Genomic DNA, 114,058 nt, shown 5'->3' with positions numbered 1-114,058 from the left:
GTAGCGAGTTTTGTCACATAATTAGACATTTCATTTTGGGGGAACGTTGGGTTACTAGACATCTTCCCATTTAAGGCCATGTCCTCCATTGCTCTGTATTTCTAAACCCTGGTCAATTGTTCTTTTTCAATCCAACTATTGAATGATGATGGGTAAACCACCCATTAGACGTAGAATACGGTTTCACTTTTTACGTGTTTCTTTCTTAAAATCGTCTCAATTCTGTAAATACGATTTACATTGTGCTGCATTTTTTTAGTACCTCCTAGCGTCCATTGGTTGTTAAGTCCAACGCCTTAACCACTCAGCCACCCAGGTGCTTGCCTTATGTCCCAAATACTTGTGCTTATATTTGTGGTGGATCTGTGCACAACACAGATAAACAGGTCAGTATTCAGAAGAACCTGCCCGGACATGCCCCTCATACGACAACGAGAAGGTACCAGGCAGAATGCACAAGACAAGGAAAGACAGCAGGGTGCTTGAGGCAAGTACTTTGTCACAAATAGCAATGGTTATGCTCAGCCAACTTGGAGCAGGGATGGCTGAGCATATAAAGGAGTGACAGCCAATGGCAGGGCTGCACCAGGCTGAGAGCCATGAATAATCAAACCCATTCTGTGCATTGGTAGGCAGGGGTGGAGTGTACCGCAGGTGTGGCGTAATAGGTAATAGTATTAACCCTATGCGTGTCCATGGTAATGCGACGCCGATGCGTAGGTGCTTGGGCGCGAGGGCAGTTCTCCGTGGCATCACAGGACATTGTCGTGGGGACGGAGACTAAGCCCAATCTGGTAGAGGTAGCGCGTAGCTTGCGTGAGGTGTGTCATCTGAGACGTCATGGGACGTGTCACGAGGGCGGAATCTAAGCCCGATCTGTGCGGTGTCCTCACGCCTGGCCGCACGGCGTCTGTGCCCAACCTCAGTGTGAGGCGGATCACCCGCCTCATCATGGGACGCATCACGGGGTTCGGGACTGAAGCCCAATCCTTACAGTTTTAAAACCTTATTGTACAACTTGCTGGCGGGGCAAAGATCTTACATAGAGATGAATTAACCATCCACAACACAGTATCTTTATCTACAGACGCGTTCCCGCAAATCATGCACTATATGCGGGTAAACTAGCAGTACTCCATATATAACTGTTCAGCGACCCCTTAAACAGATTTGAACCCTATTTGCTCCCCAACATCCACCCTTAAATGCCTGTTCCCAAAGTCCCAGTCATGCAGCTATTTCCTATGAGGGACCCTAACCACACAGGGCATCCCTATCTTATAACTCACAGGGGACAGTTTATGGAAACATGGTTACAGGGGAACAGATTAAAACACATTACTGACCCCCAAGAGCTGACACACATAGTCCATTACACATGTTTTTTTAGGGCAACCAGTTAGGCTTCACGTTTATTATGAAGGCCGGTGTTTCTTAACCGTCACAGTGGTCAACTTGTTTGTTCCTTTAAATCCCCACGCGCGGTTGTTATTTGAATGAGGAATAAAGAAGGATTACATTCTAGATTTGCATAAAGCGAGTGTTGATATATTATTTTATACAGGCATACCCCGCATTAACGTACGCAATGGGTCCAGAGCATGTATGTAAAGCGAAAATGTACTTAAAGTGAAGCACTACCTTTTCCCACTTATCGATGCATGTACTGTACTGCAGTCGTCATATACGTGCATAACTGAGGTAAATAACACATTTGTAACAGGCTGTATAGTCTCCCCGCTTGCGCACAGCTTTGGTACAGGTAGGGAGCCGGTATTGCTGTTCAGGACGTGCTGACAGGCGCATGCGTGAGCTGCTGTTTGCCTATTGGGCGATATGTACTTACTCGCGAGTGTTCTTAAAGTGAGTGTCCTTAAACCGGGGTATGCCTGTATCTATATATATATTATCTATATTAAGTTGGCTAGTAATATATATTCAGCACACAATAGGTTAAAATGTTTAAAGTTGGTTTTCTCATGAAGGATTTCAGGGCAGCTTGAAACTAATGGTAGACAATGTTATTTGTATCAGGGGCGACTTGAAACCGAGTGACAGGATGTATATGTTAGAGATAAGACTTGCTTTGCCCAGTTCCAAACTCCCTTTCCCATACATTGTATTTCACTGATACTATGCTCTAACTCATATTCCTGACAGGTCTTACCTGCTCTCTGCCTTGATCTCATGATTTCTGTCTCTCGTGTTTTACATTTTCTGATATATGTCTTTCTTTCCTTGCTCTGATTAATATTTTTCTTAGTTCTTTATCTTCCAGAGAAATCAGTGTGTTTAAAAGGCCAGTTAGCTAAGACAAGTGATTTATAGCTCTTTGTCCTGATAGTGTAAAGAATCACTTTGAAGGTAGTGATTATGCTGTGTTCAGATACGTTAAACTGAGCTGACGTATATAGTATACTGTATCCCTGCTGAAAGCTGATTGAAGAAAATAAAGACTGCTGATTTTGAACTGCAAACCTGATTCCTGAGTATTATATCGAGAAGAAGCTTTTCTAGCAAGAGTCTGTGGGCGTTATTCTCTCTGTGCACTGGAAAGCATTTGTTTGTAGGAAAATGACTTGCAAAAGAGGACTTCGTAGCTCGCTTGTTTACCGAAATCCCCAAGTGTTTGGCGCCAAGATGGGCACCGACTTTGGGAACCCGGAGTTATGAACTTTGAATCCATAATGAATGCAGGCAGAGATGAAAATTAATGCTTTAATGGCGTACAAAACACGACAAAACATCCATAGGGTGAGACGTGAGAGGCTGCATGTTTGACAAGGGTTAGGGAGGTGAGGAGTGGGTTATATATAGAGATCCGTATTTGGGGAGATGAGGGGTGGGGTGGTATAGGAGGTTTAGAATTAGGATCAGATTAGACTCATCTGGTGGGAGTTCTGTATATGGATCAGGGGAGGTGGAGTTCAGATGACCTGAAGGTAGGGCCAGAATAAGGGTTCTTTAGGTGGGGAGGTGGGAATGATATTGAAGGTCATGATTAGGCTGATATTGAGGAGTGTCAGGATTAGGGTTTTTTAGGTGGGGCAGCCAACCTGATCCAGGTTGTCTGAAAACTCAAAGAAATCATCACAAATATTTCTGTGCTCAGGATCCTGACATTCCCCCTCGTTCGGCCACCACTCGATCCACGTCTCTTTCCCGATGATGTAGGCGAAGCTGCAGAGAGAGGCAGTCGGATAAACACCCATAACCAGGGCAAAACCCACCGATACAACCATAATCACAGCTATAACCACCACTATAACCCAAACACTAGCTGCAACCATAATCCTAACTCAACTCTAACATATACTGCAATCATAACCTAAACAATAACTGCATCAATAACCCAAACCCTACTGTAACTACAACCCTTACACACAAATAAATTAGGACTAAAACACTAAATGCAATATAACCCTAACATCAATTAACACCACAAACCTGTAACTAACTACAACTATAACCCTAACTGAAACAATTACCCAAACTTTTAATTACAACCATAATTATAATTTCAACCATAACTCAGATACTAACTATAATCCCAATATAGACAACTGCAACCCTAACCTAAACACTAACCCAAACACTAATCCAAAAACTAACTACAACTCAAACACTCTCAGCAACCATAACTGCAATCCTAACCTAAGCACTAACTGCAATCCTAACACAAACACCAACTGCAACCCTAATCTAAACACCAACTGCAACCCTAATCTAAACACCAACTGCAACCCTAATCCAAACACCAACTGCAACCCTAACCCAAACACCAACTGCAACCCTAGCCCAAACACCAACTGCAACCCTAACCCAAACACTAACTGCAACCCTAGCCCAAACACTAACTGCAACCCTAACCCAAACACTAACTACAACCCTAACCCCAACACTAACTACAACCCTAACCCTAACTGCAACCCTAACCCTAACTACAACACTAACTACAACCCTAACCCTAACTGCAACCCTAACCCTAACTACAACCCTAACTGCAACCCTAACCCTAACTGTAACCCTAACCTAAACACCAACTGCAACCCTAACCCAAACACCAACTGGTACCCTAACCCAAACAGTAACTACAACCCTAACCCTAACCGCAACCCTAATCCAAACACTAACTGCAACCCTAACCCAAACACTAGTCCAAAAACTAACTACTACCCTAACCCAAACACCAACTGCAACCCTAACCCAAACACTTACTACAACCCTAACCCAAACACTAACTACAACCCTAACCCAAACACCAACTACAACTCAAACACTCTCAGCAACCATAACTGCAATCCTAACCTAAGCACTAACTGCAACCCTAACCCAAACACCAACTGCAACCCTAATCCAAACACCAACTGCAACCCTAACCCTAAATGAAACCCTAACCCAAACACTAACTGCAACCCTAACCCAAACACTAACTACAACCCTAACCCAAGCACTAACTGCAACCCTAACCCAAACACTAACTGCAACCCTTACCCAAGCACTAACTGCAACCCTAACCCAAACACTAACTGCAACCCTAACCCAAGCACCAACTGAAACCCTAACCCAAACACTAACTGCAACCCTAACCCAAGCACCAACTGCAACCCTAACCCAAACACTAACTGCAACCCTAACCCAAACACCAACTGCAACCCTAATCCAAACACTAACTGCAACCCTAATCCAAACACTACCAGAACCGAAGAAAGAGGTGACCTGCAGCTGGAGAGATGTGAGGACAGAGGTACCCTACGGCTGGGGAAATCCCAGGACATTTAAAAATGGTGGATGGCAGTGAAGTGACCGACGGTGAAGGTGACCTGCAGTGAGTAATCCTGGCAGCGAAGCGTCAGTAGCAATTTGGTCACGGAAAAATGGCCAAATGTCCCATTCCGCTGCAACCAAAACCTAAACCCCGCTACAAACCGATTGTGACAACAATTATAATCATAACCACCACCAAATTCCAAACCATGAGGAACCCTAAAGATTGTTGCATCCCACGTGCATCGTGCCTAACACGCATGACTGTCCACACACCTTCATACCAACCTCTGATCAATATCTCATTTAACGGGACTAAATTGCTATAGTAGATAATTCCACAGCTCGTTTGCTTGTGTTAATAAGTATCCCATTAGCTGGTTCACTCCCAAAGATGGCATAGTCCACAGCTTGTTAGCTCATCCTAATTAAAAGCTCATTAGCAGTTTTACTTACCCAGATGGCTGGTTCCACAGGTCACTGGTCACACCCCAGATCAGATAATCACGACCAATCTTCAATTTTAAGGATTTATGACACTTTATATGACTGATGAAGTTACGTTTATTGCCCAGAGGGGCCACGTCCGTATCTAAGGGGGTGGAAGGGGGGGAGGGGGAAGATGAAAGAGAAATGTCAGGAAGAAAATGGGGAGAAGAAAGAAAGAGTAAATAAGAGAAGAGGGAGGTAAGGAAGGAGAGGGAGAGAGTGAATAAAACCAATTATTTCCTGCTTTTGGTTGATCATCCCCTGAATGTGACCTAACTCTTCGCTCCTTTGAATGTGACTGCCCTCCACCCCTCAATGATGTCCCCTCTCCCTCTGTCCTGATTATACATTATCCATATGAAGTACTCTATATAAAGACTCTACCCATTGTCTCTTATTACCTTCCTTAATGACCTGCTGAATCGTCATCACGTAGTTATCAAAGCTTTCTGACGTCTGCATGCCAGTGAGCGTCGCCTTGTACACTGCGGAGAGAAGCAATTAATCAATACCCTAATACACTGCTGGGGCAAAGCATCAATCGATTAATAAATACAGGAATACACTGCAGAGAGAAGAAATTAATTCATTCATCAACCAATCAATATTCCAAGCAATCGATTAATACCCTACCCAATCGATCAATCACTCAATCATTAGGCTAATACGCTGTGCAGGGTTAGATATGAATGGGCTGTGTAGTCTGCGGTTGGGTGGGGTTAGATATGAATGGGCTGTGTAGTCTGCGGTTGGGAGGGGTTAGATATGAATGAGTTGTGTTGTCTGCAGTTGGGTGGGGTTAGATATGAATGGGCTGTGTAGTCTGCGGTTGGGTGGGGTTAGATATGAATGGGCTGTGTAGTCAGTGGTTGGGTGGGGTTAGATATGAATGGGCTGTGTAGCCTGCGGTTGGGTGGGGTTAGATATGAATGGGCTGTGTAGTCTGCGGTTGGGTGGGGTTAGATATGAATGGGCTGTGTAGTCCGTGGTTGGGTGGGGTTAGATATGACTGGGCTGTGTAGTCCGTGGTTGGGTGGGGTTAGATATGAATGGGCTGTGTAGCCTGCGGTTGGGTGGGGTTAGATATGAATGGGATGTCTAGCCTGCGGTTGGGTGGGGTTAGATATGAATGGGCTGTGTAGTCTGAGGTTGGGTGGGGATAGATATGAATGGGCTGTGTAGTCGGTGGTTGAGTGGGGTTAGATATGAATGGGCTGTGTAGTCGGTGGTTGAGTGGGGTTAGATATGAATGGGCTGTGTAGTCCGCGGTTGGGTGGGGATAGATATGAATGGGCTGTGTAGTCAGTGGTTGGGTGGGGTTAGACATGAATGAGCTGTGTAGTCTGAGGTTGGGTGGGGTTAGATATGAATGGGCTGTGTAGTCTGCGGTTGGGTGGGGTTAGATATGAATGGGCTGTGTAGTCTGAGGTTGGGTGGGAATAGATATGAATGGGCTGTGTAGTCTGCGGTTGGGTGGGGTTAGATATGAATGAGCTGTGTAGTCTGCGGTTGGGTGGGTTTAGATATGAATGGGCTGTGTAGTCTGCAGTTGGGTGGGGTTAGATATGAATGGGCTGTGTAGTCAGTGGTTGGGTGGGGTTAGATATGAATGAGCTGTGTAGTTTGAGGTTGGGTGGGGTTAGATATGAATGAGCTGTGTAGTATGCGGTTGGGTGGGGTTAGATATGAATGGGCTGTGTAGTCTGCAGTTGGGTGGGGTTAGATATGAATGAGCTGTGTAGTCTGCAGTTGGGTGGGGTTAGATATGAATGGGCTGTGTAGTCTGCGGTTGGGTGGGGTTAGATATGAATGAGCTGTGTAGTCTGCAGTTGGGTGGGGTTAGATATGAATGGGCTGTGTAGTCTGCGGTTGGGTGCGGTTAGATATGAATGGGCCATGTAGTCTGTGGTTGGGTGGGGTTAGATATGAATGGGCTGTGTAGTCAGTGGTTGGGTGGGGTTAGATATGAATGAGCTGTGTAGTCAGTGGTTGGGTGGGGTTAGATATGAATGAGCTGTGTAGTCCGCGGTTGGGTGGGGTTAGATATGAATGGGCTGTGTAGTCTGCAGTTGGGTGGGGTTAGATATGAATGGGCTGTGTAGTCTGAGGTTGGGTGGGGTTAGATATGAATGGGCTGTGTAGTCTGAGGTTGGGTGGGGTTAGATATGAATGGGCTGTGTAGTCAGCGGTTGGGTGGTGTTAGATATGAATGGGCTGTGTAGTCTGCAGTTGGGTGGGGTTAGATATGAATGGGCTGTGTAGTCTGCGGTTGGGTGGGGTTAGATATGAATGGGCTGTGTAGTCAGTGGTCGGGTGGGGTTAGATATGAATGAGCTGTGTAGTCTGAGGTTGGGTGGGGTTAGATATGAATGGGCTGTGTAGTCAGTGGTTGGTTTGGGTTAGATATGAATGAGCTGTGTAGTCTGAGGTTGGGTGGGGTTAGATATGAATGAGCTGTGTAGTCTGCGGTTGGGTGGGGTTAGATATGAATGGGCTGTGCAGTCTGCGGTTGGGTGGGGTTTGATATGAAGGGGCTGTGTAGTCTGCGGTTGGGTGGGGTTAGATATGAATGAGCTGTGTAGTCTGCGGTTGGGTGGGGTTAGATATGAATGGGCTGTGTAGTCTGCGGTTGGGTGGGGTTAGATATGAATGAGCTGTGTAGTCTGCGGTTGGGTGGGGTTAGATATGAATGAGCTGTGTAGTCAGTGGTTGGGTGGGGTTAGATATGAATGAGCTGTGTAGGCAGTGGTTGGGTGGGGTTAGATATGAATGAGCTGTGTAGTCTGCGGTTGGGTGGGGTTAGATATGAATGGGCTGTGTAGTCTGCGGTTGGGTGGGGTTAGATATGAATGGGCTGTGTAGTCTGCGGTTGGGTGGGGTTAGATATGAATGGGCTGTGTAGTTTGCGGTTGGGTGGGGTTAGATATGAATGAGCTGTGTAGTCTGCGGTTGGGTGGGGTTAGATATGAATGAGCTGTGTAGTCTGCGGTTGGGTGGGGTTAGATATGAATGAGCTGTGTAGTCTGCGGTTGGGTGGGGTTAGTGGCATATTAGACTCCGGCACTGGGATTAGCAACTATAATTCCTGCCGTGCTTCTGTAATCATGTTCCTCACCGTAGTCCACCCCCGACAGACACGCCATTTCCAATCGCAATTTTGCAGTGATGACGACGCCAATAGGCTGCTGCATGAAACAGTTCTCTAAAAATACAAAATATACTGTGACAAGCGCTATACCTAAATTAAAACTATGCAGTGCATATGTGAATTAATTAGTGCAGTGCACAACTAAAGCAGCCTGGTAATCTACTAAGGAATATCCCAAAATAAACCTCAAAACAAGAATATAAATACAAAAATAGACATGGACCTGGCGCATGTGTAAATACAGTGAAATGATGTGAAATGATATTAAAGTCCAAATATACAGACTATTGTTCCCAATCTTGAGTGGTCATCTGGTGATAGATGGTATCAAAGTCACAGTTCACAGAGCAATGAGTGGACAGTCCTCCTCACGATATATTCAACCTGCAGATGTATGACATGAAGCAGAGAAACAGGACATTGCGCAGTATATCTAGTTGCCAAATGTGCCACAATCCCCTGACGAAGTGACGTTCCCCGTCACGAAACGCATAGGGAGGAGCCTAAGAGGTACTGCCCCACACACTCAAGCTGCTAGTCATTGAAGAGGAGACGGTGACGTCATCCAAACCGCGCCGGAATCCCGCGAGGTACACGCGGCACCGAGGAGGACATTCAAAGACTGAGTGCGGCGTTTGGGTTGTGCTGGGTCTGGCACTTCTTTGTTTTTACACTCACCGTCTTTTGTGAGTATTTTATTTGTTTTAGGAGGCGTCATTAAAGTTTTTTATTTCTGCGCAATCCTTTGCCCTCTTTTGTCCCCACTGGAGGAAATAAGAGGCTGAAGGACCCCTGAAGCTGATCCAGGAAACTACGTTCCTGAAAGGGAGACCTGCCTGACGTCCACAGAAGCAGAGGATACCACGAGGGGTTCGTGTTACACCAGAGGCGACCGGGACTCAGAAGGCTCCAAGTACAGATTCTCTCCCCTGCATGCATCCTATCTACTTCTAGTAAGTAGGCATCTCATTGAGCTTTGATCATAAGGGCACATTTGGCAACTAGATATAGTGTGCAATGTCCAGTTTCTCTGCTTCATGTCATACATCTGCAGGTTGAATATATCGTGAGGAGGACTGTCCACTCTTTGCTCTGTGAACTGTGACTTTGATACCATCTATCACCAGATGACCACTCAAGATTGGGAACGATAGTCTGTATATTTGGACATCATTTCACTGTATTTACACATGTGCCAGGTTCATGTCTATTTTTGTATTTATGAAACAGTTCTCTGTAACACAGGGAGGATGAGGGGTCCGGGGTCATGCACAGGAGGTCCTGGACTTTGACTCATCCTATGGACTGTGCCTCCCTTCAGTCCTCCTTTCCCCATTCTCTGTCTCACCCTCTGACCAGCATGACACACACCCCTGCGCTGTCTCACCCTCCGCACAGCGGCACCCCCAACGTCTAACTTGTGCACATCGTCACACCCCGTCTCACCTTCTGCACAGCAGCACACCCCCCCTGTCTCAACCTCTGCACAGCAGCACCCCCCATCTCACCCTCCGCACAGCTGCACACCTCCCTCTATCTCACCCTCCGCAGAGCAGCACACCTCCACCTGGCAGATCTTGCCCAGCGGAACACCTCCCCCCGTCTCACCCTCTGCACCGCGGCACACCTCCCCGTGTCTCACCCTATGCACAGCTTCCCACCTCCCTGTCTCACCCTCTGCACAGCGACAAACATCGCCCTGTCTCACCCTCTGCACAGCACACACCTCCCCCATGTCTCACCCTCTGCACAGCGGCACACCTCCCTGTCTCACCCTCTGCACAGCGGCACCCCTCCCCTGTCTCACCCTCTGCACAGCAACACAATCCACCTGGCAGATCTTAACCAGCACCACACCTCCCCCCGTCTCATCCTCTGCACAGCGGCACACCTCCCTGTCTCACCCTCTGCACAGCAGCACACCTCCCGCCCCCGTCTCACCCTCTGCACAGCAGCACACCTCCCGCCCCCGTCTCACTCTCTGCACAGCAACACACCTCCCCGTCTCACCCTCTGCACAGCAGCACACCTCCCTCCCCCCGTCTCACCCTCTGCACAGTGGCACACCTCCCCACGTCTCACCCTCTGCACAGCGGCACACCTCCCCGTCTCACCCTCTGCACAGCAGCACACCTCCCGCCCCTGTCTCACCCTCAGCACAGCAACACACCTCCCCATGTCTCACCCTCTGCACAGCGGCACTCCGGTCTCACTCCCTGCACAGCGGCACACCTCCCCGCCTCACCCTCTGCACAGCGGCACATCTCCCCGTCTCACCCGCTGCATAGCAGCACACCTCCCCCTGTCTAACCCTCAGCACAGCAGCACATATCCCCCCATCTCACCCTCTGCACAGCGGCATCTCCCCCGTCTCACTCTCTGCACAGCGGCCCACCTCCCCGTCTCACCCTCTGTAAAGCGGCAAACCTTGCCCTGTCCCACCCTCTGCACAGCAGCACACAACCACCTGTCTCACCCTCTGCACAGCGCACAATTCCCCCTGTCTCACCCTCTGCACAGCCGCACACCTCCCTCCCCCCGTCTCACCCTCTGCACAGTGGCACACCTCCCCACGTCTCACCCTCTGCACAGCGGCACACCTCCCCGTCTCACCCTCTGCACAGCAGCACACCTCCCGCCCCTGTCTCACCCTCAGCACAGCAACACACCTCCCCATGTCTCACCCTCTGCACAGCGGCACTCCGGTCTCACTCCCTGCACAGCGGCACACCTCCCCGCCTCACCCTCTGCACAGCGGCACATCTCCCCGTCTCACCCGCTGCATAGCAGCACACCTCCCCCTGTCTAACCCTCAGCACAGCAGCACATATCCCCCCATCTCACCCTCTGCACAGCGGCATCTCCCCCGTCTCACTCTCTGCACAGCGGCCCACCTCCCCGTCTCACCCTCTGTAAAGCGGCAAACCTTGCCCTGTCCCACCCTCTGCACAGCAGCACACAACCACCTGTCTCACCCTCTGCACAGCGCACACTTCCCCCTGTCTCACCCTCTGCACAGCCGCACACCTCCCCCGTGTCTCACCCTCTGCACAGCGGCACACCTCCCCGTCTCACCCTCTGCACAGCGGCACACCTCCCCGTCTCACCCTCTGCACAGCGGCACACCTCCCCGTCTCACCCTCTGTACAGCAGCACACCTCCCCCCCCCCCCCCCGTCTCACCCTCTGCAATGCAGCACACCACCACCTGGCAGATCTTAACCAGCAGCACACCTCCCCCATCTCACCCTCTGCACAGCGGCACACCTCCCCGTCTCACCCTCTGCACAGCAGCACACCTCCCGCCCCCGTCTCACCCTCTGCACCGCAGCACACCTCCCGCCCCTGTCTCACCCACAGAGGCACACCTCCCCATGTCTCACCCTCTGCACAGCGGCAGACTTCCCGTCTCACCCTCTGCACAGCGGCACACCTCCCCGTCTCACCCGCTGCATAGCAGCACACCTCCCCCTGTCTAACCCTCAGCACAGCAGCACATATCCCCCATCTCACCCTCTGCACAGCGGCATCTCCCCCGTCTCACTCTCTGCACAGCGGCCCACCTCCCCGTCTCACCCTCTGTAAAGTGGCAAACCTTGCCCTGTCCCACCCTCTGCACAGCGGCACACAACCACCTGTCTCACCCTCTGCACAGCGCACACTTCCCCCTGTCTCACCCTCTGCACAGCCGCACACCTCCCCCGTGTCTCACCCTCTGCACAGCGGCACACCTCCCCGTCTCACCCTCTGCACAGCGGCACACCTCCCCGTCTCACCCTCTGCACAGCGGCACACCTCCCCGTCTCACCCTCTGTACAGCAGCACACCTCCCCCCCCGTCTCACCCTCTGCAATGCAGCACACCACCACCTGGCAGATCTTAACCAGCAGCACACACCCCCCATCTCACCCTCTGCACAGCGGCACACCTCCCCGTCTCACCCTCTGCAATGCAGCACACCACCACCTGGCAGATCTTAACCAGCAGCACACACCCCCCATCTCACCCTCTGCACAGCGGCACACTTCCCGTCTCACTCCCTGCACAGCGGCACACCTCCGTCTCAACCGCTGCATAGCAGCACACCTCCCCCTGTCTCACCCTCAGCACAGCAGCACATATCCCCCAGTTTCACCCTGTGCACAGCGGCACTCCCCCCCACCCCCGTCTCATCCGCTGCACAGCGGCACACTTCCCCCCTGTCTAACCCTCTGCACAGCACAGCCACACACCTCCCCCCCTGTCTCGCTTGTCACGATGGACGCACTTATTAACAAATTTATATTTTGTGGATCCCAATTGAGCAGAACAAGTTGAGCAAAATAAACTGAGATTTTTTCCCTTGATAGGCAAACACACGACAACAGCAGAATACACTTAATAATTACACTTGCTGATATAGGAACATGGGATAATGTCCAGAAAGGTGGAAAGCACCAGAAGATTGTCTTTTAAAATGTAGTCCTTTTGCCAGGGCATAAATTGCCAGCCCCAATCCTTCTGTGAATGTGCAAAGTCTTTTCTGGTCCATTGGGGTTAATCAGATAACCCCCAGCAATCACAGTGTCCTAACGCAGAATTTTGTCATTGGTTCCGATGTAATAAGACTCTTTGCGTTCCAGGAATGTGCTGCTGCTCTTATCCGCTATTAGAAGTATGTTGGAAATCCGCTCACATGGTAGAATGAAAAACGAAAGACAATGCGGATAGCCTGGGTGGCATGTATATAGGGTTTGAAAGCCTGTCTCCAACATACCCATCCAATCCCCATCGTGGGAATTTTCTCATTTCCCAATCCCTTACTTGCCCACAGTTTGGAGAGTGGGCACTCTATGGATTTCCTGTTCACAGAGCATGTGCGACACGCCACCTTGGCTACTTAGCATAGGTGCACTCCCCTCTTTACCTGGCCCCTCTCAAGCTGGAAGGGGAAACTCAGGATGTGAGCGAGCACAAATGGTCAATAGGATTTCCTATTTAGCATCCATATGGCCATTTCACACCCACCTGACTCTGGGTCTTTTGATATGCAACTTCCAGAGAGACTTACAGGCGTGGGCCCAGCATGTTACCTTTGAAGCTTGCATAGGCAAGTGACCCAGCTCATAGGTGTCAAAACATTTGGGTCTTGTGTGCATTTTAATCACAGGAGAAAAAAAAACCTCATCCTGCTTGTCCCTATTTAAAACCTGTAGCAAAAATACACTTTATTGAAAATACATGTTCCCCTTATCTCACACTTATATTTTTCATATGTGTGCGCTTGGGGTGTACTATACAGCAAGCTCATACAATCCTGCCAAATGGGGACAACAAGGGACAGAGGGAGAAATAAGACATGTACAGTGCATGAAAAATTAACCCCTTCATCCCCAATACGAAATAGGGGTAACCAGCTGAGCACACTGCCTTTATTAATGTGCTGATTACGCCCATTTTCTTCACACCTCCCCCACTCAAAGCCCAAGGTTTGCCCTGGCCACCTCCTCTGGTGGTTGGGCTGACCTGAGGGTTTTTGAAGTCATTAAGTCTTGGGGATTGTCCTGCCGGGAGAGGCCATCAGCATTCCCATGCTCACTGCCTTTCCTGTGCTGAATGGTGAAATCGAATTCCTGGAAGGCAAGGCTCCATCGCAAGAGCTTGGCATTCTCTCCCGACACCCTCTGCAACCAACTTAGGGGGTTATGGTACGTGATAACAGTGAAGTGTCTGCCATAAAGATAAGGCTGTAACTTCTTGAGAGCACATATTATGGCCAGACACTCCTTCTCAATAGTGGCATAGGCCACTTCTCTGGGCAGCAGCTTGCGGCTCAGGTAAACAACTAGATGTTCACTGCCCTCCTCCCCCACCTGGCTGAGCACAGCCCCAATGCCAAAGTCTGAGGCATCAGTCTGCACCAGAAACTTCATGGAATAATCTGGAGCAGCCAGAATGGGTTCACTGGCCAATGCAGTCTTCAAAGCCTGAAATGCAGCTTCACAGGTAGGAGACCAGACTACCAGTACAGACAGTCGCTTCTGGGACAAGTCAGTCAGGGGTTTGGCAATATACTGGGGAACAAACTTCCTATAGTAGCCTACGGTGCCTAGGAAAGCCATGACCTGCTTCTTGGTTTTGGAAGTGGGCCACTGCACTACTGCCTCTACCTTAGCTGGTTCTGGCTTGAATTGCCCTCCACCCACCCTATGCCCTAGGTATAAGACTTCAGCCATCCCTACTAAGCACTTGGTGGGTTTCAAGGTGAGACCTGCCTCCCTAATACTGGCTAGCACCCAGCTACATGAATTAAGTGTGATTCCCAGGAGTTACTGAACCCAGCAATATCATCCAGATAAGCCCTTGCAAACCCTTGCATACCCTCTAGCAAACAATTGACCAGGCGTTGGAAGGTAGCCGGTGTATTCTTCATCCCAAATGGCATCCCTAAGAACTCATAGAGGCCACTTGGGGTGATGAAAGCCGACTTCTCCCTAGCCTCCTGGGTCAAGGGGATCTGCCTGTACCCTTTACTGAGATGCATGGTGGTCAGATACCTTGCCCCCGCAAGTTCATCCAGCAACTCAGCCATGCGGGGAATGGAGTAGGCATCTGAAACCGTCCCTGCGTTGAGCTGCCGGTAGTCCACACAGAACCGGGTGGTTCCATCCTTCTTAGGCACTAGGACTACCGGACAAGCCCAACGGCTCTGGGATGGTACAATTACCCCTTGGGCCAGCATCCCCTCCACTTCCCTCTATATACTGCCCTTCACCTCTGCTGACACTCTATAAGCGTGCTTATGCAGAGGTCTCAGATCCCCTGTAAGCACTGGGTGCCCAGTGATGTGTGTCCTCCCTGGCTTGTCTGTGAACAGTCCTATACTTCTGTAGCATAGCCCTGGCTTCTGCCCTCTGCCTGACACTCAGCTGATACCCTATCTCAACCTGCTCTATGGTACCCTCCTGCCTAGCCTCCCCTAGGAGATCTGGCAGAGCATTGCTCGCCTGTTCCCCCATCGGTGGGCTGCAAATGGCCAGCACCGATGCCACACTCGATGCTACATACTCCTTGAGCATATTGATGTGATAGACTTTAGTTCTCCCTGTCTCAGCATCTACCTGTACAACATAGTTGCACTCGTCCATCTTTCGCAGTACCGGATACGGTCCCGACCAGGCAGCCATTAATTTGTTCTCCCGAGTGGGTTTCAGAACAAGCACCTGCTGTCCTGGGATGAATTCTCTGCTACGGGCATTCCGGTCATACCATTGCTTCTGCTTGGTCTGAGCAGCCTTAAGGTTGAAGTGTGCCAACCCCATGAGCATCTCTAACCTGTCTCTAAGATCTACCACATATTGAAGCACAGAAGCATCAGTATTGGTAGCTTCCCCTTCCCATCCCTCACGGAAGAGGTCCAGAGGTCCACGTACCTTGCGACCATATAGCAGCTCAAAGGGAGAAAAGCCTGTAGATTCTTGCGGTACCTCTCGGTAGGCAAACAGCAAGTGCTGCAGGTGAATCTCCCAGTCTTTCCCCTCTGCCTCTATAAATGTCCTAAGCATCTGCTTCAGGGTACCATTGAACCTCTCACATAGTCCGTTGGTTTGGGGGTGATAAGGGGTCGTGCGCTGGTGCTTCACCCCGCACGCATCCCAGAGACACTGTAGCAATTCACTCATGAATTGCGACCCTTGATCGGTTAGGACATCGCTAGGGAAACCTACCCTAGTGAAAATGGTGAGCAAAGCCTTAGTCACTGCCTTAGCGTTTATAGTAGCCAGCGCTACAGCCTCAGGGTACCGGGTGGCAAAAATCCACCACCGTGAGAATGTAGCGCTGGATGCCCCCGGCCAGTAGTAACGCTGCAAGAGCCGGGCTCCCGTGCGTGTGACCCCCTGATGCCCCGCAAGCGGGATGGAGTGGACAACCCGCAATAACTGTTGCCTATACCCTGTGGGTACCACTAACTGTCGCTTGCCAGTCCAAACCTTATCTAACCCTGTAGCTCCCTGCTCTCTATACAAAAGCTTGCGGTGCCACAAGTAGTAATCAGACCCCTCACTTGGCTTAGACTTGGAAACCCGAAGTCTCATGCTCTCCAAGGTGGGATCAGATTGCACCGCTTCCCTAAGCTGAGTGCCTAATTCACTCATGAATTGCGACCCTTGATCGATTAGGACATCGCTAGGGAAACCTACCCTAGTTAAAATGGTGAGCAAAGCCTTAGCCACTGCTTTAGCGTTTATAGTAGCCAGCGCTACAGTCAGGGTACCGGGTGGCAAAATCCACCACCGTGAGAATGTAGCGCTTCCCTGTCCAGCTAGGAATTATAAGGGGCCCCACAAGGTCAATTGCTACCCGCTCAAAGTGTTCCCCTATCACCGGTAACGGTCTCAGGGTTGCCTTCACACGATCACCCGCCTTACATACTCAATGGCAGGTGTCACAGGAGCGGCAGAAATCTGCCACCTCACTGGATGCCCCCGGCCAGTAGTAACGCTGCAAGAGCCGGGCTCTCGTGCGTGTGACCCCCTGATGCCCCGCAAGCGGGATGGAGTGGGCAACTCGTAATAACTGTTGCCTATACCCCGTGGGTACCACTAACTGTCGCTTGCCAGTCCAAACCTTATCTACCCCTGTACCCCCCTGCTCTCTATACAAAAGCCTGCGGTGCCATAAGTAATAATCAGACCCCTCACTTGGCTTAGACTCGGACGCCCGAAGTCTCATGCTCTCTAAGGTGGGATCAGATTGCACCGCTTCCTTAAACTTAGTGCCTAATTCTGGCCACCCCCCGGTCATACCTGATTCAGGGGGACAGGGAACAGGGACAGGGTACATTAAGTCAATGTCAGAAGCTTACCTGTCTGGTCTCCTCAGAGACTGCTGGAGCTGTAGGTCCCAAATGCAGGGGCAGGGGCTGCTGCTGTGATCTTTGCTGCCTGGCTCCTAGAAATCGCTGCAACCGGTGCAGCAGGTGTCAGCTCCGCAGTAAAAACACAGGTAACGTGCCCCAGATCATTGCCAAGGAGCACCTCAGCATCCAACCCGGGCAATACCCCCACCTCCCTCATCCCTCATGCCAGGATCCGCCCCCCAGTCCAAAAAGACCCGGGCAACTTGGAGTGACTGCGGTCCTCCATCTGGCATTGTCACTTGCATCCCGGTGCCCGGGAGCAAATCCTCTGGCCGCACCATATCAGGGCGCACAAGAGTCACGGTGGCACCGCAGTCCAGCAACCCGTCGGCTTGCCGGTCTCCGATGGTCACCCTCCGCAGATGCTTCTGCCTGGCATCGTTGCGTTGCAACCCGATTGGTGCAACCTGATGCCCTCCGCTCTCCACTGTAGGTCCTGAGTTGGCAAGGGTTGGTGCCTCCGTCGTCATCCCTCTGTCGGCTGGCGTCACGGCTGCTCTGGTCCCTTCCGATGGTGCCAGTCGCACACGGGCAACTGGTTTTGCTGCTTGGGAGCGGTGCCCCTGATGGGGTCCTGTGGACCGGTCCCAGTCTGGACAATCGGGTCTAAGGTGCCCGACCTGGTTGCAGGTAAAACACCGCCTTTCATGTTTGAATTCTGCAGCCTTTGGTGCTTTGCTTGCTGCTGCAGTTGACCATTGAGGGGTAGTTTTAGTTCCCTAGGCTGCTCGGGCCCCTCCTTGGGGAACTGCTGGCTCATCCAAAGCAATTTTGCTAGCCACATACTCGTCGGCCATCCGGGCAGCGTCCTCCCAGGTCTTAGGCTTGCAGTCAAAGATCCAAGCCCGCACAGTGGGGGGAAACCACTGCATCAGCTGCTCCTGGAACACCAGGTCCAGTAAGGTATGGTATTTGGTAGCCCCATACCCTGTGACCCACTGGGTTCCATTCCTGACCATTCTGTTGGCATAGTCCGCAAAGGTTTCCCCGGGGTGCACAAACCCATCCGGAACTTGCTCCTATACCCCTCAGGTGTCAGGGCATACTGGACCAGCAGCTTGCGCTTCACATGCCCATAGTCATCAGCATCCACACTGGGAAGCTCCTGCAAGGTTCTTTTGGCTTTGCCGGATAATAGTGGTCATAGTTTGACCACCCAGTCCCTCTTTGGTATTCGGAACCGGCCACACTGATTCTCAAAATCATTTAGGAATGCGTCCAGGTCATCCGTGCCATCAAATAACTTGCTAAAACTGTGGTGATCTGGCCGGAAAAGCTCTTGTTCCCCGTTTACAATGTGGGATGGGGAACCTTTTCCCACTGCGATCGTGAGGAGCTTTAACCTCTGCTCGTAGCTGATCCCCTATCCCCAGGTGGCGAGCAGTGCGCCGAGTCCAGTGGCCGGCAGTCCGTCAGCCGCGAACCCCTCCGCACCACCTGGCACCAAGCCACCCACGACTGGGTGGTCGGCATCACCCTCCCCCTGTCCTTGCAGCTCCAAAGTTGGAGGGACCTCCTGCACTCCGGGCTGAGTACCATCCGCTGCAAGTGCAGCTAATTGGGCCGCTCTGGCCTCATAATCTTCTAAATCCTCCTCCTGCTGACTCTTGGAATGACCGTCTGTCGTTAAGTCATATCCCGCACATCTCTCCATGACTTGCTCTCTGTCCCAGGAACGGAACCTCCCTGAGTGCAGACTCTTGGTGCCACCGGGGTATGGGTCCAGAGACCAGTGAATTATCTCGTGCTTCTTTGGTAGTGTGTGTAGGTTGCCACTTGTCTGAGGAGCTTGCAATCTACAAGGTCCTCACAATATTACAGAGATCCGCAGGAAACTGCAATACAGGCTCAATCAGTATCCCACACGCTGCCACCAGTTTCAAATGCTTGTCACGATGGACACACTTATTAACAAATTTATATTTTGTGGATCCCAATTGAGCAGAACAAGTTGAGCAAAATAAACTGAGATTTTTTCCCTTGATAGGCAAACACACGACAACTGCAGAATACACTTAATAATTACACTTACAGGTAAAGAAACAGGGGATAATGTCCAGAAAGGTGCAAAGCACCAGAAGATTGTCTTTTAAAATGTAGTCCTTTTGCCAGGGCATAAATTGCCAGCCCAATCCTTCTGTGAATGTGCAAAGTCTTTTCTGGTCCGTTGGGGTTAATCAGATAACCCCCAGCAATCACAGTGTCCTAACGCAGAGTTTTGTCCTTGATTCCGATGTAATAAGACTCTTTGCGTTCCAGGAATGTGCTGCTGCTCTTCTCCGCTATTAGAAGTATGTTGGAAATCCGCTCACATGGTAGAATGAAAAACGAAAGACAATGCGGATAGCCTGGTTGGCATGTATATAGGGTTTGAAAGTTTATCTCCAACATACCCATCCAATCCCCCTCGTGGGAATTTTCTCATTCCCCAATCCCTTACTTGCCCACAGTTTGGAGAGTGGGCACGCTAGGGATTTCCTGTTCACACAGAGCATGTGCGACACGCCACCTTGGCTACTTAGCATAGGTGCACTCCCCTCTTTACCTGGCCCCTCTCTGGCTGGAAGAGGGAACTCAGGATGTTAGCTAGCACAAATGGTCAACAGGATTTCTATTTAGCATCCATCTGGCCATTTCACACCCACCTGACTCTGGGTCTTTTGATATGCAACTTCCAGAGAGACTTACAGGCGTGGGCCCAGCATGTTACCTTTGAAGCTTGCATAGGCAAGTGACCCAGCTCATAGGTGTCAAAACATTTGGGTCTTGTGTGCATTTTAATGACAGGAGAAAAAAAACCTCATCCTGCTTGTCCCTGTTTAAAACCTGTAGCAAAAATACACTTTATTGAAAATACATGTTCCCCTTAGCTCACACTTATATTTTTCATATGTGTGTGCTTGGGGTGTACTATACTGCAAGCTCATACAATACTGCCAATTGGGGACAACAAGGGACACAGGGAGAAATAAGACATGTACAGTGCATGAAAAAATAACCCCTTCATCCCCAATACGAAATAGGGGTAACCAGCTGAGCACACTGCCTTTATTAATGCGCTGGTTATGCCCATTTTCTTCACACTCACCCTCTGCACAGCCGCACATCTCCCCGTCTCACCCGCTGCACACCTCCCCCTGTCTCACCCTCATCACAGCGGCACCCCCCCCCCCCCGTCTCACCCTCTGCACACCTTCCCCCCTGTCTCACCCTCTGCACAGCGGCACACCTCCGCCTGACAGATCTTGCCCAGCAGATTGCTTCCCTCCTCCATGTGGTAGAATTTCGTGCAGCGGCTTTCTGTCAGGGGGAAACAAAGAGTTAAATGAGACTCAGAAAGAACAATAGAATGCAGCAATGCTCTGTGTGGTCAGGGAGATGCTCTGCAGTGTACATGGGATGGGATGCTCTGCAGGGTCAGGGAGATGGGATGCTGTGCAGGGTTCATGAGATGGGATGCTCTGCAGGGTCAGGGAGATGAGATGCTCTGCGGCGTCAGGGAGATGGGATGCTCTGCAGGGTCAGGGAGATGGGATGCTCTGCAGGGTCAGGGAGATGGGATGCTCTGCAGGGTCAGGGAGATGGGATGCTCTGCAGGGTCAGGGAGATGGGATGCTCTGCAGGGTCAGGGAGATGCGATACTCTGCAGGGTCAGGGAGATGGGATGCACTGCAGGGTCAGGGAGATGGGATGCTCTGCAGGGTCAGGGAGATGGGATGCTATGCAGGGTCAGGGAGATGGGATGCTCTGCAGTGTTAGGGAGATGGGATGCTCTGCAGGATCAGGGAGATGGGATGCTCTGCAGGGTTAGTGGGATGGAATGCTCTGCAGGGTCAGTGCGATGGGATACTCTGTAGTGTCAGTGGCATGGGATGCTCTGCGGGGTCAGTGGGATGGGATGCTCTGCGGGGTTAGTGGGATGGCATGCTCAGCAGGTCTCTGCATGTCACTTACCTGGAGAGTAATAGTCATACACAGTGACAGACGCAGGCTGAATGAGACCCACTTCAAAGAACTGGTGAGCCATAACCTTCAGGCACTCATCCTCCTTGTGAGAGATCTGAGGGGGGAGATAGCGGAGGAGGGGAGAAGTATGTATAAAAGGGGAGAAAGACAGGGGGGAGAGAGAGGAGAGGGAGAAAGAGAGAGGGAGATAAAGATAGAGAGAGACACAGAGACAAAGAGGAGTGGATAGAGAGTGAGAGAACAAAAAAAGGAGAAGAATGAGAGCATGGAAGGAGGAGGTACAGGAGGTAGAGGTAAGTATAGGGGAAGAGGTAAGTATAGGGGAAGAGGTAAGTATAGGGGAAGAGGTAAGTAAAGTGAGGTAGAGGAAGGTAGAGGTAGGTACAGTGAGGTATATGGGTAGAGGTAAGTACAGTGAGGTATATGGGTAGAGGTAAGTACAGTGAGGTATATGGGTAGAGGTAAGTAGAGTGAGGTATATGGGTAGAGGTAAGTAGAGTGAGGTATAGGGGTAGAGGTAAGTAGAGTGAGGTATAGGGGTAGAGGTAAGTAGAGTGAGGTATAGGGGTAGAGGTAAGTAGAGTGAGGTATAGGGGTAGAGGTAAGTAGAGGATGGTGTAGGACAGAAGTGCGCAAACTGGGGGACACGTGATTTTCTGGGGGCGCGGCAGTTATAGGGTTCCAGCGCTCCCCCCCCCTTAGGCATTTAAATTAAATGCCGGGGGACCGCGTGAGGCCTCTATAATACACTTACCTTCCAGCGACGCGTTGTCCTGGTAACCCGGCATCAAATGACGCCGCAGGGGTCACGTGGGAGGGGGGGAAGGGGTGCGCACAGGGAAAAATTTGCGCGCCCCTGGTATAGGGGGTACAAGTAAGTAGAGAATGGTATAGGGGTAGAGGTAAGTATAGGGAGATATAGGTGTAGAGGTAAGGAGAGGTGGGTATAGGGGGTAGAGGTCAGTACAGGATGGTATAAAGCGTAGAGGTAAGTAAAGGATGGTATAGATGGTAGAGGTAAGAAGAGGGAGTTATAGGGAGGAAGAAGAAAGTAGAGGATGGTATAGAGAGGAAGAGGTATTTTCAGGCTGTCAGGTGCCCCTCACCTTGTTTAGGTAGATAATGAGGGTGCCCTTATCAGTCGCTTCCTTGTTCATCTCAAACTTGGAGATGTATCTGTCCACCCCATTTGTTAGCTACGAGTAATAAGACGAACATTACGAACAATGGCCCGGATACATCAAGCTGCAGTAACATCTCAATAAAGGAACTATTGACAAGTCCTTGGGGGTTGGGGAAGTGAAGGTAGTTGTCCCAGGATGGGTGTTTGTGCCTCCAGGTTGGGTGGTTGGAGGGGGTTAACACCTTCAGTACTGTAACAGTTTAGCCACTAAACCTTTATAACTGTTTGTATTCTAGCTTACCATTAATTGCCAACGTGGCTATTTAAGCCCTCATTGAGAGGTCCTAGGAAGCCACAATGACAATCAACGGTTTTATGGTTTAAGTGTATTTTAAATGTATTTTTAATGCTATGTTGGGTTTTTTTTTAATACGTGAGGGGAGTTAGGCCTCCATGGGAGTGGCGGGAGAGGTTAACTCTTTGGTTACCTTAGTTAGTAGTCAAATATTGCACCTGCTTTACTAACTACAAAAGCGGGATTAGGTAGTGGTATTTTTTGTGTGTAAAGTATTAACCCCTTTGGTACCTGTGGTGTACCTTGGTAACCACCAGCATCAAACGGTTATTTCCAACAGAAGTTTCTGCATTAATAGATATTACAGAAACCTGCGATAGAAACGTTATCGCTATGCAGTTATTAACGCATTAACGGGGGTGTTAATTCCCGCTTCGCCACTTTGGGCCGAAAATTACATGCAGCAAATTATTACCACAATGTTGATGAATAACAACTTGCAATGGCGGTAATGACGTCTGTATTTATTTATTTTATTTTACCGAGTATGATATTAACTCAACTTCAACGTAGTTTGATGTGTCATGGACAGATAGACGCAGGACGGAGAGGAGACGGGAAAGTGCTGATTTCACATTAGTTTTGTTTCTTCTGTAAAGTATTTCCTAATTTTTCTGCTTTTTATTCTTTTAATTCCCAAGTCTCTTAGTGAGAAGGAATTTAATTTAATAGTATGTTGATTTTTCAGAAGGCATTGTTGCTCCTAATAATAATAATAGCATGTTCTTGTATAGCGCTGCTTGTTTAACGTAGCGCTTTACAGAGACTTTTTGCAGGCACAGGTCCCTGCCCAGTGGAGCTTACAATCTATGTTTTTTTGTTGCCTGATAAGGTGACTTGCCCAAGGTCACAAGGAGCCAACACTGGGAATTGAACCATGTTCCCCTGCTTCAAACTCAGTGATAGTCAGCGTCATTACTCACTGAGCAGCTCCTTCTCCCCGCTCCTATAATCGGACACCCCCTCCCCTCGCTGTGGGTACAGCTATGGCCTCTGAGATAGATGTACCTTGCGTCCAGCACTCACCTTGTTCAGCTCATCGATGTCCGGGGAGAAACCGGTCATCATGGAAACATCCAGGATGGACATGGTGGAGTCGAAAGATCTGAGGTGTCTGGAGAGAGAGGTGGGAGAGGTCATACACCAGGAAAATCCCCTATGGATCCCATAAACTGGAGTTGGATGGGATAGGGATTTTACTACAGTTAAATGATATAGGTTTTGTGTTAGTATTTAGGGTCATCATTAGGAATGGGATTGAAGTTGGGGTTGGCCATGGTTTATTCAGGGTTATTGTTGGATTAATATTAGGGCATTTTGGAGACTTTGTACCATGAGAAAGAAAATCTTCCTTTCTCTTCACTGTCCCATTTTCTGGTTCGGGTTAACAAATTCACTGTATTGGGTTTATGACAGGTCAAGACTTGTCATGGGTCTGTGCAGGTCTTCAAAGAGAACTTAATTGGGGGGCCTGTCATGAATAGTTTAGAAGGTCATAGACGCTAACCAGGTACTATTCTGTCAGCTTCAAAAAAGCCTCACATCCGTGAATAATTACTGGTACACTCCAGAGAGAGGTGACACACAGGTTATGCTTTCGTTGAAGGACTTTATTAAAAATGAGAATATCATGTGATGTCATCTACTGCGCATACTAAGAGATACATATCTGTAATCTTGTCACAGAGTGGCATGTAACGAGACCATACACTGCATGTGTGAGAGGTGCCAAAGGCAGGTGTCCATGTGTCACTCAAATGTAGGATTAATACAGTTGTGATTAGTCTTGTTGCGTCCGTCATGAGTGCCCGAATCTATTAATGGGACTCATATATGCCTCAGTATTAGAGGTGGGAAGTTATGAGTGCGGTTATATACAGAGGGAAAATCTTAACGTCGTTTGTAGCAGTATTGTTTTACTCTGTCTTAAAACTGTCAATCTCTCCGCTGACTTACGACAGGGGTGGACTTATATTGTTTCAATTGGGGAAAAGTAATAGATAAACCGTAGCATGGGTTTATGAAAATCAGATTTTAACAGAGGTGTGTTTTGGACCAAACACGTGAAGTCTCACTTTTGTGCCAGTGACCTCTCTGGGAGAAAACTTTTGGTAATGAACTGTATAGGGATTTCTATTTTATGTGTTAATCCTGTTATTTGAAGAAACTGACCTGCATTTATTGTAATTGTATGTTCTTGCAATCCTTTTTCTTTAATAAAAGCACTGTATGTTTATATATATTAAAACATTTAATAAGGGATGCTTTGGGCTGTAAATGCACTGTTGCACGCTCTGGAGAGTTGTTACATTTTCGGACACATTTTGCTACAACAGATTTTTGTGTGTTAAGTGCATAGTTTTTCTATAATAAACAGGGACCTAAGATCCCGGCAGATTACATTTTCAATCATTGTGCATTTATTTTTGGGTGATGGCAGCGTATAGATATGATTGCAATTGAGTAAGGGTTTAATATGAACTAATTGAAAGTTCCTTGCGGAAGAGAAAGGTGAGTTGGCTAGAGTAGCCATGTGTATTAACCCTGATTGCATATCTAAATTAAGTGCCCACTTTTGTGCTGTTCGTGACAGGTGGTAAATTGAGATGGATTTACTGGAGATATTGTCAATTGAGGAACTTTGCAGAAGTGAAAAGTGGGAGCGCTTGCGAGCTGTGTATTAACCCTTGTCCCGAATGTAGGTCACGTACTCACAGGTGTGCCATATGTGACACCCCCATAAAACCGCCTCTTCAAACTATTTCTTCATATAACCCCTCCCTATTACCCCATATCAGCACTCCCTATAACTATTCCCAATGCTTTATAAAAAACCCTCCCTATAACTCCTCCTATTAGCCCAGATGATCGCTCCCTATAACTTCTGCTGTGGCTGCATACAACCATTCCCTATAACCCCCTCTAATCAGGGCCGCAGACCGATTTCCTAGGGCCCTGGACTACAGTTGTGACCGGGCACCTCCCCCCACCCCCCAAAAAAAAACCTCTCACCCCCAATGCAAAAAACATCCCACCACCAAATACATACAAAAAAAATCCCCACCACCGCAAATATATACAACCTCCCCCACCCCCCCAAATACATACAAAAAAAACCCACCTACCCAATACATATAAACACCTACCCAATACATACATACATCTACTATATATTTGTGAAAGCACTGTATGTTTGTCTGCATGGCCTGTGTCCCTAGGGGAAATCTCATTGGTCCCTTGGGCCGCCCGCCCCCGCACACCTCTCATTGGCCTGAGGCGGAGTGACGGGCCAAAACACACACACACACACACACACACCACCCCCCTCGCTCTCTGCGGCTCTCCCCTCACATAGACCGCTCCCCCAACTGACCATTCCCGAGAGCGCTCCCCACGGCTCTTACCACCCATAGGCCACTCCCTCACCCAGCGCTCTCCCTCACCCGCTCACCCCCCCCCCACACACACATACACAGAGCACGCTCTCTGCGGCTCTCCCCTCACCCGGCGCTCTCCCTCACCTCCCTAGCTCACCCCCCCCACCCATACACACACACAGAGCACGCGGCTCTCCCCTCACCTGGCGCTCTCCCCCCCCTAGCTCCCCCCCCACACACACACAGAGCACACGGCTCTCCCCTCACACAGGCCGCTCCCCGTCCCCACGGCCTCTCCTCCGGCTGTCTCCGCCCCTCCTCCGGCTGTCTCCGCCTCTCCTCCGACTGTCTCCGCCTCTCCCCGCGAGAGGCCCAGCACCTCCTCACCGAAGCGTCTCAGCCTCGCCGCGGAGGAGCCCGAGGTGGAGGAGGAGGGCGGCCGTGTGCAAGGTGAGTACACGCAGGGGAATGGGTTATTTAACGCTTCCCTGTCTCCCCCTGCCCTTTGCCCCCCTCCCTACCCCCCTGCTCCTTGCCCCCTGCCCTCCCTTCCCCTGCCCATTGCCCACTGCCCTCCCTCCCCCTGCCCTTTGCCCCCTGCCCTCCCTCCCCCTGGCCTTTGCCCCCTGTCCTCCCAGCCCTTTGCCCCCTGCCCCCCCAGCCCTTTGCCCCCTGCCCCCCCAGCCCTTTTCCCCCTGCCCTTTGCCCCCCTGCCCACCTGCCCTTTGCCCCCTGCCCTTTGCCCCATGCCCTCCCTCCCCCTGCCCCCTGCCCTCCCTCCCCCTGCCCTTTGCCCCCTGCCCTTTGCCCCCTGCCCTCCCTCCTCCTGGCCTTTGCCCCCTGCCCTCCCCCCCAGCCCTTTGCCCCCTGCCCCCCCCCCCAGCTCTTTGCCCCCTGCCCCCCCAGCCCTTTGCCCCCTGCCCCCCCTGCCCTTTGCCCCCTGCCCCCCTACCCACATGCCCTTTGCCCCCCCTCCCCCTGCCCTTTGCCCCCTGCCCTCCCTCCCCTGAACTTTGCCCCCTGCCCTCCCTCCCCCTGCCCTTTGCCCCCTGCCCTCCCTCCCCCTGCCCTTTGCCCCCCCGCCCCTCCCTGCCCTTTGCCCCCCTGCCCCTCCCTGCCCTTTGCCCCCCCCCGCCCTTCGACACCACTCCCCCCCGCCCTTTGACGCCCCTCCCCCCCAGCCCTTCGACGCCCCTCCCCCCCAGCCCTTCGACGCCCCTCCCCCCCCCTTCGACGCCCCCCCCACCCTTCGACGCCCCTCCCCCCGCCCTTCCACGCCCCTCCCCCCCGCCCTTCCACGCCCCTCCCCCCCGCCCTTCCACGCCCCTCCCCCCCCACCCTTCGACACCCCTCCCCCCCCCGCCCTTCGATTAGAGCCCCGGCGCGCGCCGGCAGTGGAAGCCGGGCCACGCTTGCTTCCAGCGCGCTTACGTTAGAGCCCTGCCGCGCGCAGGCAGTGGAAGCCGGGCCACGCTTGCTTCCAGCGCGCTTACGTTAGAGCCCTGCCGCGCGCAGGCAGTGGAAGCCGGGCCACGCTTGCTTCCAGCGTGCTTACGTTAGAGCCCCGGCGCGCGCCGGCAGTGGAAGCCGGGCCACGCTTGCTTCCAGCGTGCTTATGTTAGAGCCCCGGCGCGCGCCGGCAGTGGAAGCCGGGCCACGCTTGCTTCCAGCGCGCTTACGTTAGAGCCCCGGCGCGCGCCGGCAGTGGAAGCCGGGCCACGCTTGCTTCCAGCGCGCTTACGTTAGAGCCCCGGCGCGCGCCGGCAGTGGAAGCCGGGCCACGCTTGCTTCCAGCGCGCTTACGTTAGAGCCCTGCCGCGCGCAGGCAGTGGAAGCCGGGCCACGCTTGCTTCCAGCGCGCTTACGTTAGAGCCCTGCCGCGCGCAGGCAGTGGAAGCCGGGCCACGCTTGCTTCCAGCGCGCTTACGTTAGAGCCCTGGCGCGCGCCGGCAGTGGAAGCCGGGCCACGCTTGCTTCCAGCGCGCTTACGTTAGAGCCCTGCCGCGCGCCGGCAGTGGAAGCCGGGCCACGCTTGCTTCCAGCGCGCTTACGTTAGAGCCCTGCCGCGCGCCGGCAGTGGAAGCCGGGCCACGCTTGCTTCCAGCGCGCTTATGTTAGAGCCCTGCCGCGCGCAGGCAGTGGAAGCCGGGCCACGCTTGCTTCCAGCGCGCTTACATTAGAGCCCTGCCGCGCGCCGGCAGTGGAAGCCGGGCCACGCTTGCTTCCAGCGCGCTTACGTTAGAGCCCCGGCGCGCGCCGGCAGTGGAAGCCGGGCCACGCTTGCTTCCAGCGCGCTTACGTTAGAGCCCCGGCGCGCGCCGGCAGTGGAAGCCGGGCCACGCTTGCTTCCAGCGCGCTAACGTTAGAGCCCCGGGCGCGCGCCGGCAGTGGAAGCTCAGTGGCGTGGGACAAAGAGAGGAAAGGTCCTGCAGGCAGCTGAGAGCCGGGGCCCAGCCGTGACTGGCAGCAGGGCCTGACCAAAGGTCGGGGGAAATTTGCAGCGCCGGCCGGGCTCCCCCAGCCAGCGGTCCCGGGACACCAGACCCGGCTGTCCCTCCCTCTCGGCGGCCCTGCCTCCTATTACCCCATATAAACGCTCCCTTTAACTAATTTTTGGGCACATATAACATTTCCCTAAACCTCATATTGCTTCAAATAACAAGACCCTATAACTCCACGTATTGCTCTATGTAGAAACTCCCTATAACTCTTTTGATTGCTCCATATAACTCCTATTACCTCATATAACCCCTACCAATACCCCCTCTTGTTGCTACATATACTGTACAGTAACCTCTCCCTTAAACTCCTCCTATTACCCCTATAACCACTACCTATAATGCATTTTCTGGCCCATATAACTGTTCCCTAAAAAATATCTCTCTCCTCCCCCATTCATATTCATTCCCTCTCCCCCCTCCCGCCCCCTCTCCCAACCCCCTCTAACTATCTTCTTCCTCTCCCTCTCTCTTCTTCCTCTCCCTCTCTCTTCTTCCTCTCCCTCTCTCTTCTTCCTCTCCCTCTCTTCTTCCTCTGCCTCTCTCTTCTTCCTCTCCCTTTTATTTTCCCTCTCCCTCTTATTCTCCCTCTCCCTCTTCTTTCCCCCTATCTCTCTCTTCTTCCCCCCTATCTCTCTCTTCTCCCCCTCTATCTCTCTCTTCTTCCTCCCCCCTCTCTCTCTTCTTCCTCTCCCCTCTCTCTCTTCTTCCTCTCCCCTCTCTCTCTTCTTCCTCTCCCCTCTCTCTCTTCTTCCTCTCCCCTCTCTCTTCTTCCTCCGCCCCCTCCCCCCTCACTCTCTCTTCTTCCTCCCACCTCCCTCTTCCTCCTCCCCCCTCTCTCTCTTCCTCCTCCCCCCTCTCTCTCTTCCTCCCCCCTCTCTCTCTTTTCCTCCCCCCTCTCTCTCTCTTTTCCTCCCCCCTCTCTCTCTCTCTTTTCCTCCCCCCTCTCTCTCTCTCTCTTTTCCTCCCCCCTCTGTCTCTCTTTTCCTCCCCCCCCCCTCTCTCTCTCTTTCCCCCCCCTCCACTCTCTCTCCCCTCCCCCCCCCCTTACTCTCTCTCTCTCTGTTCCTCCTCCCTCTCTCTCATCCACCTAGGAATGGCGGCTCCAAATTCAGAAAAACAAGTGCCCATCTCCAGTGGGGATTAGTATCAGGACCAGTTAGAGGAGTGTTAGAGATGAGTGTTGGTATTAGAGTGGGGATTAGTATTAGGGTTAGGCTGAGTGATGGATGGATTAGTATCAGGAAGAGGGGTGTTAGAGATGAGTGATGGTATTAGAGTGGGGATTAGTATTAGGTTTAGGCTGAGTTATGGATGGATTAGTATCAGGAAGAGGGGTGTTAGAGATGAGTGTTGGTGTTAGAGTGGGGATTAGTATTAGGGTTAGGCTGAGTGATGGATGGATTAGTATCAGGAAGAGGGGTGTTAGAGATGAGTGTTGGTATTAGAGTGGGGATTAGTATTAGGGTTAGGCTGAGTGATGGATGGATTAGTATCAGGATCAGTTAGAGGAGTGTTAGAGATGAGTGTTGGTATTAAAGTGGGAATTAGTATTAGGGTTAGGCTGAGTGATGGATGGATTAGTATCAGGATCAGTTAGAGGAGTGTTAGAGATGAGTGTTGGTATTAGAGTGGGGATTAGTATTAGGTTTAGGCTGAGTGATGGATGGATTAGTATCAGGATCAGTTAGAAGAGTGTTAGAGATGAGTGTTGGTGTTAGAGTGGGGATTAGTATTAGGGTTAGGCTGAGTGATGGATGGATTAGTATCAGGATCAGTTAGAGGAGTGTTAGAGATGAGTGTTGGTGTTAGAGTGGGGATTAGTATTAGGGTTAGGCTGAGTGATGGATGGATTAGTATCAGGATCAGTTAGAGGAGTGTTATAGATGAGTGTTGGTATTAAAGTGGGAATTAGTGGGGGCGTGCCGATGACGTCATCCAAGACGGAGGGCTAAGAGGAGAGCTCCAGAGACCCGCATGAATAAAACTAATTTAAACTAGATTTACCCCGAAAATTCAGGCACCAAAAGATACAGGACAGACCCCCAAACACGCAGGGATGTCCCAAAAACCGAAAAATCAGTCGGGACCAGGAGTTGCAAAGTTTTTCACCCCGTCAAAGCAGAGCACTGAGGCCGCCGCCAGAAAACAAGATGGCGCCTCCCCGCCCGGCGCACGAGGCACTAGGCCGGCAACAATAATGCAAGAGCACTCACCCGGTATAATGACTGCAGAGCAGGGGATCACAAAGGCTTACCTGGAGGAAATCCACAGCAAATTGTACAGATCCCTGCAGTCTGACCTGAGAGAGGCGGTTGACGAACTAAAACGAGACATAACAGGGCTCACCAAGCGGACCGCATCCCTGGAGGCCAGGCTAGAAGAGGCCCTCACTCACCAGAAGGAGGCGGATGAGGAAATCACCCGACTGGGAGCGGAGGTGAACGCACTTAAAGATGGTCTCGAGGACCAAGAAAACCGGGACCGCCGCCAGAACATCAGACTGCGCGGGGTCCCGGAGGAGGTCCTCCCTAATCAGATCCGGGGATACCTCAAAGAATTCTTTACTACCGTCTGTGAAGGCCTGGACGAGAGAGAGCTTGAAATTGACAGAGCTCATCGCGCGCTAGGCCCGAGGTCTGAGGACCCCAACAGAAGAAGGGATGTGATCATCCGTCTTCATAACTACACGGCCAAAGAAAAAATTATGACCGCATGCCGCGAGAAAGACCCCATTCAATACCAGGGGGAGGACATCCAAGTTTACACAGACCTGTCCAAAAAGACCGTGGATAGACGCAAAGGATTACGCCCCTTAACTTTACTTTTGCGAGAAAAGGGAATAAAATACAAATGGGGGTTTCCCTTCAAATTGACAATCCACCACAAGGGAAAATTTTATACTATTAGATATCCCGAAGACATGACCCCACTGGTCCAAGCCCTTGGACTAACCCCCCCTGCCTCCTGGGAAAACGAAGATCGCCACCCCCCGAACCAGGAACCTGAAGATCCCCCGGTCCGAGCATCGGTAAGACTCGCGGGACAACGCCACACAAACATGAAGTAGCGGCCCCTGTGAAGCGCGGCACCGCTCCCTTTCAGCTCCCGATGACATCCCCCCTGTGACAAAGGGGAAAAAAGCCCAGAGGTACTCACCCGAGACGGAAGCAACTGCAACACGGATCGACCGACGACCACTGGATACTGACACAGGAGATCAGCAGGAACCTCGCGAGACTACGTCCCTTCCCGCCTGTGACCGGAGCGCCATCCGTTCCCCCCCGGAGTGAGGGGAGGGGAGACGTCGGGCCCTCCGCCCGCCATTTTCCGATCCAACTATAACCAGGCAAGGACCGGGCCACAGACCAGCCGTGCAACCTGTGGTCCTGATGGCGACGCGATCTTTACCGGCGAGAACACTAATCCCTGAGGACTTCAGAACGAGGGTTGTTCACCGAACGGGTCTGTAACCCAGTTTAGTTTAAAGGCCTAGTTGGACATAGGATGGTTGCCCAAATTAAAGTTAAAAGGCCGTTAGGTTAGAAATTTAGTTAACTATTGTTACTGCTACCCTTTGTGTGAAAGTTAATCGATAAATCAATCCTCTTGTTAAAACTACCCATCCCGCATTCCCCCCCCCCCTTTTTATCCCCACCCCGGTTAATATAAGCTATATATCATATTCTAAAGGATGACGCCGCGTGCCCCCCCCCCCCGCTCCCCATACCTCTACCCCAACCCTTCCTCTCTTGCCTCAACTCATTTCCCCCAAAAAAAAAAAAATAGGCTCATCTATCTGAAGCCCCAAAGTAAGATTGCTGTAGAGAGAGTAGTGGTAAGAAGTGTAATAATAATATGCACCAGAGTTTAGAAGTTATATATATACTCCCTCCATACCCCCCCTATCTCTTCCACTCCCCCATGCCTTCCCCCCCCCCCTACGCTTACCCCCCCTACCCATACCTCCCCCCCTCCAATCCTCACGGGCCCCCCCCCCCCCCCTTTTTTTTTTTTTTTTATTATTTTTATTTACCCCCGCCCTCCCCCTCCTCCCCCCCACCCCATCCCCCTCTACCTCCCTCCCAATGGTATAAAGATTGTAAAGATTGTAAGATCTGGAGAGAAACTGCCCCCCCAATCAAAAGGTGGGAATATCCCTATGTGAAACAATAGTAAACATGTGTACTGCTATGCTAAATGTCGATCAAAGGGGTTATACTCATGATACTTACAGCCCATTGATGTAAAGACCGTCGTGCTGACACGATACACTGCAGAGGAGCACACATTGCAGAAAGTCTATGCATATGTACCCCCCTTGGCCCCCCCTCCCCCCCCACCCCCCCCCCCCCACCCCCCCCATCCCTCCCCATCCCTCCCATCCCTAATCACCCCCCCATCCCAAGCCCCCCCCAGTCCCTCCCATCCCCCCGCTCCCCCTTACTCTCCCACCCCCCCCCCTCCACCCCACCCCATCCCATCTCCCTCCCAAAAGTGGAAATAACCCGGCGTGAAACAATAGTAAATACGTGGAATGTAATGCTAAATGTCAATTGAAAAGGTCATACCCATGAACTCTACAGCCCACTGAGATAGAGGTAGTCATGTTGCTGTTCTATACCACAGAGGAATACAAAGCAGAAAGTATGTACTAGACAAATGAGCCATGTATATGTACCCCCTCTCCCCCCCCTACCTCCTACCCCCTCCCCGCCCCCCTCCTTCCCCACCCCCACTCCCCCCCTTCCGCCCCCCCCCACCCCCTTTCCCCCCCTACTCCCCCCCCTCCCTCCCCGCCCCCTCTACCCCCTCCCCTCCTAGCTCCCTACCCCTAACTAGAATGATGGAAGTCTCTGGAGAGGCACTGACCCATGACTCACAGGTACCCATGGTAATATGCAACATAGCAGAAAATGTACATAATGCTAAAGAGATATGTTCGACTATTGCTACTTCTCTCATGAGACCACGACAAAGGAAAATGCAAAGAGTCATAAATGTTGAATGTTCCCTCACTAAAGTAATAGGTAAATCAAGAATGTATAAATGGGGCAACCAATTCCCAGGTAAACCCTATCAAAAAGAACACTCCCCCCCTCCCCCCTCCTGCCTACCCCCCCCTCTTCTGTCCCCCCCTCATAAACCCCCCTACCTAGTTTCAGATCTACCCAGGAGATCAACTCACACCCGCTGAGGATAGCTACATTCCCTAGGATAGGCATTAGGGATAAAAGTAAAATCCCACTAACTCAGGCCAACCCACACTAAACGAGACATCCACCCGAACATAAGGGGTCTAATTAGGACCTACCAGAAGAAATCAAGCATAAAGGGCCAAGGCATATCCCTGCCTCTAACCCCTGATGACTGCTTCCCCCCCCCTACCCCCACCCACCCCCCAAACTTGCCCTATCCACCCACTATCCCCTCCCAGCTAATAGAGGATTCTCAAACTAAAGAAGGGTAAACCGAGCCAGATATTGATCACTGTGCCCGCACTACACCAAGACTCCCATTGTATAAGTTCCACCCCCGCGTCCCCCCTCTCTTCACAGAGAAAATGAAGGGAAAAAGCGGGTAAAATATGAAACCATAGGGTCTCTACCTCGCCCACTCCGGACGGTTACCGTCACCGGACCCACCCCCCAAGGGTCCTTTACCCGACAAACCGACTACCCGTTAGATCGGTCTTGTTCCATTAAGACCAGAACAAGGTCTACTTTCATCTCTTACTGTTACCTGCTGACACTTTCCCAGCAGGCCCCCTCCCCCCTCTCACACCCTCCCCCCCCTCACACCCTGGTCAACTAAGGCCCACAAAAGACAAGAATACCATCTAACTGAACACCCAGCTACTGACCCTTGTGAGAAGAGACAGGAGCTAATAAAAAAAAAAAAAAACTTCACATAGACAAGGGAGACAATGGCTAAGCAAGGACCAATTAAACTAGTGTCTCTTAATGTAAAGGGACTACAGAATAATAGGAAAAGAAGGCTAGCCCTTCAAGAATTAAAAAAGCTCAATGGTGATATTGTCTTTCTCCAGGAGACGCATTTTACTGCGCAGGAGCCGCCCAAAACTTTCCAAAATGCATACCCGATGAGTTACTACTCATCATTCAGTAGTAAAAAACGGGGAGTAGCCATTTTGATCAGGCAAGGCACCCCCTTCAATTTAACAAAAGTCACAGCGGACCCAGAGGGTAGATTTGTAGTGGTGTATGGCTCTCTGGCAGGATCCGCGATCGCCCTGATCAACCTCTATGCCCCCAATGAGAATCAGCCAATCTTCCTCAGAAAAGTACTAGAGGAGATTGATCCGGAATATTTGTCCTCCCTGATAATAGGAGGAGATCTAAATATGGTCCTCAACCCAGCAGAGGACAAATCAACCACACCGGGACGTCCGCATCCGCCCCAAGCAATAAGATTGGGAAAAAGTTTTAGGGACATTATAAAGGAATTCTCACTAGTAGATATTTGGAGAGCACAACACCAGGGTCAAAGAGATTATACTTTCTACTCGGCCCCTCACCAGACCTATTCCCGTATTGACTGTTTCCTTGCTACCAAGAATGTTCTAGAAGCAACAACCAACACAGATATTGGCCCAATCACATGGTCAGATCACGCCCCAATTTCTCTAAACCTCACGGCCCCATTCGTAAAAACATTCACATATAACTGGAGACTAAATGACTCTCTCTTAAACAATAAAGAGATAGAAAGAGAGATCAAAAGAGCCCTAAAGAATTATTTCAGACTAAACCTAGGGTCGGTGGACTCCCCAGCTACCCTGTGGGAAGCCCACAAAGCGACCATTAGGGGCCAACTTATCTCGATAGCATCATATAGGAAGAAAGCCAAAGTAAAACTGACCAAAGAGCTTACTGACAAAATTATACAACTAGAGCAGCAACACAAACTGAACCCGTCCAGGAGAATTTACAAATCACTGACAGCTGCCAGAGTTAAACTAAAGGATATACAACTAGAAAATGTAGAAAAAGCTCTAAAATGGACGGGCCAGAGGTATTACGACAAAGGGAACAAAGCCGATAGACTTCTTGCTAGCAGGTTAAGAGGCATACAAAAAAGATCACAGATCACAGCGATCAAGAATAGGTCTGGTGAGATAGTCTATAATGAGAAAAAAATAGCGGAGGAATTTACCAAATTCTACACCAAATTATACAATCTGAGATCCAACTCCGCTATTCCAAAGTCAACTGCAGAAACATCAATAATAAATTACCTTTCTGATTGTAACCTCCCCTCCCTGACAGAGGAGGAGAATGAAAGGTTAAATGGTAAAATAACAGTGGACGAACTGTCAGCTGCGGTAAAAGCATCCAAATCCTCCAAAGCGCCGGGACCTGACGGCTATACAAATTCCTACTACAAGAAGTTCCTACCTATACTGACACCCCACCTTCTAAATCTATTTAACTCCTTCATGGAGGGAAACCCAATACCAAACTCTATGTCCTCAGCTAACTTAGCAATAATCCACAAAGAGGGGAAGGACCCGACCCAGTGTGGAAGTTATAGGCCCATATCTCTTTTGAACAATGATCTAAAACTGTACAGTAAAATTCTCGCGAACAGGCTAAACCCCATATTACCCAGACTTATCCATTCAGACCAAGTTGGATTTGTCACAGGACGCCAAGCAGCGGATAACACGCGTAAAATAATAAACATAGTTGACCATGCCCACATGTCCAAAACAAGGGCAATGCTACTGAGTCTAGATGCAGAGAAGGCATTCGATAGGATAGACTGGTTATTCCTAGATAAGGCCTTGGAAAAATTCGGCTTCAAAGATAAGTTCCTGGAAGGAGTCCGGGCTCTCTACCAGAACCCTTCCGCCGCGGTCAAACTCCCAGGTGGAACGGGCGAGAGATTTCAAATTAAAAATGGCACAAGGCAGGGTTGTCCCTTATCTCCTCTTCTTTTTGCTCTCACGATCGAACCACTTGCGACCAAAATTCGAAACAATATAAATATACAGGGTATCAAGATAGGTGAAACAAATTTTAAAATATCCCTATTCGCCGACGATATCATTCTGACCCTGACCAGACCCCAAACTTCTCTTCCGAACCTTCAAAGAGAACTATTGGACTTTGGTAAAGTGTCTGGGTACAAAATAAACAGTGGAAAATCGGAGGCCTTAAATATTAGCCTACTGGATGAGGAAGTGAAACTACTCAAACTGAATTTCAATTACCGGTGGTGTCCTTCATATATTAAATACCTGGGAGTAAATATATCAAGACACTACAGAGCTCTATACCAAGATAACTACCCAGCGCTTTGGGCTACAATTAAGAAAGATTTGGAACAGTGGCAAGGTTACCAGATATCATGGATTGGGAGAATGGTCTCCGTTAAGATGAATATTCTCCCTAGACTTTTATACTATTTTCAGACACTCCCGGTCCATGTGCCTGGCACTGATCTAAAGAGCATACAAAACAGGATGTTTAATTTCATTTGGCAGGGCAAAAGGCCCAGAGTAGCAAGATCGGTCTTGTTGGCGCCAAGAGGAAAGGGGGGTATGGCCGTCCCAGATATACACAAATACTATATAGCAGCACAATTGAAACAAGCTGTTATGTGGAATGCCGACCCAGCCAAACACTGCTGGATCGATATTGAATCTAAATATGCCAGAATGCCTTCTCTGCAGGCCTGCCTATGGAGTTTAGATAAAGGAGAAAGGCAGATGCACAACCTAAAATTACAAGCGTCCCTGTTTACATGGGAAATATGGTCAAAACACAAGACCAGACTCGGACTGTGCTCAGCTAACCCACAACTCACGCCCCTATCCAACAACCCAAAATTCCCCCCGGGATGCGGATCTAAGCTATACGACCGATTGAAAGAGGGGGGGATCGGGACGATCGCGGATCTTCTGAGCCTAGACACGTTCCTGAGTTACCAAGAAGTTAAAGCCAAATACAAAATCAGGGAATTGGACACATTCAAATACCTACAAATTCGACACTTTGCCCAAAAGATATGCCAGTCCCCAGAATTCCCCTCCCTCACAAAATTTGAACGACTGTGTCAAGCGAACACATACCAAAGGGGATTAATTTCCGATATATATACTATTATAGAAAACTCAACGGTCACCCAAGACCACGACTACATGCTCAAATGGGCGGCAGACTTGAACATTACAGTAGAAAGGGAGATTTGGGAGGAAATTTGGCAGGCAGCCTCAGGAACGTCCCTATGCACCGTTACAAAGGAGAATATCTATAAAATTCTCTACCACTGGTACCTCACCCCAGCGAGGTTGAACCAGATCTACCCCCTGGCGTCAGATTTGTGTTGGAGAGGCTGCGGTCATAGAGGGGACATGGCCCACATCTGGTGGTCCTGTCCGGAAATTGTTAAGTACTGGGCAAAGGTCCAAAATTTGATAAAAGAGGTCACAGACCTAGAATTACCTATAGAACCGCTGACCTTCCTACTTGCAAGGCCAATACCAGGTATTGTCCGGACAACTGGGAAATTAATCTCCCATATCTTAACTGCGGCTAGATGCGAGATAGCGGCCTCCTGGAAGAGACAAACCACACCATCCAAAATGTCCATTAAAAAAAGGGTCAATGGAGTGATGGTAATGGAGAAGTTGACGGCCATGCTAAGGCAAAAGCTTATCGCCTTCGATACGATATGGGAACCCTGGTGGCTCCTCAACAGATGAAGGCCCTGGTAGGTCGAAAATATGTACAGAAACAAACTAGTCTCCTCTGAACCCCAATGTCAGCCCACTAAGACCAAGGGCCACAGATTTAGGGCCCCCAGGATGTGAACTCCCAACCCTCCCTAACTCCCTCCTCCCTCCCCCCCGGCCCCTCTGTCCTCACTCTCAGAGGACCCCTCTTCTGGGACACCCAAGGTTGCCCCTTCTTTACCCCAGAAAAAGTTAAAATGTCTACGTATTAGGCAAAGTATTGAAACTGTAAATCACATGTTGTATCAGTGCCTAATAAAACAATTTGGAAAAAAAAAAAGTGGGAATTAGTATTAGGGTTAGGCTGAGTGATGGATGGATTAGTATCAGGATCAGTTAGAGGAGTGTTAGAGATGAGTGTTGGTATTAAAGTGGGAATTAGTATTAGGGTTAGGCTGAGTGATGGATGGATTAGTATCAGGATCAGTTAGAGGAGTGTTAGAGATGAGTGTTGGTATTAGAGTGGGGATTAGTATTAGGGTTAGGCTGAGTGATGGATGGATTAGTATCAGGATCAGTTAGAAGAGTGTTGGTATTAGTATTAGGGTTAGGCTGAGTGATGGGTGGATTAGTATCAGGATCAGTTAGAAGAGTGTTGGTATTAGTATTAGGGTTAGGCTGAGTGATGGATGGATTAGTATCAGGATTAGTTAGAGGAGTGTTAGAGATGAGGGTTGGTGTTAGAGTGGGGATTATTATTAGGGTTAGGCTGAGTGATGGATGGATTAGTATCAGGATCAGTTAGAGGAGTGTTATAGATGAGTGTTGGTATTAAAGTGGGAATTAGTATTAGGGTTAGGCTGAGTGATGGATGGATTAGTATCAGGATCAGTTAGAGGAGTGTTAGAGATGAGTGTTGGTATTAAAGTGGGAATTAGTATTAGGGTTAGGCTGAGTGATGGATGGATTAGTATCAGGATCAGTTAGAGGAGTGTTAGAGATGAGTGTTGGTATTAGAGTGGGGATTAGTATTAGGGTTAGGCTGAGTGATGGATGGATTAGTATCAGGATCAGTTAGAAGAGTGTTGGTATTAGTATTAGGGTTAGGCTGAGTGATGGGTGGATTAGTATCAGGATCAGTTAGAAGAGTGTTGGTATTAGTATTAGGGTTAGGCTGAGTGATGGATGGATTAGTATCAGGATTAGTTAGAGGAGTGTTAGAGATGAGGGTTGGTGTTAGAGTGGGGATTATTATTAGGGTTAGGCTGAGTGATGGATGGATTAGTATAAGGATCAGTTAGAGGAGTGTTAGAGATGAGTGTTGGTCTTAGAGTGGGGATTAGTATTAGGGTTAGGATGAGTGATGGATGGATTAGTATAAGGATCAGTTAGAGGAGTGTTAGAGATGAGTGTTGGTATTAGAGTGGGGATTAGTATTAGGGTTAGGCTGAGTGATGGGTGGATTAGTATCAGGATCAGTTAGAGGAGTGTTAGAGATGAGTGTTGGTATTAGAGTGGGGATTAGTATTAGGGTTAGGCTGAGTGATGGATGGATTAGTATCAGGATCAGTTAGAGGAGTGTTAGAGATGAGTGTTGGTATTAGAGTGGGGATTAGTATTAGGGTTAGGCTGAGTGATGGATGGATTAGTATCAGGATCAGTTAGAAGATTGTTGGTATTAGTATTAGGGTTAGGCTGTGTGATGGATGGATTAGTATCAGGATCAGTTAGAAGAGTGTTGGTATTAGTATTAGGGTTAGGCTGAGTGATGGATGGATTAGTATCAGGATCAGTTAGAGGAGTGTTAGAGATGAGGGTTGGTGTTAGAGAGGGGATTAGTATTAGGGTTAGGCTGAGTGATGGATGGATTAGTATCAGGATCAGTTAGAGGAGTGTTAGGGATGAGTTTTGGTGTTAGTGTGGGGATTAGTATTAGGGTTAAGATGAGTGATGGATGGATTAGTATCAGGATCAGTTAGAGGAGTGTTAGAGATGAGTGTTGGTGTTAGAGTGGGGATTAGTAATAGGGTTAGGCTGAGTGATGGATGGATTAGTATAAGGATCAGTTAGAGGAGTGTTAGAGATGAGCGTCACACACCTGGCACATATTGTAATATTCACTGTTGACTTGGCTCCTTCCGGCGCCTTAGCTGTGTAAAGAGAAAGAGTCGGATTCACAACAACATAGTGATACAAAACACACATATACACATACAATACAATACAGTACATACAATACAACATACAATATGCTGATACACAACACACAGGTACAGAACACAAAACAACACACTGATACATAACACAGAAAAACAGCACACAACAACACAGACATACAACACACTGGAGCACAACAAGCTAATACAAAACACACAGATACACCCCACATCCTCTAGCTGGTGGCTCCTCCGCTTCCTCCCCCCCGCTGGCACCCCACACCCTCTCAATGATGACTCCCCATGCTGGCAGCTCCCTCGCACTCTCTTGCTGCGGGCACCCCAATGCTCTCTCCCAGATGGCACCCCGCATCCTTTCACTGGTACCTCCCCTCGCCGGCACCTCCCCTGCACTCTTTCGCTGGACGCTCCTTAACACCCTCTCCCTGATGGCACCCCAGGGCATCTCCCTGGTGGCACCCGGGGCACTCTCCTTGACGGCGCCCCACGGCCTCTCGCTGGTGCCTCCCCTGCATTCTTTCGCTGGACGCTCCTTGACGCCCTCTCCCTGGCGGCACCCAGGGCACTCTCCTTGACGGCGCCCCACGGCCTCTCGCTGGTGACCCCGCTTCGGGCAGCATCTCAGCACTTGCCAAGTCATGTACACATTATAATTCCTGCATCTAGAAAGGGCGTCAGTTGGGCCCTCTCGCATGCGTCCCAGCGTGTGGACTGTCTACGCTGCTGCCCCGTTCTGGTAAGTGTATGCCTCTCCTAGGGCACTACACCGATGCACAACACCCAGTCACACGGACAGACAATATAATGACAAATAATACTCAAAACACTAGCACACAACACACAGACACGCAACACACAAGATAATATTAAGCACACACACACACTCACCAAATGGCTCGTCCTTCACTGTCACTGACAGGTTAAAGTTATTGCACTTGGTTTCCTTCTCTGATAAGAGACCGTAATATACAGACATCACCTGTGTAGAGACAATGACATCATCAGGGACACAGTGACATTATGTACCTACTGACATCACCACTATGTATGTGTTTGTTTGTAAATTTATACACAGCCTTCCCCTTGAAGTGCTGTCGGAGGCTTTACAGGTTAGATTTATTAGTATTATTTAGGGTTAGAATATGAGTGCTATTTAGAATCAAATTCGTAATGCTTTTAGGAATAGATTATTAGTGTTATGTAAAATTAGATTTTTAGGATTTTTTTTAAGATAGGATCATTAGGGTAACAAGGTGCAAGTTTATTAGTATTATTTAGGGTTAGATCATCTTAATATATAAAATCGAATGGTTGGTACTAGCTGCGGTGAATCTGATTGGTCCTCAGCCTCTGGCCAATCAGATTGGTGGGTCTGACGTCACCCAACTGCCACTCTCTTCCCCCTCGGCCACACACACACACACACACACACACACACACACACACACACACACACACACACACACACCCACACACACACACACCTCTCTCTCTCTCTCTCTCCCCGGTGCTCCTCCCCCCCTCCCCGGTGCTGCACTCCTCCCCGGTGCTCCTCCCCCCCTCCCCGGTGCTGCACTCCTTCCCGGTGCTGCACTCCTCCTCGGTGCTCCTCCCCTCCCCGGTGCTGCACTCCTCACCTCCCCGGTGCTGCACTCCTCCACGGTGCTGCACTCCTCCCCGGTGCTCCTCCCCGGTGCTGTACTCACCTCCGCTCCACTCACCTCCGCTCCGCTCCACTCACCTCCCTCCCTGGCGGGGGGTCAGGCAGCCGCACGCGGCACCTAACATGGCGGCGCCCGGAAGGACACCCTTCCTCCCTCGCGGAGGAACTAAGATGGCGGCGGACGGAAGGAGAGGTGGTGTGTGTGTGTGTGTGTCACTGTGTGTGTGTCACTGTGTGTGTGTCACTGTGTGTGTATCACTGTGTGTGTGACACTGTGTGTGTGACACTGTGTTTGTGTGTGTGTCACTGTGTGTGTGTGTGTGTGTGTGTGTGTGCGTGTGTGTGTGTGTGTGTGTGTGTGTGTGTCACTGTGTGTGTGTGTCACTGTGTGTGTCACTGTGTGTGTCACTGTGTTTGTGTGTGTGTGTCACTGTGTTTGTGTGTGTGTCTCACTGTGTTTGTGTGTATGTCTCACTGTGTGTGTCTCACTGTGTGTGTCTCACTGTGTGTGTGGGACACTGTGTGTGTGTGTCTGTGTGTGTGTGTGGGACAGGCAGTGTGTGTGTGTGTGTGTGTGTGTGTGTGTGTGTGTGTGTGTGTGTGTGTGTGTGTGTGTGTGTGTGTGTGTGTGTGTGTGTGTGTGTGTGTGTGTGTGTGTGTGTGTGTGTGTGTGTGTGTGTGACACTGTGTGTGTGTGTGTGTGTGTTACACTGTGTGTGTGTGTGTGTGTTACACTGTGTGTGTGTGTGTGGGACACTGTGTGTGTGTCAGACACTGTAGAGTGGGGACCGCAGCTACACATTGGGGGGGTGGGGAAGGCAGGAGCGGAGAGAGACGGGGGAGCAGAGAAAGATACAGGGGGAGTGGAGAGGAGGGACCCGGAAATCCTGTCCACTTTCATCCCCCCTCCTGTCCACTGTCCCCCCCTCCTGTCCACTGTCACCCCCTGTCCACTCTCATCCCCCCTCATGTCCACTCTCATCCCCCCTCCTGTCCACTCTCATCCCCCCTCCTGTCCACTCTCATTCCCCCTCCTGTCCACTGTCATCCCCCCTCCTGTCCACTGTCATCCCCCCTCCTGTCCACTGTCATCCCCCCTCCTGTCCACTGTCCCCCCCTTCTGTCCACTGCCCCCACCCCTCCTGTCCACTGCCCCCACCCCTCCTGTCCACTGCCCCCACCCCTCCTGTCCACTGCCCCCACCCCTCCTGTCCACTGCCCCCACCCCTCCTGTCCACTGCCCCCACCCCTCCTGTCCACTGCACCCACCCCTCCTGTCCACTGGCCCCGTCCCCTCCTGTCAACTGGCCCCGTCCCCTCCTGTCCACTGTCCCCGTCCCCTCCTGTCCACTGTCCACGTCCCCTCCTGTCCACTGTCCCCGTCCCCTCCTGTCCACTGTCCCTGTCCCCTCCTGTCCACTGTCCCCGTCCCCTCCTGTCCACTGTCCCCGTCCCCTCCTGTCCACTGTCCCCGTCCCCTCCTGTCCACTGTCCCCGTCCCCTCCTGTCCACTGTCCCCGTCCCCTCCTGTCCACGTCCCCTCCTGTCCACTGTCCCCGTCCCCTCCTGTCCACTGTCCCGTCCCCTCCTGCCACTGTCCTGTCCACTGTCCCCCCCCGTCCACTGTCCCCCCCCCGTCCACTGTCCCCCCCTCCTTTTCTCCCCTTCTCCCCCCCCTCCTTTTCTCCCCCTCTCCCCCCCCCTTTTCCTAGCGGTAAATGTAACTCACGGGCAACGCCGGGTCTCTTAGCTAGTTAATTATATTTAGGTTTCAATTATCAGTGTTTTTAGGATTAGTTTATTACGGTTATTTAGGATCAGACTATTAGGGCTATTAGGGATGAGATAAATAAGTGTTTGTTCTGATAAGATTATTAGGGTTGTAAGGGTTGGCTTTATTAGTATTATGTAGGATTAAAAATGTAATGTTATTTATGATTAAATTAATCGTGTTTCTCTGATTAGCTTATTATGGTTAATAGGGTTGAATATTAGTGTTCTTTGGGATGAGATTATATGGGATATCTGGGTATTAGAGTTAGATCCCCATATTAGAATAAGGGTTACCCTAACCTTTGTTATTTCCCATACATATTAGAGGTAAATATTGAGGTTAGGATTACTACTGTTAGGGGTTATGGTTATTAGTAGTATTTAGGATAAGGGTTATTAGATGTATTTGGGGTTTATTATGAGGGATATTTGGGGTTAGGGTTAAACTCACCGTCAGCGTGCCTTGTCCCTTTCCTGTCGCCTTCACCACAAAGTCTTTATTCACTTTAGTCTGTAAAGAGGCTTCGGTTAATGAAGCAAAATCACATAGTGCCTACCTCCCCCATCACAAACACACACACATAGTGCCTACCTCCCCCATTATACACACATAGTACCTACCTCCCCCATTATACACACACAGTGCCTACATCCCCCATTATACACACATAGTACCTACCTCCCCCATTATACACACACACACAGTGCCTACCTCCCCCATTATACACACACAGTGCCTACCTCCCCCATTATACACACACAGTGCCTACCTCCCCCATTATACACACATAGTACCTACCTCCCCCATTATACACACACACAGTGCCTACCTCCCCCATTATACACACACAGTGCCTACCTCCCCCATTATACACACACACAGTGCTTACCTCCCCCATTATACACACATAGTACCTACCTCCCCCATTATACACACATAGTACCTACCTCCCCCATTATACACACACACAGTGCCTACCTCCCCCATTATACACACACAGTGCCTACCTCCCCCATTATACACACACACAGTGCCTACCTCCCCCATTATACACACACACAGTGCCTACCTCCCCCATTATACACACACAGTGCCTACCTCCCCCATTATACACACACACAGTGCCTACCTCCCCCATTATACACACACAGTGCCTACCTCCCCCATTATACACACACACAGTGCCTACCTCCCCCATTATACACACATAGTACCTACCTCCCCCATTATACACACACAGTGCCTACCTCCCCCATTATACACACACAGTGCCTACCTCCCCCATTATACACACACACACAGTGCCTACCTCCTCCATTATGCACACACAGTGCCTACCTCCCCCATTATACACAAACACAGTGCTTACCTCCCCCATTATACACACACACACAGTGCTTACCTCCCCCATTATACACACACACACAGTGCTTACCTCCCCCATTATACACACACAGTGCCTACCTCCCCCATTATACACACACAGTGCCTACCTCCCCCATTATACACACACATAGTGCCTACCTCCCCCATTATACACACACAGTGCCTACCTCCCCCATTATACACACACAGTGCCTACCTCCCCCATTATACACACACACAGTGCCTACCTCCTCCATTATACACACACACACAGTGCCTACCTCTCCCATTATACACACATAGTGCCTACCTCCCCCATTATACACACACACAGTGCCTTCCTCCCCCATTATACACACATAGTGCCTACCTACCTCATTATACACACACACAGTGTCTACCTCCCCCATTATACACACACACAGTGTCTACCTCCCCCATTATACACACACACAGTGCCTACCTCCCCCATTATACACACATAGTGCCTACCTCCCCCATTATACACACACAGTGCCTACCTCCCCCATTATACACACATAGTGCCTACCTCCCCCATTATACACACACATAGTGCCTAACTTCCTCATTATACACACACATAGTGCCTACCTCCCTCATTATACACACACATAGTGTCTACCTCCCACATTATACACACATAGTGCCTACCTCCCCCATTACACACACACACACACACACACACACACACACAGTGCCTACCTCACCCATTATACACATACATAGTGCCTACCTCCCCCATTATACACACACACAGTGCCTACCTCCCCCATTATACACACACAGTGCCTACCTCCCCCATTATACACACACAGTGCCTACCTCCCCCATTATACACACACAGTGCCTACCTCCCCCATTATACACACACAGTGCCTACCTCCCCCATTATACACACACAGTGCTTACCTCCCCCATTATACACACACACAGTGTCTACCTCCCCCATTATACAGACATAGTGCCTACCTCCCCCATTACACACACACACACACACACACACACACACACACACACACACACTGCCTACCTCACCCATTATACACATACATAGTGCCTACCTCCCCCATCATACACACACACAGTGCCTACCTCCCCCATTATACACACACAGTGCCTACCTCCCCCATTATACACACACACACAGTGCCTACCTCCTCCATTATACACACACACAGTGCCTACCTCCCCCATTATACACACACACAGTGCCTACTGCCCCCATTATACACACACACAGTGCCTACCTCCCCCATTATACACACACACACAGTGCTTACCTCCCCCATTATACACACACACACAGTGCTTACCTCCCCCATTATACACACACACACAGTGCTTACCTCCCCCATTATACACACACAGTGCCTACCTCCCCCATTATACACACACAGTGCCTACCTCCCCCATTAAACACACACACAGTGCCTACTGCCCCCATTATACACACACACAGTGCCTACCTCCCCCATTATACACACACACACAGTGCTTACCTCCCCCATTATACACACACACACAGTGCTTACCTCCCCCATTATACACACACACACAGTGCTTACCTCCCCCATTATACACACACAGTGTCTACCTCCCCCATTATACACACACACAGTGCCTACCTCCCCCATTATACACACACAGTGCCTACCTCCCCCATTATACACACATAGTGCCTATCTCCCCCATTATACACACACACAGTGCCTACCTCCCCCATTATACACACACACAGTGCCTAACTTCCTCATTATACACACACACAGTGCCTACCTCCCCCATTATACACACACACAGTGCCTACCTCCCCCATTATACTCACACACAGTGCCTACCTCCCCCATTATACACACATAGTACCTACCTCCCCCATTATACACACACAGTGCCTACCTCCCCCATTATACACACACAGTGCCTACCTCCCCCATTATACACACACACACAGTGCCTACCTCCTCCATTATGCACACACACAGTGCCTACCTCCCCCATTATACACACACACAGTGCTTACCTCCCCCATTATACACACACACACAGTGCTTACCTCCCCCATTATACACACACACACAGTGCTTACCTCCCCCATTATACACACACAGTGCCTACCTCCCCCATTATACACACACAGTGCCTACCTCCCCCATTATACACACACATAGTGCCTACCTCCCCCATTATACACACACAGTGCCTACCTCCCCCATTATACACACACAGTGCCTACCTCCCCCATTATACACACACACAGTGCCTACCTCCTCCATTATACACACACACACAGTGCCTACCTCTCCCATTATACACACATAGTGCCTACCTCCCCCATTATACACACACACAGTGCCTTCCTCCCCCATTATACACACATAGTGCCTACCTACCTCATTATACACACACACAGTGTCTACCTCCCCCATTATACACACACACAGTGTCTACCTCCCCCATTATACACACACACAGTGCCTACCTCCCCCATTATACACACATAGTGCCTACCTCCCCCATTATACACACACAGTGCCTACCTCCCCCATTATACACACATAGTGCCTACCTCCCCCATTATACACACACATAGTGCCTAACTTCCTCATTATACACACACATAGTGCCTACCTCCCTCATTATACACACACTATTAGTGTCTACCTCCCCCATTATATACACACATAGTGCCTACCTCCCTCATTATACACACACATAGTGTCTACCTCCCACATTATACACACATAGTGCCTACCTCCCCCATTACACACACACACACACACACACACACAGTGCCTACCTCACCCATTATACACATACATAGTGCCTACCTCCCCCATTATACACACACACAGTGCCTACCTCCCCCATTATACACACACAGTGCCTACCTCCCCCATTATACACACACAGTGCCTACCTCCCCCATTATACACACACAGTGCCTACCTCCCCCATTATACACACACAGTGCCTACCTCCCCCATTATACACACACAGTGCTTACCTCCCCCATTATACACACACACAGTGTCTACCTCCCCCATTATACAGACATAGTGCCTACCTCCCCCATTACACACACACACACACACACACACACACACACACACACACACACACACACACACACACACACACACACACACACACACACACACACACACACACTGCCTACCTCACCCATTATACACATACATAGTGCCTACCTCCCCCATCATACACACACACAGTGCCTACCTCCCCCATTATACACACACAGTGCCTACCTCCCCCATTATACACACACACACAGTGCCTACCTCCTCCATTATACACACACACAGTGCCTACCTCCCCCATTATACACACACACAGTGCCTACTGCCCCCATTATACACACACACAGTGCCTACCTCCCCCATTATACACACACACACAGTGCTTACCTCCCCCATTATACACACACACACAGTGCTTACCTCCCCCATTATACACACACACACAGTGCCTACCTCCCCCATTATACACACACAGTGCCTACCTCCCCCATTATACACACACAGTGCCTACCTCCCCCATTATACACACACACAGTGCCTACTGCCCCCATTATACACACACACAGTGCCTACCTCCCCCATTATACACACACACACAGTGCTTACCTCCCCCATTATACACACACACACAGTGCTTACCTCCCCCATTATACACACACACACAGTGCTTACCTCCCCCATTATACACACACAGTGTCTACCTCCCCCATTATACACACACACAGTGCCTACCTCCCCCATTATACACACATAGTGCCTACCTCCCCCATTATACACACACAGTGCCTACCTCCCCCATTATACACACATAGTGCCTATCTCCCCCATTATACACACACACAGTGCCTACCTCCCCCATTATACACACACAGTGCCTAACTTCCTCATTATACACACACACAGTGCCTACCTCCCCCATTATACACACACACAGTGCCTACCTCCCCCATTATACTCACACACAGTGCCTACCTCCCCCATTATACACACACAGTGCCTACCTCCCCCATTATACACACACATAGTGCCTAACTTCCTCATTATACACACACATAGTGCCTACCTCCCTCATTATACACACACACACACATAGTGTCTACCTCCCCCATTATACACACACATAGTGCCTACCTCCCTCATTATACACACACAGTGCCTACCTCCCCCATTATACACACACACAGTGCCTACCTCCCCCATTATACTCACACACAGTGCCTACCTCCCCCATTATACACACACAGTGCCTACCTCCCCATTATACACACACACAGTGCCTACCTCCCCCATTATACACACACATAGTGTCTACCTCCCCCATTATACACACACACAGTGCCTACCTCCCCCATTATATACACACATAGTGCCTACCTCCCTCATTATACACACACATACAGTAGTGTCTACCTCCCACATTATACACACATAGTGCCTACCTCCCCCATTATACACACACACACACACACACACACACAGTGCCTACCTCACCCATTACACACACACACACACACACACACACACAGTGCCTACCTCACCCATTACACACATACATAGTGCCTACCTCCCCCATTATACACACACACAGTGCCTACCTCCCCCATTATACACACACAGTGCCTACCTCCCCCAATAAACACACACAGTGCCTACCTCCCCCATTATACACACACAGTGCCTACCTCCCCCATTATACACACACACAGTGCCTACCTCCCCCATTATACACACACAGTGCTTACCTCCCCCATTATACACACACACAGTGTCTACCTCCCCCATTATACAGACATAGTGCCTATCTCCCCCATTACACACACACACACACACACACTCACACTCACACTCACACTCACACTCACACAGTGCCTACCTCACCCATTATACACATACATAGTGCCTACCTCCCCCATTATACACACACACAGTGCCTACCTCCCCCATTATACACACACAGTGCCTACCTCCCCCATTATACACACACAGTGCCTACCTCCCCCATTATACACACACACAGTGCTTACCTCCCCCATTATACACACACAGTGCCTACCTCCCCCATTATACACACACACAGTGCCTACCTCCCCCATTATACACACACAGTGCCTACCTCCCCCATTATACACACACACAGTGCCAACCTCCCCCATTATACACACACAGTGCCTACCTCCCCCATTATACACACACACAGTGCCAACCTCCCCCATTATACACACACACAGTGCCTACCTCCCCCATTATACACAGTGCCTACCTCCCCCATTATACACACACATAGTGCCTACCTCCCCATTATACACACACAGTGCCTACCTCCCCCATTATACACACACACAGTGCTTACCTCCCCCATTATACACACACAGAGTGCTTACCACCCCCATTATACACACACAGTGCCTACCTCCCCCATTATACACACACAGTGCCTACCTCCCCCATTATACACACACACAGTGCCAACCTCCCCCATTATACACACATAGTGCCTACCTCCCCCATTATACACACACAGTGCCTACCTCCCCCATTATACACACACACAGTGCTTACCACCCCCATTATACACACACAGTGCCTACCTCCCCCATTATACACACACAGTGCCTACCTCCCCCATTATACACACATAGTGCCTACCTCCCCCATTATACACACACAGTGCCTACCTCCCCCATTATACACACACACAGTGCCTACCTCCCCCATTATACACACACACAGTGCCTACCTCCCCCATTATACACACACAGTGCCTACCTCCCCCATTATACACACACACAGTGCCTACCACCCCCATTATACACACACAGTGCTTACCTCCCCCATTATACACACACAGTGCCTACCTCCCCCATTATACACACACAGTGCCTACCTCCCCCATTATACACACACAGTGCCTACCTCCCCCATTATACACACACAGTGCCTACCTCCCCATTATACACACACACAGTGCCTACCTCCCCCATTATACACACACACAGTGCCTACCTCCCCCATTATACACACACACAGTGCCTACCTCCCCCATTATACACACACACATAGTGCCTACCTCCCCCATTATACACACACACAGTGCCTACCTCCCCCATTATACACACATAGTGCCTACCTCCCCCATTATACACACACACAGTGCCTACCTCCCCCATTATACACACACACAGTGCCTACCTCCCCCATTATACACACACAGTGCCTACCTCCCCCATTATACTCACACAGTGCCTACCTCCCCCATTATACACACACAGTGCCTACCTCCCCCATTATACACACACACACACAGTGCCTACCTCCCCCATTATACACACACACATAGTGCCTACCTCCCCCATTATACACACACACAGTGCCTACCTCCCCATTATACACACACACACACAGTGCCTACCTCCCCCATTATACACACACACAGTGCCTACCTCCCCCATTATACACACACACAGTGCCTACTTCCCCCATTATACACACACAGTGCCTACCTCCCCCATTATACACACACACAGTGCCTACCTCCCCCATTATACACACACACAGTGCCTACCTCACCCATTATACATACACGCAGTGCCCACCTCCCCTATTATACACACACACAGTGCCTACCTCCCCCATTATACACACACACACAGTGCCTACCTCCCCCATTATACACACACAGTAACTACCTTCCCCATTATACACACATAGTGCCTACCTCCCCCATTATACACACACACAGTGCCTACCTCCCCCATTATACACACACAGTGCCTACCTCCCCCATTATACACACACAGTGCCTACCTCCCCATTATACACACACACAGTGCCTACCTCCCCCATTATACACACACACAGTGCCTACCTCCCCCATTATACACACACAGTGCCTACCTCCCCCATTATACTCACACACAGTGCCTACCTCCCCCATTATACACACACAGTGCCTACCTCCCCCATTATACACACACAGTGCCTACCTCCCCCATTATACACACACACACAGTGCCTACCTCCCCCATTATACACACACACAGTGCCTACTTCCCCAATTATACACACACAGTGCCTACCTCCCCCATTATACACACACACAGTGCCTACCTCCCCCATTATACACACAGTGCCTACCTCCCCCATTATACACACACACAGTGCCTACCTCCCCCATTATACACACACACAGTGCCTACCTCCCCCATTATACACACACACAGTGCCTACCTCCCCCATTATACACACACAGTGCCTACCTCCCCCATTATACACACACAGTGCCTACCTCCCCCATTATACACACACACAGTGCCTACCTCCCCCATTATACACACACAGTGCTTACCTCCCCCATTATACACACACACAGTGTCTACCTCCCCCATTATACAGACATAGTGCCTATCTCCCCCATTACACACACACACACACACACACTCACACTCACACTCACACTCACACTCACACAGTGCCTACCTCACCCATTATACACATACATAGTGCCTACCTCCCCCATTATACACACACACAGTGCCTACCTCCCCCATTATACACACACAGTGCCTACCTCCCCCATTATACACACACAGTGCCTACCTCCCCCATTATACACACACACAGTGCTTACCTCCCCCATTATACACACACAGTGCCTACCTCCCCCATTATACACACACACAGTGCCTACCTCCCCCATTATACACACACAGTGCCTACCTCCCCCATTATACACACACACAGTGCCAACCTCCCCCATTATACACACACAGTGCCTACCTCCCCCATTATACACACACACAGTGCCAACCTCCCCCATTATACACACACACAGTGCCTACCTCCCCCATTATACACAGTGCCTACCTCCCCCATTATACACACACATAGTGCCTACCTCCCCATTATACACACACAGTGCCTACCTCCCCCATTATACACACACACAGTGCTTACCTCCCCCATTATACACACACAGAGTGCTTACCACCCCCATTATACACACACAGTGCCTACCTCCCCCATTATACACACACAGTGCCTACCTCCCCCATTATACACACACACAGTGCCAACCTCCCCCATTATACACACATAGTGCCTACCTCCCCCATTATACACACACAGTGCCTACCTCCCCCATTATACACACACACAGTGCTTACCACCCCCATTATACACACACAGTGCCTACCTCCCCCATTATACACACACAGTGCCTACCTCCCCCATTATACACACATAGTGCCTACCTCCCCCATTATACACACACAGTGCCTACCTCCCCCATTATACACACACACAGTGCCTACCTCCCCCATTATACACACACACAGTGCCTACCTCCCCCATTATACACACACAGTGCCTACCTCCCCCATTATACACACACACAGTGCCTACCACCCCCATTATACACACACAGTGCTTACCTCCCCCATTATACACACACAGTGCCTACCTCCCCCATTATACACACACAGTGCCTACCTCCCCCATTATACACACACAGTGCCTACCTCCCCCATTATACACACACAGTGCCTACCTCCCCATTATACACACACACAGTGCCTACCTCCCCCATTATACACACACACAGTGCCTACCTCCCCCATTATACACACACACAGTGCCTACCTCCCCCATTATACACACACACATAGTGCCTACCTCCCCCATTATACACACACACAGTGCCTACCTCCCCCATTATACACACATAGTGCCTACCTCCCCCATTATACACACACACAGTGCCTACCTCCCCCATTATACACACACACAGTGCCTACCTCCCCCATTATACACACACAGTGCCTACCTCCCCCATTATACTCACACAGTGCCTACCTCCCCCATTATACACACACAGTGCCTACCTCCCCCATTATACACACACACACACAGTGCCTACCTCCCCCATTATACACACACACATAGTGCCTACCTCCCCCATTATACACACACACAGTGCCTACCTCCCCATTATACACACACACACACAGTGCCTACCTCCCCCATTATACACACACAGTGCCTACCTCCCCCATTATACACACACACAGTGCCTACCTCCCCCATTATACACACACACAGTGCCTACTTCCCCCATTATACACACACAGTGCCTACCTCCCCCATTATACACACACACAGTGCCTACCTCCCCCATTATACACACACACAGTGCCTACCTCACCCATTATACATACACGCAGTGCCCACCTCCCCTATTATACACACACACAGTGCCTACCTCCCCCATTATACACACACACACAGTGCCTACCTCCCCCATTATACACACACAGTAACTACCTTCCCCATTATACACACATAGTGCCTACCTCCCCCATTATACACACACACAGTGCCTACCTCCCCCATTATACACACACAGTGCCTACCTCCCCCATTATACACACACAGTGCCTACCTCCCCATTATACACACACACAGTGCCTACCTCCCCCATTATACACACACACAGTGCCTACCTCCCCCATTATACACACACAGTGCCTACCTCCCCCATTATACTCACACACAGTGCCTACCTCCCCCATTATACACACACAGTGCCTACCTCCCCCATTATACACACACAGTGCCTACCTCCCCCATTATACACACACACACAGTGCCTACCTCCCCCATTATACACACACACAGTGCCTACTTCCCCAATTATACACACACAGTGCCTACCTCCCCCATTATACACACACACAGTGCCTACCTCCCCCATTATACACACAGTGCCTACCTCCCCCATTATACACACACACAGTGCCTACCTCCCCCATTATACACACACACAGTGCCTACCTCCCCCATTATACACACACACAGTGCCTACCTCCCCCATTATACACACACAGTGCCTACCTCCCCCATTATACACACACAGTGCCTACCTCCCCCATTATACACACACAGTGCCTACCTCCCCCATTATACACACACAGTGCCTACCTCCCCCATTATACACACACAGTGCCTACCTCCCCCATTATACTCACACACAGTGCCTACCTCCCCCATTATACACACACAGTGCCTACCTCCCCCATTATACACACACACACAGTGCCTACCTCCCCCATTATACACACACAGTGCCTACCTCCCCCATTATACACACACACAGTGCCTACCTCCCCCATTATACACACACAGTGCCTACCTCCCCCATTATACACACACAGTGCCTACCTCCCCCATTATACACACACAGTGCCAACCTCCCCCATTATACTCACACACAGTGCCTACCTCCCCCATTATACACACACAGTGCCTACCTCCCCCATTATACACACACACAGTGCCTACCTCCCCCATTATACACACACACAGTGCCTACCTCCCCCATTATACACACACAGTGCTTACCTCCCCCATTATACACACACACAGTGCCTACCTCCCCCATTATACACACACACATAGTGCCTACCTCCCCCATTATACACACACACAGTGCCTACCTCCCCCATTATACACACATAGTGCCTACCTCCCCCATTATACACACACACAGTGCCTACCTCCCCCATTATACACACACACAGTGCCTACCTCCCCCATTATACACACACAGTGCCTACCTCCCCCATTATACTCACACAGTGCCTACCTCCCCCATTATACACACACAGTGCCTACCTCCCCCATTATACACACACACACACAGTGCCTACCTCCCCCATTATACACACACACATAGTGCCTACCTCCCCCATTATACACACACACAGTGCCTACCTCCCCATTATACACACACACACACAGTGCCTACCTCCCCCATTATACACACACAGTGCCTACCTCCCCCATTATACACACACACAGTGCCTACCTCCCCCATTATACACACACACAGTGCCTACTTCCCCCATTATACACACACAGTGCCTACCTCCCCCATTATACACACACACAGTGCCTACCTCCCCCATTATACACACACACAGTGCCTACCTCACCCATTATACATACACGCAGTGCCCACCTCCCCTATTATACACACACACAGTGCCTACCTCCCCCATTATACACACACACACAGTGCCTACCTCCCCCATTATACACACACAGTAACTACCTTCCCCATTATACACACATAGTGCCTACCTCCCCCATTATACACACACACAGTGCCTACCTCCCCCATTATACACACACAGTGCCTACCTCCCCCATTATACACACACAGTGCCTACCTCCCCATTATACACACACACAGTGCCTACCTCCCCCATTATACACACACACAGTGCCTACCTCCCCCATTATACACACACAGTGCCTACCTCCCCCATTATACTCACACACAGTGCCTACCTCCCCCATTATACACACACAGTGCCTACCTCCCCCATTATACACACACAGTGCCTACCTCCCCCATTATACACACACACACAGTGCCTACCTCCCCCATTATACACACACACAGTGCCTACTTCCCCAATTATACACACACAGTGCCTACCTCCCCCATTATACACACACACAGTGCCTACCTCCCCCATTATACACACAGTGCCTACCTCCCCCATTATACACACACACAGTGCCTACCTCCCCCATTATACACACACACAGTGCCTACCTCCCCCATTATACACACACACAGTGCCTACCTCCCCCATTATACACACACAGTGCCTACCTCCCCCATTATACACACACAGTGCCTACCTCCCCCATTATACACACACAGTGCCTACCTCCCCCATTATACACACACAGTGCCTACCTCCCCCATTATACACACACAGTGCCTACCTCCCCCATTATACTCACACACAGTGCCTACCTCCCCCATTATACACACACAGTGCCTACCTCCCCCATTATACACACACACACAGTGCCTACCTCCCCCATTATACACACACAGTGCCTACCTCCCCCATTATACACACACACAGTGCCTACCTCCCCCATTATACACACACAGTGCCTACCTCCCCCATTATACACACACAGTGCCTACCTCCCCCATTATACACACACAGTGCCAACCTCCCCCATTATACTCACACACAGTGCCTACCTCCCCCATTATACACACACAGTGCCTACCTCCCCCATTATACACACACACAGTGCCTACCTCCCCCATTATACACACACACAGTGCCTACCTCCCCCATTATACACACACAGTGCTTACCTCCCCCATTATACACACACACAGTGTCTACCTCCCCCATTATACAGACATAGTGCCTACCTCCCCCATTACACACACACACACACACACACACACACACACACACACACACACACACACACACACACACACACACACACACACAGTGCCTACCTCACCCATTATACACATACATAGTGCCTACCTCCCCCATTATACACACACACAGTGCCTACCTCCCCCATTATACACACACAGTGCCTACCTCCCCCATTATACACACACATAGTGCCTACCTCCCCCATTATACACACACACAGTGCCTACCTCCCCCATTATACACACACAGTGCCTACCTCCCCCATTATACACACACAGTGCCTACCTCCCCCATTATACACACACACAGTGCCTACCTCCCCCATTATACTCACACACAGTGCCTACCTCCCCCATTATACACACACATAGTGCCTACCTCCCCATTATACACACACACAGTGCCTACCTCCCCCATTATACTCACACACAGTGCCTACCTCCCCCATTATACACACACACACAGTGCCTACCTCCCCCATTATACACACACAGTGCCTACCTCCCCCATTATACACACACACAGTGCCTACCTCCCCCATTATACACACACACAGTGCCTACCTCCCCCATTATATACACACACAGTGCCTACCTCCCCCATTATACACAAACACAGTGCCTACCTCCCCCATTATACACACACACAGTGCCTACCTCCCCCATTATACTCACACACAGTGCCTACCTCCCCCATTATACACACACACACAGTGCCTACCTCCCCCATTATACACACACAGTGCCTACCTCCCCCATTATACACACACCAGTGCCTACCTCCCCCATTATACACACACACAGTGCCTACCTCCCCCATTATATAAACACACAGTGCCTACCTCCCCCATTATACACACACATAGTGCCTACCTCCCCCATTATACACACACAGTGCCTACCTCCCCCATTACACACACACACACACACACACACACACAGTAACTACCTTCCCCATTATACACACACAGTGCCTACCTCCCCCATTATACACACACACAGTGCCTACCTCCCCCATTATACACATACATAGTGCCTACCTCCCCCATTATACACACACACAGTGCCTACCTCCCCCATTATACACACACAGTGCCTACCTCCCCCATTATACACACACACAGTGCCTACCTCCCCCATTATACTCACACACAGTGCCTACCTCCCCCATTATACACACACATAGTGCCTACCTCCCCATTATACACACACACAGTGCCTACCTCCCCCATTATACTCACACACAGTGCCTACCTCCCCCATTATACACACACACACAGTGCCTACCTCCCCCATTATACACACACAGTGCCTACCTCACCCATTATACACATACATAGTGCCTACCTCCCCCATTATACACACACACAGTGCCTACCTCCCCCATTATACACACACAGTGCCTACCTCCCCCATTATACACACACACAGTGCCTACCTCCCCCATTATACACACACACAGTGCCTACCTCCCCCATTATACACACACAGTGCCTACCTCCCCCATTATACACACACAGTGCCTACCTCCCCCATTATACACACACACAGTGCCTACCTCCCCCATTATACACACACAGTGCCTACCTCCCCCATTATACACACACACAGTGCCTACCTCCCCCATTATACTCACACACAGTGCCTACCTCCCCCATTATACACACACATAGTGCCTACCTCCCCATTATACACACACACAGTGCCTACCTCCCCCATTATACTCACACACAGTGCCTACCTCCCCCATTATACACACACACACAGTGCCTACCTCCCCCATTATACACACACAGTGCCTACCTCCCCCATTATACACACACACAGTGCCTACCTCCCCCATTATACACACACACAGTGCCTACCTCCCCCATTATATACACACACAGTGCCTACCTCCCCCATTATACACAAACACAGTGCCTACCTCCCCCATTATACACACACACAGTGCCTACCTCCCCCATTATACTCACACACAGTGCCTACCTCCCCCATTATACACACACACACAGTGCCTACCTCCCCCATTATACACACACAGTGCCTACCTCCCCCATTATACACACACACAGTGCCTACCTCCCCCATTATACACACACACAGTGCCTACCTCCCCCATTATATACACACACAGTGCCTACCTCCCCCATTATACACACACATAGTGCCTACCTCCCCCATTATACACACACAGTGCCTACCTCCCCCATTACACACACACACACACACACACACACACACACACAGTAACTACCTTCCCCATTATACACACACAGTGCCTACCTCCCCCATTATACACACACACAGTGCCTACCTCCCCCATTATACACACACAGTGCCTACCTCCCCCATTATACATACACAGTGCCTTCCTCCCCCATTATACACACACACAGTGCCTACCTCCCCCATTATACACACACAGTGCCTACCTCCCCATTATACACACACACAGTGCCTACCTCCCCCATTATACACACACACAGTGCCTACCTCCCCCATTATACACACACACAGTGCCTACCTCCCCATTATACACACACACAGTGCCTACCTCCCCCATTATACACACACAGTGCCTACCTCCCCCATTATACACACACAGTGCCTACCTCCCCCATTATACACACACAGTGCCTACCTCCCCCATTATACTCACACACAGTGCCTACCTCCCCCATTATACACACACAGTGCCTACCTCCCCCATTATACACACACACAGTGCCTACCTCCCCCATTATAAACACACAGTGCCTACCTCCCCAATTATACACACACACAGTGCCTACCTCCCCCATTATACACACACACAGTGCCTACCTCACCCATTATATACACACAGTGCCTACCTCCCCCATTATACACACACACAGTGCCTACCTCCCCCATTATACACACATAGTGCCTACCTCCCCCATTATACACACACACAGTGCCTACCTCCCCCATTATACACACACACAGTGCCTACCTCCCCATTATACACACACACAGTGCCTACCTCCCCCATTATACACACACAGTGCCTACCTCCCCCATTATACACACACAGTGCCTACCACCCCCATTATACTCACACACAGTGCCTACCTCCCCCATTATACACACACAGTGCCTACCTCCCCCATTATACACACACACAGTGCCTACCTCCCCCATTATAAACACACAGTGCCTACCTCCCCAATTATACACACACACAGTGCCTACCTCCCCCATTATACACACACAGTGCCTACCTCCCCCATTATACACACACACAGTGCCTACCTCCCCCATTATACACACATAGTGCCTACCTCCCCCATTATACACACACACAGTGCTTACCTCCCCCATTATACACACACATAGTGCCTACCTCCCCATTATACACACACAGTGCTTACCACCCCCATTATACACACACAGTGCCTACCTCCCCCATTATACACACACAGTGCCTACCTCCCCCATTATACACACACACAGTGCCTACCTCCCCCATTATACACACACACAGTGCCTACCTCCCCCATTATACACACACACAGTGCCTACCTCCCCATTATACACACACACAGTGCCTACCTCCCCCATTATACACACACACACAGTGCCTACCTCCCCCATTATACACACACAGTGCCTACCTCCCCCATTATACACACACAGTGCCTACCTCCCTCATTATACACACACACAGTGCCTACCTCCCCCATTATACACACACACAGTGCCTACCTCCCCCATTATACACACACACAGTGCCTACCTCCCCCATTATACACACACACAGTGCCTACCTCCCCCATTATACACACACATAGTGCCTACCTCCCCCATTATACACACACACAGTGCCTACCTCCCCCATTATACACACACAGTGCCTACCTCCCCCATTATACACACACACAGTGCCTACCTCACCCATTATACACACACACAGTGCCTACCTCCCCCATTATACACACACACACAGTGCCTACCTCCCCCATTATACACACACACAGTGCCTACCTCCCCCATTATACACACACACAGTGCCTACCTCCCCCATTATACACACACACAGTGCCTACCTCCCCCATTATACACACACAGTGCCTACTTCCCCATTATACACACACAGTGCCTACCTCCCCCATTATACACACACAGTGCCTACCTCCCCCATTATACACACAGTGCCTACCTCCCCCATTATACACACACACAGTGCCTACCTCCCCCATTATACACACACACAGTGCCTACCTCCCCCATTATACACACACACAGTGCCTACCTCCCCCATTATACACACACACAGTGCCTACCTCCCCCATTATACACACACATAGTGCCTACCTCCCCCATTATACACACACACAGTGCCTACCTCCCCCATTATACACACACATAGTGCCTACCTCCCCCATTATACACATACACACAGTGCCTACTTCCCCAATTATACACACACAGTGCCTACCTCCCCCATTATACACACACACAGTGCCTACCTCCCCCATTATACACACAGTGCCTACCTCCCCCATTATACACACACACAGTGCCTACCTCCCCCATTATACACACACACAGTGCCTACCTCCCCCATTATACACACACACACAGTGCCTACCTCCCCCATTATACACACACAGTGCCTACCTCCCCCATTATACACACACAGTGCCTACCTCCCCCATTATACACACACAGTGCCTACCTCCCCCATTATACTCACACACAGTGCCTACTTCCCCCATTATACACACACAGTGCCTACCTCCCCCATTATACACACACACACAGTGCCTACCTCCCCCATTATACACACACAGTGCTTACCTCCCCCATTATACAGACATAGTGCCTACCTCCCCCATTACACACACATAGTGCCTACCTCCCCCATTACACACACACACACACACACACACACACACACACACACACACACACACACACACAGTGCCTACCTCCCCCATTATACACACACAGTGCCTACCTCCCCCATTATACACACACACACAGTGCCTACCTCCCCCATTATACACACACAGTGCCTACCTCCCCCATTATACACACACAGTGCCTACCTCCCTCATTATACACACACACAGTGCCTACCTCCCCCATTATACACACACACAGTGCCTACCTCCCCCATTATACACACACACAGTGCCTACCTCCCCCATTCTACACACACACAGTGCCTAACTCCCCCATTATACACACACAGTGCCTACCTCCCCCATTATACACACACACAGTGCCTACCTCCCCCATTATACACACACACAGTGCCTACCTCCCCCATTATACACACACACACAGTGCCTACCTCCCCCATTATACACACACACAGTGCCTACCTCCCCCATTATACACACACACAGTGCCTACCTCCCCCATTATACACACACACAGTGCCTACCTCCCCCATTATACACACACAGTGCCTACTTCCCCATTATACACACACAGTGCCTACCTCCCCCATTATACACACACAGTGCCTACCTCCCCCATTATACACACAGTGCCTACCTCCCCCATTATACACACACACAGTGCCTACCTCCCCCATTATACACACACACAGTGCCTACCTCCCCCATTATACACACACACAGTGCCTACCTCCCCCATTATACACACACACAGTGCCTACCTCCCCCATTATACACACACAGTGCCTACCTCCCCCATTATACACACACACAGTGCCTACCTCCCCCATTATACTCACACACAGTGCCTACCTCCCCCATTATACACACACATAGTGCCTACCTCCCCATTATACACACACACAGTGCCTACCTCCCCCATTATACTCACACACAGTGCCTACCTCCCCCATTATACACACACACACAGTGCCTACCTCCCCCATTATACACACACAGTGCCTACCTCACCCATTATACACATACATAGTGCCTACCTCCCCCATTATACACACACACAGTGCCTACCTCCCCCATTATACACACACAGTGCCTACCTCCCCCATTATACACACACACAGTGCCTACCTCCCCCATTATACACACACACAGTGCCTACCTCCCCCATTATACACACACAGTGCCTACCTCCCCCATTATACACACACAGTGCCTACCTCCCCCATTATACACACACACAGTGCCTACCTCCCCCATTATACACACACAGTGCCTACCTCCCCCATTATACACACACACAGTGCCTACCTCCCCCATTATACTCACACACAGTGCCTACCTCCCCCATTATACACACACATAGTGCCTACCTCCCCATTATACACACACACACAGTGCCTACCTCCCCCATTATACTCACACACAGTGCCTACCTCCCCCATTATACACACACACACAGTGCCTACCTCCCCCATTATACACACACAGTGCCTACCTCCCCCATTATACACACACACAGTGCCTACCTCCCCCATTATACACACACACAGTGCCTACCTCCCCCATTATATACACACACAGTGCCTACCTCCCCCATTATACACAAACACAGTGCCTACCTCCCCCATTATACACACACACAGTGCCTACCTCCCCCATTATACTCACACACAGTGCCTACCTCCCCCATTATACACACACACACAGTGCCTACCTCCCCCATTATACACACACAGTGCCTACCTCCCCCATTATACACACACACAGTGCCTACCTCCCCCATTATACACACACACAGTGTCTACCTCCCCCATTATATACACACACAGTGCCTACCTCCCCCATTATACACACACATAGTGCCTACCTCCCCCATTATACACACACAGTGCCTACCTCCCCCATTACACACACACACACACACACACACACACACAGTAACTACCTTCCCCATTATACACACACAGTGCCTACCTCCCCCATTATACACACACACAGTGCCTACCTCCCCCATTATACACACACAGTGCCTACCTCCCCCATTATACATACACAGTGCCTTCCTCCCCCATTATACACACACACAGTGCCTACCTCCCCCATTATACACACACAGTGCCTACCTCCCCATTATACACACACACAGTGCCTACCTCCCCCATTATACACACACACAGTGCCTACCTCCCCCATTATACACACACACAGTGCCTACCTCCCCATTATACACACACACAGTGCCTACCTCCCCCATTATACACACACAGTGCCTACCTCCCCCATTATACACACACAGTGCCTACCTCCCCCATTATACACACACAGTGCCTACCTCCCCCATTATACTCACACACAGTGCCTACCTCCCCCATTATACACACACAGTGCCTACCTCCCCCATTATACACACACACAGTGCCTACCTCCCCCATTATAAACACACAGTGCCTACCTCCCCAATTATACACACACACAGTGCCTACCTCCCCCATTATACACACACACAGTGCCTACCTCACCCATTATATACACACAGTGCCTACCTCCCCCATTATACACACACACAGTGCCTACCTCCCCCATTATACACACATAGTGCCTACCTCCCCCATTATACACACACACAGTGCCTACCTCCCCCATTATACACACACACAGTGCCTACCTCCCCATTATACACACACACAGTGCCTACCTCCCCCATTATACACACACAGTGCCTACCTCCCCCATTATACACACACAGTGCCTACCACCCCCATTATACTCACACACAGTGCCTACCTCCCCCATTATACACACACAGTGCCTACCTCCCCCATTATACACACACACAGTGCCTACCTCCCCCATTATAAACACACAGTGCCTACCTCCCCAATTATACACACACACAGTGCCTACCTCCCCCATTATACACACACAGTGCCTACCTCCCCCATTATACACACACACAGTGCCTACCTCCCCCATTATACACACATAGTGCCTACCTCCCCCATTATACACACACACAGTGCTTACCTCCCCCATTATACACACACATAGTGCCTACCTCCCCATTATACACACACAGTGCTTACCACCCCCATTATACACACACAGTGCCTACCTCCCCCATTATACACACACAGTGCCTACCTCCCCCATTATACACACACACAGTGCCTACCTCCCCCATTATACACACACACAGTGCCTACCTCCCCCATTATACACACACACAGTGCCTACCTCCCCATTATACACACACACAGTGCCTACCTCCCCCATTATACACACACACACAGTGCCTACCTCCCCCATTATACACACACAGTGCCTACCTCCCCCATTATACACACACAGTGCCTACCTCCCTCATTATACACACACACAGTGCCTACCTCCCCCATTATACACACACACAGTGCCTACCTCCCCCATTATACACACACACAGTGCCTACCTCCCCCATTATACACACACACAGTGCCTACCTCCCCCATTATACACACACATAGTGCCTACCTCCCCCATTATACACACACACAGTGCCTACCTCCCCCATTATACACACACAGTGCCTACCTCCCCCATTATACACACACACAGTGCCTACCTCACCCATTATACACACACACAGTGCCTACCTCCCCCATTATACACACACACACAGTGCCTACCTCCCCCATTATACACACACACAGTGCCTACCTCCCCCATTATACACACACACAGTGCCTACCTCCCCCATTATACACACACACAGTGCCTACCTCCCCCATTATACACACACAGTGCCTACTTCCCCATTATACACACACAGTGCCTACCTCCCCCATTATACACACACAGTGCCTACCTCCCCCATTATACACACAGTGCCTACCTCCCCCATTATACACACACACAGTGCCTACCTCCCCCATTATACACACACACAGTGCCTACCTCCCCCATTATACACACACACAGTGCCTACCTCCCCCATTATACACACACACAGTGCCTACCTCCCCCATTATACACACACATAGTGCCTACCTCCCCCATTATACACACACACAGTGCCTACCTCCCCCATTATACACACACATAGTGCCTACCTCCCCCATTATACACATACACACAGTGCCTACTTCCCCAATTATACACACACAGTGCCTACCTCCCCCATTATACACACACACAGTGCCTACCTCCCCCATTATACACACAGTGCCTACCTCCCCCATTATACACACACACAGTGCCTACCTCCCCCATTATACACACACACAGTGCCTACCTCCCCCATTATACACACACACACAGTGCCTACCTCCCCCATTATACACACACAGTGCCTACCTCCCCCATTATACACACACAGTGCCTACCTCCCCCATTATACACACACAGTGCCTACCTCCCCCATTATACTCACACACAGTGCCTACTTCCCCCATTATACACACACAGTGCCTACCTCCCCCATTATACACACACACACAGTGCCTACCTCCCCCATTATACACACACAGTGCTTACCTCCCCCATTATACAGACATAGTGCCTACCTCCCCCATTACACACACATAGTGCCTACCTCCCCCATTACACACACACACACACACACACACACACACACACACACACACACACACACACACACACAGTGCCTACCTCCCCCATTATACACACACAGTGCCTACCTCCCCCATTATACACACACACACAGTGCCTACCTCCCCCATTATACACACACAGTGCCTACCTCCCCCATTATACACACACAGTGCCTACCTCCCTCATTATACACACACACAGTGCCTACCTCCCCCATTATACACACACACAGTGCCTACCTCCCCCATTATACACACACACAGTGCCTACCTCCCCCATTCTACACACACACAGTGCCTAACTCCCCCATTATACACACACAGTGCCTACCTCCCCCATTATACACACACACAGTGCCTACCTCCCCCATTATACACACACACAGTGCCTACCTCCCCCATTATACACACACACACAGTGCCTACCTCCCCCATTATACACACACACAGTGCCTACCTCCCCCATTATACACACACACAGTGCCTACCTCCCCCATTATACACACACACAGTGCCTACCTCCCCCATTATACACACACAGTGCCTACTTCCCCATTATACACACACAGTGCCTACCTCCCCCATTATACACACACAGTGCCTACCTCCCCCATTATACACACAGTGCCTACCTCCCCCATTATACACACACACAGTGCCTACCTCCCCCATTATACACACACACAGTGCCTACCTCCCCCATTCTACACACACACAGTGCCTAACTCCCCCATTATACACACACAGTGCCTACTTCCCCCATTATACACACACAGTGCCTACCTCCCCCATTATACACACACACACAGTGCCTACCTCCCCCATTATACACACACAGTGCTTACCTCCCCCATTATACAGACATAGTGCCTACCTCCCCCATTACACACACATAGTGCCTACCTCCCCCATTACACACACACACACACACACACACACACACACACACACACACACACACACACACACACACACACACACACACACACACACACAGTGCCTACCTCCCCCATTATACACACACAGTGCCTACCTCCCCCATTATACACACACACACAGTGCCTACCTCCCCCATTATACACACACAGTGCCTACCTCCCCCATTATACACACACAGTGCCTACACTGGCGACACACTTTATTCGAGCTCGGCTAGTCCCACGAATTCGGGTATACCCGGGTGTATTGAGGTTTGTGACTGTTTTCTGCCCGAGTGCATTGAGGTATTTTCCAGGCAGGGATTGAAGCATTTTATTCCCGCTGGCTGCAATACTGCACAGTATATATATATATATACTGCATTACAATTCATGAATTTATGCCATCTGGTAGACACGCGAAGCATTGCAGCCTATTAAATCCTAATCATTATCATTTAACAGATCAGCCGCCCGTCAGCCAGGCATGAACCCAGGCTGGGAAGGCAAACGCAACGGGGCTTGTCAGAGGTGAGGAGTGGCGCATTCCAGGTATCTGCCAGGTACATACCGGGTATTTGCTCGAATAAAGTGTGTCGGTGCAGTACCTCCCTCATTATACACACACACAGTGCCTACCTCCCCCATTATACACACACACAGTGCCTACCTCCCCCATTATACACACACACAGTGCCTACCTCCCCCATTCTACACACACACAGTGCCTAACTCCCCCATTATACACACACAGTGCCTACCTCCCCCATTATACACACACACAGTGCCTACCTCCCCCATTATACACACACACAGTGCCTACCTCCCCCATTATACACACACACACAGTGCCTACCTCCCCCATTATACACACACATAGTGCCTACCTCCCCCATTATACACATACACACAGTGCCTACTTCCCCAATTATACACACACAGTGCCTACCTCCCCCATTATACACACACACAGTGCCTACCTCCCCCATTATACACACAGTGCCTACCTCCCCCATTATACACACACACAGTGCCTACCTCCCCCATTATACACACACACAGTGCCTACCTCCCCCATTATACACACACACACAGTGCCTACCTCCCCCATTATACACACACAGTGCCTACCTCCCCCATTATACACACACAGTGCCTACCTCCCCCATTATACACACACAGTGCCTACCTCCCCCATTATACTCACACACAGTGCCTACTTCCCCCATTATACACACACAGTGCCTACCTCCCCCATTATACACACACACACAGTGCCTACCTCCCCCATTATACACACACAGTGCTTACCTCCCCCATTATACAGACATAGTGCCTACCTCCCCCATTACACACACATAGTGCCTACCTCCCCCATTACACACACACACACACACACACACACACACACACACACACACACACACACACACACACACACACACACACACACACACACACACACACACACACAGTGCCTACCTCCCCCATTATACACACACAGTGCCTACCTCCCCCATTATACACACACACACAGTGCCTACCTCCCCCATTATACACACACAGTGCCTACCTCCCCCATTATACACACACAGTGCCTACCTCCCTCATTATACACACACACAGTGCCTACCTCCCCCATTATACACACACACAGTGCCTACCTCCCCCATTATACACACACACAGTGCCTACCTCCCCCATTCTACACACACACAGTGCCTAACTCCCCCATTATACACACACAGTGCCTACCTCCCCCATTATACACACACACAGTGCCTACCTCCCCCATTATACACACACACAGTGCCTACCTCCCCCATTATACACACACACACAGTGCCTACCTCCCCCATTATACACACACACAGTGCCTACCTCCCCCATTCTACACACACACAGTGCCTAACTCCCCCATTATACACACACAGTGCCTACCTCCCCCATTATACACACACACAGTGCCTACCTCCCCCATTATACACACACACAGTGCCTACCTCCCCCATTATACACACACACACAGTGCCTACCTCCCCCATTATACACACACACAGTGCCTACCTCCCCCATTATACACACACACAGTGCCTACCTCCCCCATTATACACACACACAGTGCCTACCTCCCCCATTATACACACACAGTGCCTACTTCCCCATTATACACACACAGTGCCTACCTCCCCCATTATACACACACAGTGCCTACCTCCCCCATTATACACACAGTGCCTACCTCCCCCATTATACACACACACAGTGCCTACCTCCCCCATTATACACACACACAGTGCCTACCTCCCCCATTCTACACACACACAGTGCCTAACTCCCCCATTATACACACACAGTGCCTACTTCCCCCATTATACACACACAGTGCCTACCTCCCCCATTATACACACACACACAGTGCCTACCTCCCCCATTATACACACACAGTGCTTACCTCCCCCATTATACAGACATAGTGCCTACCTCCCCCATTACACACACATAGTGCCTACCTCCCCCATTACACACACACACACACACACACACACACACACACACACACACACACACACACACACACACACACACACACACACACACACACACACACAGTGCCTACCTCCCCCATTATACACACACAGTGCCTACCTCCCCCATTATACACACACACACAGTGCCTACCTCCCCCATTATACACACACAGTGCCTACCTCCCCCATTATACACACACAGTGCCTACACTGGCGACACACTTTATTCGAGCTCGGCTAGTCCCACGAATTCGGGTATACCCGGGTGTATTGAGGTTTGTGACTGTTTTCTGCCCGAGTGCATTGAGGTATTTTCCAGGCAGGGATTGAAGCATTTTATTCCCGCTGGCTGCAATACTGCACAGTATATATATATATATACTGCATTACAATTCATGAATTTATGCCATCTGGTAGACACGCGAAGCATTGCAGCCTATTAAATCCTAATCATTATCATTTAACAGATCAGCCGCCCGTCAGCCAGGCATGAACCCAGGCTGGGAAGGCAAACGCAACGGGGCTTGTCAGAGGTGAGGAGTGGCGCATTCCAGGTATCTGCCAGGTACATACCGGGTATTTGCTCGAATAAAGTGTGTCGGTGCAGTACCTCCCTCATTATACACACACACAGTGCCTACCTCCCCCATTATACACACACACAGTGCCTACCTCCCCCATTATACACACACACAGTGCCTACCTCCCCCATTCTACACACACACAGTGCCTAACTCCCCCATTATACACACACAGTGCCTACCTCCCCCATTATACACACACACAGTGCCTACCTCCCCCATTATACACACACACAGTGCCTACCTCCCCCATTATACACACACATAGTGCCTACCTCCCCCATTATACACATACACACAGTGCCTACTTCCCCAATTATACACACACAGTGCCTACCTCCCCCATTATACACACACACAGTGCCTACCTCCCCCATTATACACACACACAGTGCCTACCTCCCCCATTATACACACACACAGTGCCTACCTCCCCCATTATACACACACACACAGTGCCTACCTCCCCCATTATACACACACAGTGCCTACCTCCCCCATTATACACACACAGTGCCTACCTCCCCCATTATACACACACAGTGCCTACCTCCCCCATTATACTCACACACAGTGCCTACTTCCCCCATTATACACACACAGTGCCTACCTCCCCCATTATACACACACACACAGTGCCTACCTCCCCCATTATACACACACAGTGCTTACCTCCCCCATTATACAGACATAGTGCCTACCTCCCCCATTACACACACATAGTGCCTACCTCCCCCATTACACACACACACACACACACACACACACACACACACACACACACACACACACACACACACACACACACACACACACACACACACACACACACACACAGTGCCTACCTCCCCCATTATACACACACAGTGCCTACCTCCCCCATTATACACACACACACAGTGCCTACCTCCCCCATTATACACACACAGTGCCTACCTCCCCCATTATACACACACAGTGCCTACCTCCCTCATTATACACACACACAGTGCCTACCTCCCCCATTATACACACACACAGTGCCTACCTCCCCCATTATACACACACACAGTGCCTACCTCCCCCATTCTACACACACACAGTGCCTAACTCCCCCATTATACACACACAGTGCCTACCTCCCCCATTATACACACACACAGTGCCTACCTCCCCCATTATACACACACACAGTGCCTACCTCCCCCATTATACACACACACACAGTGCCTACCTCCCCCATTATACACACACACAGTGCCTACCTCCCCCATTATACACACACACAGTGCCTACCTCCCCCATTATACACACACACAGTGCCTACCTCCCCCATTATACACACACAGTGCCTACTTCCCCATTATACACACACAGTGCCTACCTCCCCCATTATACACACACAGTGCCTACCTCCCCCATTATACACACAGTGCCTACCTCCCCCATTATACACACACACAGTGCCTACCTCCCCCATTATACACACACACAGTGCCTACCTCCCCCATTATACACACACACAGTGCCTACCTCCCCCATTATACACACACACAGTGCCTACCTCCCCCATTATACACACACATAGTGCCTACCTCCCCCATTATACACATACACACAGTGCCTACCTCCCCCATTATACACACACACTGTGCCTACCTCCCCCATTATACACACACACAGTGCCTACTTCCCCAATTATACACACACAGTGCCTACCTCCCCCATTATACACACACACAGTGCCTACCTCCCCCATTATACACACAGTGCCTACCTCCCCCATTATACACACACAGTGCCTACCACCCCCATTATACTCACACACAGTGCCTACCTCCCCCATTATACACACACAGTGCCTACCTCCCCCATTATACACACACACAGTGCCTACCTCCCCCATTATAAACACACAGTGCCTACCTCCCCAATTATACACACACACAGTGCCTACCTCCCCCATTATACACACACAGTGCCTACCTCCCCCATTATACACACACACAGTGCCTACCTCCCCCATTATACACACATAGTGCCTACCTCCCCCATTATACACACACACAGTGCTTACCTCCCCCATTATACACACACATAGTGCCTACCTCCCCATTATACACACACAGTGCTTACCACCCCCATTATACACACACAGTGCCTACCTCCCCCATTATACACACACAGTGCCTACCTCCCCCATTATACACACACACAGTGCCTACCTCCCCCATTATACACACACACAGTGCCTACCTCCCCCATTATACACACACACAGTGCCTACCTCCCCATTATACACACACACAGTGCCTACCTCCCCCATTATACACACACACACAGTGCCTACCTCCCCCATTATACACACACAGTGCCTACCTCCCCCATTATACACACACAGTGCCTACCTCCCTCATTATACACACACACAGTGCCTACCTCCCCCATTATACACACACACAGTGCCTACCTCCCCCATTATACACACACACAGTGCCTACCTCCCCCATTATACACACACACAGTGCCTACCTCCCCCATTATACACACACATAGTGCCTACCTCCCCCATTATACACACACACAGTGCCTACCTCCCCCATTATACACACACAGTGCCTACCTCCCCCATTATACACACACACAGTGCCTACCTCACCCATTATACACACACACAGTGCCTACCTCCCCCATTATACACACACACACAGTGCCTACCTCCCCCATTATACACACACACAGTGCCTACCTCCCCCATTATACACACACACAGTGCCTACCTCCCCCATTATACACACACACAGTGCCTACCTCCCCCATTATACACACACAGTGCCTACTTCCCCATTATACACACACAGTGCCTACCTCCCCCATTATACACACACAGTGCCTACCTCCCCCATTATACACACAGTGCCTACCCCCCCCATTATACACACACACAGTGCCTACCTCCCCAATTATACACACACACAGTGCCTACCTCCCCCATTATACACACACACAGTGCCTACCTCCCCCATTATACACACACACAGTGCCTACCTCCCCCATTATACACACACATAGTGCCTACCTCCCCCATTATACACACACACAGTGCCTACCTCCCCCATTATACACACACATAGTGCCTACCTCCCCCATTATACACATACACACAGTGCCTACTTCCCCAATTATACACACACAGTGCCTACCTCCCCCATTATACACACACACAGTGCCTACCTCCCCCATTATACACACAGTGCCTACCTCCCCCATTATACACACACACAGTGCCTACCTCCCCCATTATACACACACACAGTGCCTACCTCCCCCATTATACACACACACACAGTGCCTACCTCCCCCATTATACACACACAGTGCCTACCTCCCCCATTATACACACACAGTGCCTACCTCCCCCATTATACACACACAGTGCCTACCTCCCCCATTATACTCACACACAGTGCCTACTTCCCCCATTATACACACACAGTGCCTACCTCCCCCATTATACACACACACACAGTGCCTACCTCCCCCATTATACACACACAGTGCTTACCTCCCCCATTATACAGACATAGTGCCTACCTCCCCCATTACACACACATAGTGCCTACCTCCCCCATTACACACACACACACACACACACACACACACACACACACACACACACACACACACACACACACACACACACACACACACACACACACACACACACACAGTGCCTACCTCCCCCATTATACACACACAGTGCCTACCTCCCCCATTATACACACACACACAGTGCCTACCTCCCCCATTATACACACACAGTGCCTACCTCCCCCATTATACACACACAGTGCCTACCTCCCTCATTATACACACACACAGTGCCTACCTCCCCCATTATACACACACACAGTGCCTACCTCCCCCATTATACACACACACAGTGCCTACCTCCCCCATTCTACACACACACAGTGCCTAACTCCCCCATTATACACACACAGTGCCTACCTCCCCCATTATACACACACACAGTGCCTACCTCCCCCATTATACACACACACAGTGCCTACCTCCCCCATTATACACACACACACAGTGCCTACCTCCCCCATTATACACACACACAGTGCCTACCTCCCCCATTATACACACACACAGTGCCTACCTCCCCCATTATACACACACACAGTGCCTACCTCCCCCATTATACACACACAGTGCCAACTTCCCCATTATACACACACAGTGCCTACCTCCCCCATTATACACACACAGTGCCTACCTCCCCCATTATACACACAGTGCCTACCTCCCCCATTATACACACACACAGTGCCTACCTCCCCCATTATACACACACACAGTGCCTACCTCCCCCATTATACACACACACAGTGCCTACCTCCCCCATTATACACACACACAGTGCCTACCTCCCCCATTATACACACACATAGTGCCTACCTCCCCCATTATACACATACACACAGTGCCTACCTCCCCCATTATAAACACACACTGTGCCTACCTCCCCCATTATACACACACACAGTGCCTACTTCCCCAATTATACACACACAGTGCCTACCTCCCCCATTATACACACACACAGTGCCTACCTCCCCCATTATACACACAGTGCCTACCTCCCCCATTATACACACACACAGTGCCTACCTCCCCCATTATACACACACACAGTGCCTACCTCCCCCATTATACACACACACACAGTGCCTACCTCCCCCATTATACACACACAGTGCCTACCTCCCCCATTATACACACACAGTGCCTACCTCCCCCATTATACACACACAGTGCCTACCTCCCCCATTATACTCACACACAGTGCCTACTTCCCCCATTATACACACACAGTGCCTACCTCCCCCATTATACACACACACACAGTGCCTACCTCCCCCATTATACACACACACAGTGCCTACCTCCCCCATTATACACACACAGTGCTTACCTCCCCCATTATACAGACATAGTGCCTACCTCCCCCATTACACACACATAGTGCCTACCTCCCCCATCACACACACACACACACACACACACACACACACACACACACACACACACACACACACACACACAGTGCCTACCTCCCCCATTATACACACACAGTGCCTACCTCCCCCATTATACACACACACACAGTGCCTACCTCCCCCATTATACACACACAGTGCTTACCTCCCCCATTATACACACACACAGTGCCTACCTCCCCCATTATACACACACACAGTGCCTACCTCCCCCATTATACACACACACACAGTGCCTACCTCCCCCATTATACACACACAGTGCCTACCTCCCCCATTATACACACACACAGTGCCTACCTCCCCCATTATACACACACACAGTGCCTACCTCCCCCATTATGCACACACACAGTGCCTACCTCCCCCATTATACACACACACACAGTGCTTACCTCCCCCATTATACACACACACACAGTGCCTACCTCCCCCATTATACACACACACAGTTCCTACCTCCCCCATTATACACACACACACAGTGCTTACCTCCCCCATTATACACACACACACAGTGCTTACCTCCCGCATTATACACACACACAGTGCCTACCTCCCCCATTATACACACAAAGTGCCTACCTCACCCATTATACACACACAGTTCCTACCTCCCCCATTATACACACACAGTTCCTACCTCCCCCATTATACACACACACACAGTGCCTACCTCCCCCATTATACACACACACAGTGCCTACCTCCCCCATTATACACACATAGTGCCTACCTCCCCCATTATACACACACAGTGCCTACCTCCCCCATTATACACATACACACAGTGCCTACCTCCCCCATTATACACATACACACAGTGCCTACCTCCCCCATTATACACACACAGTGCTTACCTCCCCCATTATACACACACAGTGCCTACCTCCCCCATTATACACACACAGTGCCTACCTCCCCCATTATACACATACACACAGTGCCTACCTCCCCCATTATACACACACACAGTGCCTACCTCCCCCATTATACACACACAGTGCCTACCTCCCCCATTATACACACACACAGTGCCTACCTCCCCCATTATACACACACACACATAGTGCCTACCTCCCCATTATACACACACAGTGCCTACCTCCCCCATTATACACACACAGTGCCTACCTCCCCCATTATACACACACAGTGCCTACCTCCCCCATTATACACACACACAGTGCCTACCTCCTCCATTATACACACACACACAGTGCCTACCTCCCCATTATACACACACACAGTGCCTACCTCCCCCATTATACACACACACAGTGCCTACCTCCCCCATTATACACACACACAGTGCCTACCTCCCCCATTATACACACACACAGTGCCTACCTCCCCCATTATACACACACACAGTGCCTACCTCCTCCATTATACACACACACACAGTGCCTACCTCCCCATTATACACACACACAGTGCCTACCTCCCCCATTATACACACACACAGTGCCTACCTCCCCCATTATACACACACACAGTGCCTACCTCCCCCATTATACACACACACAGTGCCTACCTCCCCCATTATACACACACACAGTGCCTACCTCCTCCATTATACACACACACACACACAGTGCCTACCTCCCCCATTATACACACACATTGCCTACCTCCCCCATTATACACACACACACAGTGCCTACCTCCCCATTATACACACACAGTGCCTACCTCCCCCATTATACACACACACAGTGCCTACCTCTCCCATTATACACACATAGTGCCTACCTCCCCCATTATACACACACACACAGTGCTTACCTCCCCCATTATACACACACACAGTGCCTACCTCCCCCATTATACACACACACAGTGCCTACCTCCCCCATTATACACACACACACACAGTGCCTACCTCCCCCATTATACACACACAGTGCCTACCTCCCCATTATACACACACACAGTGCCTACCTCCCCCATTATACACACACAGTGCCTACCTCCCCCATTATACACACACAGTGCCTACCTCCCCCATTATACACACACACAGTGCCTTCCTCCCCCATTATACACACATAGTGCCTACCTACCTCATTATACACACACACAGTGTCTACCTCCCCCATTATACACACACACAGTGTCTACCTCCCCCATTATACACACACACAGTGCCTACCTCCCCCATTATACACACATAGTGCCTACCTCCCCCATTATACACACACAGTGCCTACCTCCCCCATTATACACACATAGTGCCTACCTCCCCCATTATACACACATAGTGCCTACCTCCCCCATTATACACACATAGTGCCTACCTCCCCCATTATACACACACATAGTGCCTAATTTCCTCATTATACACACACATAGTGCCTACCTCCCCCATTATACACACACACAGTGCCTACCTCCCCCATTATACACACACACAGTGCCTACCTCCCCCATTATACACACACACAGTGCCTACCTCCCCATTATACACACACAGTGCCTACCTCCCCCATTATACACACACACAGTGCCTACCTCCTCCATTATACACACACACACAGTGCCTACCTCCCTCATTATACACACACATTGCCTACCTCCCCCATTATACACACACACAGTGCCTACCTCCTCCATTATACACACACACACAGTGCCTACCTCCCCATTATACACACACAGTGCCTACCTCCCCCATTATACACACACACAATGCCTACCTCTCCCATTATACACACATAGTGCCTACCTCCCCCATTATACACACACACACAGTGCTTACCTCCCCCATTATACACACACACAGTGCCTACCTCCCCCATTATACACACACACAGTGCCTACCTCCCCCATTATACACACACACAGTGCCTACCTCCCCCATTATACACACACACAGTGCCTACCTCCCCATTATACACACACACAGTGCCTACCTCCCCCATTATACACACACAGTGCCTACCTCCCCCATTATACACACACAGTGCCTACCTCCCCAATTATACACACACACAGTGCCTTCCTCCCCCATTATACACACATAGTGCCTACCTACCTCATTATACACACACACAGTGTCTACCTCCCCCATTATACACACACACAGTGTCTACCTCCCCCATTATACACACACACAGTGCCTACCTCCCCCATTATACACACATAGTGCCTACCTCCCCCATTATACACACACAGTGCCTACCTCCCCCATTATACACACATAGTGCCTACCTCCCCCATTATACACACATAGTGCCTACCTCCCCCATTATACACACATAGTGCCTACCTCCCCCATTATACACACACATAGTGCCTAACTTCCTCATTATACACACACATAGTGCCTACCTCCCCCATTATACACACACAGTGCCTACCTCCCCCATTATACACACACATAGTGCCTACCTCCCCCATTATACACACACACAGTGCTTACCTCCCCCATTATACACACACACACAGTGCCTAATTTCCTCATTATACACACACACAGTGCCTACCTCCCTCATTATACACACACACATAGTGTCTACCTCCCCCATTATATACACACATAGTGCCTACCTCCCTCATTATACACACACATAGTGTCTACCTCCCACATTATACACACACACATAGTGTCTACCTCCCCCATTATATACACACATAGTGCCTACCTCCCTCATTATACACACACATAGTGTCTACCTCCCACATTATACACACATAGTGCCTACCTCCCCCATTACACACACACACACACACACACACAGTGCCTACCTCACCCTTTATACACATACATAGTGCCTACCTCCCCCATTATACACACACACAGTGCCTACCTCCCCCATTATACACACACAGTGCCTACCTCCCCCATTATACACACACAGTGCCTACCTCCCCCATTATACACACACACAGTGCTTACCTCCCCCATTATACACACACAGTGCCTACCTCCCCCATTATACACACACAGTGCCTACCTCCCCCATTATACACACACACAGTGCCTACCTCCCCCATTATACACACACACAGTGCTTACCTCCCCCATTATACACACAGTGCCTATCTCCCCCATTATACACACACATAGTGCCTACCTCCCCATTATACACACACAGTGCCTACCTCCCCCATTATACACACACACAGTGCCTACCTCCCCCATTATACACACACACAGTGCCTACCTCCCCATTATACACACACACAGTGCCTACCTCCCCCATTATACACACACAGTGCCTACCTCCCCCATTATACACACACACAGTGCCTACTTCCCCCATTATACACACACACAGTGCCTACCTCCCCCATTATACACACACACAGTGCCTACCTCCCCCATTATACACACACAGTGCCTATCTCCCCATTATACACACACACATTGCCTACCTCCCCCATTATACACACACAGTAACTACCTTCCCCATTATACACACACAGTGCCTACCTCCCCCATTATACACACACAGTAACTACCTCCCCCATTATACACACACACACAGTGCCTACCTCCCTCTCGAGAGGAGAAAGAGGGTCTTCTCCTAGTATATAATACGAGAGGAGAAAGAGAGTCTTCTAGTATATAATACGAGAGAGGAGAAAGAGAGTCTTCTCCTAGTATATAATACGAGAGGAGAAAGAGGGTCTTCTCCTAGTATATAATACGAGAGAGGAGAAAAAGGATCTTCTCCTAGTATATAATACGAGAGGAGAAAGAGGGTCTTCTCCTAGTATATAATACGAGAGAAGAAAGAGGGTCTTCTCCTAGTATGTAATACGAGAGGAGAAAGAGGGTCTTCTCCTAGTATATAATACGAGAGGAGAAAGAGGGTCTTCTCCTAGTATATAATACGAGAGGATAAAGAGGGTCTTCTCATAGTATATAATACGAGAGGAGAAAGAGGGTCTTCTCCTAGTATGTAATACGAGAGGAGAAAGAGGGTCTTCTCCTAGTATATAATACGAGAGAGAGGAGAAAGAGGGTCTTCACCTAGTATATAATACGAGAGGAGAAAGAGGGTCTTCTCCTAGTATGTAATACGAGAGGAGAAAGAGGGTCTTCTCCTAGTATGTAATACGAGAGGAGAAAGAGGGTCTTCTTCTAGTATATAATAAGAGAGAAAAGAAAGAGGGTCTTCTCCTAGTATATAATACGAGGAGAAAGAGGGTCTTCTCCTAGTATATAATACGAGAGAGAGGAGAAAGAGGGTCTTCTCCTAGTATGTAATACGAGAGGAGAAAGAGGGTCTTCCCCTAGTATATAATACGAGAGGAGAAAGAGGTTCTTCTCCTGGTATATAATACGAGAGGAGAAAGAGGGTCTTCTCCTAGTATGTAATACGAGAGGAGAAAGAGGGTCTTCTCCTAGTATGTAATACGAGAGGAGAAAGAGGGTCTTCTCCTAGTATATAATACGAGAGAGGAGAAAGAGGGTCTTCTCCTAGTATATAATACGAGAGGGAGAAAGAGGGTCTTCTCCTAGTATATAATACGAGAGAGGAGAATGAGGGTCTTCTCCTAGTATATAATACGAGGAGAAAGAGAGTCTTCTAGTATATAATACGAGAGAGGAGAAAGAGGGTCTTCTCCTAGTATGTAATACGAGAGGAGAAAGAGGGGCTTCTCCTAGTATGTAATACGAGAGGAGAAAGAGGGTCTTCTTCTAGTATATAATAAGAGAGAAAAGAAAGAGGGTCTTCTCCTAGTATATAATACGAGGAGAAAGAGGGTCTTCTCCTAGTATATAATACGAGAGAGAGGAGAAAGAGGGTCTTCTCCTAGTATGTAATACGAGAGGAGAAAGAGGGTCTTCTCCTAGTATATAATATGAGAGGAGAAAGAGGTTCTTCTCCTGGTATATAATACGAGAGGAGAAAGAGGGTCTTCTCCTAGTATGTAATACGAGAGGAGAAAGAGGGTCTTCTCCTAGTATGTAATACGAGAGGAGAAAGAGGGTCTTCTCCTAGTATGTAATACGAGAGGAGAAAGAGGGTCTTCTTCTAGTATATAATAAGAGAGAAAGAAAGAGGGTCTTCTCCTAGTATATAATACGAGAAGAGAAAGAGGGTCTTCTCCTAGTATATAATACGAGAGGATAAAGAGGGTCTTCTCCTAGTATATAATACGAGAGGAGAAAGAGGGTCTTCTCCTAGTATGTAATACGAGAGGAGAAAGAGGGTCTTCTCCTAGTATGTAATACGAGAGAGAGGAGAAAGAGGGTCTTCTCCTAGTATGTAATACGAGAGGAGAAAGAGGGTCTTCTTCTAGTATATAATAAGAGAGAAAAGAAAGAGGGTCTTCTCCTAGTATATAATACGAGAGGAGAAAGAGGGTCTTCTCCTAGTATATAATACGAGAGGAGAAAGAGGGTCTTCACCTAGTATATAATACGAGAGGAGAAAGAGGGTCTTCTCCTATTATATAATACGAGAGGAGAAAGAGGGTCTTCTCCTAGTATATAATACGAGAGGAGAAAAAGGGTCTTCTCCTAGTAATACGAGAGGAGAAAGAGGGTCTTCTCCTAGTATGTAATACGAGAGGAGAAAGAGGGTCTTCTCCTAGTATGTAATACGAGAGGAGAAATAGGGTCTTCTTCTAGTATATAATAAGAGATAAAAGAAAGAGGGTCTTCTCCTAGTATATAATACGAGAGAGAGGAGAAAGAGGGTCTTCTCCTAGTATGTAATACGAGAGGAGAAAGAGGGTTTTCTCCTAGTATATAATACGAGAGGAGAAAGAGGGTCTTCTCCTGGTATATAATACGAGAGGAGAAAGAGGGTCTTCTCCTAGTATGTAATACGAGAGGAGAAAGAGGGTCTTCTCCTAGTATATAATACGAGAGAGGAGAAAGAGGGTCTTCTCCTAGTATATAATACGAGAGAGGAGAAAGAGGGTCTTCTCCTAGTATATAATACGAGAGGAGAAAGAGGTTCTTCTCCTAGTATATAATACGAGTGGAGAAAGAGGTTCTTCTCCTAGTATATAATACGAGAGGAGAAAGAGGGTCTTCTCCTAGTATATAATACGAGAGGAGAAAGAGGGTCTTATCCTAGTATATAATACGAGAGAGGAGAAAGAGGGTCTTCTCCTAGTATATAATACGAGGAGAAAGAGGGTCTTCTCCTAGTATATAATACGAGGAGAAAGAGAGTCTTCTAGTATATAATACGAGAGAGGAGAAAGAGGGTCTTCTCCTAGTATATAATACGAGAGGAGAAAGAGGGTCTTCTCCTAGTATATAATACGAGAGAGGAGAAAGAGGGTCTTCTCCTAGTATATAATACGAGGAGAGAGTCTTCTAGTATATAATACGAGAGAGGAGAAAGAGGGTCTTCTCCTAGTATATAATACGAGAGGAGAAAGAGGGTCTTCTCCTAGTAAATAATACGAGAGAGGAGAAAGAGGGTCTTGTCCTAGTATGTAATATGAGAGGAGAAAGAGGGTCTTCTCCTAGTATATAATACGAGAGGAGAAAGAGGGTCTTCTCCTAGTATATAATACGAGAGAGGAGAAAGAGGGTCTTCTCCTAGTATATAATACGAGAGGAGAAAGAGGTTCTTCTCCTAGTATATAATACGAGTGGAGAAAGAGGTTCTTCTCCTAGTATATAATACGAGAGGAGAAAGAGGGTCTTCTCCTAGTATATAATACGAGAGGAGAAAGAGGGTCTTATCCTAGTATATAATACGAGAGAGGAGAAAGAGGGTCTTCTCCTAGTATATAATACGAGGAGAAAGAGGGTCTTCTCCTAGTATATAATACGAGGAGAAAGAGAGTCTTCTAGTATATAATACGAGAGAGGAGAAAGAGGGTCTTCTCCTAGTATATAATACGAGAGGAGAAAGAGGGTCTTCTCCTAGTATATAATACGAGAGAGGAGAAAGAGGGTCTTCTCCTAGTATATAATACGAGGAGAGAGTCTTCTAGTATATAATACGAGAGAGGAGAAAGAGGGTCTTCTCCTAGTATATAATACGAGAGGAGAAAGAGGGTCTTCTCCTAGTATATAATACGAGAGAGGAGAAAGAGGGTCTTGTCCTAGTATGTAATATGAGAGGAGAAAGAGGGTCTTCTCCTAGTATATAATACGAGAGGAGAAAGAGGGTCTTCTCCTAGTATATAATACGAGAGAAGAAAGAGGGTCTTCTCCTAGTATGTAATATGAGAGGAGAAAGAGGGTCTTCTCCTAGTATGTAATACGAGAGGAGAAAAAGGGTCTTCTCCTAGTATATAATACGAGAGGAGAAAGAGGGTCTTCTCCTAGTATATAATACGAGAGAAGAAAGAGGGTCTTCTCCTAGTATGTAATACGAGAGGAGAAAGAGGGTCTTCTCCTAGTATATAATACGAGAGGAGAAAGAGGGTCTTCTCCTAGTATATAATACGAGAGAAGAAAGAGGGTCTTCTCCTAGTATGTAATACGAGAGGAGAAAGAGGGTCTTCTCCTAGTATATAATACGAGAGAGGAGAAAGAGGGTCTTCTCCTAGTATGTAATACGAGAGGAGAAAAAGGGTCTTCTCCTAGTATATAATACGAGAGAAGAGGGTCTTCTCCTAGTATGTAATACGAGAGGAGAAAGAGGGTCTTCTCCTAGTATATAATACGAGAGAAGAAAGAGGGTCTTCTACTAGTATATAATACGAGAGAAGAGGGTCTTCTCCTAGTATGTAATACTAGAGGAGAAAGAGGGTCTTCTCCTAGTATATAATACGAGAGAGGAGAAAGAGGGTCTTCTCCTAGTATGTAATACGAGAGGAGAAAAAGGGTCTTCTCCTAGTATATAATACGAGAGAAGAAAGAGGGTCTTCTCCTAGTATATAATCCGAGAGAGGAGAAAGAGGGTCTTCTCCTAGTATGTAATATGAGAGGAGAAAGAGGGTCTTCTCCTAGAATATAATACGAGAGAGGAGAAAGAGGGTCTTCTCCTAGTATGTAATATGAGAGGAGAAAGAGGGTCTTCTCCTAGTATATAATCCGAGAGAGGAGAAAGAGGGTCTTCTCCTAGTATGTAATATGAGAGGAGAAAGAGGGTCTTCTCCTAGAATATAATACGAGAGAGGAGAAAGAGGGTCTTCTCCTAGTATGTAATATGAAAGGAGAAAGAGGGTCTTCTCCTAGTATGTAATACGAGAGGAGAAAAAGGATCTTCTCCTAGTATATAATACGAGAGGAGAAAGAGGGTCTTCTCCTAGTATATAATACGAGAGAAGAAAGAGGGTCTTCTCCTAGTATGTAATACGAGAGGAGAAAGAGGGTCTTCTCCTAGTATATAATACGAGAGGAGAAAGAGGGTCTTCTCCTAGTATACAATACGAGAGGAGAAAGAGGGTCTTCTCCTAGTATATAATACGAGAGGAGAAAGAGGGTCTTCTCCTAGTATATAATACGAGGAGAAAGAGAGTCTTCTAGTATATAATACGAGAGAGGAGAAAGAGGGTCTTCTCCTAGTATATAATACGAGAGGAGAAAGAGGGTCTTCTCCTAGTATATAATACGAGAGAGGAGAAAGAGGGTCTTCTCCTATTATATAATACGAGGAGAAAGAGGGTCTTCTCCTAGTATATAATACGAGAGGAGAAAGAGGGTCTTCTCCTAGTATATAATACGAGAGAGGAGAAAGAGGGCCTTGTCCTAGTATGTAATATGAGAGGAGAAAGAGGGTCTTCTCCTAGTATATAATACGAGAGGAGAAAGAGGGTCTTCTCCTAGTATATAATACGAGAGGAGAAAGAGGGTCTTCTCCTAGTATTTAATACGAGAGGAGAAAGAGGGTCTGTGACAATAGCTTCCACAGGCTTATTAATATTACACAAAAATAACTGGGTTTGAACTGAACGAGGCTTAAGATATAATAAAGTGATTTTATTCCTTAGGATAGGTGAACACACGAGATAATACAGTAACAAACAAGAAGTACACTTACTTAGGGGTTGGGGAATGAGAAGTATGATGTAGCATTTCTCTCAGCAATCAGGTAATCATTCAGGTGATATCAGGTAACCATATCAGCAAACGAAGACAAAGGATAGAGGGTGGACAGCTAGTTTATAAACCTTTTGTCCCTCTATCTGTAACATTAAGTACCTGTGATTGGTTTTCAATTACCTCCAGCCAATCTTTAACATGGGAACACATTTCAACACATGCCCCCCTGCTAGCTGGCACAGGCGCAGTAGAACTCTGGGGTCTCATTTCTGTAGCCCCACATATGCAAATGGAATGCCAGCCAGTCTACCCATTTGGAGTTCTGGCAGGAAAACCTTTGTTGGAAGGTGTTAAATGGAACACTTAAAAACTGCTCTGGTCTGAGCCTTCTCCGCCCACAGGTAAACAGTGGGGGTGACAAAACCCTTTGACCAATACTTAAGTCCTAGACATTGGGTCGCCTCTAGGGCCATCTGCTATCCTGGTAGGCAAACGAATTTCCTCTGGGTCTTTTCCATACCTTGGGACACAGTATCAAACATAAAACATAAACGTATTAAAATATCCGGTTCCGTTGAGCTCAGCAGGTCCAAACTTCCCAGTTCTCAAGGCCGGAACTGGGACACCATATGGTCCAAAAAGCGACTTGCTATGACCTTCAGAACCATAGTTACACAAATGCACCTTAAATCATTTTTCTTTTTAATACAACAATCTCCGCTAAAAGAAATCTCAGCTTTTCACTAAATCCCCATTGAAAACAACGGGCTTCTCCGCCATAGACTTTCAATGGTAAATCGCCGCCATTGAAGTCAATGGGGTTTCTCCGCCATTGAAGTCTATGGGAAAAGTCCCGAACCTTCAAGGGGGTCCATACTCCGTCGAGTTGGTCCAAGCGGGTCAAGGATGGTTCTGCAGCGATGCCGGAGCAGTGGCTACAGATACCCCAAACCCTGATCCGCTGGTCCCTCCGGAACCGGAGCTATGGAATACCAAAATACAGCATTTCACACTTAGTCATTTTTCGGAGCCGTTTCTGCCGCCGCCGGCAAAGCCTATGGCGCGACCCGCTCTATCTGGTTCGACCCTTATCGGGGGTCCAGGATTCGGACACCCGGTTGTGGTCGAGTGGGGGGAAGCCTAGGAACTAGGGGCAAAAAGAATTTTATTTCTAGGTGCCCTAGAACTGTTTATTTCCACGCCAATTGACGTTGAACTTGACTCAAGTGATTTTAACTCTTTTAAAGGACATTGTATCCGCTTTGCGGTTTGCGGTCTGGACGGCAGCCAACTCGTTCTTCGAAAGGGTACCTCGAGGAATCTCCATTGAAGTCAATGGGCCCATTGACGTTCAATGGGAAACCGCCGCTCTCCCTCTCGGATGCCACCTGCTGGTCTTTACAGGAAACAGGACTAAAACAGCACAATTCTCCGGTGGAATGCATTGAGCCCTAATGGCGGCCAATGGGGACCTGCAAAATGGTGCCTGAAAAGGCAGGAAAACTACACAAAGAGCTATAATCATTAAAGAATTATTAACCCTTGTGCTCTAGTATATAATAAGAGAGAAAAGAAAGAGGGTCTTTTCCTAGTATATAATACGAGAGGAGAAAGAGGGTCTTCTCCTAGTATATAATACGAGAGAGAGGAGAAAGAGGGTCTTCACCTAGTATATAATACGAGAGGAGAAAGAGGGTCTTCTCCTAGTATGTAATACGAGAGGAGAAAGAGGGTCTTCTCCTAGTATGTAATACGAGAGGAGAAAGAGGGTCTTCTTCTAGTATATAATAAGAGAGAAAAGAAAGAGGGTCTTCTCCTAGTATATAATACGAGGAGAAAGAGGGTCTTCTCCTAGTATATAATACGAGAGAGAGGAGAAAGAGGGTCTTCTCCTAGTATGTAATACGAGAGGAGAAAGAGGGTCTTCTCCTAGTATATAATACGAGAGGAGAAAGAGGTTCTTCTCCTGGTATATAATACGAGAGGAGAAAGAGGGTCTTCTCCTAGTATGTAATACGAGAGGAGAAAGAGGGTCTTCTCCTAGTATGTAATACGAGAGGAGAAAGAGGGTCTTCTCCTAGTATATAATACGAGAGAGGAGAAAGAGGGTCTTATCCTAGTATATAATACGAGAGAGGAGAAAGAGGGTCTTCTCCTAGTATATAATACGAGGAGAAAGAGGGTCTTCTCCTAGTATATAATACGAGGAGAAAGAGAGTCTTCTAGTATATAATACGAGAGAGGAGAAAGAGGGTCTTCTCCTAGTATATAATACGAGAGGAGAAAGAGGGTCTTCTCCTAGTATATAATACGAGAGAGGAGAAAGAGGGTCTTCTCCTAGTATATAATACGAGGAGAGAGTCTTCTAGTATATAATACGAGAGAGGAGAAAGAGGGTCTTCTCCTAGTATATAATACGAGAGGAGAAAGAGGGTCTTCTCCTAGTATATAATACGAGAGAGGAGAAAGAGGGTCTTGTCCTAGTATGTAATATGAGAGGAGAAAGAGGGTCTTCTCCTAGTATATAATACGAGAGGAGAAAGAGGGTCTTCTCCTAGTATATAATACGAGAGAAGAAAGAGGGTCTTCTCCTAGTATGTAATATGAGAGGAGAAAGAGGGTCTTCTCCTAGTATGTAATACGAGAGGAGAAAAAGGGTCTTCTCCTAGTATATAATACGAGAGGAGAAAGAGGGTCTTCTCCTAGTATATAATACGAGAGAAGAAAGAGGGTCTTCTCCTAGTATGTAATACGAGAGGCGAAAGAGGGTCTTCTCCTAGTATATAATACGAGAGGAGAAAGAGGGTCTTCTCCTAGTATATAATACGAGAGAAGAAAGAGGGTCTTCTCCTAGTATGTAATACGAGAGGAGAAAGAGGGTCTTCTCCTAGTATATAATACGAGAGAGGAGAAAGAGGGTCTTCTCCTAGTATGTAATACGAGAGGAGAAAAAGGGTCTTCTCCTAGTATATAATACGAGAGAAGAGGGTCTTCTCCTAGTATGTAATACGAGAGGAGAAAGAGGGTCTTCTCCTAGTATATAATACGAGAGAAGAAAGAGGGTCTTCTACTAGTATATAATACGAGAGAAGAGGGTCTTCTCCTAGTATGTAATACTAGAGGAGAAAGAGGGTCTTCTCCTAGTATATAATACGAGAGAGGAGAAAGAGGGTCTTCTCCTAGTATGTAATACGAGAGGAGAAAAAGGGTCTTCTCCTAGTATATAATACGAGAGAAGAAAGAGGGTCTTCTCCTAGTATATAATCCGAGAGAGGAGAAAGAGGGTCTTCTCCTAGTATGTAATATGAGAGGAGAAAGAGGGTCTTCTCCTAGAATATAATACGAGAGAGGAGAAAGAGGGTCTTCTCCTAGTATGTAATATGAGAGGAGAAAGAGGGTCTTCTCCTAGTATATAATCCGAGAGAGGAGAAAGAGGGTCTTCTCCTAGTATGTAATATGAGAGGAGAAAGAGGGTCTTCTCCTAGAATATAATACGAGAGAGGAGAAAGAGGGTCTTCTCCTAGTATGTAATATGAAAGGAGAAAGAGGGTCTTCTCCTAGTATGTAATACGAGAGGAGAAAAAGGATCTTCTCCTAGTATATAATACGAGAGGAGAAAGAGGGTCTTCTCCTAGTATATAATACGAGAGAAGAAAGAGGGTCTTCTCCTAGTATGTAATACGAGAGGAGAAAGAGGGTCTTCTCCTAGTATATAATACGAGAGGAGAAAGAGGGTCTTCTCCTAGTATATAATACGAGAGAAGAAAGAGGGTCTTCTCCTAGTATGTAATACGAGAGGAGAAAGAGGGTCTTCTCCTAGTATATAATACGAGAGAGGAGAAAGAGGGTCTTCTCCTAGTATGTAATACGAGAGGAGAAAAAGGGTCTTCTCCTAGTATATAATACGAGAGAAGAAAGAGGGTCTTCTCCTAGTATATAATCCGAGAGAGGAGAAAGAGGGTCTTCTCCTAGTATGTAATATGAGAGGAGAAAGAGGGTCTTCTCCTAGAATATAATACGAGAGAGGAGAAAGAGGGTCTTCTCCTAGTATGTAATATGAGAGGAGAAAGAGGGTCTTCTCCTAGTATATAATCCGAGAGAGGAGAAAGAGGGTCTTCTCCTAGTATATAATACGAGAGAGGAGAAAGAGGGTTTTCTCCTAGTATATAATACGAGAGAGGAGAAAGAGGGTCTTCTCCTAGTATATAATACGAGAGGAGAAAGAGGTTCTTCTCCTAGTATATAATACGAGAGAGGAGAAAGAGGGTCTTCTCCTAGTATGTAATACGAGAGGAGAAAAAGGGTCTTCTCCTAGTATATAATATGAGAGAAGAAAGAGGGTCTTCTCCTAGTATATAATCCGAGAGAGGAGAAAGAGGGTCTTCTCCTAGTATGTAATATGAGAGGAGAAAGAGGGTCTTCTCCTAGTACATAATACGAGAGAGGAGAAAGAGGGTCTTCTCCTAGTATGTAATATGAGAGGAGAAAGAGGGTCTTCTCCTAGTATATAATACGAGAGGAGAAAGAGGGTCTTCTCCTAGTATATAATACGAGAGGCGAAAGAGGGTCTTCTCCTAGTATATAATACGAGAGGAGAAAGAGGGTCTTCTCCTAGTATATAATACGAGAAGAGAAAATAGTGCAGTATATTTTTTTAACTCATAAAGGTAATAAAAAAAATGCACTTGCAAAACGGAAAATAAATACAGGCAGTAGGACCTCCCAGGGTCCGTGTAAGCTATCAACGCCGTCCTGGAGATCGCGCCATCCATCTCCTCCACCGGCCTCTCCTCCCGAGTGACGTAAGGGATCCCACTAAGACATATCAGTTAACTACCATCCCTCCTTTTGGAAGGTAAAGATATAGGGAATTTTATATGAAAATGAGTGTCACGGGAGACCAGGACTAATACTAATAGGATCAATAATCGCCAGATAGAACACGAGAGTTTATCAAATTAATTTATTGGAAAAGTATACCCACAACTATACAAAACACACAAACATCACACATACCAGCGAATTATACCTAATGGCTAACAAAATGATTAGAAACAATCCGCAGGCATTGATGAAGGATAGATCAAGCCAAATTAACCTTATTAGTTTCTTTGAGGAGGTAAGTAGGAATTTAGAGCAGGGTAATGCAGTTGATGGGGTCTGCTTAGATTTTGTGAAGGCTTTTGATACACTGGCACACGAGAGGTTAGTGTGCAAAATAAAGCAAATTCGCCTCGGTAAAAATATTTGCCATTGGATTGAAAACTGGTTGAAGGACAGACAACAGAGGGCCGGATACGTCAAACCGCGTTAACCTAAAAATGCGGTATTATGGCCGCAGAAAAGTGCAATTATTTTTACCGTGCGGTTCATCAACGTTGCGCTGCCACAAATATCGCACTTTTTAATCAGCCGCGTTAAAAATATTGGACATGTTAAAAAAAATTGTCGGAATAGCCCATTTTTTGGGTTATAAGTTCCCAATATTTACAGGAACGTGGTTAGCGCTAGAAATAACGCACTCTTTTTAATCCCCCTACTCCAGGCTGGGGTTAACCCTATCTTTCCCATGTATATAATGTCCAATCAATGGCCAATGATACACAGATGTAGCCAGACTTATATCTAAGTGTCCCCAGATACCGCGCACGTCCTCCCCTGTCACTCTGTGTAGCGAGCAGCACTGTGCCGCTATTGTGCTGCTTGAACTTTGTGATCAGACGGAATTTGTATTTGTGTTGCTGCACTTCAGTCCATGTCCGCCAGGTGGCGCACTGAACCTCTTTGCCTACGGGACTCTGAATGCTACAGTGCAGTTCATTGTCTGAAGCAGGTGCCTTAGTTGGATATAAATGTATGCGTGTGTCTGTTTAATGGCCTTGTACTGTCAATACTGTATCTAATGTTGGTGTTTCACATTGTATTAAAACCCACTATGCATTTAACGGAATCTGTGTCAGACATTAACTTCATTTCTGTGTGTGGCATGGGATTAGATAAGATTGTAAGCTCTTCGGAGCAGGGACTCCTTTTCCTAAATGTCACTTTTATGTCTGAAGCACTTCTTCCTATTATGTGTTATTTGTATTATTTGTTATTTAAATGATTGTCGCATATATTACTGCTGCGAAGCACTGTGTACATTAATGGCGCTATATAAATAAATACTGAAGAGAAGAATGATAAATTGCTGCACACTATTATAATCAGAAAAAAGGGGATACAACTACCGATGCTCCTGGTTCAGGATTCTCTGTATCAATCCAGGGTATAACGAAGGGAAGACAACGAGGGCATGGAATAGGTGATCAAATATTACTTTTGATACATAACCGTAAATATTAACCCCTTCGTAGCTGTTTGGTCAGCTTCATCTATCAGACTTAAATGATGAATCAGACACTACTTCTGAACTACTGCACGTTTTGCCTTCATTGCAAGAACTGTCAGAGATGGCAGTCACCAAAGAGCGGTCTCGCTGCAAGTCTGCTCCCCGTCAGAGACGGTTTAGCTTCAAGTCTGTCTTCTGTAAGAAATTATTTTGCTCCAAGTCTGCAATCCTTAAGAGACAAGATCACTTCAAGTCTGTTTTCCATAAGATGTTCCCTACAAAACCTGGTAAAAGATCGTCTGGAGAACGTCCCTTGAGAGGGGGGGGGGAGAGTAATGTCAGGGACATCTCTGACAGGATCTGGTCCTTCATTCCCCCATCCGGCAGTTCTCCCTCTCGGCCACCGGGACTGCTCAATGTCAGGGACATCCCTGACAGTGTCTGGTTGTTCCTGCTCCCATCCGGCAGTTCTCCCTCTCGGCCATCGGGACTGCTCAATGTCAGGGACATCCCTGACAGTATCTGGTTGTTCCTGCTCCCATCCGGCAGTTCTCCCTCTCGGCCACCGGTACTGCTCAATGTCAGGGACATCCCTGACAGTGTCTGGTCCTTCATTCCCCCACCCGGCAGTTCTCCCTCTCGGCCATCGGGACTGCTCAATGTCAGGGACATCCCTGACAGTGTCTGGTTGTTCCTGCTCCCATCCGGCAGTTCTCCCTCTCGGCCACCGGGACTGCTCAATGTCAGGGACATCCCTGACAGTGTCTGGTTGTTCCTGCTCCCATCCAGCAGTTCTCCCTCTCGGCCATCGGGACTGCTCTTCTGCCTGCCAGTTCCTAGACTTTCTGAAACCTGCTATTCCTGATCACCTGCACCTATCCCTTTCCGTAACTAAGCCCTATATAAACCTCCCCTTTCCTTCACACGCTTGACTGTTTATACTGCTCCTTACCTGTTCCCGTCACCTGCCCGGACTTCTGTGTGTGACCCCCCGACTACACCTCTTGCTGAATGCCCCAGACTTCTGCGTGACCCCGACTATGAACCTTTGCTGCCTGCCCCGGACTTCTGCGTGTGATCCCGACTTCAAACCTTCAAACTTTGCCGCCTGCCTTGATCCCCGCTTGTGACCCCAACTTCGTCTTCTCTACCAGCCCTGCTGTTCCAGCTGCTGGGATCCTATTCTGCGGTAGCCACTTCAGAGACACTACCATTGCTTTTATGATAACCTTCGAAGGTCCCTTTTTGTAACCGAAAAACTCCTCTGTTTAAAACTTTGACATAACATCCCTACCTGGGCCACAGATAATTAATCACTTGAACAATTCCTAAACAACCTGAAGAAGGTTGTTAAAAAGGTTTCTATATAAAGGACGTGATAACTTTCCGGACCTTGCGGGGCTCTTCACTAGCTTCCAATCTTCATTCTGAAGTTCTACGATTAATATTTCCGGCCTCCACTCCTCAGAAGAAGCTCGGGCTGTAACGTTCTATGGGGCTACACTTCTGCTCATGCTGAAGAGCTCTCAGGTGACTACATTGTATGTCAACCTTTATTGCCGAAATGTATTCTTGGGGTTCTTCTTTTTCCGACCGGATATCTGAGAAAGCGGAAAAGGAGTATCCGGAGCGGCAGCAAAGATGGTGAAGAAACCCAGGTGGTCAAAGGTAAAAAGGCTTTGTTGGTGCAGGCAAACTAGACAACAAAGTCCAGTCTCCCTCCTACGCGTTTCACGCCGCAAGGTCGCTTTGTCAAGGAGTGAGAATCCAGGAAGCGCGCTGCAGAGGATACGTGGGAGTTTTCAGCATTGCTACAGACGCTGCTCACACGCAGCCGCCAGGACCGGCATAGCACTCACATTGCTTTCGCTCGACATAGCACATTTGGATTGGGGTGATCAGTCACAGAGGTAAGATGTTATCTTTCCTTACCTCCGTGTCCCCCTTCACATGCTAGGCGTACTCCGCACTACTAATTCCCTCACGGCAACATCATACACAGATAAGACTCTGTGCCAGCACTTCCCCAGAGCGCAGGACAGCATCACATTCTTTACGGATATCTGAGAAACATGGTATTATTTTGCTTTACAAATAAGATACCCCGTAGTTCGGGAACGCTATGTTGCCTTTGCCGTTGTTTTTAGAAAATATTTAACATCTTCTTTTAAATGTCCCCAGCATTCCACCCAGCTTTTATCTAGGCCCCAAAATTCATTCGTTTCTGTAGACGGTGATGTCTCTTTTGCAACTCAGTCTGGTCTCTTGCAGACGGCATATTTCCTGTATACTGACAGCAAAATATCACTCTCTGAAATTCAGCTAAAGACATTGTTGCAGGGTACATGCAACCACTCGTGGGTTTCTTAAAAAGGCTTATTTATTGAGCCTTAAAAATATGGCACACAAAAACAAAACAGCTTCTTTTCAGCATGTAGAACAAACAGAAAATAAGTCCTGAGCGGGGCTCTGCCCATTTTCCAACAACGGCTGTTCAGATTCCAGCGTAACAGTACATCAGAATAGCATAGTGAAGACAGACCTTAGCAGTAGTTCTCCCTCAGTATGTCAGTGTCTCACTGGTTCAGACAGGCTGCATGTGTGTGCAGTCTGGGGTTTTTAATGCTCCTTGATGAGGCAGCTGGGACCAGACTAATTGACAAGAGCTTCCCAGCTGAATGTCAACCCGGTCACTGCTGCACTGCAGACCTAAACATATGTCTGCCAGGCATAGGGCTGGTGATGTTTATTCACCCTGTCACCTATTTTGGGGCCTGGACAGAAATCGTGTCAAAACTGGCCGAGTGTCTCGTTATTGGAAGACGATGGGATGTTACGCTACAATAACGTGAGGTTAAGCCTGTTCTAATATGATGTATGTTGGCCGTTGTTGTTGCCTCTAATTAGCTTTGCGGATATTCATTAAACATCAGTAAATAAAACATCCGCTTCTGTTTTAGGTAATCTCACGATATCAGCCCGGATTTAATGGAGCTTTGTGGTTTTAACCTTGTTTGAGGGTGACCACCTGAATGCGGATCATCAGGGACAGTTTCGGACCCAAAAAAAACGTAGTGCAAAAAATAGCACCAGGTTTATCAAAGAGAAATCCCCATTAAAATGAATAAAGTTCTTTTTTTCTTTAATAAATAGTTTGCTATTTATTTGCGCCTGTTTTGCAGGGAGACTTTGATACATAATCCCATGACTCTTCAAATCAGCAATCCCCCATTTCTTTTCACAGACTTAGAACCGAGGGGGTCCCCTGGATCCCCAGCACCATACCATCTTTAGCTCCCGGGGACACCCTCTCCTCCACTTGCTTTTTAACTTGTCTTTGTCCTCTCTCCCATTCAGGAAATAAAAATGGTCGGTAAATCAACCTTGGTCCCGCAGATCAATAGGATGCTGCCACGTCATCACTCCGATGCTTCCTATTGGTCGACTGCAATGGCTATCTTTAGTATTCAGGAAGTACACTGGCAACTGAAGTGGTAAGAATCTCGGGAATCGGATGGGGCCCCGCAGCTAATAGAGGAGCGTGGTTTCAGCTTCGGGAAAACTCCCCAATTCTAATTCTGTGGCAGAATCAATATGAAAAAATCACTATTATATTATTAAAAATGGCTGTGATTGCTGCTTTAAAGACACACATTTTAAAATAAACGGATTATGTGTGAAGGGGGAGGTTGGTTTCCTGTTAGGGGTTTGCAGGCAACGTACCAATTTCTCAGGAATGCTGGCAGTGTTTTTATTATTCAAATCCCATCACAAATCTCTTAGTGACGCCTCCTGATGATACTACCCCCTTCCGAGACATAAACAGGATTTAAGTAGGTACACAAATCCTGCGCTCCTCCCAAATTGGCTTGCAATTTATTCGGGAAATTCTACATTTCGATCCTAACTCTTTTTAGAACAAAAGGAGTCAGCCTACAATGAGCAGCCACTTTGCCTTCTTGTTTCAACATTGTCGCTCATTCCCTCTAGCTGGTAAGCGCTCGCAAGCAGGGCCCTCATTACCTCTCGGTATCTGTTTGCGCATGTTTGTCCTTATTTGTATGTAACTCTGTTTATGTCATTATCAAATCTCTGTACCGCCATTGTAAAGCGCAGAGGAATATGTTGGCAAATAAACAACAATAAGAATTTAGTTGCATCTTTTGAGCGAAAAATTATGTAAGGGGTGCATCAAGATGGACGCATTAATCTGTAGCTCGGATTCAGGGTGGCAACACACAAGTTTTCAGCGATTAAAAACAAAATGGACCAGAATATAACTCCAAGTCCCACATAATGAACCCCGATAGCCTGCAATTATGCTACCAAAAAAAACCAGGAGAAATACCAATAGAGGAGTTTCTGGACTTTTTCAGAAAATGACCTGTCGGCAAATGCTGTCCGAGATGGCGCCTCAGCATGCAGCGGATCTGAATCAGAAATCAAGGTGGATCAAGGCCCACCATTTTCTACAAAACAAGACATTGAGGATCTATATACTAGACTGAAAATCGGCTTTCCAGCTGGAGGTCCAAAAAGCAGTTAAGGAGATAAGAGGAGATCTAATCCGTCTGGAAGAAAGGGCAGACGTCCTCGAGACCCAGGTGATGGAGCTCGGTGAACTCCAAGATGCTACGACAAAGGACATAACATCCTTGAAAGAACAGAGATCGCAGAGCTCTATGAGAGACAGGAGGACCAAGTAGGGTGGGAATGAGATGGTCCAGTTGGTCCAAATAAGGACCAGCAGCAACAGAGATAGATCCCCTCAGGCTACAGGGGTTGAATCACCAGATCTAGGAGCGTCTTCAGAGGTGCTCCAAACAGGCCCCTGAGGTACTTTCATCCCCGCTAGGTGATCATGAACTTTCTGCTGGACTTTAGGTGCCTGTCGCTGGAGGTTAAGTAAGAGCATGACTGTTCTCTATAAAAAACACACACACCGGTACCTTGATGGTCCATAGATGCTTGGACACAGTCAGAAGTTCTACCACAATGCGAAAGCTGCTCCATCTTAAGGCTAAGCATGTGTTTAACAAGGTTCTGTCTAAAGCCCGTAGCTCAAGAATTCCACACAAAGAGTTGGAGATGGACAATTGAAGTTAGACAACCCCATTTTGTCCCTGCGTCCCCCTTGCCCTACCTCCCCCCGTACACCTCCATTGGCTTGTCCCTGAATAACAGGTGAATGCCTATGTTACAGGGGAAGGAACAGACACTCCACTAAAAGGCCTAGATCGTTCAACTGTCCCATATTACATTTTGGGCACATGCGGTGGGCCCCCTACAGAAATAAATTGCCCCTCCAAATGGAGCCGACAGATCTCTGCTACACTTCCACCCCTCATATATAAATATAGCACTAAAGCCTTAAGGGCATGGTGGGTGAGGGGGAGGTAAAGTTTATAAGTTCACAAGTTATCAAGTACGTTGATCAGAGTATTGGTTTCCCTGGATCCGAAAGTGAAACACTGTATGGTACATAACGTACTGGTTTTTGTCTTGACCCATGTCGATAATAATAAAAGACATGGATCATGCTTGCCTGGGACCCTTTACAGGCTCAGGTACTTTTGTTTTCTTTAATGTATTATGTATGTTTTGTTAATATGCTGTTTTGTCAGTTACATCTTACCTTCCACTCATGTTCCACTATGATCACAACCATTGGTCTCCTGCAGTGCTATAAAGATGGGTGTGCCTGGGTACTGCCTTGTGTCAAACTGAATATCACTGTAAATAACAACTACCGTGTCTGTGACAGCCCTTAAAATAATGTCCCATAATGTAAAAGGCCTCAAAAGCCCTAACAAGCGCAGGTTAGCATTCTCCAACTACAAAAGAGAAGCGGCAGACATAATATTGCTACAGGAAACTAATTTCTTTAAAAGATCTCAACCTACCTTCTTTAACAAGCAATACTCACAGTTCTACCTCTCACCGGCCACCATTAAAAAAAGGGGTGTTGCAGTCCTAATTAATAATAATACATCCTTTCAGGTAGACACAATGAAAACAGATAAAGAAGGGTGCTTTATTGTCCTGGTTGGTATGCTTGGTGGGGTTCAGGTGACCCTAATAAATGTATACGCTCCCAATTCTGCTAAGATGCTCTTCTTTGAGAAAATGTTTGATAGCATCAAGGAAGCTCGCAAGGGGGTACATTATTATGGGGAGAGGGGCATTTTAATCAGGTACTCAACTCGAAACGAGGTAGATCTAGGACCCTTGGAGCTGCGGTGATGAAGTCAACCACAAAAGAATTCAAAACCTTCTCCAAAATGCTAACAGAGTTACAAGTAGTAGACATATGGAGAATACTTCACCCCATAGAACGAGACTACATATTTTATTCCCCCGCTCCCAGGTCTCCATTCTAAATGTAGCGGCTCCCAGAATGATTTGTCGATGCAGATTAACTGAATCTATACTCAGCATCTCTGACGTTATGGGACAAGTGGGACAGGAGATCAAAAACTTTTCCAAAATTAATAGTGCATGTAAAGTGCCCTGCCCGGTGGTTTGGGAGGCTCACAAAGCTGTAATCGGAGGGACGATAATTAAGCTGGCCTCTCATAGAAAGAGAACGAGACTTAGGAAGATCGAAGAACTTTCTGTGGAACTACTGTATCTACCCTAGAACATAGACACAAACAGAACCCATCAGAGGAGAATCTAGCTAAGACTATCATAATTAGAGGCGAGCTAAATTTATGCTTAACAAACTAGGTGGAAAAGGCCATGAGATTAACATCCCAGAAATATTATGAGAGAGGGAATAAGGCCTAATATATAGCCTAATCTTAGGTTAGCCACTTTCTTAAAGTCCTGCTATCTCACGTAATTAAAGCCCAAACAGATGGCGAAACTTATCAACCTATCTCTTGTGAAGCGACGGTGATCATGAAACTCAAACATGTAAAATCCCCAGGTGCAGAGGGTTTCTCCAACCAATATTATAACAAATTCTCTAGCATTCTCACAGATTTGCTGATTCTTTTTAGTAAATTCCTGGATGATACTCCGATTCTAGCTACCATGTCATCGGCGAACTTAATGCTTATTCTCAAGAAGGGGGAGGATCTAGCGAATTGTGCGAGCTACCACCCCATCTCCCTTATAAATATGGACATCAAACTATTCTCAAAAGTACTAGCTAAAAATTTAAATGAGTTTATGTCATTACTGGTTCCATCATGACCTGGTGAGCTTTATCACTACCAGACATGCTTTGGATTATGTGGGTCGAATAGCTGACCTTACCCACAGGATTAACACTGATGGTACTCCAGTCCTGTTGCTGTCATTGGACACTGAGAAGGCCATCGATAGACTGGACTGGAGCTTCCTTTTCTCCGTCCTAGGGACCATGGGTTTCTCAGGAAGATTTCTAAAAGATGGTTCGCTGTTTGTACGATTCTCTCTCAGCCAGGGTACGATGTGCAGGTCTACTTTCTGAGGCAGTTCACATAATGAATGGCACCAGACAAGGGTGTCCCCTGTCACCTCTATTGTTCGCTCTGTCTATTGAGCCTCGGACGGCTAATATCAGATTGAACAAGGACATATCGGGAATGATGTAGAGAAAAAAGAATACAAAGTATCGCTATTTGCGGACAATGTATTCCTAACTATTTCAAAACCCTTGACATCTCTCTCCAACTAATTTCAAGTCCTGGAGAACTTGGTACACTACCAATTCCAGTTTTAACCAGAAGATGTAAGAGACCTCCAATCCCACATTGCTAGATTTATATGGGGTGGAAGACAACCCAGGAAAAATAGGTTGGTTATGCACCGACTTGATGAAATACTACCCTATTTCCTCGATTCTAAGACGCCATCGATTCTAAGACGCATCCCTATTTCAGCCATGTGCAAATGGGGGGAAAAGGTGCGTCTTAGAATCGAGGAAATACGGTATTATGCATCTCAACTCGGACAGGTTATTTTATGGAATTCCAGGAGAGAGTCGAGGAGATGGGTATATAGAGAAGTCTCAGTCCAGCCCAGCAAATATACTCTCTCCCCGGTGGATCATCAAAACAGATAGACCCCCGGGGGGGCGTCATCTCACTCAGTGATTAGGCATTCTCTAGCCCTATGGGACTGTCTAAAATGTAAGTACAAGCATACAATTTAACAATTGGACAGGACCCCACACCTTGATCATCTGAAAGTTTAACCGGGGGTCCCAAGGGAGCCTTCCAGGTGTGGAGAAAAGGGGGCATTAAAAGAATTACATATATGGTATCAATTGCTGCCATAAAAACATTCCCCGATTTACAAGTGAAGAAAAAACTAACCTCTTCAAAAATATTTAGATACTTACAATTAAAGCATGTCATTATGCAATACTATTTAAATCATGATCCCCCCCCCCCTCTTCAACGGGGGTTTAAAATGTTTAATGATCGATATTTAAATAAGATCTCGCTTTCTAGTATCTACCGCATTGTACTATGTGCAGGGGGGAATGGGAAACAAGGCTATATCATCAAATGGGAGGAAGAGCTGGGAGAACACTTAGAGGACGATGACTGGCAAGATATATGTGAGCCAGCCGCTAAAAGTTCAATTTATATGACGATCAAAGACAATTCGTACAAGCTGCTCTTAAGATGGTACGTGACTCCGGTCCGATTGTACGCCATAGACAAGTCCCACTCCCCTACATGCTTCAGAGGATGTGGCTAAAATGGGTGCCTAACGCACATCTGGTGGTCATGCCCTGTGATGGTAACATCCTGGAAACAGATATTTCGGTTAATAAATTCTCACCCGAATTTAAATGTAAATATAAGACCAGATCCATTTATCGCTTTATTGGGTAAATGGATACTGAATATACCTAAACACCATTTGAAGCTCGGAACCCATCATTTATCTTCAGCAACGTGCTGTATCGCAATACCAAGGAATAAAAAGGAAGCCCCATCCGTGAGTAGTTTTAAATGTAGGATCAGGCACGTTTCAGTAATGGAAAAACGTACAGCCTTCTTAAGGGAGAAATGCCATAAATATGCGCAGGTATGGGAACCGTGGTTAAATTCCGAGGGCAGACAGGACCTGGGTGTAGACTTGGCTCTGGTATAGTCTCTCTCCCGGCTGGAAAACATCACCTCTATTATGATAGAGGACGTTGCGAAGATATGGTGGATAGACCTACACAAAATGGAATCAACGACTAGGAGGTGATTAAGCCCCCCCCCCACACACACACACTCAACCCCCTCCCCCCTTCTGTATCTGTTTTAGTCCTATCTGCTGTCTTTCCTTTGTTTACCTGATATCCATACTACATTTCATTACTAGTGGCTGGCCTCGAATGTTGGATCCCACCATCATTTCTCGATATGCATGCTTGTACAGTCGAGGACATTTGGTCATGGCCGACTTGCCGCAACCAAATCTCCGCTGGTGTTTAGCTACCCACCTCACTGTCGGCCACATCGCCGCCAAGGTAAGTCCCTAACTTTACCCCTTAGCCTAAAAACCCTAATCTTAACCCCTAATACTCATGCTACCCCCTACGATAAAAAAATTAACCCCTTACCTTAAAAACCTTAACCCCTTACCTTAAAAACCTTACCTAATTCCGTACCCTAAAAACCTAACCCTTTACTCAAATACCCTACCCTAAAAATCTAACCCTTTACCCTAATCCCCTACACTAGAAACCTAACCCCCTACCCTAAAAACCTAACCCTTTACCCTAAAACCCCTATCCTTAAACCCCCCTTAAGCGGCTGCGGATCCCTCTGTAGCCGAACGCCGGCGTATACTTTGTCGCGGCGAGACACTCACGACCAAATGTCCCATTCGCTGTGTATTTATATTATTTGACTGTGTATTATATTGTATAATTATTTAATTACAGGCTTTACCCGTCTTTGTTCTGTATCTCATTAAAATTGCATCTAAACTATATGCAATCAGCCTATAAATCGAGCCAACCCCATGCTTTAACCCTGTTTGAGGATTGGTGTTTACACCAGCCCCACACAAAGGGCATCATCTCCAGAATGTATCAAAGTCTATCCTCTATTAAGAGCAATCAAACCCCCGACAAATATATGGTATCCTGGGAAAAAGATCTTAACGTCTGTATAGATCTCGATACCTGGAAAGACATATGGGAAGCTGCCTCCAAAAATTCATTGTGCGTTGTATTAAAAGAGAATATTTACAAGTTAATATACAGATGGTACATGACTCATGCCAGACTGCACTCTTTTCTCCCAGGGGTCTCCCCACTGTGCTGGCATGGTTGTGGTGAAGTGGGGAATATTCTGCATATATTCTGGTCATGTCCCAAAATCCAACAAACATGGACGGAAGTGTTCACCTTAATACACAAGATCCTAGAAATCACTGTCCCACATGACCCAGTATATATATTGTTAGGCAAGCCAATAGCCAACATCCCCCGGAAAAAAGCTAGAGTACTAGCCCAAATGCTAAATGCCACACGGTGTACGATTGGCAAAAATTGGAAACAACCTGCCCCCCCATCCTTAAACCAAATAAATAATAAAATCTGGCATATAGTTTATATGGAAAAACTCTCAGCCTATCTGAACGGCTCTACCTCGCGATTTTCTGAGATTTGGGCCCCCTGGTTTCGCCATGCAGGTATATCACCATATATAGATTAGAATACTCGGAACAGAGTGATACATGTGGTAACTAAATTGTTGTGTACAATGCTATATTTTTGCAAATGCTTCCCCTCCCCCTCCCCACCCCCCCCTTTTTATCTGTTATATGTTTTGTTTATTCTTATTTTGTATGGAAAACTGCTCAATAAAAATTTAAGTAATAAAAATAAAAATTTGCATCTAAACAAATAGTAAAAAAACACAAACGATTTCAGCCTGCCAACGCCGTCACGCTAAACTCCATTTTAGCAGGTACCTACACTACACGCATAAGATTTCTTATTGTGCGGCAGAATAAACATCGTGACATTGCGAATTGCACACATATAGGGTGTTTAGCGCCTTTTATTGCACACCATTTTTTGCACAATTGTACACATCAAGTCACTATATATTTGATTGAGTTAGCACTTATAGGGTGTTTAGCGCCTTTTATTGCACACCATTTTTGCACAATTGCGAATTGTGTGACAGTGCTTAAAGGGTCAAATGAATGAAGCATTTATGCTACAGTATCTGACATTCGTTGCAATTAAAACTGGCAAAACCCAGCAACGAGACGCGGGCACGCATGCACGCACACGCAGAGGGTTTTATACCCATTAGCAGTGTGGAAAATTGCCACGGAGCGTAATTAATTAGAGGCCTTAATAACTTTTTGATCAAGAGGAGTCCTCTCCCGTTCCCCTGCCCGCTACATACCCTCCCACATTTCGCAGATGAAAAATGGCGCACGTAAATTTTAAGCAAAACCCATTACTGATGTTAATGCAGCAGTTCCCTCAAATACTACATTTAATAATTAATAATAATTGTTTTCTTCTGTTACCACCTTTTAACAGGTCTTTTTTCCTTTTTTTTTTTTAAATAGGACTCCAACCCCCCCCCCATCATAAACACCCCTAAACCCTCCTCACAGACCCCACCATCATTCAAATAGACCCTAGAACCCCCTCATATAGACCCCAACACCCCTCATAAGGCCATCACCACTCATAGACCCCCAACTCCTCTCATATAGACCCTAAACAAGGGGTGAGGTCATCACGCAGCTACGTGATACCGTGACGACGGACACCCATTCTTCTTCTCACTTTTAAAGCTTTACACTCTTCTGCCCCTCCTTACATCTCAGCCCTAATTTCTCGTTATGCACCATCCAGACTCTTGCGTTCTTCTCAAGGATGTCTTCTTTCTACCCCCTTTGTATCTAAAGCCCTCTCCCGCCTTAAACCTTTCTCACTGACTGCCCCACACCTCTGGAATGCCCTTCCCCTCAGTACCCGACTAGCACCCTCTCTACCCACCTTTAAGACCCACCTTAAGACACACTTGCTTAAAGAAGCATACGAATAGCACTGTGGATATTCTGAACACACGATACATAAAGCTTGGCCCCCTGCAGACGCACTTACCAGAACTCCCTCCTCCTGTCTCTGTACGTTCTCCCTACCTACCAATTAGACTGTAAGCTCCTCGGGGCAGGGACTCCTCTTCCTTAATGTTACTTTTATGTCTAAAGCACTTATTCCCATGATCTGTTATTTATATCATCTGTTAATTATTTGATTACCACGTGTATTACTACTGTGAAGCGCCATGTACATTAATGGCGCTATATAAATAAAGACATACAATACAATGCTCCCGGAAGCTGCCATCCCCTTACCTCCACAAGGACGCCAACTCTAAACTGCATCCTCCGCTTTCAACAACTGCTGGCTGGACTGCTTTCCTGATCAGACCTGGGACTGTGAGATGGTGGGGTCCTGGTTTTTCAGGATCCGACCCTCTGTGGAAGTGTCCTTTTGGATGTGGGGATGACTGGATCTATATGATCCCATTTTATTGTAATTGTTATTTGTTCCTTTTCTATACATTTTATTGTGCTGGAACTGATTTTGTTTTTCTTTTTGCGCCCTTTTTTTATTTGTTTGTTTTATAGACCCTAAACAACCTCATATAGACCCCAAACTTCCCAAATATAGACCCTCAATGCCCCTCATATAGACCCCAACACCCCTCAAAGACCCCAATGCCCGTCATAAGGCCATCAACACCACTCATAAACCCCTAACTCCTCTCATATAAACCCCCGACAAGCCTCATACAGACCCCCAAACAGCCCTCATATAAGCCCTCAATGCCCCTCATACAGACCCCCAAACATCCCTCATATAAACCCTCAATGCCCCTAATATAGAATCCCCAACGACACTCATACAGACCCCCCACTTCTCAGACCCACACCTCCTCTCAAATAGACCCCCAACATGCCTCATACAGATCCAAACAACCCTCATATAGACCCCAAACATCCCTCATATAGACCCCCAATGCCCTCAATATAGAATCCCCAACGCCCCTCATATAGACTCCCCAACATCCCTAATATAGAATCCCCAACATCCCTCATAGACTCAACAAATATATTCGGGGTCAATACAAGCTTTCAAAACAACTATTCTTCCCAAGGGCAGGACAAATGACACCCTTCATATAGAAGTCCCAACGCCCCTTGTGATAATAGGCTCTATCTATATTCAGTATTCTACCACTTCGGCGCACAAAAGGTTAATTTGAGTTATAAGTTACATCTCAAAAATACATGTTTTTGGTTTATTAACGTGAAATAATTTCTGGTGTTGAGCCTGAATGACCCCTGTCTGTTTTATGTGTTGTCTAAAAGTGCGGTTATCTATGAGAACTTTGATCCGTAAATTGTCAACCAGAGCTTAACTTGGGGTTACCATTTATGGCCCACTAAAATGATATGTGTATATTATGGAGGTGTTGTGACAGTACCCATACCTACAAGAGTCCCGGGGTGTAATCCTCAAAGGGGACCCTACATTCCTGAATTGCCCCCCTTTGAGTAGCAGATAAAGGTGAAAACAGGGTAACCATTTAGTCGAAGGTCTTTACTAAATATACAGAGCACAAAACATATCACACCGCTCACTCTTAAATATTAAATAATCTTCAAATAATATTATTTTCCAGTGTCTATTTAATGACACAAATGAGTGCTACCAATGTACAGTAGTTAATGGCTATAACAATTTGAATGAAGACATGACTAGGTCACAAGATCATTCACAGAAGGTACATTTTTGGTGCACATCACAATAACAATTTTTCATTTTTTTGTGAATACATATAGTGAAAAACCAAGGTGAAAAGGTAAAAAATGATAATAAAATATTATTAAAACTAACACGTAGTGCTGATGTTACTGATTCCGACCAACTTGTATAATAACAATAGTAGATGTGACTCCACAAAACTGTGAGGTATAGGTGCTTCGATGTGCCAATCACAATTATATCCTCCTGCTAGATATTCTCAAATCAAGATGTACACCTCACAGTTAGTGGCAGTGAAGTCACTAATACAATTTAATTAATAAAAAAATGTCATTGCATGTATCAAATGAATATTCTATGTGCCACAATAGGATATTGGCATAGCAAACCGTGTATACCAAAGTCGCAAGAGCAATCAAATAAGCAAAATACTCATCAGAGAAGTGAGGATGCACAGTAAGTGAAGGGGAATCCCTGAGCAACTAAACTATCATATGAAAGCTACTTGCTTTCAAGCAGCACAGCTCTAACATCGCTGTCCACTTGTACTGGGAGTCCCTATGACTAGTGAAAGGCTGTATATATAGAATTGTTCACAACTGGCAACCAAACACTCCGTAAAATAACCGCAAATCTCTGCACAATACTTAGCTGATAGCCGCTTGGACTCTGCTCCGTTAGCGGTACACAACGCTGCTCAAGCACTCATGCAATAGACCGGCTGTAGCGGAATCAGCTGCACCACGTGATGTGACGTCACCACGTCACAATGTCATAGGGACTCCCAGTACAAGTTGGGTTGGCACATCGAAGCACCTATACCTCACAGTTTTGTGGAGTTACATCTACTATTGTTATTATACAAGTTGGTCGGAATCAGTAACATCAGCACTACGTGTTAGTTTTAATAATATTTTATTATCATTTTTTACCTTTTCACCTTGGTTTTTCACTATATGTATTCACAAAAAAATTAAAAATTGTTATTGTGATGTGCACCAAAAATGTACCTTCTGTGAATGATCTTGTGACCTAGTCATGTCTTCATTCAAATTGTTATAATCTTTACTAAATATAAAAGATATTCTGGATCTGATCTGATTCACAAGAATAACGAATATATCTTTGTGATATTTGAAATCGGACGGAGTAAATGGTGCTAAGCAATCCACGATTGTGAGGGTGCAACGGTCAGGTATGTGTTTGCCCCTCAAAATTAGGAGTAGCTCTCTCAAGACAAATCTCTACGCCTGTGGCAAACTCACCTGAGCGCAATAAAGTGGGTCCCATTCTTTTAGGTAATGTAGAAAGAATGTTATGGGGGTAAAGTTATACTCAGGCATTTTAAATTAAAAAAAAAAAAAAACTATTTTCACCCCCCAAGCCTTAAAAATTTAATTAGAGAGTGAGAGGGTAACATTCTTATAAGGGGGGATTATGTGAAAGGAGAGGAAGGGGGGGGGCGGGGGGATTTGAGTGAGATAGAAGGGGGAATTGAGTGAGAGAGGTGGGGGGGATTGAGTGAGAGAGGTGGCGGGAAATTGATAGTGGAGAAGTGGGGATTTAGTGAGAGTGGAGTAGAGGGCGTATTGAGTGAGAGAGGAGGGGGAATTGAGTGAGAGAGGAGTTGGAATTGAGTGAGAGAGGAGATGGGTGAATTGAGTGAGTGGTGAAACATAGCCAAAAAGGGCCTATAATGTTGAAGGAGATGATCAAATAAAATGGAGGAAAGATGTGCTTGGTCATACACCAGGCACAGAAAATAGGGCGTGTGATGGGCTTAACCCTTTATTCTCTAGCCCTGCTACCCCGTTCCATCACAATATCCAATTCCCCCTCATAACTATTTTACCTCGGTAACTGAACAAATATATATATATATATATTACTACTATAACTGTCTTGTATATGTATTTTACCTCAGGAACTGCCCCACATATTATCTATGTTATCTCAGTAAGTGCCCATCACATCTATTTTACCTCAGTAACTGCCCCTCACATCTATTTTACCTCAGTAAGTGTCCCTCACATCTATTTTACCTCAGTAACTGACCCTCACATCTATTTTACCTCAGTAATTGCCCCGCACATCTATTTTACCTCAGTAATTGCCCCACACATCTATTTTACCTCAGTAATTGCCCCCTCACATCTATTTTACCTCAGTAACTTCAAGAGGAAAAAAAGAGAATGGAAAAAGGATCATCCTACAATAACTGAACGATGATACTAATTGAATGAGTGCAGGTGTCCAAGGTGGAAAAACCCTAAGCCACCTAAGTAGAAAACTGAAGCCAGAACAAAGAAGATACTGCACACCAATAGAAGTAACACACAATATATTAGAATGAAAATAGAGTACACAATGGTACAAGATAGAAAAATATTAAAGCCACAAGGCAAATATCCTTGGACAATTGCAAAAAATAGAGAACACAAACAGAATTGCAACATACCCTTGGGGTATAGATCGGCATAACATTTTGGGGCACTGCCCCTTCCGCACATGCCACCCACAAATTGATCCTATTAAAAGCCGGTTAAATACCACCCAGGGTGGGAAGCTAACACCAACAAAAACACCTTCCCCCTCTTCCTGGTGTCATCGCACCGGCGACGCCTCTTACGCAGAGGACCACAGGACACCACTCCCACCATCCACCCAGTCAATCCAACAAGAGCACCTCCCACCATCACACCAACGCCGCCATGGCAGCCGCATCCCGGCAACGGAGACTACAAACCCATCCCTCTCTTGTTGTATACTACGCGCTGATAACAAACTGGCTGCTTAACTGCAATTACTATAGATGTCAACAGCACAGCGTATTAGTGAGAACAGGTAAACAGTGATTGCGAAGTCTCAACGTCTACAATGGCAAACATTAAAACCAACCGTATTCCCAAGGCAGGAACTTGCACACAATGAAAAAAGTTTTGGGGAGGGGGAAGCCAAAACACCACTTAAAAAAGGAACTACAAAAAGATAATAGACTGAATAATAAAGAAAAAATTATATTCTCAAGAAAGGCAATTAAAGAAAAAAAAAGGTTTAGTCAAATTGTTTTAATTAATTTCAAAGAAAGATCGAGACCATCACCCAAACAGGGAGAAAAACATCCTTTTTCCTAAATATCAAATGGTATAGGGATTGAGATCATGATACATAATGATAGGGAGAACATTTCTATCAAGGGTTAAAATATAAATCCATGAAGCAGGAGAGAAGATTGAGCAGGTGAGGGGTGCATATATCCTTAATGTATATTCAAACTCATCAACTGATATATCGAGGGGGGGGTAAATGGAGACCATATCTTTATAATATGCGGACATCATCTTCCGCAGGCTATAACATGGACCAAATATAGCCATCATATCTCAATTCTCTCTATGATGACAAGTGGAATCGAAGCCACCTCCGTAGCCTCGGTATAGAGTATCCACCCATCATGCACGACCTTCACCATGCGGCATGGGTGGACATCTGAGAGACGAGAGGGAGGAACATCACGCCGCACGTAAAAAACTCGGGCCTCGCGTACCGCGACCGTCCCCTCCCAAGAACTCTACTCTTCTGAAACGATGTGCCGGGCCGTAGCCCCACAGAACCTTCTGATTGTATACGGTAATTTATAGAAAGCAATTAGGGTCCAAATCCTCATTCACTCCTTGAGGGAATACAGTTTTGCAAATGGAATCTCAATTGACTTGTGTTATGACCGTGGGCCACCAAATGTCATGCCACATGTGACATCTCCTCCTTCCTTCTAATACAGTGGTGATCAACATGATGCACACCCCAAACCCATCTCTCCCCCTCCCCACGCCCCTCTCCCACCCACTCCACACCCCTTTCCCACCCCCTACACCCCTCTACCTCCTCACACCCCTCCCCCCTCAAGCCTCTCCCCCCCCCACACCCATCTTCCCTACCCCACCCTTCTTCCTCCCCCCATCCCCTTCTCCCCCCCACACAACCCTATCACCCCCCCCCCACACACACACACAACCCTATCGCCCCCCCCCCCACACCTCCCCAATCCTACCCCCCCCCACCCCTCTTCCCTCTCTCAACTCTCACTCCCGCCCCTCTTCTAGTTTCGCCCCCCGCATGGTTGTGCTACAGGCGGGAAGTTAGGAGGAAGGGGCCAGGATGGACTGAGGAGAGAGGAGGCTGAGGGCCGCGGGGGGAGGGGAGGTTGCTTGTTGCCAACCAGTGGTCCAATAGCCCGCTTGTATTCAGTCAACTGATTTTGAATTTTTGGGCAGTTTCACCCACATATAATAAACCACATGGGCATTTTCAAGTGTAAACTGCAAATTTAGGCTGAGATTACAGTACGTGTGCGACGTGAACAACAGGCAGAATCCCTATTAGGCCGCTCCTAATGCGCGCCCACGTTTTGAAAAGACAAAAAAAAAAAAGGTATTTTGAAGCGACCGCCGAGTCACGTGAGCGGTTCAGCCGACCACGGTGAACCATCCTGGCGTTGCATCCGCCACCCCTCCCCAATCGCTGGAAGCTGAATTCACCCATCGCCCCAGCGCGGACTACAATCTTAGCCTAGGGCCGCGCCTATAGTGCCCGCGATGTCACCCGTCGCCGCTAGCGAAAGTGGTATTTCTCTTTGCGGCAGCGTCGCGGGCGACCCGGGCATTGATTGGTTCAGGGGCTGTCACATGAGGCGACAGCCCCTGAAAAATCAAATATTCCCGGCTTCCGAAAATCACGTCGCCACGTCGCTGTCGCGCTTACTATAAGCGCACACGGCGGCGACAATGCATTTGTTTTCGGGCGATGTCGCGTCGCCGGCACTATAAGCGCGGCCTTAGTCACGTGTAAAGAAGTCCCTGATGGGAATCACCTTTCTATTTTACCTCAGTAACTGCCCCTCATATCTACTTTACCTCCGCAGTTGCCCCCCCTCATATTTATATCACCTCAGCAATTGCCCCCCCTCATATTTATATCACCTCAGCAATTGCCCCCTCATATTTATATCACCTAAGCAGTTGCCCCTCATTTATATCACCTCAACACTTGCCCCCTCATATCTACTTTACCTCAGCAGTTGCCCCCTCATATTTATATCACCTCAGCAGTTGCCCCCTCATATTTATATCACCTCAGCAGTTGCCCCCTCATATTTATATCACCTCAGCAGTTGCCCCCTCATATCTACATCCCCTCAGTAACTGCCCCTCATATCTATTTTACCTCAGCAGTTGCCCCCTCGTATCTATATCCCCTCAGTAACTGCCCTCTGCATTCTCCTAGCTATTATGGTATGTTTCCACCCTCGGCTGTGTTCCTTTATTGCCCCTGCTTATTGCCCTTTGCCCCGTCTCTCTGCAGGTACCGCCCGCCAACGCCAAAGGGAGGGTGCGCCAGCTACCCTCATCTAAAATGGCCGCCCTGCGGTGGTTCAACATTCCGCCCTAAACTAAAATGGCCGCTCAACTGAGTGACTAGGCAACTCTGTCCCTCGATCTAAAATGGCCGCCCCCCCTCCGCCTCTCTTTGCCCACACCCAACATGGCCTACCCGCCGTGCCAATCGCCGTACCCTGCCCTGAAGCAACATGGCCGCCGCGAGCGTCAGACCGCGCCCCGCCCGGCCCCGCCCACCCGACGTCACACCGTATATAAAGGCGCGGGCGCAGTGCCGTGGACGCGCAGAAGGTTCGGGATCGCGGTGCAGTCGGAGTCAAGTTAGCAGCAGTAGCGGGACAGCAACAAAGGCCGGAGACATGAGAGAGATCGTGCACCTGCAGGCGGGGCAATGCGGCAACCAGATAGGGGCAAAGGTGAGCGGGGCTTGCACTGTAATATACAGGGAGGGGATCTCTTAATATACAGGGAGGGGATCTCTTAATATACAGGGAGGGGATCTCTTAATATACAGGATGGGGATCTCTTAATATACAGGATGGGGATGCTGCCCTGCAGAGCTTACACTCTAATATACTATGTGCATATATATATATATATATATATATATATATTCCAAGGCCATACTTGAAAATGAGGTAACTCAATATAATATTGGAATATATATATATATATATATATATATATATATATATATACACACACACACACACACACACACACACACACACCCCCCCCCCCCCCCCATTTGTCATGCATGTGTGTAGCATGTTCCCAGCTTGCTATTGCTACATGGTCACATTTATTTCCCAGAAGTCTGCAGGGCACATGTTGTAATGAATATATATATATATATATATATATTCCCAGACAGTAGTGATGGATGTGTCTGTGTCTCTATCCCTGTATACTGCCTCCTGACGCATTGTTGGGCTTTGCGTGTTGGGCAGACGCTGTATAGTATTTATTTATATCGGTGCCTAAAGTGTACTCTGCGCTTCACAAAGAATACAGCACCGGGACGCGCTGTCCCTAATAACTGCCTCCCTGTGTGTATATATATATATATCTATATCTCTCTCTGGGGAGGCCCGCAGCGGGCTGGATATATTGTCTGTCGTGGGGCCGCCTTGGTGCCGTTTAGGTGACCCGGCCCTGTGTCAGCGTGTGAAGCGGGCTCTCCCGTCACGCCCCGACTCTTCCCGCGCCCGGGGTTGAGCTGCACACGCGGTGTCGGGTGACGCACACGGGCGCCAAAAAAGACATTTGATTCCCGGGTGGGGGGGGGGGGGTGTGACCCCACCAGGCTGACCCCCTTTTTTTACATAGCAATGTATAGATCAAGAAGGGAGCGCTGTATATCTCTCACACGTACATATCGCCCCCGTACGTGGGATATAGCTATCTTGATAAGGTGTGTGTGTATATATCGATTTTTATACAGAGATATAGACATGGGATGTTGGGTAAAATGCTATGATCACATGGGGGGGCAGGATTTAGATGGATATTGACATGGGGGGTAGGATTTAGGTGGGATATTGACATGGGGGGGCAGGATTTAGGTGGGATATTGACATGGGGGGGCAGGATTTAGATGGATATTGACATGGGGGGCAGGATTTAGGTGGGATATTGACATGGGGGGGGCAGGATTTAGGTGGGATATTGACATGGGGGGGGCAGGATTTAGATGGGATATTGACATGGGGGGCAGGATTTAGGTGGGATATTGACATGGGGGGGCAGGATTTAGGTGGGATATTGACATGGGGGGGGCAGGATTTAGATGGGATATTGACATGGGGGGCAGGATTTAGATGGGATATTGACATGGTGGGGGGCAGGATTTAGATGGGATATTGACATGGTGGGGGCAGGATTTAGATGGGATATTGACATGGTGGGGGGCAGGATTTAGATGGGATATTGACATGGTGGGGGGCAGGATTTAGGTGGGATATTGACATGGGGGGGCAGGATTTAGATGGGATATTGACATGGTGGGGGGCAGGATTTAGATGGGATATTGACATGGTGGGGGGCAGGATTTAGATGGATATTGACATGGTGGGGGGCAGGATTTAGATGGGATATTGACATGGTGGGGGGCAGGATTTAGATGGGATATTGACATGGTGGGGGGCAGGATTTAGGTGGGATATTGACATGGTGGGGGGCAGGATTTAGATGGGATATTGACATGGTGGGGGGCAGGATTTAGATGGGATATTGACATGGTGGGGGGCAGGATTTAGATGGGATATTGACATGGTGGGGGGCAGGATTTAGATGGGATATTGACATGGTGGGGGGCAGGATTTAGGTGGGATATTGACATGGTGGGGGGCAGGATTTAGATGGATATTGACATGGGGGGCAGGATTTAGATGGGATATTGACATGGGGGGCAGGATTTAGATGGGATATTGACATGGGGGGGCAGGATTTAGATGGGATATTGACATGGGGGGGCAGGATTTAGATGG

At 48.4% G+C, this 114,058-nt stretch overlaps 1 protein-coding gene across 4 annotated transcripts; it reads right to left on the bottom strand.

The window, feature by feature from the left end:
- Positions 1–2,704: 2,704 nt before the first annotated feature.
- LOC142470828 (complement C3-like) lies at positions 2,705–111,418 on the bottom strand. 4 transcript variants are annotated; one of them, XM_075577599.1, is made up of 12 exons: positions 111,397–111,418; positions 44,386–44,445; positions 41,387–41,477; positions 40,420–40,471; positions 23,773–23,860; positions 22,375–22,464; positions 21,257–21,362; positions 20,513–20,602; positions 8,372–8,458; positions 5,658–5,741; positions 5,224–5,359; positions 2,705–3,180 (listed from the first exon to the last, which is right to left on the bottom strand). In XM_075577599.1, exons 3-12 carry the CDS (start codon positions 41,472–41,474, stop codon positions 3,039–3,041), a joined length of 963 nt encoding a protein of 320 aa, XP_075433714.1. In that variant the 5' UTR covers positions 41,475–41,477; positions 44,386–44,445; positions 111,397–111,418; the 3' UTR covers positions 2,705–3,038. The 4 variants fall into 4 exon arrangements, with proteins under 4 accessions (XP_075433714.1, XP_075433711.1, XP_075433712.1 ...); XM_075577596.1 differs by lacking the exon at positions 111,397–111,418 and adding an exon at positions 107,439–109,956; XM_075577597.1 differs by lacking the exon at positions 111,397–111,418 and adding an exon at positions 104,757–105,072.
- Between the last annotated feature and the right edge of the window lie 2,640 nt (positions 111,419–114,058).

Source organism: Ascaphus truei, chromosome 20 (genome assembly GCF_040206685.1).
Source record: "Ascaphus truei isolate aAscTru1 chromosome 20, aAscTru1.hap1, whole genome shotgun sequence".
NCBI classification, from domain to species: Eukaryota; Metazoa; Chordata; class Amphibia; order Anura; family Ascaphidae; genus Ascaphus; species Ascaphus truei.
The sequence above is the reverse complement of the archived record's forward strand: the minus strand, read 5'-3'. Positions and strand labels throughout refer to the sequence as shown.

Coding starts and splice junctions, on each gene's coding strand:
- LOC142470828 (XM_075577596.1), bottom strand. CDS start 107,516: ATGCCTGAGTATAACTTTACCCCCATAACATTCTTTCTACATTACCTA. Junction 8,459..20,512: donor GGTGTGCCGCTGTGCAGAGG/GTGAGACAGGGG, acceptor TTGTATTTTTAG/AGAACTGTTTCATGCAGCAG. Junction 5,360..5,657: donor TCAGCAGGTCATTAAGGAAG/GTAATAAGAGAC, acceptor CCACCCCCTTAG/ATACGGACGTGGCCCCTCTG.